Source organism: Myxocyprinus asiaticus, chromosome 15 (assembly GCF_019703515.2).
Source record: "Myxocyprinus asiaticus isolate MX2 ecotype Aquarium Trade chromosome 15, UBuf_Myxa_2, whole genome shotgun sequence".
Lineage (NCBI taxonomy): Eukaryota > Metazoa > Chordata > Actinopteri > Cypriniformes > Catostomidae > Myxocyprinus > Myxocyprinus asiaticus.
The window spans coordinates 18,938,384-19,082,562 of record NC_059358.1 but is presented as its reverse complement, the minus strand read 5'-3'; the positions used below and the strand labels follow the sequence as shown (position 1 = coordinate 19,082,562).

The window sequence follows — 144,179 nt, the reverse complement described above, 5'->3', positions numbered from 1 at the left end:
TTTTTTTTAATGCAAAAACGCATCCTACTACACAGTATGCAAAAAGCAGAATGTCAAATGAGTAGGATGTCTGAAAAAATCAGTTTTCATGATTTATTCATCAGATTTTAAAAGTTGAGAAAAAAAAAGAAATTGCAGAGAACTGTAAGCCTTGTGAGTTTTTAAGTATACCGCTGATGAGCCAAAACATTATGACCACCTGCGTAATATGCTGTTGGTCCTCTGCGTGCCGCCAAAACAGCGCCGACCCGACGAGGCATGGACTCTACAAGACCCCTGAAGGTCTCCTGTGGTATCTGGCACCAAGACATTAGCAGCAGATTCCTCAAGTCCAGTAAGTTGCGAGATGGAGCCACCATGGATCTGACTTGTTGGTCCAGCACATCCCACAGATGCTCAATCAGATTGAGATCTGGGGAATTTGGAGGCCAGGGCAACACCTTGAACTCTTTATCATGTTCCTCAAACCATTCCCGAACAATGTGTGCAGTGTGGCACTATGCATCATCCTGCTGATAGAGGCCACTCCCATCAGGGAATACCATTGCCATGAAGGGGTGTACCTGGTCTACAACGATGTTTAGGTAGGTGGCATGTGTCAAATTGACATTCACATGAATGGCCGGACTCCGGGTTTCCCAGCAGAACATTTCCAAGAGCATCACATTCCCTCCACAGGCTTGTCGTCTTCCCACAGTGCATCCTGGTGCTATCACTTCCCCAGGTAAACGGCGCACATGTGCACGTCCATCCACGTGATGTAATAGAAAACAGGACTCATCGGACCAGGTGAACGTCTTCCACTGCTCCAAGGTCCAGTTCCAACGCTCGCATGCCCACTGTAGACACTTTGGATGGTGGACAGGGGTCATCATGGGCACACATTTGATCCTAGTCCATTGTACTTGTATGTGTAGAGTGGCTGAGACATTTCATATTTTCAACCAAACATGGAAATTGCCCATATTTCTAATATACAGGCTTTTTTAGACTTTCACTAAAAGTGTATACTCCATTTTCAATGTGTCTGAAAGTCTTCAGAATTGAATAAAAGATATATAAAATATTTTAAATGTTACATTAATAATAACATTATAATTAGAGTTAATTTACTTAATTTACCTAGTTTTATAAAGAATAAGCATCTAGATTTCACCTGGGTCTTTTTTGACCCACAAACGTATGAATTAAAGAGGGGTGAAGTTATACATGCGCTCTAGTATTAAGTCATCTCTTGGAATATCTGAAAGCAAACAAAACCAACATTTTCTCCCTACAAGAGCATTATAATAACATATTATATACAGGTGAAAAACTAATAGCTTGACCCATAATTCAAAGATTCATTTTTAATTTTTATTTGTAAGAATAAACACAGGTTTTTGTGGACAGCAACTAGCTACATTTCCAGATGAAAACAATCCTGACTCTCTAACAACAGAAGGACAAAGGCCTGCAAAAGTCAATGAGATGTCACCATGCAGTTGCTGAAAGCCTCCTGTGTCATCTCAGCTTCTAAACAGGGTAACATTAACAGCACTGATTAACATAAGTGTCGGTAGGAATCTGCCAAAGAGCACCCTAATGATTTTTAAATTGATCTGTGGAGAAAGCAGTGGGTTTCAAGCAGTTCTGGTGATAAGGATAAACTGGAAGGAGCAAAGACTTTTACGTTGAAGATCTATTAACAAAATGGTGAGTAAATAAAAGACATTTGAACTTGAAGCCATGTCATGCAATCAAAATTCGAGTTTTATGGATTTTAGTTATTGTCTATTACCTTTAGAGCCATTAACATGCAGTTGTTGACTAAATTAACTTTTTTTTATATATTAACAATTTTTATTGATTCATTCAACAAATTAAATAAACATCGCAGAAAATGTGGAATCAAATTATGTACAATTAAACCCTTCCCCCCGAACACCCCCACCTGACACAAACACTCACCCCAGTGGTCATAAATATAAAAAAAAAAAAAAAAAAAAACACAAAACATGCACACACACACAAAATAAATTAATAAAAAGCATATTTTCAAAAAACAATGAAACTGCACACACATATTTAAAACTAGAGATCCCTCTCCACTACCCGTCCCCGAAAGCCTTCCAAAAAGGCCAAATATCAGCCCCATTTCCTATCAAATAACCCCAGATTTCCCAGCCTTCTATACATCCCTTCCTCAAAGGCCGCCACCCTCCCCATCTCCGAGCACCACTCATGAAATGAGGGACTAAATTAAATTTTAGCATAAATACGCTATATAAATTTTACTGGAAGTCTTTGGAAAATGGACCAAAAACACTGATGACTCATGGTGCACTACACAGATTTTTGTCCATTCAAAATATCACTAACACGTGCCTCTCCATGATACCTAGCATGTAGCAAACCATGGTTTATGTCTGTGACATTACTAAAGGGGGGTATATTGTATTTTTTTATTGTATTTTATGTTTACTGTAATTGTCATACTGCTATTTTGCTTGGAACTGCACCCAAGACTTTCACCCACTGCTGCACTTGAGTATATGGTTAAGTGGCAATAAAGGGATTTGATTTGATTTTGATTTGAAACTTCCTGTTTCAATAGGAAATTTTGCTGCCTTCAAATGCACCTGGAAAGCCTCTACATCCGAGATGGGCCTTCATTATTACATCACACATGCATTCAGGTCAGAAACAAAATAAAGAAGCCAAACTAAAATAAATACACAATAAACGACAATAAAAGTTTTTTTTCTTTCTGTTGAACAGGTGAATAAGCATATGCACATTAAACTGCATCATATTTACACAACCTAAATTATTTTAATTGCATGTTATCAAGCAAATTATTAAATCATTTGCATAAAACGTTCAGTGAAGGTTGAGTCATTAGCTTTACATTTGTTGAATACAGTATAAGATCTGTCATATATAACAAATTAATATTATTGAAATAAAGCACTGAAATTAAAATAATTTTGTATTAATCATTGCTTTCCACCATCTTTCGTGTCAACACGCTTCTTCCAACATCAACTCACAATCACCTCATTTTCAGTGATCTCTTTGAGCCATTTCAGTCTGGTTTTCGTAAATTTCATAGTACAGAAACGGCTCTAGTCAAGGTCACTAATGACTTGTTAATGGCTTCAGACTCAGGCTCTTTTTCTATTCTCATTCTTCTTGATCTCAGTGCTGCTTTCGACACTGTTGATCACACTGTTATACTCACCCGTCTTGAATCTGTCTTTGGTGTCTCCGGTACAGCATTCAACAGGTTCAGGTCCTATCTCTCTGATTGTAGGCAGTTTGTCTCTCTGGGTGGTTACAGGTCTGAGATTGGTTCAGTCCACTCTGGTGTCCCACAGGGTTCAATTTTGGGCCCTGAACCTTTTAGTATTTAAATTTTTCCTCTTGATCAGCTTTTAAGATCACTGAGTCTTAATTATCATTTCTATGCAGACGACACACAGATCTACATTCATTCTAAGCCTGGTGAAAATTTGGCAGATGCCTTTTTTTCAAACTTCAAAAAACTTGGATGACTAAAAATTTTCTTTGTCTTAACAGTAATAAGACTTATAAGACTTAGGCTTATTGGGTCTCCTCACCAGCTTCGTAAGGCTGGCTCCTTAACTCTATCCATTGAGGGCTCAGTTTTGGAGCTTCAAACAAAAGTGAAAAATCTTGGTGTTATATTTGATGTAAATTTGTCATTTGATCCACATGTTAAAAAAAAAAAACACTTTTAAAACATAATTTTTTCATCTCAGAAACATTGCAAGACTTGACTACCACCCCTGGAGTCACGAATTCGAATCCAGGGTGTGCTGAGTGACTCAAGCCAGGTCTCCTAAGCAACCAAATTGGCCCGGTTGCTAGGGAGGGTAGAGTCACATGGGGTAACCTCCTCATGGTTGTGATTAATGGTTTTCGCTCTCAATGGGGCACGTGGTAAGTTGTGCGTGGATTGTAGAAAGTAGCATGAGCCTTCACATGCAGAGTCTTCACGGTGTCATGCACAACGAGCCACGTGATAAGGTGGTCTCAGAAGAGGAGGCAACTGAGACTTGTCCTCCACCACCCGGATTGAGGTAACCGCGCCACCAAGAGGACCTACTAAGTAGTGGGAATTGGGCATTCCAAATTGGGAGAAAAGGGGATAAAACATTAAAATCAATAAATAAATAAATATTGCAAGACTGCGCCCTATGTTACCATTCTCTGTGGCTGAACAGCTGATCAATAAATTTGTCTTCTCTCGCACTGATTACTGCAATGCTCTCCTTGCTGAGGTCTCAAATCTACATTAAATAAATTGCAATATGTGCAAAACTCAGATACCAGAATCCTGACTAGGGCCAGGGCAAGCGATCACATCACTCCTATCTTGGAATCCTTGCACTGGCTCCCTGGCAGGTTTCGTGTTGATTTTAAAATTCTTATGCTTACATACAAGGCTTTGCATGGTTTGGTTCCCCAATATTTGTCTGAGCGTTTAACCCCACACACCCCAAAGCAAGATCTCCGCTCCTCTAAATCTGTTTTTTAACTGTCCCTCAGACTTGTTTACGCTCTATGGGTGACAGGGACTTCTCTTTTTATGCTCTGAAAGGAACTCTCTATCCTCAGAATTTAGAGAAGCTCAGTCTTTTAATGTATTTAAATCATATTTTAAAACGTATTTTTCAGTGAGGCTTTTATTTGATCCTATTGTTTTCAATTAATTTATCATTATCATTTTATTTTCTATATTTTATCATTAGCTTTTTCGAGATACATGTTTACTCTCTTTGTATTAAGCTCCGTATTTTTATTCCTTTCTATGTAATGCGCCTTGAGAGGCCTCTTTAAAGGAGCTATATAAAATAAAGTTTAGTATTATTTACTTGGTATCATCTAGAATTTCGAGTTTCCCACTTATTAATGTCTTTTCTTGGTCATTTATGTGCTCAGAACTCGTAATTCCAATATTTACTATGATATTTATGTTCATTGTGTTAATCTACATGGAGTTGTTTTAGTTGTTGTATACTTGTTTAAATTCTTTCCATAGCATAAAAATCGACTATGCAAGACAAACAAGTAAATTGCTGTAAGTAACCAAAAAAGTCATGGCTGACTCAAGTGTTGAGCCCCTGAGAAATCATGACAAGTTTTTAAGCGTTCAATATATCAAGATGAGGCTACAATAATAATAAGGACTTTGCGGAGTAAATAAGTGCTCTCACTCACTTTTTTTCACTTTCTCTTTGTGCTTTTTTATATTAAGACCTGAGAATGAAGGCTGCAAATGTTTTTGTAAACTCGCCTCAACTCTGTATGGGGACATTTTTACCTCAGTGGCTTCAATAAATCTGCAGGTCTCAAGAACAAACTGTTTATTTTGGTTCACGTAAATGGGTCTTGTTCTCTTTTTTTCTCGTTCTCTATTTGTTGCATGACATACATTTGACAGACAGACAGACATTTGACAGACAGACAGGCAAACAGACAGATAGATAACTCAAGTAAAGTCCATCTGCCTACAAGCCAGACTTTATTATATCATATCAAATCATATCATATATCATATCATATCCCACAGAGGACAAAACTAGAATCAGAGAATCAGAAGTCACCTTGCTGCCATTTGCATTGACTACAGGTGGCTTAATTTTAAGGCAGAAGCTAATTATCATGATTCCAGTCACACCGATGCATCAGAGGATATCCTAAAGAACAGGGTGGCTCTGCACATATTAATGCAATGTACATACGGCCTGAGCCACAGCAAGTGTGACGGGGTTGCAACTTGCAGATTTCACTTGATTATGCAAAGCTTAGTGAGGTGATACAGACTGAGACTAGATTATTTGAGCTTGGATATCCCATGGGGGCTGGAGGCAGGGGCATTTTAGTCAGCAAAGCTGAAAAGCAGATTTGATTGTGCATTTAATGGTAAGGCAGGGACGATACTGTTAATTGCACGGCTCTGAAAAAAAAAAATAGAAACAGGATATATTACCATCAACTTTTCATCTGAATACCTTTTTTCTGTTTTTGTTTTTTCTTTTCTTCTTAAATCCATAGCAGGACAGAAATCCACCTTTATATATCCTTGTGACCTTGAGCAAGAAGTAGGGAAAAGCCGGTTAGTATTTTATGCAGACAATATGTTTAAGTCTCTTCTTGGCTTGGCTTGGCTTGTCTCTTCACCTTTTTCTGTTTCTCAAAATAAAATATGATGAATCAAAAGTACAGTGTATGTGGTCTCCAAACATCAAAATAATATGTGACTGAATAAACAGTAATTTTCTATCTACTAATTTTATCAACAACATTACTTTTTTTTTTAGCAAACTTAACAGCAACAAGCAGCATACGACAGTAACCCAAACAAGTCTAAGCTGCGTCAACTGTTATGCCTATTTTTAGCAAAAGTAACAGCAACACATGGTGTGTGACAGGTTTTCATGCATCTAAAGTAATATCCTTCTCTTGCCTATGAGATTAAATTCTTGTATTTATATATTTTTTTAAATAATTAAAATAATAAATTAATTCTTCAGTGAACAACTCAAATTTAATGGTAGAGTACATTTTGTAGTGAATGTACTAAAAAGAGCCTATAGTGTATGTAATACAGTATATAATATTCCTGCACTGCACTGACATCAGACATGTTGCGCTTGCTGTCTGTTTGCTGTACAAAATCAGCTTCAAAGTCTGTGAAACACACAAAAGCCTCAACTTTCCCACAACAGCACAGTTAACTCCTCAAGATGCCATCAAATTTAGTTATCAGGCTAAAATATTCAAGGTAAGAGTCAATTATGGCATCCTGTTACATGGTAATGTGACTGTTGAGAGTTGAGAACAATATTATATTCAAAGTTAATGTGTTTTGACCCAGTTTACACCTCAAAATTTAATTGTCAGTTGCAAGCTCGCCGTCTTGCTAATGTTAGCCTATTTATTTTTTGTAAATCTTGTTTTAAATTATTTACTTTTATTTTGTAAACAAGTACACCTTTAGGTATGGAACATAACTTTTTTAATAAGATCTGCTTATCAATGCGGATGCATGAAGTATACTTTGGCCTTAAGAAGTACTAAGCTGATACTCTTTTTGAGCACATTTGATTTTTAGACTGGTGAGGAAAGTTATGTTATATAGCCCAGCTCTTAAAGATGCTGTAAGTAGCTGTGCAATGCCTTATGTTTAATGCAATAATGCCTTGGGTAATAAATTGTCCCAAGCACTATCTTTCGAATTCTAATATTTCTTGAGGACATCATATAAAAGCATAAATGAATTATAACCTATACAGCTATAATTAAAATGCTAATATTTAACGCATATAACAACCTTCTGACAAAGATCTCATGTGCCGGTTCTACCTAGAACCCATTTTAAGAAGGTTCTATAAGAATATAGCACATCTATCAAGCTGAATAATCTTTATGGGTGCTACTCAGAATCTTATTTTCTAAAGGTGTACTTGTTGTGATAGTGTTCACTGTGGCTTAGAGAAAAGGTGTTTTTATTAGACTATGAGTGATTTCTGAGTCTCTTGATGAGCACAAGAGGGTTATTTCCACAGTGTAGCCCATCTAGTTCTGGGTCACCATCTGGAGTGTACCTACATCCTCACAAGCAGTCAAGGAGATTGTTCTTTATCTGCCTGTCTTCTTTCTCCCCCATCGTCTCTCTTTCCAACCTCCATCCCTTTTTTCTGCCCGCCTTACGGTTGCTTGACAACCTGCCAGGATAAAGGAGATGTAAAATGGGGGAAGAAAAGAGAAAAAGATGAGAGTAGAGCTGAATCTCACCCACGTCTCCCCGGACCAACCCACTCCTCGTGGGGAGACCAATATCATCTTACCGTTTCAGTCGCGGGATTGATTGCAGGCATTGGTCAAAAGCCCAAAACATCCCAGGGGAGGGCATTTTCCTCTGATTTAATAAACAGGGATAGAATGCCAAAATCATAAGAAAATGGATTGCCTTCAACAGAACTCATCTAATCTTATCCGCTGGTAATCCATTCTCTCTCTCTCTCTCTCTCTCTCTCTCTCTCTCTCTCTCTCTCTAAAAGAGGTAATTTTAAACAGAGGCATCAAGCTAAACCATAAACCAGTGGGGGGGGGGGGGGTGCTAGGGATACATAAAAAAGGTGAGAAAAGAAAGAAAACAGAAAATGAAAGACAAACAAAAGAAATAAAAAAAAGAAAAGAAAAAAGAAAAGGCATGTCTATTATCAATTGCACTAATCATACCTTAAGGAACTGTGTGGAATCCTATGCAAGCTTTTCTATAGCTTTTTACAAACACAAGAAATTCCTTGGGGAGCTTTTATGGTAGACAAACACCTCTGTTTAGACAGAGCAGAGCAGGCTGCATGTGTTTGGGTGTGAGTGTTGAGGTTGTTGGTGTTAGAGAGGAGGGGAGATGTCTGCTGTCCTTGATACAGTCTACCTGCTGCTGGCTGGCTGATTTTTACCCTGCTTATCTCCATGGACCACAGGCATTAGGGAGCTTTCAAGGTATATACAAATTGGAAATGGCCTAATTTCCAAATTAAAGTTTATTCATTATGATTATTGGGGATGGAAAAATTCTAAAATTAACCAAGAATTTCAAAGAACAGATGATGTCACAAATGATTTTGCTCTGTACCCATTGTGTCTGCCCCACCCCCTCAAATATTATGCAGACAGGACTCATGAATATGCATGATTATTTTGGGATGAATAAATTCATAATATTTGAGTTTTCTCCCTACAAATAATTCAGCACTTGCAACTCTTTGAAATTCAAAGCATTCACAGCATGCACATGATTTAAAAAAAAAAAAAAAAAAAAAAAAAAATCTTTCAGGAAAACAAAATGTAGTGATAAAAAGAAATGATTCAAGAACCGGTGGGTTGTAAAAACGCTGTAAAATTCAGTAATTTTATATTTATGCTGAACCCTGAAGGAGGCGTGCTGACTTTGCCACTTTTCACAATAATAATCTTGTCCCTTATCTCTTCATTTAGTCTGTTTTCTGCCACCGCACCTCATTATTTCCCTCTCCCCTCTGCTTATAATTCCCTGAAAAGCTCCCAAATAACCCTGAAGTGCCTATTCACCATCTTAATGTTGTGCTACAGCAATGAAGGAGAGAGGAGCAATGGAAGGGCTGTCTAGACCATCACACAAAAACAGGCAATCTAAACACATCACTTCATTTCTAACGTGCCGTTACAGCCAATACAAACAAAAGCAAAACATTCGGTAGCTGTGGGTCGCCCTGGCTGAGCATCTGCATGTTAGAGGAAGTATTACAGTTTGCAGGCACTAACTTGGACAATAACGGAAATATTTTGGTGGAGGATCTCAATTTAATTTAGTCGCTATCAGTACTAAACAAACTGGCAGCACCAGAGGTCTGACATTGTCTGATAAGAGCTCTGCCACCAGCTGGGCCTGATTAGAGTGCATCCTAAAACACACACACAACCTCACCCAGACACTAGGTACCTATGAATGTTGAATGCATCCATCACTAGAAATGCAAAGCCATATATATACTGTGTGTGTACATATATATATATATATATATATATATATATATATATATATATATATATATATATATATATATATATATATATATATACATTTTTGTAATCACAGAATATCTTTTCACTGTATTTGTGGCCATCCAAAACAAGCTGACTTCACAGACAAAAGACAGAGTGAGAATTGTGTGTGCATAAGAACAAGGCAGCACATGCCAGGCAGCAAACGCAAGCAATCTTACAATGTAACTGAATAATAAAAAAGCATACAAACAAACAAAGGAGGAGTCTATTGTCCAGACAGGGGTCTTATCAGTCTACTCAATACTGAAGAATGCTGATGATAGAAGGGAGTGAGAAAGGAGAAGAATTCAGTGCTCATTACCGGAGGACTGTTTGTATGTGTGTGTGTGTGTGTGTGTGTGTGTGTGTGTGTGTGTGGCATAATGTATTCCTACAGCCATGCAGAGGGCTGGGCCACTTAGCATGCGCTACAGGTTTCCTTTGTCCCCTGAGACAGTGATGAACGAGTACTTCTCTCACATAAAGACCTGGGAGTTACACCACGCAAACGCTCTCACACACACTCCACAGGTGAAGTGACACACTCCAATGAGCTATAATTAAAATAGCCCTGAAATAAAAAAATATTCAACTGACAAACTGGTTAGAACTGTTCCTGTAGAGGCATGTAGGACCGTGCATGGAGACATCAGGTACATGGCACATGCCCTCTGCTTCATGTGGTTTCTCGCTGTGCGAGCCGTCATACATATGTATAAAGTCATGTTACACATGTGCTTGCTCCTACAAGGATAAGCTTCACCTGAATAATGTACAGTTGAACAGCACACAGAAGTAATTGTTTAATAATACAACATAAAAAATATGTAACAATAATGCAGTTACTGGGCGATTGAATAAATGAGGGGAATACACAGGGAATACTTTAACTGCGATATATTCATAGATAGGTCATTAATATTGTGGCATTCATAGATTTCTCCAATACCTCATTCCTACATTTTCAGAAAAATATAGGGTCTGAATATACAGTACAGTTCCATAGTGTATGTGATGAACTATAACAGTGGTTCCTCAATTAGATCACTTGTGTGAACCTGAGGGCAAATGACTTCATACATTCTCTAAAAATGATCTTAGGACCATTTGGTTTAAAGTAAGCAAAAATCTCTATAAAAAGTGAGAAAAGGTTAAACTGTAGCATTATTTGTTTGCAGATGCAAATATTTGTTATCTAATGCAATGAAATTCATAACTTTGTAAGTTTGGCTTAATTGTCCAAATACTATTTGGGGCCACTGTAAAATCTTTAGGCTTAGAGACAATAAATCGTAATCAGACAAGAAAGCAAGCAAAGGCAGCAAGTGTAAGACTTGGATTTCCAATCCAAATATCAGTGACAGTATAAATGCAGTATTTAAAGCCTTAATCAAACAAAACATTCTCAAGTTAGTTACTTTAACTTACAGTACTTCTCTCTGTCTTTCTCACTGTGTGGTGAGAAGTGTGGAAATGTGTGTTTTTATAATTAGTCTCTGTTGTGGACATTATTGCTGAGCTCTGGGACGTTTTAGTGCCTGAAATGCAGCATCACACACTTGTGTTAATATGCTGTCCACAAGCACAACATCTGGACTCGTTCTACTATTTTTAACTGTCTGTCTCTTTTCTTAACAGCTGAACTTTGAGGTTTCACTTTCTTGCCTGAAAGTAAAGCACATGATGTAGTTTACTCTAATAAAATCAGGTTGAGATGCAGATTGAGTTTTTATATATGCAGAAATATAACTCAGTAAAGTGTAACTTCATGCTTATTCTTCTGAATGGCTGCCATTGTAAAAATGAAAGACACTTGAGGCACCATTTGGGGTTCCTTAGATTGCCAAACTGGCATCATCCTTTAAAAAGTATTTAGGGCATCCTAAATACTCAGCAGGTCTTTGTGGAACTAACACAATGGAACCCAGAAGTTCTATCAAGAACTTAAAAAAAAAAACAAAAAAAAAAAACTGTCAATGGTTCCTCCAGTAACCCTATCATAAAGGAAAGATTTTGAGGCACTTGAAATATGCAGCATGATCTTTGAGGTACCTTCAAAAGGGTGCCTTGAGATTCTCTAAAGGGTTCTGCCATTGTGTCTAACATCCAGTATCTTTTCATATTTACAGTTTTATATCTTCTATTTTTTTATTTTGTTTATTTGATTTGATTTATTTGAAAATAAAACGTTAAATGTAACCCTCTAGTGAGGTATAATGGCGCTCAGTTAAACAGTACGTCCTGGAGTCCCAGCAGCTGATGGTGGGATGGCTGGATTTTCTCTGGTAAGTTATAATTTGTATGACGCGGTGCCTCCAATTAGTTTCATTTATTGTTCCTAATAAAATTAAGTTGTGCCAACATATGTTTCTGCACGTTTCTGTCCCTGTATTGCCAATGTATGTAAATAACAAATTGAGTATAATGAAAAAAAAACAAATACAGAATTATAAACAAAGAACAATTATTTATTTTAACTTAGTTAAATAAACCATTTTATTACCAAAATAATAAACTAATTAAAATAATAAGACTCCCTCCTATTATATCCCAGGAGAAAGATGAATAAATGATTCAATTCAAAAGAATCAAATGAGCAAAAGGACTCAGTTCAAAAGAATGAAATAAGCAAAATGACTCAGGTATTAAAACACAGCTAAACCCAAATTATTAAACTCAATAATCAACCGATTAAATGCATAATAAGTAAATGTTCACTCTCTGATTAATTACTCAGTGTCCATAAACCAAGCACTTGGGTTTGCGTTGGGTCCCATACTCACTGGTGCACATTAGAGTAATCAGATGCAATGAAATAGTAACAGTTTGCCACACAGTCAAGGGGTTACTCACAAACCAAACTCTGTTGCAGCAAATACCCTCCGCACACACAGAGGGTGGAATCCAGGAATGATCCTTGAGAAAACATGCTGAGGGAATCCAGTGAAGAGATGAGTCATGAGCAAGAAAATGGCGGATGATTTCCGGCCTGCACCCAGCTAGCAGAGATGATGGCGAATGAATTCAAGCCTGCACCCAGTGTCCAATGAACAAAAAACTCTCGAGGCCCCTCTCCGAGCTGTTGAACCATCCTTTTCTCCTCCAGCAGGAATGAAAAGCCACACAGTATCAAAATCAACACAATTCTCGGATCTTGAGCTGGAGAAAGTAAGTTTTGCGGAGAAATAACTAAGAGTTCACTCCGACCACAGCAAATGGCGTCCATCACGAGGCTCACAGTCAATTTTAACAGTTCAAGTCTAAAATTATGGAAACACTCACTTAAAGAAATAGGATGTACTGAGTATAGGCCTGGACATCAGTACAGTCATCAGATGTAATAAAATTCACAGATAACTCTGTTTTTGCCCTTTCTTTTCCAGCAGCTCATGGATACACGTCCGTTCTATTCTTAACCCTTCCGCGCTCTCCTCTTTTCTCCCCTCCCACTACTGGTTTTGTTTGGGGCCTCTAACACTCCTGATTGGCTGATTACAACATGTCAGTTAACCCAAAATGAACAGCCTATTGGTTAACATTTAATATACGTCAGAAACACATTAAATATGACATTCCAATTTTAATGTATACACATACAATATTGAAATACATGAACATTTTACAATGAAATAAACATATCAAAATATTAAGTGGGTTACATACTCTCCCCACCAAAACTCCAGCATGACCTCATGTCTGGACCTTAAGAAAACACACGTAAAGAGAAATAAATAAAAGTTGCTCAGATTCTTCACAATCTAGGAACTATGCAAGGAAAAATCTTGGTTGATCTCATGCACATACTACACAATTCTTGGGGATTGCACCACCAAACATGTGCATTTCTACCATGTTTGTGGAGACATGAGGACTCACATTCATCACCATAAACACTACAGTAGTTGGAAACAACCACCCGCTCCTTACTAGTCTCCCCAGCTCAGGGTAAGTAAACCGCTCAGGAGGTTTCCATGGTCTCTCAGACCTCATTATCTGAGAATCTCCAATCACATCAGATGGCTCTACAACCAAAGTCACTGGAATACAGGACTCAGGTAGTTTACCCGTCTGTTCAACACCTTGTTCACTTGTCACCTCATCAGCAACCACTTCACGTTCAACATTCTCTTCTTCCACAGTCCTAACTGGGTTGTCCAAACTTTGACCTTCCTCCTCCAGTCTGGTAAAGTCACAGTCATCAGGCTCAACAGACACCTCAACTGGCCCATCTCTGTCCTGATGCTCAACCTCCAGAGAAGTAGAATCAAAAAACATGAAAGGGCTGCACTCATATTCTGAGTCAGAAACAGAAGAAAAGATTTTTCTCTGCAAAGAGATAACAGGTTCTGGCATGGGTTTCCCATCCACACTTCGTCTCTTTCTGGGCTCACAGACTTTGGAAGGACTCGAACCTTCCCTTTCAGGACTCACTCTTACCTGTGGTTTAAATGGCAAGATGTGGTTCCAATGCAAAACATTCTTAGGCCAATTACCACTCTCAGGAACCAATTGATAAACAGGCAGATCAGACAGTTGAATCTCTACCACATATGGTGTCGAGATCCACCGGTCTGCGAGTTTGTGCTTACTTTTGAAACCAAAGTTCTGAATGAGGACCCCATCTCCAGGACTCAAGCTTTGAGGACGCACTTTCTTGTCATACTTCTTTATGTTGTCATCATTCATACGAGCAGATGCAGAATTTGCCAACTCATATGCAACCTTCAACTGCTGCCGTATTCTATCTACATACTTCCCATATGAACCTGGCAAAGTCTCACCTGATTGCACCCTAAAACAAACTCACCGGCAACTTTGGCTCCCTCCCAAACATGAGAAAGTAGGGTGTATAACTGGTTGTTTCGTTTTGGGTACAATTGTAAGAACCTTGACTTTTGTTGTGCACTCAAGGTGCCCAACATATCAAGTAAACCTTTCTTGTTGTGGATCCCCTTGCAGATGGTATGGAGAAGTTCGGGATTTCTTTACCCCCAACATGTTCAACTTCTCTTTAACCAACTGGCTCTCAAAATCCCGCCCTCGATCAGAATGGATTCTGTTCGGCAGGCCATAGTGAACAAAATACTTCTCCTACAAGGTCCTCACAACCGTCAAAGCTTTCTAGTCTCTGCAAGGAAAGGTTGAGCATACAGAGTAAAATGATCGGTAATGACCAACACGTTGCATATATTTTGGGTGTCTGGTTCAATTGACAAGAAATCAATACAAAATAGACCCAGAGGACCAGAACTGTGCATATGCGCCAAAGGCGCACTTCTTTGAGGCAAGGTCTTCCTGATTATGCAACGGTCACAACTTTTGCAGTAAGCTTCCACTTCAACTCCAACACAGATTTGCGAAACCCAATCAGAAGCAACAGTTGTTGTGTTTCTCTTATGTCCGATCTAGTGACGACTCAATAGAAAATACCTTACTTGACTGACAATTTCTCCCACTCTTTCATTAGGTGTTTCACATCCGGTAATCAGACTGAACACTGCTATCAGGATGCTTCTGCCTCACCACCGACCATAACTAACTAGGCAAGGATCCTTTTGCTGAGCGACACTCAGGTTACCAGGCCTTAAATCAGATAAGTACCCTGTTGCCAGGGACGTAGATTGGCAAAAAACCTTTTTCACATTAGGTATGTGAACACTCTGCTGTTCATCTACTACTAAAACTGAGGCATCTCTCAATTTGCCCTTCGCCTCTACAGATTTACAAAGAGCTCGAACCCCAGAAACTGGAATTTCCTGACAGTTCTCTTCAGCTCTAGAACTGGCATGAGGTCACCTCGACAAATAATCTGCATTAATGTTTTTCCTCCCTTGAAGGTACTTCAGACTGAACTGGTAAGTAGACAGAGCTGCCATCCATCTGTGACCAGTAGCATCTAACTTAGCTGAGGTTAGGAGGGAGGTCGGGATTGTTGTCCATTCTGACCTCAAAAGTCACTCCATAAAGATAACTGTGTAGCTTGTCGACTACGGCCCATTTTAACACAAAGAATTCCAGCTTGTGAGCTGGGTAATTCTTTTCAGAGGTGGAAAGACTTCTGCTATTGAATGCCAATGGGCACAATCCCTCAGGATGCTGTTGGTATAGCACACCACCCAGTCCATCCATACTGGCATCGACATGTAACACGTAAGGTAGTTGGGGGTCAGCAAAAGCTAACACTGGAGCTTGTGTCAAATGGAGTTTTAGCTCCTGAAAAGCCATCTCACAACTACCATCCCATCATGAACCAAATAGGTCTGAGGACTTGAAGTTCTCAGTTGAAGTTGGTGTTTTGATGTTCTCCTTACCCTGACGTTTGTGTGATGAGATAACCCTTGAGCAACTGGTTTAGGGGTCTGCACAAACAAGAGTATCCTTTCATGAACCACCAGTAGTAACTGCAAAAGCCTAAGAAGGATCTCAGCTGTGTGATGTCTGAGGTTGTGGCCACATAACAACTGCTTCCACTTTAGATGGATCAGTTGCAATGCCATCCTGTGACACTATGTGCCCAACATAGGTCACAGAAGTTCTACAAAACTGGCACTTGTCCAGTGACAACTTTAAACACTCCTCTTTAAGGCAGGTCAAGAACCTTGAGCAAGTGCTGGTTGTGCTCTTCCAGGGTTCGGCTGAAACAATCAAATCATCCAGATACACCAACACTTCCAGGAAGTTCATGTCACCAACTTCCTTCTCCATGACTCTCTAAAAGGTGGCAGGAGCTCCACTAATCCCCTGAGGCATGTGCTCAAACTGCTAAAACCCTAGTGGGCAAATAAACACAGTTTTTTCTTTATCAGCCTCACTCAAGGGGATCTGGTAATACCCACTCCTCAAATCCAGTACACTGAATAATTTGCTCCCCGACAGACTATGAAGTGCGTCTTCGATTTGAGGGACTGTGTATTGATCAGGTATAGTACATCTGTTCAATGTTCTATAGTCAACACACATCCGTACCTTGCCTGACTTCATTTTAATAATATTAACCTTCCCAATCATAGATACATTTATTGAAGCCCACCTGCCCACATCGCTCGAAAACCTTTTTATTAAGGGGTCAAAATTAACTCACTAAATCACACAAATTTTCTGGGAATAAAATGCCCAAATACTTAATGCCCTATTTGGGCCACTGGAAGGCACCTGGCTGAAAAGCCTTTACTGGACAGAATGCTGTCAGAGCCAAAGCTTTGGATTTAGACCAACTGACTCTGTATCCTGAGAACTTAGAAAAGGAATGAATAATTCTGTGGAGGCAAGGCACAGATCTAGTGGGGTCGGAGATGAATGTTAAAATATCATCTGCCTAAAGTTTATGCACCATACCTCCCACCACCACCCCTGGAAAATCACCTTCCTTTCTTATCGTGGCTGCTAATGGTTCCAGGGCAAGACAGAACAATAATGGGGAAAGAGGGCAACCCTGCCGGGTGCCCAGATCCAGAGTAAAATAATCTGAAATTAATCCACCGGGTGTCTATAAAATAATTTAATCCATCCAATAAAAGTATTTTCGAACCCATATATTTCCAAAATCTTAAAAAGATAATCCCATTCTACCATATCAAACGCCTTTTCGGCATCAAGTGAGATGGCAGCGACTGGCATCTGAACATTCATATTGATGAAACACCTAATGTTATTAGAAGAGCTGTGGCCCTGAATAAACCCCACCTGATCTGTATGTATAAGAGATGTCATAACTTTACTTAATCGGGTAGCCAACATTTTTGACAATATTTTTACGTCTAGCTGGATCAGGGAAACTGGACGGTAACTCTTAAACTTGCTTGGATCTTTGTCCTTTTTAAAAATCAGACTGATCCGGGCTTGTGTCATGTTTGGCGGAAGCTTTCCATTCTTTAATGATTCCGTATAAACTTCAAACAAAAGTGGAGCCAGTTCTGTAACATAAGATCTAAAAAATTCAGCGGTAAAGCCGTCACACCCCAGAGCCTTGCTTGTCTTGCCCTGAATAGCCAAAACTCCACCTTCTGCGACAAAATAGTATTATATCTGTATTTCAATCGGGTAAATTCTCTGAGGCCATCAGAAGACATTCGGCGCTTCAGCTCTGCCTCGGCACTTTTAATATTCCCTTCCAACTCCACGAGTTCTCGTGCTTTGGATTTTTTGGTGAATGAGGCATACTGTATGATCCAACCCCTAAGAACTGCCTTAAGTGCCTCCCAAGCCATGCCCACAGAGGATACTGAGGATACTGAGGACCAGTTTGTCTCCATATAAACACTGATAGTTGGAATTAAGGATTCTGCAAAAGGGATACATTAAAGCGCCAACTATATGATTTATTTTTCTCAATGTCAATGTTGCTCTAGGGGGCTTACACACTTTTGCTTCACTATGATCAAAGACTGAGTCCATCAATAGATTAAAGTCTCCACCCAATATTATATCATGAGGGGTGCCAGCAGCTTGGAACATCCATTCAAGATCTATAAAAAAGCCCTGATCATCAGCGTTAGGTGCGTAAATATTAGCCAAAATCTAACTTTGCCCCTGAATTTCTGCTAAAACAATAATGACTCTTCCTATTTTATCTTTAATCTGTTTGAGGCATTTGAATTGTAAATGTTTACTTATCAGTGTAATGACTCCCCTGCTCTTACTTGAGCCAGCACTAAAGGAAACATGTCCACCCCATATCTTCCCAAATTTTTCAGCTTCCTGAAAGGAAAGATCCATTTCTTGAAGAAACACTATATCATATTTCTTACATTTAAGAAGAGAAATAACCTTCCTTCTTTTTATGGTGTGCCCCAACCCATTCACATTCCACGTGGAGAGAGACAATACACTCATATTAACATTTGACATTTTGATATATTAGAAAAAATAGATTGTGGGTCAAAAATAAAATTATAAAGACCACATTCCAACATTAGTTCAACAATCAAAACCCGAACGTCCCCCCAAACAAACAGAAAAAAGAAAAACGTGCACATTAACCCCGTGCACAACAGCGCCAACTGGCATCCATCCCTCTAAACTCAACCAATCCATGTACGCCTACAAGAGCCTCCGCCACAAATTTGCTGTCGGATTACTCAAGTCCGGTGTTTCTGTGCAAATTTTGTGAGACAGAATTAAACAACAGAAGATAATCTATGAAACAAACTCCAGCCAATAGGTGGAATAAACACAAAGAACGTGTAGATTCATCCACATAACTGTCCCGAAGGTGTGTTCCTCCACAAAATAAACTCCAGCCGCTAGTGGAACCAGCACAAAAACAAAGGCTGTTCAGTTTCCTCGGACAGTCAAATTAATATTCAGTGAGCCGGCCCTTTTGACTGTTACATGAGTGCAACAAATAACCCAATCACTCCAATGTCCTGCAAGAAATACTCCACAAAACAAGCTCCAACCAATAGGAGGCATAAGCACGATGAACGTGCAGATTCATCCACAACACTGTCCCAAAGGAGTGCTACTACACAAAACAAACTCCAGTCACTAGGCGGAACCAGCACAAAAAGAAAGAAAAAGGTGCTCAGTTTCCTCGGAAGGTCAAGTGAATGTTCAGTGAGTCGGTCCACTTGGCTGCAACATGTGTACCACAAAATAACTTACTCAGTCCATTGACTTTATGAAGGACATCGCTTGCTGGGGACATGTAAATATTTTATGGCCATCCTTAGCATCTATTCTCAATTTTGCTGGGAACATCAGTGCAAAAGCGACCTTCCATTGATGTAAGAGTTTCTTTCAATCCTTGAATGGATCACGTTTCTCTCTTGTCAAATTCGCAAATTCTGGGAACAAGAAAATGCTGTGGTTCTTCCATGAAAGCCTTCCTTTACTCCTCGCCTCACGTAACAAGAGATTTTTAATGGATGATCTCAGAAATTTGGCTAGAATTGATCGGGCCTGTCTCCCTCAGTGGATCACTGAGCCGGAACCCTATGTGCTTGCTTGATTTCCAGCTTATGGCCTCTTATGTTCAGCAGACTCTGAAAGAGCCCGTCCAGGAATTTCACCATATCCCGACATTCTTCGTCCTCAGGAATTCCAACAATTCGGACATTATTCCGCCGGTTACGGTTCTCCAAGTCCTCCAACTTCTCCCAGATGCGCTCCAAATCCACCTTGGTCACTAACAGATTAGCAGCTAATTCTCTCTCCGATGACTCCAGATAATCAATCCATTTCTCGACATCCCCCACTCTTGTAACAACCTCAGTGAATTTCATCTCCATGGCAGTGATCGATCGATGTATTACAGCAAGATCATCCAAATCAGCAATAACCTTCATCAGCATTGTCGACATGTTCAACAATTCTCGCCGAACTTCCCTCTCTTCTCCGGCCAAATTGGCTCCTGGGCTTGCAGCCTGCTCGGGGGCGTCAGCTTGAGCACATAAGTGTCTTTTAATGTCTCCAGAGCCGAGGATTTTGAATTCTTTGACATACAGTTAAGGATCAGGGTGTATCGAATCTCACTGGTTTATGACCTAAAAAGTATTAAAACTATCAAAGTGCGCAGAGCTCGTCGTTCACACACCCAAACCTCGCATGGCATCACGTGACTCCCTTGCCTGACTTCTTACGCATTACCACAATAGGCGAGGCATAAGTGCTTCTGGATTCGGAAATGATACCACATTTCTGAAGTTCAATTAGATGGTCTCGCACATCCAACAAATCTGCAGGGGGGTAAACGACGTGATCATTCACGAAAAGGTGTTGGATCGGTAAGCCTTATTTCATGCCTAGTACTTTTTGAACACCCCACATCCCATTTGTGACAAGAGAATACGTCACATCTCTCCATCAATTTTTCACATAACTGCTGCTTGGCTTCTTCAGGCAAAGGTGAGTTCCCCAAGTCAAATGATGTAGGTGTTACTGCATTTGGCAGCTGATCTTCCACTGAAATGGTCTGAGGCACCATATCAACAAGGAAAATGTGAGCAATTAGTGTGCCATGTTTCAAATGCACGTCTTTGGTGGACATGTTCCTCACAGTAACTGCCATGATTTGATAGCACTGAGACAGGCTGCACTTCAGGTCTCACTAGTAAACCATCTGAAACACTTGTGAAATTCGGCTGGTCTATCAGCACATGCATATCTGTGGGACCCACAGAAAACATGGGTTTACCCTGAATCTGACGTGACTCCCCAGGCTTCAAAATTATTGGTTTATGCTGGGTGAACCACACAGTGCCATGCCTCTCAGAGTCATCAAACGAGCCATGTGACTGCTGAATATTCTTGTAGGCTTCACAAACAACTGAGTGTATGGACAATGTACGTAAGAAATTTTCACCCAACCTTTGTTTACAAACCTCAAACAAACATCTCACTGTATGGGTGTTAGTCCCCAGCAGGATAGCTATTTTTTTCTCTTGCTGAGGATCTGGACACACCAATGCAAGAGTGTCAACAGTTTGAGGTACTCCTACCAGGTTTTCAGGGAATTCAAGCTTAACGGGTAGATAACCATCGTATGGGTATTTGTGTGAACTCAAACCCCATATTTCAAAATTATCCACTGGCAGCAAAGGGAAGTGTCTCAAGTAAGTATCACAAAAGCTTCGATAGAGGATGGTGACTTGAGAGCCACTGTCCAGTAGAACTTTAGCATACACTCCTTCAATCTGAACAGGTACCTCAGAAGTTGAACCAATCAGAACAAAAGGAATTCCAAAAGAGTAATTTGTCTCTTCCGCATGATAAGATGTGGAACGTGATTCAAGTGGAGTCCGGTGCCGTTCCTTCACTTGACTTCCAAGAAGTTTCCCGACAACCTACTCTGAATAATCAAATTTTGATTCACTTTCCTCAGATCTTCACTTCCCCGACATTCTCACTTTGTGTGTCCATCCTCCCCACACTTGTAACAGAAAATTCCAGGCCGAGAAAGCTTGGATGTATTTTTCTTTTGGGGAGCTTCTGTAGCACTAGCATCGGCTACATGACACACAGCTCCTTGTCCCTTGGAAAAAGGTTCAGAGACAAGATTAGCTGCAACTACCCGCAACAGCTTGGTTACTTATGTTACAAGTTCACTCACCTTTTGCTTTAGACTGCTCAACTCGAACACAGAAGAAGCTTGGGGGACAGCGGTAGCAGCAACCACTACTTTTTATCATCCCAAGCCTTAATCTACTCCTCTTCCTCCCTTACTTCTCATAATAATTGCGAAAAGCTAGGAGGATCACGTAGAGTGTGGGTCATTCTCAGCCGTAGCGCTACTATATCAGTAGTACGGGCTCCCTTGACCACATGCTCCATATGCATATTATCCAAATCAGTGGCTACAACTCCTCCTTTGAAAAGCATGCGAAGAAGTTTGACTAGCCTTTAAAGAAAATCAGAAAGCTTTTCGCTTTCCCCTTGGTAAGTTCTCCTGAACTTCATAAGGAGATCAGAATTACTTTCAGTACTACCATAGGCAGTTTCCAGAGCAACCAAATAATCAGTAGCTGTAGAAGCTGGATCACCGACCTTCAGAAACCTGATTATGTCAGAGGCAGGTCCTCTCAAACTTTCCATAATATGCTACCGTTTTACAGAATCAGCCCACTGCCATTTACTGACCATTTGAATGGCCTGTTCTTTCCATGGGTCATATTCGTCTTCCCCAAGAGAAATGGATTTCACGTCTGAAAACATCTTGGTTACTGATGTAACCTCTGTTCCCTGTCTGTCACTCACTCGACGTTGTGTCGATGTAGTAACACTAGGGGTTCGCTCTTGGGAGCCTCAATCACCTTTGCTTTATTCAGAAAAGGCCAATGAAAACTGGCGAGTGGAATTTGCATGTCACTCTCCACCCCAGACATACGGTATAAAAGGAGATGGTGTGCACCATTCATTCATAGTTGAGCTGATGAGCCAAGAGAGAGTCCCGTCCATGTCAGCGGTCGGTTCAGCGCTGCGGCAGGAGGGACACAAAGTCTCGTTTCCTCCATCAGGGAACAGAGGTTACATCAGTAACCAAGACGTTCCCTGTCTGTCACTCACGTTGTGTCGATGTAGTGACACTAGGGGTTCCTATACGAAACACTGCAGGTGCTGAACTGTGTCACGAGGTATGGAGGAGCGGACACGAGCAGGCTGCTGCGTGCCTCACAGCGAGGGCTCGACCACGTCGTGACCTTCCAGCGAGTTAGGAAAGGCATCTCCCTGGTCCTAATAAGGGTGGGAGGAGTCACTTACCCGAGGAGGTTACAGGCGGTGGCCTTTCCTGAATTTTGTATTAAGCAATTTCCCACCGAGCACCTGCTAGAATAGTGCTGGGGAAGTGCTTTTCCCTCTCCAGGAGGGAGAGCACTACGGACACCACATCCTACCGGAGGGAGGTTAACATGTGGAGAATACCTCACATGGACTTACTGACAGGGAAGTTCACATATGGAATGATGCCACTGGGGAGGACCCTATCTACGGAGAGGGTACACAGCAACAGTGACAGAGGCAGAGCAAAGCTCTGACGAGGGGAAACACAGGGTTCACCTGAGGGGAAACCAAACAGTGGAAACGCATCATAGGGGATTTCCGAGGGGGGAATCACCAAGTATGGAGCACTGAGCCCAAGTACAAGGGCTCACCTGAAAAAAGGCATACCACGAGTACTGGGTCTGGCAGCATTACTCCTCCGCCGAGTTCGCCACCGAATAGTGCTTAAAGAATTAAAGAGGCATCCAGTTTTCACCAGTTGTGGGGAACTGTTGTGGACAAGATAGTGCACATTATCACCTTAAAAAAGGGGAAAGGTGCAATGCAAGCGATTCACCCGACCGGCTGCCCAGCCTACCTGTTGTCGCCCCATTACACTCGGGTCGAAACCGGTTGTAGAACCTTGCAAAAGTTATTGGGTGTAGCCCAAACTGCTGCTCTGCATATGTCTGCTAGAAAGGCACCCCTCGCTAGTGCCCATGAGGACGCAACAACGCTGGTGGAGTGCGCCCGGACTCCCAAAGGGCATGGCAGGTCTTGTGATTGGTAAGCCAGCGAAATGGCATCCACAATCCAATGGGACAACCTTTGTTTGGAGACAGCTTTCCCCTTCTGCTGCCCTCCAAAGCAGACAAAGAGCTGCTCTGAGTGTCTAAAGCTATGTGTGTGGTCCAGATAGGTGCACAGGGCATGAACTGGACACAGCAATGACAAGGCTGGGTCTTCCTCCTCTGAAGGGAGCACTTGCAGGTTCACCACCTGATCCCAGAAGGGAGCGGTGGGAACTTTGGGCACGTAACCGGGCCGGGGCCTCAGGGTCACATGAGAGTGTGCCGGCCCAAACTCCAGGCATTCGCTGGTGACAGAGAGCACCTGCAGGTCCCCAACCCTCTTGATAGAAGTAAGCGTCACCAGGAGGGCCATCTTCAGTGACAAAGTGCTGAGCTCAGCCTGCTCCAGGGGCTCAAAGGGGGCTCTCTGTAAGGCAGGTAGGACCACAGAGAGATCCCAAGAGGGAATCAGGCACGGTCTAGGAGGATTCAATCTCCTCGCACCTTTGAGGAACCTGGTGATCAGTTCGTGCTGCCGTGAGGGTCTCCCATCCAGTGTATCGTGATATGCTGCTATAGCAGCCACGTACACCTTCAGGGTAGAGGGAGACAGCCGTCTCTCCAGCCCCTCCTGAAGGACAACACAGACCCGACTGCACATTTCTGTGGATCTTCCCCGTGGGAAGAACACCTATTTGTGAAGAGACGCCACTTCAGAGCATACAGCTGCCTCATGGAGGGGGCTCTGGCCTGAATGATCATGTGTTCCACCACTGGCAGAAGGCCTGCTAGGTCCTCCGTGTCCCATCCAGGAGCCAGACGTGGAGATTCCAGAGGTCTGGCTGTGGGTGCCGGAGCATGGCCTGCCCATGAGTGAGAAGGTCCTGCCTCAGGGGAATGTGCCAGGGAGGGGCTACTGCCAGGAGCATCAGGTCTGAGAACCGTCTGGTTGGGCCAGTACGGCGCAACCATCAGGATTTGTTGCCCATCCTCCCTGACTTTGCACAGCGTCTGTGCAACGAGGCTCACTGGGGGAAACGCATAATTGCACCACCCCCGAGGCCAGCTGTGCGCCAAAGCATCCGTGCCGAGGGGAGCCTCGGACAGGGAGAACCAAAGGGGGCAGTGAGAGGACTCTCGGGAGGCGAACAGGTACACCTGCGCCTCTCCGAATCTCTCCCAAATTAGCTGGACTGTGCAGGGGTGGAGTCTCCATTCTCTGTGGAGCGTTACCTGCCATTAGAGTGCATCCGCTGCACAGTTGAGGACACCCGGGAGGTGAGTGGCTCGCAGCGACTTCAACATCTGCTGACTCCAAAGGAGGAGGCGGCAGGCGAGTTGCGACGTGACGTAAGCACCGTATGGACCAACACGTGCTTGCCCTGAATCAACAGCCGAAGCCTCCGCAGGGCCAGTGATACCACCAGCAACTCTAGGCAGTTGATGTGCCATTGCAGGTGGGGCCCTTTCCAGAGTCCCAATACTGCCTGCCCGTTGCACATGGTGCCCCAGCCTGAATTCGAGGCATCCGTCATGACCACGACACACCTCGAGACCTGCTCTAAGGGAACCCCTGCCCATAAAAATGCCAGATCTGACCAAGGGCTGAAAGTTTGGCGGCACCGTGGCGTGATAGTCACGCACTGGGTGCCGTGGTGCCATACCCACCTTGGGACTCGAGTCTGTAGCCAGTGCTGGAGCGGTCTCATATGCATCAACCCGAAGTGGAGTACAGCCGCCTAGGATGCCATATGCCCCAGGAGCCTCTGAAATTGTTTTACCAGGACAGCTACTTTCTGCTTGATGGTTCTCAGGCAGGCCAGTACGGTTAAGATTAAATGTGTAATAAGTAAATGTTCACTCTCTGATTAATATCTCAGTGTCCTTAAACTAAGTGCTTGGGTTTACGTTGGGGCCCGTACTCATTGGTCACATTAGAGTAATCAGATGCAATGAAATAGTAACAGTTTGCCACACACAGTCAAGGGGTTACTCACAAACCAAACTCCGTTGCAGTGAAAATCCTCCACACACAATCCAGGAATGATCCTTGAGAAAACACGCTGATGAAATCCAGCGAAGAGATGAGTTGCAAGCGAGAAAACTGCAAATGAATTCCAGCATGCACCCAGCGTCCGATGAACAAAAAACTCTCGAGGCCCCTCTCCGAGCTGTCGAACCTTCCTATTCTCCTCCAGCAGGAACGAAAAGCCACACAGTGTCAAAATCAACACAATTATCCGATCTTGATCTGGAGAAATTAAGTTTTGCAGAGAAATAACTAAGAGTTCACTCCGACCACAGCAAATGGCGTCCGTCACGAGGCTCACAATCAGTTTCAACAGTTCAAGCCTAAAATTATGGAAACACCCACTTAAAGAAACAGGATGTACTGAGTATAGGCCTGGACATCAGTACAGTCACCAGATATAATAAAATTCACAGATAACTCAGTTTTTGCCCTTTCTTTTCCAGCAGCTCGTGGATACACGTCCGTTCTATTCTTAACCCTTGCACACTCTGCTCTTTTCTCCCCTCCCACTACTGGTTTTGTTTGGGGCCTCTAACACTTCTGATTGGCTGATTACACGTCAGTTAACCCAAAATGAACAGCCTATTGGTTAACATTTGAAAAATGTCAGAAACACATTAATAATGTCATTCCAACTTTAACGTATGCACATACAATATTGAAATACATGAACATTTTACAATGAAATAAACATATCAAAATATTAAGTGCATTACATAAATGAATCACAACTCAAATTGTCAAGGATAACACAATAAAGTTAAAAACCTATTTCCATTGTGATATTACATAATATACATTCCTGGTGACAGGTACACTGGCAGTGATAGTACTACCTCACATACAATGTCCACACGTACAATACAATATCACAATTATACATATACTCATTATTTAAAAAAATAAAATTCATCAATAAGACAATTTATCTAAAAAAAAGTCTTTCAACTTTCAGACTAAAACCAACCATATTTGTTATTCACTTGATATGCATAGGTAACTTTTTCCACTCCTGTGCTCCTGAGTATTCAAAAGACCTCTGGCCATATGTGGTTTTAAAGCGACAAAGTAAGATCCATAGTACTCTGCCTGGTATTGTAACAATGTTTTTCTCTAATCCATGAAAAATAAGTACTTTAATAAACTGGAGCTCTTTTGTTGATTGATCTATGTACCATATTAAGTTTAAGGTGAACTGCTCTACATTCAATTGGCAACCAACCAAGACAACCCATGTCTAAAATGGGTTTCATCCACACGAGTAAAACGCTGAATCCCTAAAACTAATCTAATTTATTTATTTTGAGATGCTTGTAACCTTCCAATCCACATCCGAGACAAATCAGACATCCTCGAATTACAAGCATAGTCAAAATAACATTGCACTAAACATGATGCAAGTAATCTTAAGCATTCTCTATACAGAAATTCAATATGTCTGGCAAGAAATTTGGTCCTTGCATTAACCTTGCTTAGAACTTTCAAGGCCATACTTGCGCCACTTAGGCTATTGTTCCAGTCGCGGCCCATGCATTTTAAGTGTAAGCCTTCGTTGCAATTCATGCCATTAAGAAAACACAGTTTTACAATGAATAAGACACCGTATGCCTATCATACATTACATGGCAGTCAACTAATAATACCAATTGACATTTTAAAAACACATCCACGCACGAAAGCCAGAACCAAGGAGGTCTAATACCAAGAAAAAGCTCTCTAATAATATTTACAATTTAAATTTTTGCTTGCAATACCTTTTGTTTCATCAGGGTACACGGTTACTTTTCAAAACTTGATCTGACACTGAATGCTCAAGCAGCCTAATTTACACTTAGAAACCTCCTGATGTTGATATAACAATGCAAAAAGCACTGACCAATTAGCTTGAAGTGAAAATCAGCCCTCATTTCCTGTTTAATAAATCAACCGCACGATCATGCAGAACATCTCAGGTTTTTAAATACATAAGGATCTCTTTCACATTAGCGACAGTGGCAGTTATGACAGCCATCTCGTCAGCAAGATCTTGTGCTCTTCGCTTTCAAATTACGTACATCACTTAAAGCGTGATTGCGGCACTCAAGGCCAGCTAGAAGGCCTGGACTGGGGCATATCCTAAAGACCACACCCACCAACAACAAATCAATCAATCTGATTGGCTGATGAATCTTACAATCTGACTTTAGATGCCTATTCACTGTAGTGTTGAGGGATTCTGCAGAAATTCTGAAGGCCTGATGGGGTGGAGCTCTGACTCACACACTGCTTCAGCTAAGGAGCATGGCTTCGGGCATGCGATTTGTGAAACAGTCATCACGATTTGCTTGAAAGCATCGAGGAATAAATTCTGATTGGATAAACTTTTTTTTTTTTTTTTGCTATTCGTTTGTTGATGAGTTAGGTGTGGAAAGAGTTGAAAATACATAGGCAAAAAGGTCAATGAGAATGAAAGGATGAAAAAATATTTATTTATTAGGCATGTTACGCCAGCAGAGAAGACTTTGCTGGCCCTGAGAAATCACCACTGCTGAGTTCCTCACCTAATTTCTCCTGTATTTTACAAGCATCCTTACCTGAAACCAATAGTGCAGAATCATAAGCATATAAAAACAAGTTACAATCATAAGCAGCTTGCATATCATTTATATATAACAAAAACAAAAGAGGACCGACTACACTTCCCTGGGGAACTCCCTCATTATTTACAACTGTCGTCTCTGAAAGGATCCTTCCAACTTCTATCCTCTGAGCCCTCCCAGTAAGATAAGAAGTCAACCATGCAATCACTGTATTCGAAAAACCATCACACTTTTACACTTATATAAAAGTGAGTGATTTACTGTATCAAAGGCTTTTTGAAGGTCCAAAAGAAACATACCACACAATTTTCCATCATCAATCTGTTTCCTTATATAATCTGTTAAATATAGTGTGACGAGGAGGAGGGCGTGGCGGGCCGTGATGAAGTATGCCTGGCGCTGAGTTGTCTAATCAGCAGGAGAGAGATAAGGAGGGGCCGGGATGCCAGTTCAGGAGAGACAGAGAGATGCATGTGTTGTGTGTGTGCATCTTTGTTTTGTTTGCTACAAAGCACTTTTATGTTATGTTTGAGTTATGTTCTGTCATTAAAGTTTACGTCGCTATTCAGCCGGTTTCCACCTCCTCCTTGCCCATGATGTGAAACTCATTACATTGGGTGGGGTGTAAGGAGGAAGCGGGAGATGGCAAAATTAAATTAAAAATGTAATTTATTTTCACAATAATTAAAACAATTAGCTTTTCAGCGCAACTCAGTACACGCTCTTTCATTGTGTGTCTGTGGGTAGCTCTCTGTCCTCATAGGTGTCAGGCTCGCTTTTAAAGCCCATCTCCACTCTCACTGCAGTGACAAAGAGCTGTTAGAGACAATCATTGCCAGGTGATGATCTTTACCGTTCTCATCTCCTGATCTCGTTCTCCATTCACAAGCCGATTCTCAACCCCCCCCCCCCCCACCACCACATACCCCCATCGCCCGACTCAGGCCAGGGAGCCATCTGGCCTGCCCAGTACTCCCCCCCATTTCTGGAGAGAAAGTCCGCAACAGCCATTTGTGCCCCTGGTCTGTGGACCACCTCAAACTTAAAAGGCTGAAGAGCCAGACACCAAAGGGTGATCCATGCGTTGGTATCCTTCATGCAATGGAGCCACTGGAGCGGGCCATGGTCTGAACAGTGGGTGAAAGCCCGTCCCATAAAAGCCTGCTGGCACAGCTTCGACCACTGGACCGGGTCTGGGGCCCCCTTTTCAGTGAGATCGGTCAGCGGGCTGGTGATGTCCGATTAATTAGGCACAAACCTCATTTAATAGCCAGCCCCAGAAACTATGTCACCTCCTTTTTGGTCTTGGGTCTCGGGCAGGCTGCAACCGCTGTGGTTTTATCAATTTGGGGGTGCACCTGCCCGTGACCCAAGTGGAACCCAATATACCATATCTCCACCTGTCCAATTGCGCATTTCTTGGGGTTTGCCATGAGTCCCGCCCGTCGCAGCAACCTCAGAACCGCCCTCAGATGCTGCGTGCGGCGTACGCAGAGTGCGGTCTGAGGAATGTAGCCGGGGCCCCAAACAAACTGAACAGAAGGGTCACAAATTGGTGTAAGCCAAATGGTGTGGAGAAGGCCATTTTCTCACGGGACACTGATGTTAAGATGATCTGCCAATAACTCTTTGTTAAATCCAATGTCGAATAAAAGCAAGCTGCGACTAACCGATCGAGCAGTTCGTCAATAAGAGGCATTGGATAAGCGTCAAATTTAGACACCGCATTGACCTTTCTATAATCCACACAGAACCGGACCGAGCCGTCGCTCTTTGGACCAGCACCACAGGGCTGGCCCAATCACTGTAGGATTCTTCTATTACCCCCATATCGAGCATGGCCTTTAATTCTTCTCAAACCACTTTGTTTTGTGCTCGGGAAATCAGTAGGGACGACTGCATACCACTACCCCTGAGGTTGTTTCGATATGGTGTTTTATGAGGTTTGTATGACCAGGAAGGGGCGAGAACATGTCAGAGAATTCTCTTTGCAACTGGGCCACGTCCGTGAATTGTGATGGTGAGAGGTGGTCTCCGCAAATGACAGGGGTGCTGCGATTGGCTTTTAAGTTCACCTCCAGCCCGAGCTCCTCCCTCTCCAGTGCCACCATCGGCAAAGCCACGGAGACCACTCCCTCCACGGTTTGAAGAAGTTGAGGTGGTAAATTTGCCATGCTCCACCCCTATCCATTCGTTTAACCTCAAAATCGACTTCCCTGACTTGCCGTGTGACCTCAAAGGGCCCTTGCCACTTTGTGAGTAATTTAGAGCTTGATGTGGGTAGTAATACAAGGATTTTATCTCCCTGTGTAAATTCCCTGTAGCCGAGCTCCCCTGTTATACAGCCGGGACTGACATACTTGAGCCTGTAGCAAATTCTCCTTCGATAGTTGCCCCAATGTGTGGAGTTTTGCTCTCAGGTCAAGACTGTATTGAATTTCGTTTTTTGCTGTTTGAAGGTCCCATCTCCCAATTTTCCCTCACGACATCTAAGACACCGCAAGTCTTAAGCCCATACAATAATTCAAGTGGGGAGAACCCCATGGAGACTTGCGGGACCTCTCGAACTGTGAATAACAGGGATTCAAGCCACTTATCCCAACTCCAAGCATCTTCGTGCACGAACTTAAGAATCATGTTTTTCAGGGTTTTATTAAACTGTTCGACCAAGCCGTCCATTTGCGGGTGGTACACGCTTGTCCAAATCGATTTAATACCCAATAATTCATATAGCTTGCATAGTGTACATGACATAAAATTAGTGCCTTGATCAGTGAGGATTTCTTTTGGAATCCCCACTCGGGAGATAATTCTGAAGAGTGCCTCCACAACACTACATGCTGAAATGTTGTGCAAAGGCACTGCTTCCAGATATTGCATTGCATAGTCCACCAGAACCAACACAAAGCAATGCCCGCGTGCCGTCCACTCTAATGGCCCTACAAGGTCCATACCAATTCTTTTGAAAGGGACCTCGATCAAAGGAAACAGGCGCAACGGCACTCTTGGGGTGGCCGGCGGATTTACCAGCTGACATTCACGGTATGCCGAACACCACCTGCGAACATCCCTGCGAATGCCCGGCCAATAGAAACGGGCCATTAGACGGTTCAGTGTCTTTTGCTGCCCTAAGTGACCCGCCATCAAATTATAATGAGCTGCCTGGAATAACGTTTCCTGACGGTTCTTCAGTATCAATAACTGGGTTGCATCTTCCTTTGTCTTAGCATAGAAAAGAACTGATATGCAACTGCAACATCTGGCTGAAGACAGTGACCATCAATCACACTTACTTGGTCGAAGGCATGCCTAAGAGTCTCATCTCGCATCTGCTCCAGAGGGAAATCCCCAGCGGGGAATCCTCCTAGGGCTGGGGAAGCAGAGACTTCCCCATCCCTTACTTCATCCTGACATGGAGCTGACATAGATGACCCCGGCTCCGCCTCCCCAGCCAGCGCATCACAAATCCCAGACTGAGTCGCTCTGTTACAGGACCCATCCGCACAAATTTCCCTTAATAAAGTGGAAAACGCTGTCCAATTCATGATCAAGATTAGCAGATGGATGAGGCGGGAACTAACCACCGCCTCAACACAAGCTTTTGTCCCCGTAATTGAATTGTCTCAGTCACTACAGGATAATCGTGGATATCCCCATGCACACACCTTACCTTCACCTTGTGACTAGCACCCAAAGCCTCGTCTTGAACCAGGCATTGATGGATGGAGGTTTGGCTGCAACCCAAATCCATCAAGGCCTGGTATGTACCCCCCATAATACTCACGGGTATGTGGTACGTCCCAGCTCAATCGGGGTGGCCTGTGGCGCTCAACCATGCCCCCACCACCACACTGACTCAGGCCAGGGAGCCATCTGGCCTGCCCAGTACTCCCCCCCACCCCCCCATTTCTGGAGAGAAATTCCACAACAGCCATCTGCACCCTCGGTCTGTGGACCACCTTGAACTTAAAAGGCTGAAGAGCCACATACCAACGGCGATCTGCACATTGGTATCCTTCATGCGATGGAGCCACTGGAGCAGGGCGTGGTCTGAAAAGAGGGTGAAAGCCCATCCCAGGAGGTAATACTGAAGGATGAGGACACTCCTTCTCAACGGTGCTGTACCTCGCCTCTCACGCTGAAAGCTTCCAGCCGATGTACAGCACTGGGTTTTCCTCCCCCTCCACCACCTGGGACAACATGGCTCCCAACACCCTGTCTCTCCTCTCTCTCGTTCTGTCTCTCCCACTCGCTCTTTCTCTCTCTCCTCTTCTTCGTATCTCTCTTAGTTTCCCAGAAGGCGGGGAAGGCCCGCTGGAGGAAGGACGGCCAAAAGGGCAACACCTCCCCTCCAGGAAGGGGGGGAGGACGGGAGTAGGTCAGGCTGGAGGTTTCCCTGGCCTGAATCTGGAAGTGGAAGAGTGTGATGAGGAGGAGGGCGTGTCCGGGCCATGATGACGCACGTCTAGCACTGAGTTGTCTAATCAGCGGGAGAGAGATAAGGAGGGGCTGGGACGCCAGTTCGGGAGAGAGAGAGAGATGCACATGTTGTGTGTGTGCATCTTTGTTTTGTTTGCTGCAAAGCACTTTTATGTTATGTTTGATTTATGTTCTGTCATAAGTTTACCTCCTAAAACCTGATTGCAAATCATAAATCAATCTATTTTTATCTGTTTATGCACAACCTTATCTAAAAATTTTGAAGCCACACTAAGGATGGAGACCGTATGGTAATTCCCAGGATCATATCTATTCCCTTTCTTATATATTGGAATAATTTTTAATATCTTCATATCAGATGGTACTTTACCCTTTTCAAGCGATACATGTGATGAGGAGGAGGGCGCGGCCGGGCCATGATGGAGCACGGCTGGCGCTGAATCAACTGATCAGCGGAAGAGTGAGATAAGGGGCAGCCAGAGACACTGGTTTGAGAGAGAGAGAGAGAGAGAGAGAGAGAGAGAGAGAGAGAGACGCATGCAGCAACATTGTGTGTGTCTGTTTGTCTTATGTTTTATTTTGTTTTAAGTTGAGTTTTACGTTTACGGTTCAGCCAGTTCCCGCCTCCTCCTTGCCCATCCTTGAACTGTTACAGTGGTGCCAAAACTCAGGAGGGAGGAGGGATGTGCTGTCGCGGAGTCCTCACCACTGCAATCTGCCAGGGGAGCAGCCACGGCCATCTGCCTGGGGCCGGAGAACTCACTGCCGACCGCCAGGGGAGGAGTGAGCTGGCATCTGCCAGAGGGCGGAGGAGCAGTTGAGGACCAGGTGACAGCATGTCCAAGAGCCGGCGAGCAAGTCCTTCTCTTTCTCCTCTCTCTCTCTCTCTCTCTCTCTGTGTCTCCACTCACCCTTTCCCTCTCTCCACGCCTCCCCTTATCTCTCCCCCAGGTTCGCAGGAGACGGGGAGGACCACCGGCTGACAGAACGGCCGGAAGGGCAGCGTCTCCCCTCCAGAGATAGGTTGGAGTTAGTCAGACCGGTGGCACCCCAGCCTGAATTGGGTGGGGGGAGGAGTGTGATAAGGAGGAGGGTGTTGTCAGGTTGTGATGGAGCATGGCCGGTGCTGAATCAGCTGATCAGCGGGAGAGCGAGATAAGGGGCAGCTGGAGACGCCGGTTCGAGAGAGAGAGAGAGAGACGCACGCGGCCACGTTGTGTGTGTCTGATGTCTTATGTTTTATGTTGTTTTAAGTTAAGTTTTACATTAAAACTGACATTTACTGTTCAGCCAGTTCCCGCCTCCTCCTTGCCAATCCTTGAATTGTTAGAATACACTTAGGTTGAAGTCATTAAAATTCATTTTTTTACCCACTCCACAGACTTCACATTAACAAACTATAGCTTTGGCAAGTCGTTTCAGACATCAACTTTGTGCATGACACAAGTAATTTTTCCTACAATTGTATACAGACAGATTGTTTCACTTTTAATTGACTATATCACAATTCCGGTGGGTCAGAAGTTTACATACACTTAGTTAACTGTGCCTTTAAGCAGTTTGGAAAATTCCAGAAAATGATGTCAAGCCTTTAGGCAATTAACCAATTAGCTTCTGATAGGCTAATTGGAGTCAATTGGAGGTGTACCTTTGGATGTATTTTAAGGCCTACCTTCAAACTCAGTGCCTCTTTGCTTGACATAATAGGAAAATCAAAAGAAATCAGCCAAGAAATCAAAAATATTTATGGACCTCCACAAGTCTGGTTCATCCTTGGGAGCAATTTCCAAACACCTGAAGGTACCACGTTCATCTGTACAAACAATAGTACGCAAGTATAAACACCATGGGACCATGCTGCCATTATACCACTCAGGTAAGAGATGCATTCTGTCTCCTAGAGAGACAGAAAAGTGCAAATCAATCCTAGAACAACAGCAAAGGACCTTGTGAAGATGCTGGAGGAAACAGGTAGAGAAGTATCTATATCCACAGTAAAACGAGTCCTATATCAACATAACCTGAAAGGCTGCTCAGCAAGGAAGAAGCCACTGCTCCAAATTGCCATAAAAAAGCCAGAATACAGTTTGCAAGTGCACATGGGGACAATGATCTTACTTTTTGGGGAAATGTCCTCTGGTCTGATGAAACAAAAATTGAACTGTTTGGCCATAATGACCATTGTTATTTTTGGAGGAAAAAGGGTGAGGTTTGCAAGCTGAAGAACACCATCCCAACCAAGAAGCATGGGGGTGGCAGCATCATATTGTGGGGGTGCTTTGCTGCAGGAGGGACTGGTGCACATCACAAAAAACATGGCATCATAAGGAAGGAAAATTATGTGGATATATTGAAGCAACATCTCAAGACATCAGCCAGGAAGTTAAAGCTCGGTCGCAAATGGGTCTTCCAAATGGACAATGACCACAAGCATACCCCCAAAGTTGTGGCAAAATGGCTTAAGGACAACAAAGTCAGGGTATTGGAGAGGCCATCACAAAGCCCTGACCTCGATCCAATAGAAAATGTGTGGGCAGAACTGAAAAAGCATGTGCGAGCAAGGAGGCCTACAAACCTGACTTAGTTACACCAGTTCTGTCTGGAGGAATGGGCCAAAATTCCAGCAACTTATTTTGAGAAGCTTGTGGAAGGCACCCAAAATATTTGACCCAAGTTAAACAATTTAAAGGCAATGCTACCAAATAACAAAGTGTATGTAAACTTCTGACCCACTGGGAATGTGATGAAATAAATAAAAGCTGAAATAAATAATTCTCTCTACTACTCTCTGACATTTCACATTCTTAAAATAAAGTTGTGATCTTAACTGACCTAAGACAGGGAATGTTTTCTTCGACTAAATGTCAGAAATTGTGAAAAACTGTGTTTAAATGTATTTGGCTAAGGTGTATGTAAACGTCTGACTTCAACTGTATGTAATGGTGCAATGATATCTCTTGCATCTCTCAAAAACCTAGCTGGAATACTATCTAGACCAGCTGCTTTAAACACTTGTAATTCTATTAACATTATAGTAATCTCTTCTACTGTAAATTTGATGAAAGAGAAAGAATCTGGTAACACTCCTTGTCTTGAATAGAACCTCTTAACAAAATCAATCCCATAATTTCCTTTACTTTGAGGCAACATTTCTAATAAGCTATTAGCAACAGATGAGAAAAATAAGTTTCATTTGTTTGCAACTTTAATTTTATTAAATTCTATCTCTCCAACAAAATCTAAGCCCATTTTTGATGAACCAGGTTTCGATTTACCATCAAGTTTAAGCTTATTCAGCACTCTCCACAATGATTTTGGATCCTCCTTGTTTACTTTTAATTGTTCAGTGATAAAGATACTCTTTGCTTCCCTTATACTTTTCTGTACAAAATTTCTGAGTGCTTTAAATTTATCACAATCCACTAAATTATTAGTTCCCTATCTGTCACTCACTCGATGTTGTGTCGATGTAGTGACACTAGGGGTCACTCTTGAGAGCCCGAGACACCTCTGGTTTTTGATAAAAGGCCAATGAAAATTGGCAAGTGGTATTTGCATGCCACTCCCCCGGACATACGGGTATAAAAGGAGCTGGTATGCAACCACTCATTCAGATTTTCTCTTCGGAGCCGAACGGTCATGCTCACTGAGCTGAACTACTACTGTTCATTCACCTCTGCTGGATCTGATGGCGCATTTCAGCGGCTTCTCCCTCCTCTGGACTGGTGCACTGCAGAGAACGGCCCTGGGTGCTTTGGCAGAAAAAAGAGAGCATATTTTCTAAAAGAGTTTACTTCTCTAAAAGAGTATATTTCTCTAAAAGAGCACCACACACGGAACGTCTTTTTAAAGACACGTCTTTTTAAAGATGCCTTTCTGATTGTGTGTTATTCCTGGTTGCGGTCGTTATCTCTCAACATCGGATGGTCATGATCGCTGTCTTTCGTGTCTGGGCGTGACCCACATGGAGGCAGCCTTCGTGGATGGTTCATGTTCTTGCAGTGAGAACATGACCATGGCAACATTGCGGTCGCGGCTTGCTTTCATAAGATTCCAGATTTGATGCAGGAACTGCGCTCGGTGACCGACCTCGATCTCCGAGCGATGAAGGTCACGGCGCGGTCTCTCGGGCGGACGATGGCCACATTAGTGGTCCAAGAGCACCACCTTTGGCTCAACCTGGTCGAGATGGGTGAGGCCGACAAGACACGGTTCCTTGCTGCCCCCATTTCCCAGGCTGGCCTATTCGGTGACACCGTCGAGGACTTTGCCCAGCAGTTCTCAGCAGTGAAGCAGCAAACAGAGGCTATCCGGCATATCCTGCCCCGGCGCGGCTCAAAATTCCGCACCCCATCTGCTCGTCGCCAAGGGCATCCCCCTGCAGTGACTGCACCAGCTCCGCTACAGCCCGCCCCGGCGTGGAGCCCACCGCAGCAAGCAGACGCCACCCGTCTCACAGTTGGCCGCTAAGAACCCATGGAGGTCGTCAAAGCGCCCCTGAGACGGGCAACCCAGGGACGAAGAAACCCACTCATCTGGAGCTGGTAAAAAGACGGGCCGGGTGGAGAATATCTTGTTGCCTTTTTGTTTGATTTCGCCGCATTCCCAAGTGGCTGCGGTACCCAACAGTTCAGCAAAAGAGCGGTTTCCTTCTTCCCTGGGTCACATACCCAGTGTGCACGGTTGTCATCACGATTACCGTCCACGGGTTTTTCCTTGCAGGATTGGCGCTCCAGCGGTGGTCTTCCTGCCCCTGAGCGCCCAACTGTGGCACACAGCCGCCCCCAATGTGGCAGTCTCCACGGGTTACGAGGACAGGCCTCTTCCTCCCCCATCCCAGGCTGTTCCGGGGGTGGTCACAAGGAACCAGGTAAGTGCTTTGATGTTCCTAGACTCAGCATGGCCACAACGTGGTGTGGCACCTTGAGCTCCGCCCCGCCGCGAGGCCCCACCTGCCGGTACATCCGATGACGTTGTCCCCTTGGTCCCCCTTGCGTGGAACCTGGATGCGTGGCTTGCGCTTTCCAATCCGTCGCAATAGCTGATCCGGACCGTCTGACTCGGCTACGCAATACAGTTCGCCAGGCGCCCGCCCAGGTTCAGCGGTATCCACTTCACCTTGGTCAAGGACGAAAACGTTGCTACCTTGCGCGCGGAGATCGCTACCCTCCTACGGAAGGGCGCGATAGAACCTGTCCCTCCGGCCGAGATGAAGAAGGGGTTTTACAGCCCCTACTTCATCGTACCGAAAAAAGGCGGTGGGTTGCGACCAATCTTGGACCTGCGAGTACTGAACTGGGCCTTACACAGACTCCTGTTCAAGATGCTGATGCAAAAACACATTCTGGCGAGCGTCCGGCATCAAGATTGGTTCGTGGTGGTAGACCTGAAGGACACGTACTTCCACGTCTCGATCCTTCCTCGACACAGACCCTTCCTGCGGTTTGCATTCGAGGGTCAGGCGTATCAGTACAAGGTCCTCCCTTTCGGTCTGTCCCTGTCTCCTCGCATCTTCACGAAGGTCGCAGAGGCAGCCCTTTCCCTGTTAAGGGAGGTGGGCATTCGCATTCTCAACTATCTCGACGACTGGCTAATCCTAGCTCACTCTCGGGACATGTTGTGCGCACACAGGGACTTGGTGCTCTCACACCTCAGCCGACTAGGGCTTCGGGTCAACTGGGAAAAGAGCAAGCTCCTCCCTATTCAGAGCATCTGTTTCCTCGGTTTGGAGCTGGACTTGGTCTCTTTGACAGCGCGCCTCATGAATGAGCGCGCCCAGTCGGTGCTGGCCTGTTTGAAGGCATTCAAACAGAAAACAGCGGTTCCACTGAAACTTTTTCAGGGGCTCCTGGGGCATATGGCATCCTCAGCGGTGGCCACCCTACTCGGGTGGATGCATATGAGACCGCTTCAGCACTGGCTTCAGACTCGAGTCCCGAGATGGACATGGCGCCACGGGACACATCGCGTGGTCATCATGTCGATCTTTTCAGCCCTTGGACCAACCTCTCATTTCTACGGGCAGGTATTCCCCTAGAACTGGTCTTCAGGTGCGTCGTGGTCACGACGGACGCCTCCAAAACGGGCTGGGGTGCTGTTTGCAACGGGCCTGTGGACGGGCCCGCGACTGCATTGGCACATCAACTGTCTCGATTTGTTGGCAATTCTGCTTGCCCTGCGGAGGTTTCGGCCATTGATCCAGGGCAAGCACATGTTAGTTCGGACAGACAACATGGCAACGGTACCATATGTCAACCACCAAGGCAGTCTGCGCTCTTGTTGTATGTCACAACTCACCCGCCGTCTCCTCCGCTGGAGTCAGCAGCACTTCAAGTCACTGCGAGCCACTCATATCCCGGGCAACCTCAACACTACAGCGGACGCGCTGTCATGGCAGGTTACACTCAGGGGAGAGTGGAGACTCCACCCTCAGGTGGTCCAGCTGATTTGGAGTCGATTCGGACGGGCACAGGTGGACCTGTTCGCCTCCCAAGAATCCTCCCACTGCCCGCTCTGGTACACCCTGACCGAGGCCCCCGTCGGCATAGACGCGCTGGCACACAGCTGGCCCCCTAGCCTGCGCAAATATGCGTTTCCCCAAATGAGCCTCCTTGCACAGACCCTGTGCAAGATCAGGGAGGACGAGGAGCAGGTCGTCCAGGTAGCACCCTACTGGCCCACCCAGACGTGGTTCTCGGACCTCATGCTCCTTGCGACAGCCCCCCCCCCCCGGCGAATTCCCCTGAGGAAGGACCTTCTTTCTCAGGGATGGGGCACCATCTGGCACCCGCGACCAGACCTCTGGAATCTCCATGTCTGGCCCCTGGATGGGACACGGAAGACCTAAGCGGTCTACAACCCACGGAGGTAAACACGATCACTCAGGCTAGGGCCCCCTCTACGAGGCGCCTGTATGCCTTTAAGTGGCATCTGTTCGCTAAGTGGTGTTCTTCCCTGCGAGATGCGCAGTCGGATCAGTGCTTTCCTTCCTGCAGGAGAGGTTGGAAGGGCGGCTATCCCCTTCCACCTTGAAGGTGTACGTTGCCGCCATAGCAGCACACCACGATGCAGTCGACGGTAAGTCCTTAGGGAAGCACGACCTGATCATCAGGTTCCTGAGAGGCGCCAGGAGGCTAAATTCCTCCAGACCATGCCTCGTTCCCTCATGGGACCTCTCTGTAGTTCTTCAGGGTCTACAGAGAGCCCCCTTTGAGCCTTTGCAGTCAGCTGAGCTTAAGGCACTCTCCTTGAAAACTGCCCTTCTGACTGCACTCACTTCCATCAAGAGGGTAGGAGAACTGCAAGCATTCTCTGTCAGCGAAACGTGCCTGAAGTTCGGTCCGGGCTACTCTCACGTGATCCTGAGACCCCGACCAGGCTATGTGCCCAAGGTTCCCACGACCCCTTTTAGGGACCAGGTGGTGAATCTGCAAGTGCTGCCCCAGGAGGACACAGAGCTTTAGGATCTCTGAGCAGCTCTTTGTCTGCTTTGGTGCACAGTGGAAAGGAAGCGCTGTCTCCAAGTAGAGGATCGCCCACTGGCTCACTGACACCATAACTATGGCATATCACGCCCAGGACATGCTGCCCCCAGTAGGGCTATGAGCTCATTCTACCAGGGGTGTAGCAGCCTCCTGGGCCCTGGCCAGGGGTGCCTCACTAACAGACATTTGCAGAGCAGCAGGCTGGGCAACACCCAACACCTTTGCAAGGTTCTTCAACCTCCGGGTGGAACCGGTTTCGTCCCAGGTAGTGGCACGCAATACAAGCGGATAAGCCCGGGATAGCCGGCCGGGTGTATCGCTTGCACATAGCGCCTTCCACCTCTTTTGAGCTGAAGATGTGTGCCATTAATTCCCAGTAGTGTTCACCAACTATGTTCCCTTGTTGACTTCCTCCGAGCCCTGTGGCAGTTGAGTCTTCGGAGAGACTTGCTGCCGGCCCAGTACACGTGCTAACTAAGAGTCCTGTTCTGGGGTAGGTGCTCCGCTTGTGGCGGTTCCCTGTAAGGCAAACCCCATGCGATGTATATCTTCAGCTAATTCGTTTCCCTGTTAGCAAACTGCGTCTTCCTTGGGCAGAGCCCCTCTGCCCCAGTCTCCATGTTTGTAGTAACTCCTCCCCTGTTGGGTAGGATCTACCTTGAAGACTCTCCACATGGTTGGAAAGACCATGTGACATATTTTTCCACTTAAATATCCCCCCCTCTCTTTGGGCGAGGTGTGGTCTCCGCGGTGTCCTCCCCTTGGGAGGGACACCCCCCGACTAGACCTGGTGGCCCAGTTGGATAATCCCCCTTCTTTTTTAGGGAGTGGAAAAAAAGAAGGGGAAAAGAGGCCACGACTGGGTTAGCCTGTCTCTATCTTCTGGGTAGTCGACTTGTCCCCAAAGGGCCATTCAACACCCATAACTATGTTGGGGGAGGTTACGTGTCGACCTGGTGTGCTGGCTACGAGGCACACAGTGGTCTGCCCGTCACACACTGCCAGTTCACGCAACACAGTTCAGACAGTTGTGGTGTTTCGTATAGGGACCCCTATTGTCACTACATCAACACAACGCCAAGTGAGTGACAGATAGGGAACATCCTGGTTACTTGCATAACCTCCGTTCCCTGATGGAGGGAACGAGACATTGTGTCCCTTCTGCCACAACGCTGAACTACCCGCTGAAATGGCCGGACCTTGTCTCAGTTCCTCAGCATAAAACCTGAATGAGTGGTTGCATACCAGCTCCTTTTATACCCGTATGTCCGAGGGAGTGGCATGCAAATACCACTCGCCAATTTTCATTGGCAATTTATCAAAGACCAGAGGTGTCTCGGGCTCCCAAGAGTGACCCCTAGTGTCACTACATCGACACAAAGTCTCGTTCCCTCCATCAGGGAACGGAGGTTACGCAAGTAAACAGGACGTTCTCCTATAAATAAATAGGGCCTTATTTCTATTATTTCAATTATCTTCTGATTCATCCAAGGACTGGATCTTTGCCTAACTCTCACCTGTCTAAGTGGGGCAACTTTGTTTACTACATTAAGAAATAAATATTTAAAATTTACCCAAGCATCATCAACTGATGAGGTGTTTTGTATATATTCCCATTTAACTCTATTTAGGTGATCTTTGAATATTTCAAAACTATAATTTTTTAGTAGTCAAGTCCTTACTGTTTTATGACTACTAAATTTTTGTTTAAAAAATTTCCTTGTATAGAATATAATATAATGATCACTGACCATACTCCATCACTCCTTTCTGGGAAATATTATTTTCATCAGAAACCAAAATAAGGTCGATAATATTATTGCCACTGTCCCAAACCCTAGTGGGTTGTGTTTATGATCTGGGTTAAATGAAATTATTTACATAATGTCCATAGAGCATTTAATTCTCCTCTGTTTTTTTACTAACATCAGTATTAAAATCCCCCATAATAATACATTCCTTTGTTAAACCATCATTATAAATGTTCAAAGTATACTCAAGTCCCTCATAAAAACCATTTTGATTTGGTGGTCAATAACACACTCCAAACAGAATAGGCTTTGTTGCAGGAAGTGTTACATCCAGAAACAATAACTCATGCACAGCATTTATGTGTAGCATATCAAAATTAATATCAGATCTAATAAAAACAAAAATGTCTCCCCCCTTTCTATTGCGATCCTTTCTAATTATATTATAACTTTCAACACTAACTTCATCATCACTTATTGTTGAATCAAACCAGGTCTCTGTTAAACATAAATTTCCCACTTGGCAGTTATTAAAGAGGCCCTATTATGCTTTTTGGGATTTTACCTTTCCTTTAGTGTGTAATATAGCTGTTTGTGCATGTAAAAGGTCTGCAAAGTTACAAAGCACAAAGTCCACGCCAAAGGGAGTTACACTCTCCCGCAGAAAACACTGCTCCTGAACTGTCTGAAACGCCTGGTTTGCAGTCCAGCCATTACTTCCATGACATAGCTACGTCACTATGTAACATATTTGCATAATGCCAGCCTAATGACCAGGAGCAGAAACTCGGTTATGGTAAGGGGCGTTATATTTCCAATACACACTCTAAGCGGTTGACCAATCACAACAGAGTGGGCCAGCTGACTAATCAGAGCAAACTGGGCTTTTCGGAAAGGGGGGCTTTAAAGAGACAGGAGCCATAACAGAGTGTTTCAGAGAGAGGGTTAAAAGAGGTGCTGCATCAATGTACAGTATGAGAAAAAATAATGTGTTTTTTTGAAAATTAAAGCATGTAAACCCATTCTAGTAGACCCCCAAAATAAAAGTATGAACCTGTAAATGAGCATAATATGGGCTCTTTAAGCAACCACCTTAATTCATCTATCTTCGGTAATAAACTCCTTATATTTAAATGCACATAATGTAAACTTTTTTCTTTAAAACAGTCCTTAAATAAATCATCTGAAACACCCGAAAACTGAAAAGTCTCTCCGACAATAGGTTCACAGTTTCTTCTGGATCCGAGGCAAATCTCCCACACCGTTCCCTGGCAGACCATCACACCGATCACCACTCCTCAAACCGGACCTCGCGGTCTCCTCAGCCTCCATCTCAGCCACAACATCGGCAACCAGAATAAGGTAGGAAGTATTATTAGACATACTGTTAACATTTAATTCCATATTTCTACTCAGCGCTCATACCTGTTCAACAGCGATGTTTTGTTCAGCCAAACATAATCTGGAGTTCAAAACTTCACCATTTGGACCTGGACATGAGTGAATGTCTCCAGAAAGCAGCAGGCACAAAATTATAATACATTTTCCAGCATTATTATGGTGTTTTGAGATGGAAGGCTTGGTTGAGTGCAAACGGCAAATGGAAAGAATAACACTCTGACCATAGCCAAAATGCACAAAGTTAAAACATCCTCCAAATAAATAGTTAAAATCCCGATTATTGTCCAATTTACAATAAGATGCAAAAAGCGCTCCACTTGAAGGACACAATGCCGAATGCACCTGATGCATTCTTGTTCTAGATTGGTAAATTTTCAGCACTCCCTCTCATTATTAGACAGTCATAGTGTGAAGATGAGTATAGTGTGCATTTTGTCCCTCATGTGACATGTTTTCAAAGCAGTCATTATTTTGGTGAATAACTAAACCGATGGGGCCTTTGCAAGATTCTTCACAGTAACCAAGCGATAAAGCCCAGACACAGAGTCCTCAGAATTTGCTGTTTAAAAAGAGCACTGGCTAAGGTAGCGACCCCCTGCTGCATTGGGATGAAAGGGGGAGCTTACCTCTCTCTGTTGCATCAGTGGTTCATCATTGGTTCATCATTGATGACAGGTCACAGCCACAGACCACAGCAAGTATACTTGAACAATGGCTTGGTTATTAGTGTAAAGACACTCAGTGAGGGATGATCTGAAAAGTAAACCCTTATTAAACACTGCAAAATCAATAAAGAAGATACACGTCCAAATGACATTAACAAGTACAGTACCCGATCTAAGCACACAGTGAGAAGTGATGTATGAAGATACATAATCATTAGTTATACATCATTAACCAAAAGATAAAAATGTTGTATCATTGTTTATCTACTAACGGGTCACGACCCAACATTGGCTGCTGGTCTGTTCTGACAGGGACACAGAGAGCAAGAAAAAAAGCAAATAATAAAATTCAGCCAACCATATTATTGTGTATAATTAGTAGAGCAAAATAAAAAGGCTTATCAACTTTTAAAAGGGAGGAGAAAACACTTCCCGTATCTTTCGTTGCTGACATCAAAGGCTATGCATCCAAGCAATTTCTCCTACATTTTTGCAAATATCATCTGTCACTTGGTAGAAGTTAGCCAAATTAGGCAGATGCCACCATGGACAGGTTGTGTGCCCAGGGCCGCATTAACGCATGGGCTTACCTGGGCTGAATCCCCGGGGGCCATGGATGCAGGGGGGCCCATGGTCACAGAGCAATAAGCTCCCACTTGGGTCCAGTGTTAAATCTGCGTCCTGAAGGAAAACCAGTTGAGAACCACTGATCTATATGTTCTGAGCACAAGTAGACCGAAACAGGTGAAGTATTCGCACGTGCCGCAGTCTTTGCCTACTCCTTTCTCCTTAGGGCATGCCGCACTCATTTTCTCAAAGAGTGTTCTGAGCAATTATTCCGATCAACTACAGAGCGAAGTTATTAAGCATATGCACAGATCACTGAGGGAGAATTTCACCAGGTGTTTCTCTCTCTCTTTAGCTTCCTCTGGGCCTGATCCACCATTTAGTGGAGGAAAAGAGAAACAGAGTGTGGAATTTCTCCGTCCTGCTCGTGTCAGACTCTAATGTTCGTCTCTCAGGAACAGCAGATGCTCGCTCTGTAATTATTTTCAGTGTGGAATCTGGCGGCTGCCAGAGTAGATGTGCATCACTCTAAATTGGCTGGGAATGACCCCTGGCTATCCAGGAGCATGAAGGGCCAGTGGAGGTGCAGGGGAGGGGAGGCAAAGGTCCTGGCGTACTAACAAGCAGCCAACTCAGGACATGGAAGGCCGCAAGCATCAACCTGACCTGCACAAACATTATTCTTTCTCTGTCTGCCTTTCTTTTTATTAGTCTTGCTTTTCATACTCTCTCAATTGTTCTGTCTTCTCAGACTAACAAGCAGCCAAATGTTTATGTGGATCACTCGGCAGTCCCACCAACAACCTAACGAGGATGCATTAGACCATGCATCAGCCAAACTAGACTAATTTTCAATTAGTCGCACTGTCTCTCCCATCAGGAGAGTCCCTCTGGCTAAGTATGTAAAGCCTTAAAGGGATAATTAATCTATAAATTAAAATTATTTAATGATTTACTTACCCTCATGTTTTTCCAAAGCTGTATGACTTTCTTTCTTCCATAGACCACAAAATGAGATGCTGGGCAAGAATGAAATTGAATGGTGACCAGGGGCTTTAAAACTCCCAAAATGAAATAAAAAAGCACAATAGGAGTGCCATGACAGTAGTCTATACAAATAATTTGCAATATTCCAAGTCTTCTGAATCTTTACAACAGATTTGTGTTACAAACAGTTAAAAATTAAAATAATTTTTCATGGAAAATCTTCACTTTTGCCATTTCTCTTAAACCTCATTTGTATAATTTAAATATGCACATATTCAAATTTGGTGCATAGCAACCAGTTATAACACATACAAGAACCAATGCAATTTAGCATCACTGAAGACAAGCCTAGCATGAAACGACTTGATGTGCCACATCTGAATATATGTGAACATACACTACCGGTCAAAAGTATTGAAACACTTGACTGAAATGTTTCTCATGATCTTAAAAATCTTTTGATCTAAAGGCATATGCTTAAATGTTTGAAATTAGTTTTTTAGACAAAAATATAATTGTGCCACCATATTAATTTATTTCATTCTAAAACTAAAATGTAATAAAAAATTTAAAAACATAATATTTTTTTTTAATTGATGACTTGGACCAAATAATAAAGAAAAGCAGCCAATAAGTGCCCAACATAGATGAGAACTACTTCAGTACTGTTTGAAAAGCATCCCAGGGTGATACCTCAAGAAGTTGGTTGAGAAAATGTCAAGAGTACATGTCTGCAAATTCTAGGCGAAGGGTGACTACTATGCTAAATATAGATGCTAAAATATAACACAGTTTTGATTTATTTTGGATTTTGTTTAGTCACAACATAATTTCCATAGTTCCATTTATGTTATTCCATAGTTTTAATGACTTTACTATTATTCTAAAATGTGAAAGAAATTATAATAAAGAATGAGTGTTTCAAAACTTTTGACCGGTAGTTTAATTTAGATTAAAGAGCAGTAAATAATGACTTAAATTGTTCTTTACCTTTCACAAGGCTATTGTAAGGCTTGAGAAGACTTGAAATATAGTTCATAGTGCATATATACAAAATTCTATGGTGCTTGTTGTCATTTTGGAGTTTACAACCCCTAGTCACCATTTACTTTCATTATATGGAAAAGAGCAGTGTTAACATTTAGCTAACTTTCTCCTCTTGTGTTCCACAGAAGAAAGGCTTGGAATGACATGAGGGTAAGTAAATGATGAGATAATTTTCATTTTTGGCTGAATTTACACTCTAACCTCTTTCTCTGTCTCTCCAAATTACCTTTTGTTTGACTTGCCAACCCAAAGAGAGGCTAACTGCTCTTTGTGATCCTGGGTCAGTGTTAAAAGGAGTCAGACATGCTGACATAACAGCAGCATGCAATTATCACCTCTTCATCATAGAAGTCTCCAAACTGGCTGTCCTCTCCTCAGACACTCATTTCTAAATCATTATGAGTAATTTCAACATGTTTGAAGTTTGCCCTCAGAAGATCTGGACATCATTAGCATTAATATTAGACAACGTTGTGGAACTGTGATGAGTTTAACCATCTGAGAGTTGAATTCATTAATTGACAGTTATTAACACGCAAAGGTAGTTTGTCCTCTAACGAAACGACACTTTAAATGGATTCTGAGTGGCTAAACCAGACATTTAATTTGGAGAGGCAGAGTAATTCTCTGAATGTCCTCTTGACAAAATAATTCTCTGCTCTCCCTGAAGGACGTTTGTCCTCTTCAACCACTGAAAACAATTTAAGAGTCCTTCTGATAAAATGGATCAAATGGTTTTATTAAATTAGTTAAAGGAAGTGGATGACTTCTGGTTAATTAAGACTCTATTAATAGCAGTGATTCCTCATTTAAAAGTGAACATTATTAACCATATAATGCCCAGTACAGATCAATGAGATGTATTAAAATGCAACATCGCTAGATCAAGCCATTAAAATCCAGTCAAAAAAATTAAAGCACCAAATTTACTTTCTATGGGTTATGTCGCACATTCTAACAAAATTACAAAACATGTCAAGAAAATGTCCTGATCCTATTTTACTCCAAAATCAAGACACAATAGGAGATAAGATATTTGCATATAGAAAATGAAGCATATTTTAGCCATTAAGATTTTTTTACATTGTGACATTATTTTCATGACAGTTACACACATTTTACCTCATAGTTCTCATTAGCGCAAAGAGAAAAAAGATGGTCATCATACTCATTACCGCAATGTGAAACAATATATACAGTGCATTTAAATTGTGAAGTAATAAGACTTCATAGCAGTACTCCCTAGGTACTGACTTTAATTTTCGCTGATTTTAATTGTTAAAAAAATTATTGTTATAAGGATTATGGTTATGAGAATCATCATTGAAAGCAATGGGAATAAAATAAAATAAAAAGGAAAATGTCCAGGCGCGTTGAGGTAACAAGAACTTTTTACCCTGCTTTTTGGAAGTGTCCTGAAAATAATGTCACAGTGTAACAAATCTTATAGGACTCAAACGTTCACCCAAAAATGAAAATTCTCTCATCATTTACTCACCCTCATGCCTTCCTAGATGTGTATGACTTTATTTCATCTGCTGAACACAAACAAAGATTTTTAGAAGAATTTCTTAGCTCAGTAGTTCCTCACAATGCAAGTGAATGGGTGCCAAAATTTTGAAGCTCCAAAATCCATATAAGGGCAAAATAAAAGTAATCCAGATGACTCCAGTGGTTAAATCAATGTCTTATGAACCGATATGATAGGTGTGGGTGAGAAAAAGATCAATATTTAAGTCCTTTTTTCCCCTATAAATTCTCCTCCCTGCTCAGTCAATCTCCACTTCAGTTCACTTTCCCATTCTTCTAATTGTGTTTTGGTGATTCACAGTCTTAAAGCATATCGCCCCCTACTGGGTAGAGAGGAGAATTTATGATAAAAATGACTTAAATATTGATCTGTTTCTCACCCACACCTATCATATCATGTCTGAACACATGGAATTAACCACTGGAGTCATATGGATTACTTTTATGCTGCCTTTATGTGGAATTTGGAGCTTCAAAATTTTGGCACCCATGCACTTGCATTGTGAGGAACTACAGACCTGAAATATTCTTTTAAAAATCATAATTTGTGTTCTGCAGAAGAAAATCATACATATCTGTGATGCCATGAGTAAATCATGAGAGAATTTTCATTTTTGGGTGAACTATCCCTTTAATGGTCTTTTGTTTTCTTTATGCAAAAAATAATTAAATTTTATGTAAAATGTGGCCAAAATGTTTTCTAAACAGGTTTTGTGAGAATCACCCAAATATTAACAAATCACTTAAAATTTTCATCATCATCATCTTGGGAAGACAAATTTCCACACGAATGAACAATAAAGATTCTTCTTCTGATCATCATCATCTTATTATTATTGCTTTTTATTTTTACCCCATCAGGGCAAAATTCATATAACAGCTAATGCAAAAATGCATACAGAAAAAGTTTTAACATCCACAAAAGGCCACAATCTATTTCGCCCTGGTCTGGTCCACAATCAGCCACACTGAAATATAAAAACCCTCAGAACTCTGGAAGAATTTTCTACCATTGCACCACAGGGTATGAATTGATGGGCACTATCACATGTGAGCCAAGCAATCGAGTCTTAGATTAGATCCATATGTTCTCTGAGAGCCAGGTCAACTGCAGATACGCACTCTCTGTCTCATCCTCCTGTACTGACACGGGGGAATGAATGAGCGTAATTTTAGAGAGAGGGTTAGGAACAGAGAAAGCGAGAAGGATGGATAGAAAGTGTGAACTAAAGAGATAGAAACTTTCCCTTTGAAGTGTATGGCATCATGTGCAGAAATACAGAATAACAAATCTGAGTTCTGTAAAATAATACAGACAGACAACAACATGTGGAAAATGTTTATGAAAATAGAGTCATATGAAAATAAAGTCAGTAGTATAAATAAACAGCATATTCTCCTCCAGAGTTATCAGAAGATTACTATTTATAAAACCAGAATAAGACATTCAAGAGCTCTGATCCATATATAATTTATATTATAACAAATATTACACACATCCTGCTGTGTAAAGGTCAGTTCCGTAGGTAAACTGCAGGGATACAGTACAGCGTGTGCTGATTATTTCAGTTGAACATCAGAACTTAGTTGCTCTGGCAGATTTAAATGAAGCCTTGAGAAGTTTTCTGATGTTTCAGCTTGTTTTTAATGTAGAAGGCCCTGTCATAAAAATTGCTATCACGATGAAAGGAGCTGAATTAATATCAGGAGAGAACTATTCCCCACCTTACTCTTTTCAACCTGAATATTTGTCATTTTGACAGGGAAGTTTGAGGACACTTATGGGCCGTTCACACAAAACAAGGTCTCGCATTCCATCTGTCCTATTTTTACATTTTTGGTTTATACACATGCATCACGTCTTTGGCCATTGCATTGCGTCATTTTAGTTCAGTGTGTCGCACCTGAGTTCTGCGTTTGTTTTTTCAGTCCTATATGACTTTCTGTCTTCCGTGGAACATAAAAGGAGATGTTAGGCAGACACAGCCTCTGTCACCATTTCTTTCGTTGCATGGAAATCAGATGCAATGAAAGTGTATGGTGTCTGAGACTAATGTATCTCTTTGTGTGTTCCACTTAAGAAATAAAGTCATACAGGTTTGGTCTGGAACAACATGACAGTGAATGAATGATGAAAATGTTTGTTTGTTTTTTGTTTTGTTTTTTTGGTGAACTATCCCTTTTAAAGTAGTTTGATTAATTGCATCTTAGGACCATAATTTCTCTTGTGCTCTGTCTAGCTAGAACCCTTCTGAAGTTCAAACGTGTTAATATATCTGATCTGCTCCACCTCCGTAAGTCTCACACACACATACACACAAACCTTTGCCAATTTTGCATTTCCTGCCCATTTTAAATGAGTGCATTAAAGGGATGTGCACAATGAAACCATTATCAAACTGCAAACAAATGAAGCCTAATCTTGCAGCTATAGAAAGCAGAGGATGTGGAGAGTCAATAGACGTGAGCCGAAAGGCAAGATGAGCTTCATTAGGGAGAAGGACGGCCAGTGCATCCAACAGAGAAAATTACCCTCAGGTACACACCACGTGTCCACAGTCACAATCTCATGTAGTCCTACCGCTAATCTTTCAAACACCTTCATTTATAATTAAAAGGCCTTTCTATTTGCTTGCAAAGGTAATGTGATTTTGAAAATCAGAATCTAATCAAGGTAGCTTTGACCTTTTGGTCCAGTAGAATTATTGTTGGATGAGCAATCTCATTCACTTAGTCTGGTCATTTATATTGTTAGTCAGCTTTTAATGCCGTAAATGTCATGGGGCTTCTTTAAACATACATTGTTGCGCTCTCTTGTGGTTAAACCTGGAAGTGAAAGATGCACAGTAGGATGCTCGGAGACCTTCAAGTATTGTGACAGTATGGTACAGTGATGGTATCAAATGGTAATGCTCTCATACTTTGATACTTAAAATGGATGAACATTTACCATATTCATGTGATCTGCTATTCGCATGTACATTTACATCACAAGGCACTTCAAAGAATAGTATGGTATTACATTTATACATTTTGGCCCACTTTTATCCAAAGCAACGGTGCATTTACAGTGCATTCAAGATATACACACACAGTTTTGTGACCAGAAAAAAAGCACATTTTCCTTAAGGTGTGCCTTTAGCCCTTTAGCCCTTTTGCCTTTATTGTTCAAGAAGGGGTCCTTTACAAAGGGACCATCATGTTTTGAGGTCCTTAGCATCTAAAGTTTGAAAACCCCTTGTCTATATTTTGTACACTGTACAAAATACTGTATAAGTCACAGAACAGATCACAATGTCACAATGAGTGACAGTTCCTGTAAAAATGCATATTTTAATGGAGGTTTCTAGAAGTGTATATTTTACAATGTATAACAAAATAGATTACTTGCCAACTTCAGTTTTATGCCCTCTAAACCGTTTGAAGCTAACAAATGTTTATGTGAATAACCCAAACCATTGCTAACATACTACTTGACACACCCTTTAACTAATGGAAATAAGGCACGCTATACGTGTACCAAAACATAAAATATAAAGACCTTATCTTACCGTGCGTATTCAGTGTGACGGTTGAGCTTGTAAAGCATTGTGCAAATCCTTCTTTCAACACCACTCATAAGTAGTCGTAAATCATTCTAAACTGTGAAAAAAACATGTAGTAGTACATATTTTGAAATGTGGGCGAGTATGGAAAACGTCTCGGTTACGTACGTAGCCTCGGTTCGCTAAGACGAAGGGAACGAGACATTGCGTAGCAACGCATATGGGGAAATACCTTCTTATACGACCTAGTTGAAACCTCTCTGCAATAACGCCAATATTCTAAAATTGGCTATGGTGTTTGAGCCCCGCCTGTTTTGGTGTGAAACTGTCTGCTATAAAAACAGGTGCACAAACACAATTTCCTCAGAATCTTTGACTGAGAACAAGAGCGCATCACTCATGCCTCAAGAACTCTGAGTCTTGTAGTGTGGCTAGCGTTCGCAAAGTCTCGTTCCCTTCGTCTCAGGGAACCAAGGTTACATACTTTCCCTTACGACTCAGTACACTCGACATTGCATAGCAATGTTTATGGGGAACAGAATCCCTTCACGCCGCATTACACGATATAACTTCCCAGAGAGGAACATGATGCCGCAGTCTCGTGGGACGGCAACCGACATGAGTATACCGCAGTGAGTGATCCTCATGTTGGCCAGGAGGGGAGCACTCATAACAACCTATAGTCATAGTATGAATTAACTACTTATGAACCCAGTTGGGAAGGTAGTTTATTTATAATGAAAGTGCTTGTGACTTTATGGTAAATTATAACGGCCTTCATTCAGGCGGTTGTGTAAATGATGGGGAGCCCGTACTTAAAGGGAGGGGCATAAGTATATATATTTGGCCAATGAATAGCAAGTGCTCTAAATAGAGGGACTTGTGAAGAAAGAAACGTTATGTCTAGGTTGTAAAACCTTGCAATGTGTTTTGAGAGGACCATCCTGCTGCAAAACATGTTTTGTAAGGACACACCATTCGTTCATGCCCATGAGGAGGCCATGCCTCTAGTTGAGTGTGCTTTAACATCAATTGGGCAAGTCTTACCCTGCGACTCATAAGCCAGGGCAATTGCATCAACAATCCAGTGAGAGAGCCTTTGCTTGGAGATGGACATTCCTTTTGTGCATACTCCATAGGATATAAAGAGCTGATTAGACAGTCTGAACTGGCAAGTACCCTCAACGTATGCATGTAGTGCCCGTGCAGGGCATAACAAATGCAATGATTGTCCCTCATCTGAATTAAATGGAGTAGGGAAGAAGGCCTGAAGGGGAACCACCTGTGCTTTGAAGGGCGGGGTTAGGACCTTGGGTACATAACCTTTCCTGGGTTTGACAGTGGCTCTTGAATGACCGTGGCCAAACTTCAGACATGAATTGTCGACTGATAGTGTATGCAGGTCACCTACCCATTTTACTGAGGACAGAGCCAGCAGTAGTGCTGTCTTAATGGAGAGCATGTGCAAATCAACAGAGTCCAAATGCTCGAAGGGGGGTCCTGCGAGAGCTTTTAGGACTAAAGTTACGTCCCAAGTTGGGACTATTGCCAGCCGAGGTGGGTTCAATCATCTTGCTCCCTTAAGGAACTTTATGATTAAATCACGCTTGCCTATAGAGGCGCCTGCTTCATGTGCGTGATGTGCAGAAATAGTTGTCACATACACTTTGAGCTTTGACGGGGTGAGTCCTGCATTTAATCTTTCTTGAAGAAATATTAGAATTTCATATATGGGGCAGTTTACTGGGTCTTTCCCATGTAAGAGACACCAATCAGTGAACACCTTCCATTTTAGCACGTAGAGGCGTCTTGTGGCTGGTGCTCTGGCCTGTAAAATGGTGTTCATAACTGAACGTGTCAGTTCTGTGTGCCCCGTTCAGGGACCACACATGCAGGTTCCACAGCTGGGGCTGTGGATGCCAGATTGTGCCTTGTGCTTGAAAAAGGAGATCCCTCCTCAGCGGTATTTCCCAAGGCGAGCTGTACAGCATTTCCATCGTTTCTGGAAACCATGGTTGGTTGGGCCATTTCGGCACAACTAATAGAACAGTTTCCTTGTCCTCTTGGACTTTGCATATGACAGAGTGAATCAGGCATACCGGGGGAAATGCATATTTGCATTTCGCCGGCCATTTGTGTGCCACTGTGTCTGCTCCCAGCGGGGCTTGGGACTTTGTGTACCAGAGGGTACAGTGGGTATTCTCCACTGAGGCAAATAGATCGATTTCTGCTTTACAGAATATTTCCCAAATCCTCAATACAGTTTGAGTATGAAGTCTCCATTTGACCCGGTATCACCCCTTGGCATGACAGTAGGTCAGGCGGCCTGGGACATATGTCGCTGTCAGGAAGAGGAGATGATGCTCGCTCCATAGGAGGCAGCAACGCATCAGTCTCAACAGTGACAGTGAATGAATTCCACCTTGACGGTTTATATATGCCACAACTGTCATATTGTCTGAGCAAACCAGGACATGACAGCTCGCTATTTCTGACTGAAAAACCTTTAAGGCTAGAAATACAGCCGATAGCTCTAGGTGGTTGATGTGCCACGCTTTCTTCGCCCCTGTCCAGGTGCCGAAAGTCGGGCATCAATCACACACCGCCCCCCAACCTGTGTTGGAAGCATCCGTGGTCACCACTTTCCACCTGACATCTTGCCCCAGTGCAACACCTCGCTGGTAAAATGCCAAGAACTGTCCATGGTGCTAAAGCAGCTATACAGCAGCGGGATATAGAGATGTGCATGCACCCTTGGTGCCAAGCATGTTGTGGCACACAGCGCTTCAGCCAGCACTGCAGAGGTCTCATGTGTAAGAGACCTAATGGAATGACAGCAGATGCCTCCACCATAAATCCCAATGCTTTCCGAAACAGTTTCAGTGGAAGTGTTTTCCCTAGTTTGAACTGAGACAGATACTGTAGAATGGTCTGAACGCGCTCGCTCATGAGGTGCACACACCCACTCGTGGAGTCAAGGCGGACTCCCAAAAGGGAGATTTGTTGGCTGGGGGAGAGTGTGCTCTTCACCCAGTTCACATTGAGGCCCAAACTGTTTAGATGCTGAAGCAGTAAGTCTCTGTACTGGCATAACAGAGCCTCTGATTGTGCCAGTAACAGTCAAGGTAGTTCAAGATGCGTATGCCACTCAGTCTCAGAGGGGTGAGAACTGCATCGATGCACTTTGTGAATGTGCGAGGAGCCAGAGACTTTGAATTGATATGCTATTCCATCAAACGCGAATCTCAAAAATATCCTGTGATGTCGTAAAATTTGGATATGAAAGTATGCATCTTTCAGATCTATCGATGCAAACCAATCGTGTGGGCATACGTGCGATAAGATCGGTTTCTGAGTAATCATTTTGAATGGGTGCTTTAGGAATGCGTGATTTAAATGTCTCAGATCCAGGACTAGCTGAAGTCCGCCATCATTATTTGGAACAAGAAAATAATGGCTGTAAAACCCTTTTTTGCTTGACAATTTGGCACAATCTCTATTGCGTTTTTCACAATGAGATTGTGTATTTCGGCTCGTAACACTGGTACGTCTTCGGGTGAAACTGTGGAAGACAGAACGCCATTGAAACGGGGTGGCTGGCATGCAAATTGGGTCGTATAACCATGTTCGATCGTTTTTTGCACCCATTCTGAAATATCCGTTAGGGCTCGCCACGCGTCCCCTTAATGGGACAGATGGCAATTTGGTTTGCTCACTGTATGATATGATGCAACGCTCACTATAGGGAAGCAGTTGCGCATAATGTGTGTGCTTTGAAGAGGAAAATGGCTCTTTTTTGAGAATGTGTGAGCATCTTGCGCATTTGCAATGAGTGCTGTATTCTTTTTTGCACTTATTGCATTTTTTATTGTATTTATTTGAGTGCAAGACACAGAAACAACATTTTGAACAATATTGTGAACAACAATATTCCTTTCCCGACATCCAGTAGTGGGGAGATTTGGAACAGTGTTTTGTGTCTCCAATCGTGCCTTTTTTGGAGCAGACCCGGAGGGAACCATGGGCTCTGCTTTCCGCTTCAAAGGGTTGTGCCTGATACGCAGGTGCTGGTGAGGCAGCAGGTATGGGACTTTTAGTCGGGCGCTGGCTCGAAACAGAGCAAGAGCAAACTGACTGTGATATACTCCATTTGGGCATAAAGTGTCTCATAGCCTGTGACTGCTGCAGAGTTGTGACATAATGCTCAGCAAACTTATTTACAGAGCCACCAAAGAGGCCGGCTGGAGACACTGGAGCATCCAAAAGAGTGGCTTTTTCCGTATCACTCATTTCTGTGAGGATCAGCCATATATGTCAATCCAGAACTGCCAGGTTGCCCATGGACTTGCCGATGGCCTGCGCACTAAGTCTATATCGGTGCGGAGCTCTTTGAATGTTTCTGGATCGAAGCCGTGCTCGTCCATTTGCCTGAGGAGCTTGGCTTGAAACACCTGGAGCACCGCCATTGCATGGAGTGCTGATCCAGCTTGTCCTGCCTCTGAGTGAGCCTTTTCCGACAGTGTGGACGTTTGTTGACACGGTTTGGAAGGATCTATGGGGCGTGATTTCCACACCCTGTTACTCGCTGGGCAGAGGTGTGCTGCTACCGCCTCCTCCACAGTGGGTAATTGGGCATAACTTTTCTTCCCCATGAGCCATATTAAAGAAGATGGCGTCACGCCGAGAGTGCACCGAGAAGGGTGCCAGGACTGAGATAGCTTGTTATGAACTTCAGGGAAGAATGGGGCAGATTTGTGGGACAGTGCCATTTGACGTCGTCCGGACTGCAGGAAGCATTCATCGAGGCGAGAATGTTCAGGTTCCTCTGGGGGAGACCACTCAAGGTGAAGCTCTTCGACCACCCTTGTAAGGATGCAAAGCATCTCCCTGTCAGTGGTGCATGCACGTTCCTCTCCCTCGGTGGGTGGAGGGGCGGCAGCATCATCCAATGGTCACTAGCCTGATGCAGCGAGAGACATGATTTTGTCATTATCATTCCCAGTGTCAGAACCACTGCACAAGATGAGGCCGCCCGCTCTTTCAGAAGGTCGGAGCTTGTCACACACATAGCATATTGGAAAACATGCGCTTTTGAGAGATTTAGGGGCTCACGGGGTGTGTGCCGCCACGAGGTCCACCTCAGAGTCATCCTGCTCGAACTTGCATCCCCGCCATTCCTCCTCGTGTGAATCCTCGGGTATCGGGTGGATGATTCGCGAGCGAAGCATCTTGAGACTCATGCCCTCACAGTGAGGACAGTCTGTCTCCATGAGACTCCCAGACATTAAACGCAGCTCTCATGCTGATCTGATGTTGGGATGTGCCTCTCTCACAAGGAACACTTACGGAAAGACCTCTATAAAAAGACGCGAACACGTAAGTGACTCTTTTAGATATATAAATATATACACATATTTATATCACATAATATACAATACACAATATACAATTACTTTTTAAGGATACACAAACCCTGCCAAAGTGCTGCGGAGAATCAGGTTGCTGAGGCCCGTTCACCAGCGAAGCGTCAATCGACGAGGCGGTGTGATGTTCTCCGGAGCACTGTAGGGGAGCAGAAAGTCTTCCCGTGAAGATTCTGCCCACTGACTCATGTATATCTACGGCGAAGGTAGAGGGCCTCTAGGCAAGAGATGATCGCTGTCTTGAAGGAAGAAATTCTGAGGAAATGGTGTTTGTGCACCTGTTTTTATATTAGACAGATTTGTGCCAAAGCAGGAGGGGCTCAAACACCATAGCCAATATTAGAATATAGGCGTTATTGTAGAGAGGTTTCAACTAGGTCGAATAAGCAGGTATTCCCCATATGCGTTGCTACGCAATGTCGAGTGTACTGAGTCGTAAGGGAACGTTTTTTTCGCACTGTGGTTTTTGCTCATTGTTAGATGTTGGTTTATGAATCCAGACTCTTTGCGGAAGAAGTCAGCCGGCCTATATTTGAACGTCTTGTGTTTGGTTTGTCTTTGTTTCACACGTTTTAAACTTTAGCTTTATTTGCAAGCACCTCCGAACGTGTGGATGTGGTTCATTATTTCGTCATATTTCCTTCGTTCAATTTTGTGGCTCCAGCGTGTTTCGATCGTGAACGAATCTGTTTTTTAATGAATTTTTTGAATCAATTGATTCAGTGATTCACTCATAACACATGAAGACGCTCATTTGTCGCCACCTACCGGCATGAAAGATATACAGAAATGTTGACTAAACTAATCTTTTTGTGAACGGATTCAAAAGACACGATTCACTGGGATGAATCAAAATACCTAACCTCGCGCACCCCCTTGACAGGTGCTGGCGTCCCACAGGTTGAAAACCAGTGCTTTAGCCCATGTGAGGGTGCATCCATCACACAGCTGAAAACAGACAGACTTCATATTTTATATAATACATCGTAAATATGCAGTATCTAATCTCACTAAAAATCTAATTTCCATGACAAACAAACGTCAAACTGATAAATTCTTAGCATAAATCACAGTCTTCCCTTCACTTTCTGCCTATACACTCTGCATATTTTAAGTCACAAACTTCACATAAAATCTCCCAGCAGCATCTTTTCAGTGATTCCATTACCCTCAATGTCATTATGTAAAGAGGGTCAACTGAGATTGAAAATGACTCAAATCTCCATATACTCCCAGGGCTGTTATAGGTCTCAACAAGACACGCCGGGGACGAGAAGAGACAGCAGTGTTGATATGCATGGAAGGAGACCTGAGTGGCTGCTGGCTTGGATTGAATGGGTTGAGAACTATGGAACTTATTATGCAGTCCTGACATCTACAGCAGTACCGAGAGTAACACAAGACTAAAGGTGATCTCACAGTGTTCAGCTGTGTGAATAATTACAGTCAGGTGTGCTTGAATTGAATCTTATTGGAATGTTGCAATAGATGCTTAAAGATGATACTTTTAGCATTAATTGTCCAATTTTAATTACAGAACTAGCCTATGTAAAGTTCATAATTACTGATTCAATACAGCTGAAAGAAGTCATTTTCATACAAGTTATAGTCTTTCTAAAATATGCAGCAATAGGCCAGTTGTTCTGGTATGTCGCAAAACAAAAATGGGTTGCAGGTCTGTTTTGATAGGGTCAGGAACAGATGGGAAAATGCATTTTTAATAGCAACTTTGAGTATTAAAGTGCACTGACTGATTTCTTGTAAGCTCTGGAGAGGAAAGGGGAAGAAAACTTTAGAGCAATTTTTCCTGAAGAAAATATTACCAAAATAAAGCTCATTTCCTTAGCAAAAATTCTGCAAAAAGGATGTTGTAATCATCTTATTGTGGTCAGAAGTCCAGCAGGGTGTGAGATTGCACAGGAAGCACAAATGTATGATTTCTGTTATAATAACCCATGATGTAGTGCGTCTCAAGGCTGAATTTTGTTTTTGAGGCTTTTCTGTTGCACCCTTTCTAGTTAAATCAACAAAACAGTTTCAGTTGTCATGTATAATAACTTTAATGATTCAGACATACATATTCTTATCTACATCATCCAGAGATGAGCTCTATTACATGATACAAAACAGTTGTCTAAATTGAAAAAAAAAATACATATAAAACAAATTAACAAATTCATGGGAAGATGCAAACAACAGCACACCTGACAAGATGATTATCCTGCTGACCTGTGAAACTTCCAGTGACAAATTTTCTTGCTCAAACACAACCTTTCAGTCACTCTGACACTTAGTCAGGAATAAATTCCAATGTCATTTCAGCACAGGATTCCTGATCAAATAAAATAACTGTCTTTAATTGCTAATCTCTGGATAAAGTATTTAGATTAATGGTCTGTGTCCATAGCAAGTGCTTTAATTTGATTGACTTGTGCTATTTTCAACACCCAGAGCATTCAGGAGTTTTAATTTTTGTCTCTTTCAGTATATCTAGAGCTTTAGTGGTAATAAGTACACAATCTGAAACTGTTTGCACATAAGAGATCATCTACACACACTGAGACTATATAATTTATATAACTTGATATTTTTCATGACCTAAGATTGTATCCTACACTGACTGGAATAAAGCATGTGTGGTTCTTGTGAGGTTGAGAATCACAACAATGCACTTTACAGAGGGTTTGTTTCCTAATTTGTTTACGCCAAGTTCACTAAAATATTAATTAACTGAAAAAAAAAAGACATTATTAGGCCACTTACATTGTAAAACTGTACCAGACAATCCACTATAGCTACTGTAATGAATAATAATATGTGGTATCTTCATACAGGACATATCAGGTGTCCCATGTACCAAACTTCTTAGCATACCAAACTTCTCAAACATTTTGTCCAATTCATTAAGACAAATACTTTAAAAAACAAAAAACAAAAAACAAACTATCAATATTCTGAGAAGTTTAATACATTCAATCTTCATACGAAACTCTAAAACAGTGCACTTATCCTGAAATGCTTCGTACTTTACTAATTAATTTGCAAACAAACTGTAAATTACAAAACAGAACAAGACTGGTGATTCAGCTACACAGATGGATCACAAAAGGAGTATGAAATACATAATACATTTTTTAATATCAAATCTACAATGATTTGTCCAATACAAATCCATGTTTTGGCACTGTTTCTCTCCATTGTTTTACCTTGAACCAGAAGGAAGCACAGTTCTGTCACTGTAGTGAATGACATATAATCAGCAAAAAAAAAAAAAATAAAAAATGCTTATTTAAATGTCAATTTTGATTGTGGACAACAGGGATAAACTATTTCAGTCGCAGTTAGTGGCTCAGCAGCTTACACTAATGCACGGCCCTATTAGGGTAATTTATTGCTTAAAGTTTATGGTGGTCAGTGGGACTCAACCGTTTGCTTGATACACTTTGATAGAATTAAAAACGAAAGACTCAAAATCTACTCTAACTGAGCAGTATTATGTACTGTAATTTTATTACCAGGAAAACCTAGCAGTTTTTATTTTGCTATAAATATACTAATTTATCCTAAATACTTTAACGACTTTGTGTTGATATTCATTTAGCACACTTTAGGAATGGCCAAGCAAACTTGTGTATTTCTTTTGTAAGTCTAATGTTTAAAGGGTTGCCAGGTACCTACCGTACCTATACCATACATTACAAACCCATTGCTGGTGACAAGAACCACAGAAGGAATCACACACCACATATCTGACAGTACTTACAGTAAAAGTGCTGTAACATGACACATCATAACTGTTTAATTCTTCTATTTTCTTACAGAACTAGTGTACAGTCTTTGGTCTATAATAAAAACCTTTATAGGCCCATTAAAGAGCAACAATTCAAGGCTTTCTCCTTATTTAAAGCAACAAAACTAAAAGACTAGATTGATGGTTGTAGAGTGGAGATTACATCAGTGAAAATGACCCATGGCTTCAGCGGCTTTCACTCGCACAAGTGGATTTGGATCCTGTAGCAACATTACCAGACCTGAAGGAGAGTTGGAAAAGAGAGATCGAGACAAAGAGAGAAAGAAATATGAAGGAAACTAATCATTTTGCTGAACAAATAAAAAGGGGGATTTTGTGATAAAATAGAAAATAAAAGGACTACTTCATCGGCAGTGCATATTCCAATGTATTTTGCAATACAAAATCACCATTAAAATACACAAACAAAACAATAGAGTTTGAGAGTGCAATATTGTATTCTACAAAACAACAAATTTATCACAATAACAAGAATGTGCTGTCCTTCCTGAGATATCACACTAGAGATATTACTAAAGGACTGCAGAACCCACCCTTGGTCACTGACCCCATATTTATATGGGAGAAATGCTCATCAGGAAGGTTCCCAAGCAGAAACCCTACAAATACACATATACAAAAGGCATGTTAGGAGCATTGTGGCAATTTAATTTAATTCTAAAAAATGTGTTTGTGTTTCAAAAGAGTGTAAGCAAGAGTAACCATTCTATGGCACATTTAGGCTGCTTTTACAACAGGATTTGGTTGGTTGGTATGAAAGGGGTTTTCCCGTAAAACTGCGGAAGTGAACCGCTATTGATGACATACAATTAGCATCTTTGCATGCACCATACTTAATATGGTATAATGCATTTTTCATAGCTGCTTGTTTCCAAATAAATTGCCTTTGTACAGCAGCTCACATTCTTCACATCTCTTGCAATGCATCAACGGCAGAAAAACTAAAGTATGTGTGTAAGTTTTGGTGGTAAATCAAAAGGGACAAAAACATAATTAAATTGTGTTCTTCTTGGGTTAGTTACCTAGTTACAATGGTAAACAGCTGTTACTAATACTCGCAATGGAACTCATGTAAATGCACCATTGGATCCAAAAGAACAATGTGAATAGAGACCAGCTGGTGCAGGGAGAGGGGGGTTGAATCGAACTCAGGTTTGGACCAAGCAATAGAAGCCTGAAAACAATATGTTTTTCAAATAAGCATAAAATGCAATATTAAACTAAAAAAATGGTACCTATGAACATGGCAGCACCGGCTCTGATCTCAGCCCAGTTACTCTTGAAGAACTGAATGACTGTGATGTGGTAGAAGTTCAGCATGCCTGGGAAATCCTGGATCTTTGGGTAAAATACACATAACACTATTTTATTTCCTTTAACTAGAGATGCTTTCATTAACAAATGGGCCATGGCATTACAGTATTTTACTGTAAATTTTTGGAGTTTGCATAAGATTACAGTTTCATAAACTAGATAGGTAAAGTGTCTGTGTCAAGACAAACGTTGATGTTGGCTTGGCAAAGCCTTGTCTGAAAGCTCGATAGAATTTCCGACAGACTGTCACATAGATAAACCATCAGATGGATGGATGGATGGACAGAAGTAGACAACTTAAAGAAGATTAAGTTTGTTTGAATTTGAACGTTTTACAGTTGGTTTGAATTAACGAGCATTCCGTTGGCCCATTTGAACATTCCATCAATGTAAGTTTATGGGATTTGTACCATTTTTGATCCTTCACTGTGTGAAAACCACAAGTCTGATCAGTTAGAAAAGACAAAGCATACTATTCCAGAACAGTCTGTTTGGTGGATGTAGTTTGAAAGCTCTAGGAGGAGTTAGTGTTAGAAATCTTGGTCTCGGTTTAGGGATTTTGAAAAAACCCTAAACCAACTTTGTAGAATAACTTTGTCAAGCCAACTATAATTGCTAAAGATACTGATGAGTATACAACAGAAGAGAATTAACTATTCACATTTGGCTTAGCAGAGTTATTATTATAATAACCATTATAAAAGGGAATATATCAATTCATAAGCATGCTGAGTTGTATCAGATAAACAGAATGTCCTATGTAGTATTCAATCCATGTTCTTATAATAAAGTTTTGGATCTTGCCGTACTATGTATTTGGTGAGGTCATTAATGAACTCTCCATAATGCAGACCCTTCTCCTCATGAAGATGGTTCTGGAACATAGCAGAGATCTGTGCCGAACCTACAACTGGAGCACACACCCGCATGGCATACTTGCATGCCTAGGGGAACAAAGAGGCGCACACACACACACATGCAAGCATGCAAACAGAAACAGACAACTTGCTTTTGGAATTCAAAAGTAAATGTCTCATATTGCACTTAATTTGATAGGAACATGTAACACATGTAAAAAAAAAAAATTTTTTAATTGCAATACAATTCTGGTACACTATTTTTAATATTTACAGCCATTACAACAAAAGCAATCTGTGCAGGAGCGTGCACAGACTAAACACTGACCTTGACAACTTGAGGGTTGGGATCACTGAGGTGCAATAGCAAGCTGACCAAAACATTGTGGATCTGGTCCTTAAAGACGGGCTCACCTGAGCCAAACTTTGACAGGTGTCCCATGAGCATGATGGAAGCACATCGGATGTCATCATTCTCCTGATTGAATATGACAAATGATCTATGATCAAATGCTTAAAACAAAACCTCCACACCCAAACTAAGAGGCTTGTACTTTGTCAAATTTCACCAAAAATAATATACAAATGAACTGTGAATTGTGAGATCATTTTTAAGATGGTAGGAGTGTCTGGTAGGACCAAAATATAGTTTCATGGTATGGGTAATTTTACATCATAGTAATGGTATATATATCACAAAATAGTAAAAAAAAATATTTCCTCCCCTTTTCTCCCCAATTTGGAACACCCAATTCCCAATGCACTCTAGGTCCTTGTAGTGACTCGCCTCAATCTGGGTGGCGGAAGATGAATCTCAGTTGCCTCCGCTTCCGAGACCGTTGAGCGCTTTACCATGAAGACATAGCGTGTGTGGAGGCTTCACGCTATTCTCTGCGGCATCCACACACAACTCACCACGTGCCCCACCGAGAGCCAGAACCACATTATAGCGACCACGAGGAGGTTACCCCATGTGAGACTACCCTCCCTAGCAACCGGGCCAGCACACTCTGGATTCGAACTCGTGACTCCAGGGGTGGTAGTCAGCATCTTTACTCGCTGAGCTACCCAGGCTCCCACAAAATAGTTATTTTTACAGGAAATTCAACAAAAGATTAAAAATTTAAATATGGTTAATTGGATATAATGTATTAAATAAACATGTGGCAATGTCTATTTTTGGATAATCCAATGAATTAAATAATTTGCAATTAAAGGTGCTCTCAACTGATTATTTTTTCTTTTTATTTGGAACTTGATGGATGCAAACCAAAAGATATGATTACTTATAACAAATAGATTGTAAGTCTGACATAAGTGCAAGAAACAACTCTAAATTCTGATTGGCTAAGCCCATTAACAGCCACATAAATATAATCTACCACGGTTTAAACAGTATAAAAAATTCTCTACCGGTTGACACATTTCTACTGTTGCACTGTATATACACTCTCATGCTGCCCTGCCTTAGATTGTAGAATAAATACGACTATTGCCACATTATATGGGATATTAAAATGATGCACTTTCGCTCTACACACTCACATTCTCCAGAAAGGGTTTAATCTTCATGAAGATGTAAACCACAAGCAGGTGGACGTTCTTTTGGTCCAGATAAAGCAGTATCTTGGACATGCCTGACATGGCCTCCAATGTGATGTGTTTTCCCGGGTCATCCTTCTCCTCCATACCTGAACTCATGGCTGCTAAAAGCTCCTTTGCATACTTATTCACCTGATCAAGAACAAACAAAAGCAGGGAGATCACTGTATAACTGCATATTATAACATACTTAACAGACTTCTTATGTAGGTAACGACGTACGACTTCACTTGACTGTAGAGAGAAAACATAAAAATGCTAAGTATAATAATAGAACAGTGTAGAAGTGTAGAAAGTTCTCTCTCTTATAGGCAAACAACAGGGTAGATTTTTCAGGCAGCATTTGCTAGGTAACATCTCAATAATTGGTGAAAACTGTTTTTGCATCAGACAACTTCCATACCGATTGTCGCATAAACAAGTCTCACATCGTTGCCAAGAAACACTGCCCAAAAACAATTAGCTGGACTCTTTATCCAAGGTGTATTTGTTTATAGATGTAAAGCAGAGAGTCTGTACCTTCTCAGGTGAGCCCACAGCGATGTTCCCCAGGCCTCGGACCGCCAGCATGCGGACATTGCCGCAGGAGTCAGTTATTCTCTCCATCATGTTGTTCATTAACATGTCCAGAATCATCAGTTCAGTCACCACATGGTGGTTCAGCAGCTTAAAGCAATAAAGAAATCTTGACATTTATAACAGCTATTAGAAGACATTAAACTAGGAATAAAATTGTTCCCATTAAAAATAAAAATGAGCCTGTGGGTTCAACACGTTTGTGCCATGGTTTATCTCATGTCTAATGATACCTCAAAACATTTATTTATTAACGTAATTTATTAATTACATGTCTATGAATTGTAAGGTGTCCATTTTCAACAGTACCAATGATAATTCTCTGTATGCTAATTCGCAGTACAGAGAGAGAGAGGAAAATAAACTGCAAACAGAGGTAAAAATGAATAGAAATGAAAAGGCAAAGTAATTTCTTCTAAACACATATTTAAAAAAAAAAAAAAAACTTTACTACAGCAAAACCAGTGAATAATCTGTGGCTTTGCAAAAGCATAAGCTACCATTAGCTGTTTTAGAATGCTGAACTGACATACCCTCTTAAAGGGATAGTTCACCCAAAAATGAAAATTCTCTCATTATTTACTCACCCTCACGATATCCTAGGTGTGTATGACTTTCTGTCTTCACCAGAACACATTTGAAGAAAAACAAAGATATCTCAGCTCAGTAGGTCCTTAAAATTCAAGTGAATGGTGATTCGACTTTTGAAGCTCCAAAAAGAACAGACAGTCAGCTTAAACATCATTCATACGACTCGAGAAGTTAAATTAATGTCTTCAAAACAATACGATCGCTTTTGGTGTGGGAAAAAAAAAATCTATATTTAAGTACTTTTTAACTATAATCCAACGCTTCCGGTAAGCTTCAGGAGAGGGTGGAGATCATGTGGTCTCTTGTGTGACATAATCGCGTTGTCGTGTTAATCTCACATTCTCCTCTTGGTTGACACATCCAGGATAAGCACACATATGCACCATTGTGAGTAAAGAAACAGATAAATACAGATCTAAACCAATATCAACAAAGCTTCTGTACAGTGTTTCTCCTTCTCACTTGTAAACAGCGCTGCTCTTCCATGTATATCACAGGTGCATCAGTTCTCACATGTTTCAAATGCCAATGTGATCACGTCACGCGCATACCACTGCTGACCAGAAGGATGTTAATAAAAGCACTTAAATATTGATCTTTTTCTCACCAAAAGCGATCGTGCCGCTTTAGAAGACATTAGCTGGAGTCATATGTTTATGCTGACTGTCTATGATTTTTGGAGCTTCAAAAGTCAGATCACCATCCACTTGCATTTTAAGGACTTACTGAGCTAAGATATTTTTCTAATTTTCTTCAAATGTGTTCTGGTAAAGAAATAGTCATACACACCAGGTATATCATGAGGGTGAGTAAATGATGAGAGAATAAAAATCTTTGGGTGAACTATCGCTTTAATATTCACATTATTTCTATACTTCAAATCACATTTATTCTACAGCACAACTGACAGACCACTATGTGACTCATGTTTAATAGCCTGTTTTGAGTAGCAAGAAACTCTTCTCACCTCAGAGAAAAACGCTGTGACTGTGATCCTCTGGCACTCATAAATATTACTGAGAGAAGGGCAGAGACTCTCCACAATGGCAGGGAGTCTTGGACCAGCATGCTTGGCCATAGCTCTGATACAAAGAGAAGAAAAAGCACCTTCAAAACCTGCACTTTAGCCCCTCGATTATTCCAGCCCAAACTTCCTGTCTCAATAAAAAATAGATCAACAGAGGAAAAAAAAAAAAACAGTGCTTGTCAAGCAAATTCATGGGGTCTTTATCAAGTCGTTTTTTGGTTGAAGATAATTTTATTATCTTGCCCCATCATAAACATGAATACAACGTTAATGATAAAAGTTTGGTTTGCAAACAATGAACAGTCTGAGCAGATTTTTCATATGAGAGAGAGGAGACAACAGGTGTCTGTACCTGGAGAGCATAGAGACTCCTGTCGTGTGCTGCTGTGGGTCCTTCATCTTGTCCCAAGCTCCCTCCTGATCTAATGGTTTCACCACAGCGTCAAGCTGAGCTCGAGCCAGCAGGATCCGCAGGGCCTCCACGGCCACCCTGAACAACACAAAGAAGAGAAACACAGATGTCTCATTAGTGCTCTTCCAAAACTTGAGCTGCCTTGCTGTCTTCCGTCTGCATGTGCAGTAACCTTTGAATTCAGCATCCAAAAGTGATTGATTTGAAACACTGGCAGCAACTCTGTTAACACACAAATTTGTACCACACAAACAGTGCTCTTATTAGAACCACATGAGAGACTTGAATAACATCAGAGTTCATTACTACAGAGGTTGACATTAGCATGTTGCTAAGCTAAAGACTTAATACTAATAAGAATAAAAATACATAACACACAAATATTGGGTGAAAGTATATTTTAATTAGATGGAATTATTTTATATTGATTATGAGGTAAAACTTTACGATAAGGTTCCATTCGGTAACATTAGTTAATGCATTAGGTATCAAGAACAAACAATGAACAATATATTTGTTACATCATTTATTAATCTTTGTTAATGTGTTAATAAAAATACAATTGTTCATTATTAGTTCATGTTAGTTCATAGTGCATTAACTAATGTTAACAAATACAACCTAATTGTAAAGTGTTACTGATTATGCAGTACTGAATAAAATACAATGTTGACTTTGTAATCTACTTGTACCTTGATAATCACAGATTACTATGTACACAAATAAAATGCAATAATGATTGAATTGATGAATTGATACAACACCGATTTTGGCCTAAATGAGATATCTTCTAAGGCAGCATACAATTGCTGCCCACTGTCTGGAACAGCCTTTGCATTAGGAGTACCTATAATGTCTAAAAATGTTGTCAAGGAGGGCAACTTACTAGGCTTTGGAACTGAGCTAAAGTCTCTAACAACCAAAAAAACATGATATTTTTCAAAATGCTTCTATATAGTCGATCTTGATTTCTAAGGCTGGTTTCAGCTTCCACTGGTTTTGTCTTGATGCATAAATAATTTACACAAAATTAATCTTTTACAAAAGATAATGTTTAAAAATACAACACCACATTTTTGTCTAAACTTGGAATGAGCATGACAGCACATTCCATATTTATGGCACTTACCCACACACATCAAAGTTGGCCACAGAGTTTTTGTTGGTTGTTTTGCGGTCTGAAATGATGCTGTTGCTGTTGAGATCTTTTGGCAGCTGAACTCCCACACTGGAGCCCAAACGCACCAGCAGAGCACTGAAGAGCTTTGGAAACACAGCAGCCACGGCGTCAGCTGACTGACCGTTCAGCATCATCTCACGCAGGGCACATGTCATCTATAAACACATAAATGCACATATATTTAGAAAAGACATGATTATATTGGTAAAAGCTGATACATATGCAACAGTCACTGGGCTTTTTTTTTTGTTTGTTTTTTTTTGCATATAGCTATACTCTATATAGCTGAATTTTAACCTTGTGTAATGTAAACATCAATTACGTTGACAGCTATTCTAACACTCACAGCCAATGGGTGACTGGTGGCGACTTTGGTCAAACCAGGCCTCAGCATGGACTCCTTCTTATCCGCATAGGGAACCATAACATTGAGCTTCTCGATAATCAACTCCATGATTTGAAGGGCCAAAGTGCTGTCTGCTCCCAGAGCCATCCACATTTCACAGCTCCAGCTGGAGAAATCACACACACATGTATGGATATCATTGTAACAAACACTCAATCATGCCATTATTATGCTTGACCATCATGAAGCTCATGACAGATAATGAATGCCATGCACATTAACACACACACACACACACACACACACACACACACACACATACACATACACATACACATACACATACACAGAGTAATCACCTGTCGTAAGGCAGTGGGTAGGCGACAAGTGTGTTGATGACGGTCTGCAGATGCTGTGTGGCGAGGATGAGGATGGACTGACAGATGGCCATCTTCACCTGCTCTTCACCAATTACCTGTAGCCGACAGTGTAGCACCTCCAACATCTCTGGTACCTGATAAAGAACAACACAAAACACACACACACAGTTGAGATGAGAAGTAAAAAATGTCTTAATAGCACATAATTTGAATTGGGGAGAAAAAGGGGAGAAAAAAAATAAATAAAAAATAAGCAAGACAACAATGATACAATAAAAGGACAGTAAAACCAGTAAAACCTCACCTCCATTGTGGAGACAAGGATCCCCATGAGGTAAAAGGCTTAAGAAACAAACTAAATAATCTTAATTAAAGAAAGTCTTAATGATTATGTAAAAATGCAGAAAGGTTTGTGTGAGGGTTAAGTTTAGAAATAGAAATCTTTTTTGTGTGTGTGTGTGTGTGTGTAATGTACCAGATCCTGCAGGCCAGAACCTCTGTTCTTCAGCAGAGTGTTGAGGATCACACTGGAAGCTCTGGAGCAGTTGGACTGTGAGTCCACCAAACCATCAAACAACATAAACAACAGCGTGCTCAACTGCTGCTGGGGCAGACGCTTACTAATGACCTAAAACATGAGATGGGGGAAGAGAGGGAAAGAGAACGAGAGTGAGTCAGTTCAGTACAGCAATCTTGATAGGAAAAGAAGTGATCTTTTTAGGCTCCTCATAGCTTTAGAAGCATCGATTAGGAGAACAGTACATTAAGACAGTTTACCTTGGTCAGCTCAGAGCAGGTTTTGTACAAGACTGAATGGTCAGGATTGTTTAGTTTCTCACGAACATCTAAGAGATTCTCGACTGAATCGTCCTTATAGTCCAGCGAAAAGCCTGTTTTAAAAACAAACAAAAAAACAAACAAAAAAAACAAGAAAAAAGGGAACATAATACGGAATTTAGACAGTGAGGCATAGGCATAGAGATGGTATGAGAAGCAAAATGCATTTCTAAATATTTCAGGGGCGAAAACACTAATAGTTCACCCAAAAAATCACAGAATTAAATTTTTTAGAAGAATATCTCCGATCTGTTGGTCCATACAATGCAAGTGAATGGTGACCAGAACTTTGAATCTCCAAAAATCACAAAGTCCAGTGGTTAAATCCATTTATTCAGAAGTGATATGATAGGTGTAGGTGAGAAACAGATCAATATTTAAGTCCTTTTTCACTATAAATCTCCACCTTTGACCGGCCCCAACCAGTAGATAGCGATATACATGAAGAATGTGAATTACCAATAAAAACAACAACAAAAAAACTAAAGAAGAATGTGGAAGTGAAAGTGGAGATTTATAGTAAAAAGGACTTAAATATAGATCTGTTTCTAACCCACACCTATCATATCACTTCCGAAGACATAGATTTAACCACTGGAGTCTTTTAGAATACTTATGTTGCCTTTATGTGATTTTTGGAAATTCAGAGTTCTGGCCACCATTCACTTGCATTGTATGGACATACAGAGCTGAGATATTCTTCAAAGAAATCTTCTTTTGTGTTCTGCAGAAGAAAGTAACACATCTGGGATGGCATGAGGGTGAAAAAATTATGAGAGAATTTTCATTTTTGGGTGAACTATCCCTTTATCATTCTAAATTCTTCAAATGTCTGCAGTAAAGTCTCATTATACATTGCCAATTTCCAGATAAATGGGATTATGCACTGAACAGGTCAGTACCTTCATAGCGCAGCTGAATGTACATTAGGCTATAGATGCAGTCAATGGCTGCCCGGCGCACCTCAGGGTTCGGGTCTGAGCACCGTGGGGCCAGACGGCCCAAAAGAGCTCCCAGATTATGAAATGTCACCAAGTTCTAGATAGAGAGAGAAAGAATGAGGGGGACAGAGAGAGTCACAAAGCACTGAGACCTACTGTAAATTCTTTCACCAATGCACATATCAGTCAGTGCCAGGAGAAAACCAAAAATATTTTGAGGAAAAAAAGAAATAATGCACCCTTGTTAAAGTTTCAGCTTGGTCAGAATAAAACTAATAGGTGCTTAAAGTGAATGTTTTGTATCATTCCACAGTTATAAAATACCCAGAGGACATTAAAGGATGAGAAAGATTTGTCTACGCCACTATGTATTGCCAGCTCTTTTTAGGTTTTTACCAGATCTTTTTAGGTTAATACACTCATGGCTATAAGTACTTGGACACACCATTCTGATGAATGGGTTTGGCTGTTTCAATTTCACCCATTAAAAACAGGCACATAAAATCAAGCAGACAGCCATGCAATGGTCTTAGACAAAAACTTTTAATAGAAAATTTTTTGTCCCTGTGTACAAAAGTGAGGTCCATAAAGAAATGGTTTACTGATTCTAGTGTGGAAAAACTTGACTGGCCTGCACAAAGCCAAAAAACCTGAACCCAACTGAACACCTCTGGGATGAATTGGAACACTGAATGCAAGCCAAGCTCCATCAACCAAAATCAGTGCTAGACTTTAGAGATGCTCTTGTTTCTTAATGGGAGCAAATGCTGACAGCTATGTTCCAACATAGTGGAAAGCGTTCCTAAGAGTGAAAGCCATTATAGAAAAACATAGCAGCAAAGGAAGGCCCAACTCACTATCAATGCCTATGGTTTGGGTGTGGCTACATATGGGTGTTGTTTTAGTGTTCACATATATTTGGTCATGTTGTGTATATAAAAAAAATTATTTAAAAAAAATCTCAACTAAACATACAAAACACAAAATCAAAGCAAAACAACAAAAACAAAAACAAAATAAAAACTAAACAAATCTAAACAAACAAAAACGAAAATTAAAAATAAAACATAGCAAAGCAAAAATGAAACCATAAAAAAACAAAAAGCAAACCAAAACCAAACAAAAACCATAAAAACAAACAAATATAAAACAAAACAAACCAAACCAAACCAATAAACAAAGCAATGTATCTTCTCAAATCTATCTTAGTTCAAATTAAAACACTGCCCTTGACATTGAAGTTCCTTACCTTCACACTGAGATTGTCCAAATAAAACTGCAGTAACTCTGCCGTGGTCTTCACTGCTCTCTCCCGCTCATGCTCTTGCCCTGAGCTCAACCAGCTCTCTATATGCTGTGAAAATTCAAAGGACTAAATAAACGTGGTTCAGAAAAAGGGACTACGAAGTTGCAAGTAACATTTACAACTTATTTACCTTGAACACAGATTGAAGACCATCAGGACTCAAATCTCTGGCTAACACATTTCTCAGCAATTCATGAAGAGCGTTAAAGGTTTCAGAATATAAGGCCTGGGGGGGGGGGGGCATGGTGGTAAGAAGGAAAAAAAATAAAAAATAAAAAACAAAACAGTACCGGTACATAATGCATATTACTTGCACAATTTAATGCCTTTTCACTGAAGGATGTTTAAGATCCTAAACATGGATTTTCTCTCTATTCTCATCAAAAAATTATGTCAAATGTTATATAAAGCCTATTGTAATGAAGTTGAAAAATTTGCAGGGGGTGTGTATATTTTCTTCATACCTCTCTCTGCTGGGGATCCAGGGCTTCTTCATCTTTACCTTTGTCTGGTGTGTCTGCTGTTGGAAGCCCATAAACTCCATTCAAACATGTTTTTAATAAGTCAAAACTCTCGTTTTCTGTTAAAGGGGGATCTAAGTTTCTGTAGGCTTGAGTCAAGTTATTAAACTTTCGTTTTGTGAAATCTACGAATTTACCAGTTTAACCGATACGGTGTTATAATACAGTATATAAATGCAATTTATTCGGAAGGAAAAATGCTTAAAAGTGTGTTACAGTGAAATGCAGTCATAAGATGTGTAAAATTTTAAATAACATGACAGGATACATGAGGTTGGCACATGTGGTCAAAACAAGATAGCGAATAGGGGTCCGCATAACATCCGCTGGTTCAGCTTTAATGAAATCCTGCAGAAAAATAAAAAGACATGAATCCAACAGTCCTAATAGTACTTGTAAACTTGTTTTGGTGGTGATCAGTGCATACTTAAAAGCAGGGACTAAAAATGGTTCAAGGAACGAAAACGAAAATGAACAAAATCTTTAGCAGAATGTAACCAAAAACCGGAACAAAATGATTTTCAATTGTTCCAGAGTGAAAACTTTATATTTAAATGCTGGTAACTGGTTATAACAGGTTAATTTTATTCCGATCATTTGTCCATGAAACTAAAGGCCAAAGGGTTTATCACAGTAAATGTTTGGAACTACACAACTTCTTGTTGCCTAAAAAAATTAAACATGTGCTTTGAACCTGAAGGAAACTGCTGCATCACACATTTCTTTGCCTAATTCCCCTTTGTGGCTGTCACATTCTGTGAATGAAGACCTTTTTAACAACTACAGTTGCAATCGAAATTATTCAACCCCCCCAAGTCAGTAAGGATTTACAAAGGTAAGCTTTTCTGATGACCCAGAATTTTTAAAATTTACATCTATATCAGTTGAGTGACACATTCAAAGTCATAGTCATATAACTTAATATTTCTAAATAGAAGGATTTAAAAAAAATACAACCATGTCATAATTATTCAACCCCTATTGCATGTAGCTGTTTCTTAAATATGTAAGGCTACACAAGTAATTGTTTTAAAACAAAATTAAGTAATCAATCTGCAATGACACTTATTTAAGTTTTAAAATTTAAGTTTAGCGTTGTAAGCAAAAATGTATTTCTATGCAAAAAATTCAATTAAAAACAATCTGTATCAAAAGCTAATAGAGGAGATTATTTCATTATACAAGAAAGGTCATGGCTAAAAGTACATTTCCAAGGCACATCAATTTCCAATAGACAAAGTTGGCAGCACCATTCATACATATGTTAAATATAGTACAACAGCAACCTTCTTGGGGTGTGGAAGAAAGCAAAACTTCACCAAGGGAAATGTTGACTTGAATATTCAAGAAATAATTAGGAAAGACCTGTGGAGCCCTGGAAGAAGGTTTTATAGACGTATGACACTAAACTGAAAATGAGTTTTAGACCCATGGGTCAGCAGTACGTCTGGAATAAGATGACAAGGTGATGACAAGAATGACACCATCCCCACAGTCAAGCATGGAGGTGGGTCAGTCCTGTTATGGGGGTGTTTTGCGGCTGCAGGAAACGGCTATCCTGACTATGTGACCGACACCATGGATTCTTTCAGGTATCAGGCCATTTTGGCGTGAAAAATGTGATGCCTTCAGTGTGTAAATTGAAGCTTGGTGATCACTGGACTTTCCAGCAAGACAATAACACCAAGGATACATCCAAGTTGTCCAAAATCTGGTTCAGGGATAGGTCGTGGAATGTCCTTAAATGGCCCTTTCAGTCCATCATTAAAATCCCATTGCAAACCTTTGTTGGGATTTCAAGGAAGCAGTGGCAGCACAGAAACCAAAGAATGTCAATGAGCTGGAAGCTTTTGCTGATGAGAAATGGGTAAAAATTCTAATAGAGGTGTCTGAAGCCTGAGAACACTTACCTGAAACATTTATTTGCTGTTATTAAGGATAAAGGATGCTCCACAAATGATTGACTTTGGGGGTTGAATATTTTTGACATGACATTTGTGGAGAGAATTAGTTATTTTTTTTATTTTAAAATTTGGGTTAACTGAACACTTTGTTCTCAAAATCACTCAAATGTGTATTAAAAACGTACTCTGACTGTTTACTGAGGTTTTAGTTTATGTGTTTTAATTCACATCACCAGAATGTATTGCTGGTCAGGGGGGTTGAATAATTTTGATTGCAACTGTATGTATAATTACTACATATACATGCAAAGCTAATCCAGGTACAAGGAAAGCATTATTAGAGTAACAGTAAGAAGTACCAAGTCTTCACTGAATTATTAGATATGATGCATTAAAACAGATTTGATGCAGCCAGATTTTGACTGAGGAGCAGATCTGTAAATAAAATTGTACTTAACTGTTAATTAACTGCATGTTATGATTTCTATGCCGATAAATCCACCACACAGGGGGAAAAAATGGCTTATTTTAGTTTATTTTGGTGAGGCAAGTGGCTTATTTTGAGCTTGTTTTTCCAGACCATGTTGCTTGTATCTCTTGCGAGATCTGGCAACACTACAATTAGTATTTCACCGACCCCTTAGCGCAGAGCACTGTCATTTTAAAAAGAACATTATTAACAGTACTTTTATTTTGTTCTAACCGGTAACATTTTGGAAAGGAGACTGCGGAACAAAAAATACAGTATTTGCTCAGAACAATCCGAAATGAAAAACATTTAGTTTTCAGTCCCTGCTTAAAAGGCAGATATCAATGTTTTGTGACATACAGATTTGAACATTTAACTTATGAGCCAACAAAGTCTGCATTAGAAACTAAGATTGACTGAGATTTAAGCCAATGTAAATTGAACCGTAAACTTTTTTATATGTAGACTCTAAAGTTGTCAAAGCAAAGTAAAAGGCCTGGTAGAAAAATATAAAACTGAACAACCTTCAAAATCAAACGTCTTACCATCATAACACCCATAAGCTCTTGTTTGCGTGAGAACAAGAAGCCCTGTTTACAAACACAGGTGCTGATCGCCTTGGCAATGAGTCCAATGCTATGAATCAGACTGAGCTTCATTGTCAGGTCCTATGAAGTGTACATGCACAAAAACAAAGATAAAGAGAGACAAACACAAACTCAAACTGTGGTTTATAGAACACTGCAAATGTCAATCAAAAAGCACAAGCAAATCAAATCAAATACAGTACCCCTACACAAATCAGCCCAGCTTGGTCAGTATTCAGACACCACCAGGATTTTCTTTCCTGGTCACGGTGGCTACACAAAATGCTTATTATAAAGTAATTAATGTGTAACACATCTTAAAATCTACTCAGCACGTGATTCAGTAGAAGGAGGGTTGAAGAAACGTGTTTGTGTAAATCAGAATTGATGAATCAAGCCACCTAAAATATAGAAAAGCCAGAAAACCAAGTAAATAGAAAAACTGTGATGCTTTAGTAAGACAAAGGTTATCAGGTTAGTGAGCACCTTTTGACCTTCTCAAAAAACATTTAATGTTCACTTCATTTAAAAGTGTAGTTAAAAGTGAGCCTTAAATGTCATCTTAATCTTAAAATCTAATAGCCTGTAACAACAGAACAGACCTTTTCCAAAAAGATTGGACTCAATAGGAAGGGCTTTATAAAAAAAAATTCCTTATAAACTAATACCAGTCTCAGTGTCATAAAAAGACTTTTATATGCCTTTTTGAGAAGCTCGAAAGGCTATACTTTAAAAGTTTTCATTGCGGCATAAAGACTGAAGAGAGAGAAGTTCAAGTTTAAAGGTCAGAGGTGAGAGAAGGTCCTTATGGCGGCTTCCCTTCACGGTACCTTGGTCTCTACTTTAATTCCCAGAACCTGTATAACAATAAAAGTAATGTTCTAGTTTAATTCACAAAAATGAAACAACTGATTTTAACAATAATCATAATGTATAACTCTGTTATGACTGTACACAATGGACAATAAGAATGATGAATTATGTGACTATTTAGAGGTGTGAGATATAAACTAAAATGTCTTTGGTCTTTAAATCTGGTCTGTGATCATTATATTTAATTAATTTAAACTGGAGTGCAAAAAGTTAAAACAAAATTAGTTGCATGGTCCCCTAACAGTGAAATTATTTTTTTACAGCCAAATTACATTATGAATACTAATGGGATATGAATCAGCACTCAAAGAGAATTAATGATCCTTGGCACTAAAAAATAATTTGGATCAAACTCTAAAATAACTGCAGACTCTAAAGCAACCAAGGGAATCTTGTCAACAAATGTACTAGGACATTCAGAAGACTCGTTCAGCAACAAAACTCTCACAGAAGCAACACATTTTTCAGTTTTGGGTCTCACTGTGGTCACAAACAACAGGAAATGATTAATGTATTCATTCTGAGAATTTATTTTTTTTGCTTTTTGCTTTTTAAACAGAACTGAATTAGAATACTTCCAAAAAATACTTTAAACTTTAAAAGGAATCCCAACACAGCAAGACAATTATTTTAATCGGTTATTTTGTCTTGTTTTCCAGTGAAAATCTAAAAATCAGTAAAACAAGAATTGCATTAAGGACCCAAAACGCATAAGACTTGTTTTCAGGGATTAGATATATTGAATTAAGTGAACCTCACTAGTTTTTCCTTGATTTAATCATAAAATCCACTAAAATTGTTTGGTTTTTTAAAAAAAAAAAAAAAATTAAAAAAAAAAATATATATATATATATATATATATATATATATATATATATATATATATATATTTTTTTTTTTTTTTTTTTTTTTATTACATTCAAATAGTACTGCTGACATGCGATTAGCTTTTTCTTATCTTTTCTGATCAATGTCTAGATCCAGATTGTTGTGTGGGGTTACATTACTGAGTACAGCCCCTTGTGATTTACCTTGGTATTGAACTGCTTGGAGATGTTTTGCAGAATGACGCTATCAATGCGAGTGAGGAGCTGATCTTCTGGCGCATGCATCGCAACATATCCATAACACAAAATCAGAGTGCTTTTCATTTTCTCCACATCAACGTCATTTTTATCCTGGATAAGGAAAGTGACAAAAAGCACATCAGTGCAATGTAACAATACAAACAAGTTAAATCTGAAATACATTCAATCAACAATTTGCTAATTTTCAAAACTTTTCCATGACCTTCCCAATCATTGATGATTTTTAATTAATCATTCAGACCGATTTGTCAACCGATTCACTGAAAAGAATTGACACAAAACAACAATTCACTTACAAACCACAATAGCTTGCTAGCCAATTTTACTCTTCCTGAGAGCAATATAAAGCCAATGAAATATTTTAAAAGCAGAGCATAACTAAAGCAATGTATTTTCACAATAAATAATTCATTGACTCTTCTGTAACTTTTAAGATTTTCTTAACCTCCATGAATTTGCCAGGCTGGAAAACAAAATTTCAAAATTCCCTGATATTTCCATGGTTTTCATGACTGTGCAACCCTGGAAATATAGTTATTGAAGCTCTTTACAAAGCCTAATATAATTATCTTTCTACTATTTAAGCCTTTGCACTATAGGCCACAACGTACTGCTAAATTATTTTAAAAAATATAATATGGTGGAATATAAATGAATTCATAACATCTGATTTGGAAAACTAAAGCAGATCTTTGGAATCTGTAATACATGAGAAGAACAATAAAGCTTGACCTACTTTGAGTAGACCAAATATCCCTGAGGCTTTCCTGAAGGCATCAGATTTCCCAAACTCCTCCAGTTTTTCCAGAGTGCCATCAAGATGGCTGCTGGCACAAAGCCCGATTCCCATGGCAACACCCTACAAAACCAATTATTGCATGTTACTTCCATCACTCTCAATTAGCAGCTTTTAAATGACTGCTAAGCCTCAGATTTCCAAACAGTGGACCAGTATCATTCACATACCAGTCTACGATTTTCTGAGATCTGTGATAATTCACATTATAGCTCTGAGTAGAAGAATGCTTTAATGCATACTTGTCTTGTAATTTGAATTTCATTGACCAACTGTGTTCATAGTTCACACAAAAATGAATTACAGTCATAATGTGTTACAAACCTGTATACTGTTATTTTTTCATCTACATGCAGCACTTTTCCATTCATCGTCAGTTCATAGTGAAAAACACACCAAAAAAAAAAGCACCACTGAAACAGTCAGTACAATTTTTGCGCTACATTATAAGTAGGGCTGGGTGATATGGCAAAAAAATAAAATCTTGATTTTTATCAAACTTATAGATGATTCACAATTCGATTTTGTCAACTTAAATGTACTCCAACATGATTAAAATGGAATGTTCTTTATTAGAATGCAAGGCAACCTGTTTAGAGAAATCCAAGTTCTTTTCATTATAGGAAACAAAGGTGTGCAAGAAAAATGTACAAATGCACCACATGGGGAAATCAAACACACCCATATGTTCAGAAATAATAGAATAAAATAAGAAAACTGCAAAATCCTTCTTAGCCAGTGTAGGTATTCATTTGATCTAAACCAAGTCTATCTAGAAAGTTATCTAGAAATCAATATCTATAAATTATCATGTTTATCTAGAAAGTACTCATAGTATATCAAACAATTTGTGTATATTCATAAACCCAGGGCCGTAACAACAATATAATTTGAGTGGGACAAGTCCCCCCCAATAATCAGATATGGCCAGATTGTCCCCGTAATAATTGATATCTTTGTAGCTGTTCTGCTGCAGATGAAGGCAGGACTCAAGTGTAAGACGCTATGTAGGAACCTTGTGGATTATCCCACCGCCACGCATCAGCAAGCAGTTCAGGTTAAGAGTGTTTGTGTCATGTGAGATTTAAGTATCTAACTAAACATGCAATATTTGCCCAATACTCTATGACTGAAATGTTGTACAGACCAATAGTCATTTTCAAGGGTGTAAACTATTCACCAATTGGTGAACTTCACCATTTTGAATTCAAAATATGTCATGTACAGTACGTGATTTGTATGTCATTCATAACTGTGAATGTGAAAATTTTAACAGAGTACTTTTCAGCATATCAGGCTTAAGACAAAGAGCGAATGTGTGTATATTTTAAAGGAATTGAATGAATGTGGTAATCTGGCTGGCTTTTGAAGTAGCTTTTAAGAAATTATCAATAAAAAAAGAAAAACACAAAGTAGAGCATTATCACCAAGATCAGAACTAGAACATGGTGAGACCAGTGACTTGTGACTTCTATTGTGCTTTTAGGTTTTGGCAAGGACAGTGTCATATATTCTTAATGCAAATATTATTAGATCATTTAAAATCATTTTAAGATTTTCTAAATAATTTCTTTGTCTTTAATTTTGAATTTTGTACAGCATCTCCTAAGTGTCTTCTTTTTAAGAGACCCTTTTTATTTTGAGTATGTCTTGTCAGGTTTGTGCTCAAAAAAATAAGCCACCAGTTAAAGGAGTAGTTCACCTAAAAATGGAAATTGTATTTTTACTCACTTATTTACTCACCCTTATGTTGTTCAAAACCCATATGCTGGGTTTTTGCTTGGAACATAAAAATAGATATTTTAAGCAGCTCTATACCACAGAATAACAGTTTATAGTGAGCAGGAGCTGTCAAGCTTCAAAAAGGACAAATACTATAAAGCGCTATTAAAGGTTCAGTATAAAGACAGAATACTGTAGTCCATATGACTTGTGCACTATATTCCAAGCTTTCTGGGGCCATAAAATAGCTATGTGTTGTATGGACTACTTTTATGGTATTTTTATAATGATTTTATTTTCTCTTTGGACCTTGACAGCAGTGGTAAATATGAACTGTATGGAAAAGAGCAGCGTTAGGATTCTTGAATAAAATATTGTGTTGAGATTCTACTGGGAGGAAAAAAAACAATGGACAACTTGAGGGCAATAAATACAGTAATTTTGTGTATTTTCTTTTTGCTAATCAACTAACACAGTCATGCCATTTTACAGAAATGCTTTTTGAAATGAAATGCTTGCTTTTTGCAATGCTTTTGGGAAACACAGCCCAGATCGAGGACGGCATTAAAACAAGCACTGTGAATTATTCTCTTCCTTATATAACACTTGGTGGATTTACAATGTATCTTATTATAGTGTTTGCAAAGTTTTTATGCAAAATCTCGATTTCTCGATTTAACAAAAAATAAAAAATCGTGTCAAAACGCAAATTTGAATTAATCGAAAAAATCTGAAAAACCGCCCAGCCCTAATTCCAAGTATTCCAAGTCTTCAAGTCATACAATAGCTTTCTGTGAAAAACAGACTGGAACTGAAGTCAGCCACAGAGGGGATGATTTTCAGTGAATAACAACTTAAACTTTGGTCTGTTTCTCCCACAAAGCTATCATAAGACTTCAGAAGGCTTGACAGACTTTTGGAGCTTGACAGATGTGGTCTCTATGAACTGTAGTTGTATGAAAAAGAGCTGTATGAAGATTCTTAAAAAAAATTCTCCTTTTGTGCTCAACAGAAAAAAATAACAGCATAGAAGGGCATGAGGGGGAGCATCTAATGAGTAATAATGAAAAAAATAGTAGTGAGGGTGAGTTATAATTTGAGTGAACTAACCCTTTAAAAAGTACAAATGGGACTCTGTATTTTCAATTGGATGATAAAAGAGGAAACTGCATTAAAGCTCATGATAAACATGTGAGTAGAACAGGTCGTGACTGACATGAGCTATGATGTCAGCTTTGCTGCAGTCACTGCCTTACTGGTGGTAGATGTTAACTGGTAAGAGTTCAGTGTACCAATGTCAGCTGGCTGGGTATTTAGCAGACATTTTACTGTACCGTTCTTTCTATTGCATCATTGTGACGAGCGCTGATCAGGATCTCCTGCAGCTGTTTCCTGACCAGCTCTTTATTGTAGCACTGCTGGAGAATCACACCAACACATCTATACAAAAAACTCTGAAGAGAGACAAAGAGACAGAGGAGATTATCATCTGAAGATAAATACATGAGATTCCAGAGAACATACAAAAAAATGTATGTGTTATATGTTATGTTATGCTGTTATTTTACATGCTACATGTTATGTTACATGTTACTGTATGTTATGTTTATTTCCATAAAAGTAAACGTTGCATTATATCAAACTGTATTACATTAAAACATAAAAGTTGCCCTGGTTCCCCTCATTTATGGTTTCATAATATAAAAAAAACACTCAACAATCTTCTAAATTAATGCAATAAAAAGCTGCGTCAATGGCAAATCTATATTTATATCTATGGTGCCAGACGGGCTGGTTTGAGTATTTCTGTAACTGCTGATCTCCTGGGATTTTCACACACAACAGTCTCTAGAATTTACTCCCAATGGTGCCAGAAACCATCCAGTGAGGGGCAGTTCTGGGGACAGAGAATGGCCAGACCGGTTCGGTCTGAAAGTCTACAGTAACTCAGATAACTGCTCTGTACAATTGTGGTGAGAATTTTTATTGTGCCACGGATGGCTGCCTCGGTGTGGAGCTCCTCAGTTCTTTTGTTGTTTTTGTTTGTTTGTCCTGTGTTTAGTAATCTTTTTCCAGTCAGTTTTACACAGACGAACTGCTGAACATTCGACAGTATGAACCAGACAATCTTTTCCCGGTTTTTGAATATTAAGACATTTTGCTAGACATTTTAGTTGGAGGTGCAGCACTGCTGTTCAAGAGATGCAGGCGAGGGAGACGAGCCGGTGCGCTGGTCAAACTCTATCGGCACGGATTTCGAACAGCGTCGCTGAGAATTCACTTAGCAAATCTCCGCTCTCTTCCTAACAAAACGGACGAACTTCATCTCCTCACCCGCACAAACAAGGACTTTTCAACCTCTGCTGCCTTGTGCTTCACAGAAACCTGGCTAAGTGAAGCCATTCCGGACAGCGCGTTACATCTGCCGGGCTTTCAGCTGTTCAGAGCGGATTGCATCGCGGATTTAACGGGGAAAACAAGAGGCGGTGGAACATGCTTTTATATCAATGAAAGTTGGTGTACAGATGTAACAACGTTAAAGAGGATGTGCTGTCCTAATTTGGAAGTGCTCTTTATTAACTGTAAGCCTTTCTATTCACCACGGGAGTTTTCCTCGTTTATAGTGTGTATATTGCGCCAAACGCATGTGTGAACACAGCGCTGCAACAGCTGACTGATCAAATCACAGACACAGAACAACAATACCCGGACTCAGTTATTATTATTCTTGAGGATTTTAACAAAGCAAATCTCACACGTGAACTGCCCAAATACAAACAGCACATCACATACCCCAACAGAGACAGGAACATACTGGATCATTGTTACACAACAATAAAGGATGCATATCGCTCTGTCCCTAGAGCAGCTTTGGGACTCTCTGATCACTGTCTGGTTCATCATCTTCCAACCTACAGGCAGAAATTTAAATCAACCAAGCCAGTAGTAAGGACTGTAAAGAGATGGACCAATGAAGCAGAGCGGGAACTACAAGCCTGCTTCAATTGCACGGATTGGAGTGTTTTTGAGGCTGCAGCCACAGACCTGGACGAGCTCACAGATACTGTTACATCATATGTCAGTTTCTGTGAGGATCTATGCATTCCCACTAGGACTTATTTAAAGTTCAACAATGACAAACCGTGATTTACAGCAGAGCTCAGGCAGCTTCGTCAGGCCAAAGAGGATGCTTACAGGGGTGGGGATAAAGTCTTGTACAATCAGGCCAGGAACACACTGAACAGGGAATTCAGAGTGGCTAAAAGAAGATACTCTGAGAAGCTGAAAAACAAGTTTTCAGCTAACGACCCTGCATCAGTGTGGAGTGGCATGAAACAACTCACAAATTACAGGACTCCTACCCCCAACTCTGTGGTGGACCAACAACTGGCTGATGACCTGAATGTGTTCTACTGCAGATTTGAAAGGCCTAATCTCACACCCCACACCCACTCTGACCTTAACTTCACACAAACACCAACACCTCCTGCAACCCCCCTCCTCCCCCCTTCTGCTACTCAACCTGCACTTAAGATCTGTGAAGATGATGTAAGCCGCGTCTTTCAGAAACAAAAGACGAGGAAGGCTTCAGGACCAGATGGCGTCTCACCAGTGTGTCTTTGATCCTGTGCTAACCAGTTGGGCCCCATCTTCACACAGATCTTCAATAGATCACTGGAGCAGTGTGAAGTCACATGCTGCTTCAAACGCTCAATCATTATTCCTGTCCCAAAGAAACCAAAAATCACAGGACTTAATGAATACAGACCTGTCGCCCTGACGTCTGTGGTCATGAAATCATTTGAAAGACTGGTGTTGGCCCACCTGAAGAACATCACTGGACCCTTTCTAGATCCCCTTCAATTTGCTTATCGAGCAAACAGGTCTGTGGATGATGCAGTTAACATAGGATTGCATCATATCCTGCAACATCTGGACAGACCAGGGACATATGCAAGGATCCTTTTTGTGGACTTCAGTTCAGCTTTCAACACCATCATCCCAGCTATACTCCAGAATAAATTACACCAACTCTCTGTTCCCATTTCTATCTGTCAGTGGATTACAAGCTTTCTGACAGACAGGCAGTAGCTTGTGAGACAGGGGTAACTCACTTCTAGCACCTGTACAATCAGCACTGGTGCCCCCCAGGGATGTGTGCTCTCCCCACTACTCTTCTCCCTGTATACCAATGACTGCACCGCCAAGGACCCCTCTGTCAAGCTCCTGAAGTTTGCAGACGACAGCACTGTCATCGGCCTCATCTGAGAGTCTGCATACAGAAGGGAGGTTGAACAGCTGGCTGTCTGGTGCAGTCAAAACAACCTTGAGCTGAACACGCTCAAAACGGTGGAGATCATTGTGGACTTCAGAGAAACACCCCAACACTGACCCCCCTCACCATTCTAAACAGCACTGTGGCAGCAGTGGAGTCATTCAGGTTCCTGGGCAATACCATCTCACAGGACCTGAAGTGGGAGACCCACATTGACTCCATTGCGAAAAAGGCCCAGCAGAGGTTGTACTTCCTTAGCCAGCTGAGGAAGTTCAACCTGCCACAGGCGCTGCTGATACAGTTTTACTCAGCAGTCACTGAGTCTGTCCTCTGCACTACAATAACTGTCTGGTCTGGTTCAGCTACGAAATCAGACATCAGAAGACTACACAGGACAGTTCGGACTGCTGAGAGGATTATTGGTTTCCCCAATTCTGAGAATTCTGAGAAGAATAGCATCTCAGAATATTATTTGCTGCTGATTTGGTGGCACAAGGGGGACCTACACAATATTAGGCAGGTAATTTTAATGTTGTGGCTACTTGGTGTATACACTACCCGTCAAAAGTTTTGGAACACTCATTTTTTATTATAATTTTTTTTTCTTCACATTTTAGAATAATAGTAAAGTCATCAAAACTATGGAATAACATAAATGGAACTATGGGAATTATGTTGTGACTAAACAAAATCCAAAATAAATCAAAACTGTGTATATTTTAGCATCTTCAAGTAGTCACCCTTTGCCTAGATTTTGCAGAAATGTACTCTTGACATTTTCTCAACTAACTTCTTGAGGTATCACCCTGGGATGCTTTTTAAACAGTATTGAAGGAGTTCCCATCTATGTTGGGCACTTAATGACTGCTTTTCTTTATTATTTGGTCCAAGTCATCAATTTCAAAAACGTTTTTTTTTTTTTTTAAATAAAATTTTAGTTTTATAATGAAATAAATTAATATGGTGGCACAATTATATTTTTGTCTACAAAACTAATTTCAAACATTTAAGCATACGCCTTCAGATCAAAATATTTTTAAGATCATGAGAAACATTTCAGTCAAGTGTTTCAAAACTTTTGACTGGTAGTGTATGTCTGGACATTTAATATAATAATATTATCTAATATCATGACTGTTCCTTTTCTGAAGTAAAAAAGCTATATATATATATATATATTATATACTGTACTGTGAAGAGGCTCAGATTGATTTTCCAAACTGACCTTCTCATCCAGAGAGTTGTTGTAGGTAGGAAGATATCGTGTGGCCTCTACGGCGAGCTGACCCGTCCACTGGCTGTCATCAATGGCTGCCAGAGTTTTAGACAGGAGCTTCATCACAATCAGAAAGCAATGTTTGGTTAATCACCATCAACAACTTTGACAAGAAAGCTTAAAAATATCCTAACAGCATGGGTGGCCTAGGTAGCTCAGAGAGTATTTTTTTTAATTATTATTTATTTATTTTTTTCCCCTTTTCTCCCAATTTGGAACACCCAATTCCTACTACTTAGTAGGTCCTCGTGGTGGCACAGTAACTCACCTCAATCCGGGTGGCGGAGGACAAGTCTCAGTGCCTCCACTTCTGTGACCATCAATCCGTGCATCTTATCACATGGCTCGCTGTGCATGACACTGCTGAGAATCACAGCACGTGGAGGCTCATGCTACTCTCCGTGATCCATGCACAACTTACCACGCGCCCCATTGAGAGCGAGAACCCCTAATCGTGACCACGAGGACGTTACCCCATGTGACTCTACCCTCCCTAGCAACCGGGCCAATTTGGTTGCTTAGGAGACCTGGCTGGAGTCACTCAGCATGCCCTGGACTCAAACTCGTGACTCCAGGGGTGGTAGTCAGCGTAAATACTCACTGAGCTACCCAGGCCCGCTCAGCGAGTATTGACTCTCGCTCTGTTGGGGCATGTGGTGAGTTGTGCATGGATGCTGCGGAGAATAGCGTGGGCATCCACACGCACTCAACAAGCCACGTGATAAAACGCGTGGATTGACGGTCTCAGTCGCGGAGGCAACTGAGATTCGTCCTCTGCCACCCGGATTGAGGCAAGTCATTCCAAATTGGGGAGAAAATTAAAAAAAATATATATATACTAACAGCCAATCATCAAAATTCCTTGATCAAATTTGGGGAAAAAATGGTGAGCCGTTCCTTTCAATAGCCATTTAAGGATGCCTACAGATTACTACAGACCTGAAGTAAACTCTCTTCCCATTTCTTTTTGTCCAGAGACTCTTCTGTTGATTCTGGTAAGAGGACAGAGGAAAAGAGAATGTAGTGAGAGATGCAGTCAAACCGAACACTCTGGAAAACTGTAAGCAAGCAAATATAATGGGATATGCAATATAACAATTTAAAGATACACCATGTAACTATCTTGGAAGAGTTTAGGAATGTGAAATATGATTTAGCTGCATATTGGACACATCTGGTTGTCTTGTGAGATCTCGAAGGACAGGTGGTTGTGGTTTTAGAGGACACTTGAGAAATTCTTCAGAAACCTCATCTTACCAGATGATTCAAGAAGCTATCAACTCAACACTGACCGACTGAGTCTGAGAAAACCTGCAAAGCAGCGGAGCACAGCTGGTTTTGCTTCAGGATCCACATTTTCACAGTGGACATGAAGTGGCGACCCAACAGAGTACCAAAATAGTTTATCGTCCAAAAGTAACAAACATGTACACTTTAAAATTTAAATAAAATCATATCAAACTTTTAAAATGGGTTAATAATACCATGAATTTGGTTTTGATGATTTGTTGCGTTCAGATCCCATTGATTTCTTAAAAAAAACTCAAAAGACAAGCATTTCTAGTTTGAGTATTTGGTTTGTCTCTTGATATTTGTTGATATTACACTCTCGGCAGCCAATAATTACCTGCACAAAACACATTTTGGTTGACACAAACCAGATTTAACAGTGTTGCAAGAGAACCCCAATTCAATTTAGTCTGGGTTGTGTTTTCTTTTATCTTGTCATTCAAATTGGTAAGTTTACTCACACCAAAAGAATGCCTAATATTGTTTATTATAATAGTTATCAATTTAGATCAACTTCAGATGAAAGGAATACCTTTGTCAGGTGCTATATTTATAAATAAATGAGTTAATGAATGAATAAACTTATGAAATGATTAAAGCAGTCATCTTTTCACAAAAGTCTAACTATAATGCTATTGGGTACATTGACCATATTTACATGTACACCAGAAAGCTATTTACTGTGATCGGTGTATGCGTTTACATGAGCGGTGTTAGCGGCCTTCTCTGTACTCCCATATACATGTGACTCATTCAGTAAGCAGCGTTCTCCACAGCAACGTACTTTCCCTGCGACGCTTGTGTAAATAACAAACATGGCATCCAATGAAGACTTTGCTATTTTATTCTCTGTTGCTTTGCTTTATTTCCAGATATTCCAGAGTTGTTAATGTGTTTGTTTCTATCACGACCTGCAGCAGAATTGCGCTGCAATAGTGGGGATTCCCTCTTGCGTAACACTCTGGGATTGCACCAGTGTATGAGCACATCTGCGCAAACATGAGGGACAGTCGATATTTTGGACATTGGTGTGCATAAATGGGTATAGTTAATAGTTTTTGTGATTTTTCCACTGTACTCCCAGAAATGTTAAATTCGTTCCACTGTGTTGACTTGTTGGGCTCCATCCTATGCCGTTTGTTATCCGGTCTGTTCACTCACATGCGCACTCCTTATTTTATTTAATTTAACAATGCCGTTTATGTGTTTACATGACCCTAATAAGCTGTGTTCTCCAGGAGAAACCTGGTTGTATTAAACTGCTTTTTCTTAATCCCTTACACGGCGTAAGGAAATCTGTGTTCTTGTTTACATGATGTTTCAGAACCCTGCTTTCTGCAAAAACCCTGGAATAAACTGTTTTCTTAAGTGCATGTAAACGTGGTCATTGTCACAAACCTTCAAGATAATTAAGCAGCTTTGGAATCTCTTTGTCCCACAGCAGTTCGGCTTTAGGATGAATGTTAGGGCTGATGGCGTTGAGCAGACTCAAGGACGGAGCACCGTGCCCCCGACAATGAAAAGGGAACGAGGCATTCACCTGAAATTTCAAATATACATTTTAGATGTTTAAAGCCTACCCAAAACTACAGCTGAACAATATTTCCATTCAAAAGACCGCACAAGGGGGGACAATCAAAAATATCTGACTTTCTTAAGAGAAATTCGAAATCAAGATGGAAAAAAAAATGGCCATGGGGAATCAATTTTGTTTAAGCATATCATGAACGAATAAAAAAAATTAACTGTTTATCTTACACACAGACAGTTCAGCTGAAACTATAAAGATTCAATTGAAAATTATTAAAAATTAGATACTTACAAGGAGCCTTATCATCAGTATATACTGGGTAGGAAGACTGGAGCCTGAGGAACGAAGAGAGAGAGAGAGAGAGAGAGAGGAAGGGCAGACAAGGGTTAACCCATTAGCGCAGCACATGATCCAAAAGCATTACAATTAAGGAATAAATAATCACTGAGCCTGGGACTTATTTGTCCTACTAGAGTTCAATTTAATCATTGTCAGTGCAAGAAACAATTACCCTCTGCTCCACGAACTTTATTCACTTGATAAATACCACTTTTCATTTGACTAATTAGAACCAGATACAACAGGCTAAGCAAACGACTTGCAAAGAAAACAAAATGTCTGCAAGTAAAATGTACTTTAAGGCCAACAGCGGAAAAAAAGTTTAACGACAGCTGCTGGCTTTGCTGAGGAGACAGAGATTGTGATTCCAGAGTGTCTTTCTGAAGCAAGGTATCATGGCAGAGACAGTGGAAAAGCTCCTCTCCACTAATGGAGCTCTCGGGCTAAGACCATGTGTTCACACCTTGTGCACTGAAGTCGATGGTGAAGTTGGGTTCGTGTGCTGCTCGTTTCTTATTGGCCAGCAGAATTAAACTCTTGCACAGGGGGGTGGTGGCATTGGCGTACTGGTTTGGGGTCAGATAGCAAAGCAGCATCGGCCACAGAACCTACACACAACACAACATACACTCATTTCAGATCTCCAGAAAGTCATGCAGCAATTCAAAGAGATACTAAGAGATCAGAAAGCATCAGAAAATCTAGGACAGTACATTAGGACTTCATTACACTTTCACATGAGAAAACACACTTGAATAATAGATACTGAAATTTTTTAAAAGCTTATTACTGCAAGTTGTCATAAATGTGCTTACATTTTATATTTCCTAAAAGAAACATTTGAAATCTGCAGCCAAAACAAAAAATGGACCCATCCACTTTTGTTGTATTGTCATATTCAAACATTCAATCCAATCTAATTATAGGCTAAACCAATTTAATTAGCATGAAAAATCTATAACATGATTTAAAAAAAAAAACAAAACAAAACTCAAGATTATGCGACATAAATCAGTGTCCACCCAGCTAAACCAATAAAAATTTTAACTAAATGTCTTAACTCAGGGGGTTCCCTAAGAAGGTATTCACTAACAAAGTTTATTTTCATGCGCTGTTGTTTTAGCACCCGATTCACTAAAGGAATTATGCAAATAATGTACCGGCTCAAACAAGGCAACAAAGTTAGTGTCAAACATAATTTGCATGCCGTAATTACCAATCTTGCAGGTTGGTTTTAAAGCGTTATAATGCTTTTCTCCATCATTTGATCATTAGTTCACAAATGAACTGAACTAATCTATTGCCTTTTCGAGCAGTCAAAATGAGCCCACTTTGCAAGTCCATTGCAACAAATCCATTCCTTCCCACTAATGTCAAACAATTTGTTGCAGTGTTACAGGGGTTTAGGAAGGTGCCGTAATAGATATTTCTGCCATCTAATGTTTTAAGAGACAATTATATTCAATAGGTCTTTTACTGTTGGGGGTCTTTAGCCCCATTGTACTCTGTTACATAAAATCATGTTAGTAAACTTATTTACTTACGTATTGCCTGTTCAAGCCTGTAAAATAAGTACTCTGTGCGTGTACGCGTGTGCGTGCGTGTGCGCACAAACTCCATTTGAGAGGAAAGTATGCAATTTTTGGGAAAGATGCAGTACTCGGTGGAGCAAGTGGAGAAGCTACAAAACAGTATGGGGCTAGGGGCTAAATTTGAGAAAATGTAAAATATATTTAGGGCAAATTTGATTGACGATTTAAAGCTGTATAACATCCAGAAACTGGTTCTCCCCATATGGGTCAAAATTGACAACAAAAATACAACATTGCACACCACTGTTATGCTGATGACACTCAGCTTTATCTCACTTTGAAGCCATGTGATAATTCTACTTTAAATTCTCTGAATTGACAAGCAAATTAATTTGGTGGTAAAAGGTGGCTTTTTCCAACTTAGGGCCATCACTAAAATAAAATATATTCTGTCATTCAAAGATCTGGAGACTGTTATTCATGCTTTTATTTCATCCAGACTGGATTATTGTAATTAATTGTATCTGGGGCTTTCAAACACTTCATTATCATGTTTACAGTTAGTGCAAAATGCAGCAGCTAAGCTCCTGACTGGCACCAGGAAGCACACTAGTATTTCTCCTGTGATGGCCTCTCTACACTGGCTTCCAGTTAAATATAGAGTTCAATGTAAGGTACTTTTACCTGTTTTCAAGGGTCTGCATGTGCTTGCACTGGATTACATTTCGGATCTTTTACATCAATATCAAACCGCTGGACCATTAAGGTCTTCACAGAGCCTACTTCTGAGTGTCCCCAAGTCCCATTTGAAATCTAAAGGGGATCGTGCCTTCTCTGTTGCGGTCCCTCGCCTTTGGAATAGTTTGCCTCTCCACATTAGATCCTGTGGTACAAGACTCATCTTTTCTCTATTTCATCTCTCTTGTGTCTAGATGTACTGTAATTACTCTTTGGTTTATGTTTCATATTGTATATGTGTTTTAAATGTGAGTGTATTTAAAAACAAATTGTAGTATAAAGCACTTTGGTAAACGTGTTGTTTTTATATGTGCTATAAAAATAAATGTGACTGAAATGTGATTGATTTCTTTTAAACAATTATATACAAAAACAAATGTTCTTTTTCTATTTTATTTGTTTTGATGGTCTTGACAAAGTCACAATGTTTGGTTCCAGTACCAAAAACGATGCAGTATTTATAACATAAACATAAAGCTTGAATTGGTCCGATGGTAAAAAAACAAATCCTTATTAACCCTTTCATACGTACCATCACAATAACTGGGCCCAGCAGAGTAGCGTCACACAAATGTGTTTCTGCAACAACCAGTTATGTTAAAACCTGCTATATTCAAATCGGCTTTCGCACCGACACAGTCAACACTGCTAGTGCCTGTCATTTATATTCGCTCAGTTACTCATACAGTCTTTTAAACCACAAAATAAGTTAATTTTATATACATACACTACCGGTCAAAAGTTTTGAAACACTTGACTGAAATGTTTCTCATGATCTTAAAAATCTTTTGATCTGAAGGCGTATGCTTAAAAGTTTGTAGACAAAAATATAATTGTGCGACCATATTAATTTATTTCATTATAAAACTAAAATTTATTTTAGAAAAAAAAGTTTTTGAAATTGATGACTTGGACCAAATAAGAAAGAAAAGCACCAATAAGTGCCCAACATAGATGGGAACTCCTTCAATACTGTTTAAAAAGCATCCCAGGGTGATACCTCAAGAAGTTGGTTGAGAAAATGTCAAGTTTACATGTCTGCAAATTCTAGGCAAAGGGTGACTACTTTGAAGATGCTAAAATATAACACAGTTGTGATTTATTTTTGATTTTGTTTAGTCACAACATAATTTCCATAGTTCCATTTATGTTATTCCATAGTTTTGATGACTTTACTATTATTCTAAAATGTGAAGAAAAATGAAAGAATGAGTGTTTCAAAACTTTTGACCAGTAGTGTACATCTGACTCGTCACCAAAGTACCACGTTAAAACGTTTACAGCTCTTATACGCACAGTCAATACATCAAACGCGATCTTCCTCTGACGTGTGCTGAAATGTTTGTTTACATTAGTAGCGGTTGTCATTCGACAAACAAACAGCTACTCAAAGAGTCTTTTCAAGCACATAATATGTTTATTTTATGTAACAAACAGCCAAATTGTCACCAAAGTACCACAATAACAGTTCACAGCTTGTATATATACAGCCATCATATAAAATCGATACTCCCATTCATGCAGCCACATCTGCTTAGGTGCAGATGCGGTTTTCATCCACACAAACAGCAACTCAAACAGTTCTTTCAGGCATATAATGCATTTGTTTTCTGAAAGAGAGAGTCAAAATATCACAAAAGCACCACGATAACAGTTCACAGCTTGTATATGCACAGCCATCATATCTAAACGCGATCTTCCCATGCATGCAGCCACATCTGCTTAGCTGCAGATGCGATTTTCATTCACACAAACAGCAACTCAAACAGTCTTTTTAGGCATATAATATGTTTGTTTACTAGAACAGACAGCCAAAATATCACAAAAGCACCACGATAACAGTTTAAAACTTGTATACTCACAGTGAACACATGCTGAGCCTGATTATCGGATGTACGCAATCATGTCTGTTTACATTAGCGCTTGTCACACACAAACACACAAATATATATACACACACACACACACACACACACAAAGTCTGAGATGTCAAACAGTGTTAGGCAAACCAGACTGCTGATATTACTTGTTCATTTGTTTTTTATAGCTATATATATATATATATATATATATATATATATATATATATATATATATAAACTAAAATCAAACACAGTACAGCAGACATAACCCATTTGTGCACGTTTACTATATTATATACAGTATTTTTATTTTTTAAAGACAAGAAATCAAAAATTTAATTAAAATAGAAAAATACTCATCTACACTCTGCCCCCCTCTACCAGCTGTGCAGAGTCACATGCAAAAATATCTCACTCCATATATATATATATATATGACAATGACATGCGGCAATGTTATTTCAGCACATTCAGAGAATAAGATGCAGGTTTTTGTGCTGAAGTACAAGACGCAAAAGTGGTGCAACTGTTTAGTAAATTCAGCCCTCAGTGCTCTAAACCAACATTAAGAGGTAAGACACAACAAAGGTCTAAAAATAGTCTTCAAGATGTAACAGTCTCCTGACAATTTCCTGGTTATCATTCGAATGTGTTTTGGAGAAGAGAATGGAGACAGACTCATCGGCACATAAACAGTCTTTCTCTCAGAGGAGAGATTCCTGTCATCAGCCTGCTGTTGATGTTGGGAAGCCCATAGGAAAAAAAGATCTAATGTCTCTCTAGACACTCTCTCTTACAAGCTGCAGTGCAGGGCTGGGGCTGCTGACTATGGCTGTGAAGATGATGTATTGTGCTGCATGACTGCATAGCCCATATCTCATAGCATAACAGAGTTTTTCAATGAGTTATCTCTAGGAAAGGACACATTACAGAATGGCATGTGTCTGACTGTAGTGGCAGCTCTCCTTATTGCATTAAAAGTGACAGCTGAGATATTATATGACAGCTGAACATTTATCAAGTTCACATTTAAGGACACAAAGTGGCAATATTCAATATTAATTGTCATATAAAAAACTGAAGTCTTGACATATAGAATGATAAAGACTATCAAATGAATTAAAATACAGAGATTCACCTAAAAATGAAAATCCTGACATAATTTGCTCACCCTCATGTTGTTTTAAACCCATATGACTTTCTTTGTTCCATGAAACACAAAAGGAGCTTTAAGGCAGAATCATGGAAAAAAAATGCAATGAAAGTAAATGGCGACTGAGGCTGTCAATCCCTAAAATTCTGTCTTACATCTCCATTTGTGTTTCATGAAAAAAATAAAATCATACAGGTTTGAAACAACATGAGGGTAAGCAAACATTGACAGAATTTTACATTTCGGGTGAACTATCTCTTTAAAAGGCCATATTCTAGATATTCCACATACAATATCAGTCAAACTAAATTAATGATAAAGACTATGAATGAACTGAATTAAAATGAACCTTAAAAAGGCCATATTCTACAATACGTATTTTTACATACAAATCCAGTTAATCATATCATTGCTTTAACACTGACATAAGAATTCCATTGCAAAACACTCAAATAACAAACAAAAAAAATCAGAACTGAGGTGAGCATTGCGAAATCTGAAAGAACTATAAGAACCATGAATCTTCAAACGTCAAGGAAACACCTTGTTTGAGGAAGGTGTATGCTTGTGTGTACTTGTCAATGTACTCACGTCTGTCAGGCGACCCACTGTGGTAGTGAATAGGTGAAGTGTGTTGTCACACATGCTCCGCAGAGCCTCATTGGTCACTTCCTCTGGGTCTGGGGGTCGCTGACCTCGCTGTACAAACATCAAAACAATTTATCACCAACTGTATCACAAAAGTATTCAGTACAACTAGGGCTGGGCCAAAACCAACATCAGATCAACCATGCAGGGAATGAACCTACAGGGCCATATTCAACACTTTTTTTGTCTACTGATATTGGAAGTTAAATTTTCCACAGTTTCTATGACTTAACCTTTTGAAATTAAAACAGGCTGTTTTGCAACTGCACTTTTAAGACATTAACAGTATATGTAAAACTAAAGGGAAGTTCAGTTGCAGCTACACAGTCGGGTGACATTTCTAACTACAGGTTTGCAGTCAGATAATGACGTGTTCTTCAGTAAATATTGTTCGTACATTGTAAGTGTCTGGCAGAGCACAGTGTTGGATGATGAAACGGACAAGCAGGTCTCCTCCATCCATCTCCAGGTATCCATGATGAGCCATCGCACTGATCACCTGCACCACGCTCTTCTTCACCTGGACAAGTAAACACTATTATGAAGATCTTTTTCTACAAATGTATCCCCCACCAAATGAGCTTTACTTCACATTGATTTAAATGCATAATATATGCTAAATAGCCATAAGTGTGGATACCCATATACAAGCACACATGGTTGTGGTGTTCAGGTGTCCAGTCCACATACTTTTGGCCATGTAGTGCATGTTTTCACTTGTCACACTGAGAGGATATCAATGTACCTTATTGCTGTGGTCAGCCAAAGGTTGTCTGATGCTGGCTAGAATTAGAAGTTTCTTGGTTTCCATAGTGGAGGCTTGAACAGACATAGCACAGCCATTAAACTTCAGGTCTGAACATGACAAATTAGCAACATTCTGATCCTTGCATAACTAAGCATGAGAGTCTGGATAAAAGTGCCTTGCTCAGTAAGGAATCAGTGCAGTATATGATTACACATGTAACACTCACTGGATGAGTTGATGAGGTGTCTGAGCACGGCCAGAGAGCCCATTCTGTTCCTTTCATTACTGTTCTCCAACCTCTGCAGGACAAACACCATCAGACGGTCTGGGAATGTGTTAGCTTTGGGCAAAAAGCAGCCAAACACAAAAGTGAAAATTCATGCAATTCATCACGTTCACCCTCAGTTACCGTCATAGACTTTAACAGTGTTCTATGCCAGTAAACGAACCAACAAAACCCATGTATAAAAGTTAAGCAATGGTGTCTGGTTTTAATATCTTGTATCCAGTACATAAATAGTCCATATCAAATCTGTATTGGCATATGCACAGTTACATCCACTAAATCTGTATTTCTCAGCTGGTTTTTCTTCAGGACCCAGATTTTACATTGGGCATCGAGTGGTGACCCAACTAGTACCAATTTTTTGGTATAAAAGTAAACAAAATATCCTTGTATGAAACAAGATATTTATTAATATTACCATGATCTGCATATGCCCAACAATATGCTAAACTATTAACATGACATAGGCAGAATAAAAAAAAGAAAAAAAAGAAGTTAATTCATAAACAACAGCAGAAGTGTGGTTTACCATCCTAACACACTGAAACAAACACTGGGAAAATACTGTATCAGTATTAAGCGAAAGAATACTGTAGCGTTTGTTTGGACACAGTCTTTTAATGTCTACAACAAAAGATATGGGATGGCCTTTTTCCTCCCTTTTAAATCAAAAACTACAAGTTGAAAAGTCTATTTTGAAACATTCAAATGAGAGAAGAGACATCCAGCTGGTCTGTGTCACCTCAAATAAGCGCCAAACACAAAACTCTCCGATATCATTTCACTGAATGGAGGAGCCTGCTGGTCTGACAGTTTAACTTAATCTTAGCTCAGACTCCATCAGCACATGATCAGGATATAACTGCCACAGTCAGCTGACTGAGACTACAACCTTCAGCCGAGTTTATGTCCAAGGCAAAGTTGCAGCACTCAGTTGTCCAATAATGATGAGCTTTTATGTCGACATGGCTAGTAAACAAATGTTGCTCATGGGTTGCATGAATCCACTATAATAACTATAATTTCTGTGAGCTGTTTACACTCAAATGCAGCCTGAATAAAACAAAGTACAGTTTAAACAAGAACTCACCAAGGATACTGAAGCATCGCAGCACTTCGTTGTGATTTTTCACAGTTGGAGGATTGCTAAAGTCCACAGGAGAACATATCTGAAGAAAAATTACAAGTAAATTAATGAGTTATAAACAAAGAGATGAATGTGAATCTATTGACAGACACCGAGTGGCCCGGAGGCAAAATTCTGTCCTCTCAATATAAATAAAGTGTATTTAGTTTTAAATGTGCTATATTTGTTTAAGTAATTGGTGGCTGTCCAAAAAAACATCTGAAGAGCAAAAAGAATAACAAATGAGTATTTGATATATGGGTTAAACATGGCCTTTTCAAAACAAAAACAAGCTAAATTTGAATGCAATTGATTCATTTGAAAATGAACAAATTGAAATAAAACCGGTATTTTTAGATTTAAAATATCGACTGAATAAAAATCAAAACAAATTCCAAAGCAGCAGGGCAAACTTCTGTGAACAGTGACATTTCCCATTATGACTGGCCTTGCTCTATGTGAAAGGTTTTGATTATGCAACGTAAATCCTGTTGCACCAGGATGAAAACACAATTAAAAGAAGTTGTGAAAGAGAGGTTGAAGACACCCTTAAAAACACTGTAATGACATGACATACATACAGGAAAGGCAGAACACATAAATAGAGAGAAAGAGGGGGGGGGGGGGTGTCTCTGACCTGCTGGTGCAGAGCGAGTAAGAGGCCGTCAATCTGTGTCTCCAATACTCTGCTCCCCATATTCACGGAGGCCTCTAAAACCTGACACAGGCTCTGAACAAACACAAACCACATTAGACTACATCAGACAATATAGATGTCATCTTTTTCTAATGCAATCAGAAGATTATTAGCTTTTATTCCAGACAGACTAATAAAAACCTACGCACCCAGCTAACCAGAATTGAACTGCCGATTTTGGCCTGCTCCTGTCATTTTTTGTTGCAATATGCATCAGACATGCTGTGAAGGGTCTGTGGACAACCCATGTGTATTTCAGACCACTGTCTGAGGCTTTGACTGAGCGTTTCTAAATGTTCCCTCTAACTTCTGTATTAACATCTCTTTGAAACTCTCTTAACTGTTTGGCAACAGCAACTAAAGTATGTATAATTTTTTTTAATAAAATAACATCTTGATATCAATAACAGATTTTGATATGATGTCAGTTTTATTAATATGTTATTAATACTCGTGTTGTTACGATAAATAATGGTGCTGCAAGACCCTCATAATTTTCTTGATAATTTACCCCAAATATTCCAATGCTCTCAAGTTTGCCCGTTGGCAATATCCAAGCAGGCATCGAGCTCATTGATGACTTTTGATGTCATACATGTCTTTTGTTGCAATGCTCCTAATAAGCAACATTCACAGATTTTTCAAGAGCCAGATATGAAACTTATCACACGTGTATAAGTGGGTTAAAACTTATCTTTGCATGTTATGATTTTTAACAGCAAATGCAAGCAAAACTGTCGCACTGTACGGCCCTGCTCTGAGATGTCAGATGAAGCAGTGAGGAGGGCTCTACCTTGCTGATGATGTAATGTTCTGTATTCTTCTTGTAAAGGCCCAGTATAGTGGGAAGTAGTTTGGGAAGCTGCTCTTCCAGTTTATCATGTGCCATCAGGTGACTCATGGACCCGAAAGCCTCTGCAACCGTCAGACGCAGCTGTAGAGTAAAACACACATGAGAACAATCACAACACATACTGTACATTCATGCATACACGACTGCTCGTACACACACTCACCAATTCACAACAGAGCAATCTCTAGTTCAAAAGTTTAAGTCCACTTGAAAATGCTTTTTTTTTTCTTATATAATTCAATTATTTATTTAATTTTGTGGTACATTAAAAATGCTATTATCAGCATAGGAATTCCAGTAAAAAGTTGGACTGAAAAAAATAGCATAATTTTTTTTTTTTTAAACCAAGTTTGTAAAAAACCTGATGCTCCATGTTATCCCAGCATGATTTAAGAATGTTCCAAAGAGCATCTTGTGTGCTTCAATGGAAGCAAGGAAATTTGAGCTACTGTAAAAAGGAGTACACATGGTCAATGTCACAAATTTGCTTATTGCCTAGAAATAGTGAAAAATCTTACATATTTCATATTCATTTTATGGCATAACTAATGTTTAAAAATGTTCAAAACAAACATTTTTTCTAGGTTTACATTAGATTTTGAATCCCAGATTTCTGCAAATGATTGGTGATGATCCTATAATCAGTTTAACTCTAGCTGTGGTAAAAACAATATATAATATATTTATAATAATAATACAAATTTATACAAATACAAAGGCAAAATATCTACACCCAACAAGATCTTCTGCATTTAAAAAAATAATAATTATCCTCTCTGAAAAAAAAAGAAAAAAGAAAACAGATCAAGTTCACAAGCTTATCTTTAGCAGTGACACGTTTTCCCTGTTTCTGTTCCAAAAATAACTAAAATTGAAATGAAGCCAGCTGGATTCAAATGAATTAATCTAATCTATTCAAATAACAGATTCCCTCTTTAGTCTCAAAGCAAGTTCGGCATGATTGGATGTGTGCTCGGTCTCATTTAGTGTACCTTGGGCTCCCTGCTCTGGACCCAGCTGCTGAACAGGATGTCATAGGCCGAGTAAATCTCGCTGGAGAAGGTGTCCTTACGAACAGTGGGGTCTGGAGCCTTGTCTAGGTTGGCCAGATACTCTAGAATGCTCTCGCTAAAGCGACAGAGAGCTGAGTGGAAACAGAAAGGTAGGGGGACCACATAACAACACATATTAAACAGTTGTCAATGCATTTCATAAAAGCAAGTGACAATATATTAATGTATATTTATAAATGTTGAAATAAAACTCATTAAAACAAAAACCACTAATAATAGCACTACTGACAAAAGAAAACCAATAAACTTTTTAATCCCTTATGGACTACTTTGCTCAAATCATGTGATTAATTTTATAATGTTGACCTCAACATCCAGTGATTGAGCTCACCAGAGGAGAAGACCCATTTCATGTTGTCCTGTTTCGCCATACCCAGCATGGGCAACATGGTTCCCATTATAGCATTGAGAAAAGGCACCATCCCATACACTGTGGACAGAGACAAGCTGTCAGATACTAAAGATAATGTTATTTTATTTTATTGGCATTTTTCTTTATTTCCTTTAAGCTTACACATATACACTACAAAAAAATAATAATTATAATAAAAAATGTAATTAAAGATTTAAATAATCATGTGAGCCTATAAATGACAAACAAGGTTTGAGGAACTGAAACAATAATGATCAACTACAAACACACAAAGCATGACCCTACATAATTTCAGGACTTCCTTAAACAGACTGAAGGTCAACGTAAAAATTATATTTATTTTTAGTAGTCGAAAATTGTAGAAAAGCCAAGGTAACAGAAATCAAACATCCATCTCCACTGAAAGTATTTCAGTTTGTGAAATTCTTTGTCCAGTTTTATAGGTATAGAACACAAAGATATGACTTGAGAAAACAAATTTGAACTGTTTTGACTGCAAGGTACATGCCCAATGTTTTAAACAAGATAATTTAAGATGCGCACCATTTGAGTCTGAGAGATTGGCTAGTGTTTGGACCACGAAGAAGTGAGGTAAAACTCCCGGCTGAAACTTGCCGAGTATCTCCTCCATGATGTCATTGATATATTTGTTGCCCACAGCTACCAGAATATTACTGGCTGCTTGCTGCCATTCTGGGACAACATCCTATGAAGAATAAGATACATTTTTATACGCATAAATGTAAAGTCATTTTATAATGTCTGTTAGCCTGCAGCCTATATTAGATCAATGTTAACTAGATAGGTAATAGCTGTAAAGATAAACTTTGATGTTGGCTTGACAAAAGATTAATGCTTATACAGATATTATAGTAAGACAAACTGGCAGCTAGCTAGCTAGCTAGCTAGATAAACAGAATGAACGTCAAGTAGATTGTCAAATAAATATTAAGATAGATAAAGAGAGAAAAAGAGAGAGAGAGCAACTTGAAGCAGATCAAAGGCCTTTTGTGGTTTTGTTTACATTAAAAAATTTTGACAGTTGGAGTTTGAATTAACGAGCATTCCGTTGGCCTGCTTGAACATTCCATCAATGTAAGTTTATCCACCTTTTTCTTGAACGCGGAAGTGTTCCACGATTCACCTGTTTTCAATTTCCAGTCTCCTGTGTTTTCACCTGCATTTCATCTTACCGCGGAGACACAGCGCATGTAGAGGCTTCACGGTATTCTCCGCGGCATCCACGCACAACTCACCACGCGCCCCACCGAGAGCGAGAACCACACATTATAGCGACCACAAGGAGGTTACCCCATGTGACTCTACCCTCCCTAGCAACCGGGCCAATATGGTTGCTTAGGAGACCTGGCTGGAGTCACTCAGCGCACCCTGGATTCAAACTTGCGACTCCAGGGGTGGTAGTTAGCGTCAATACTCGCTGAGCTACCCAGGCCCCCCGAGAACCACTGTTTTAATGTATTTGGGAATCCGAGCAGATTCAAGACTAAATTGATTATCATATCATCACAACAGCAGTTCCAGCAGAGATATAATGATGAGTAAACACCAGAAAACAAGACATGAGGAAACTTGACATGTTCAGAGTGGAGCACTGCTTATTGTTTTTCATGCTTTAATCAAATCAAACATTTCTAAGAGGATGCATTTCTCACTAAGTTCGGTTTGGCGAAGCTTTTAGTAAACAGGGTTTCTGGTAAAGTTGCTGTGAAATGTTAAATTTGAGCTATTTTATGTGTACAGTCATTTCATTAACCATCAATCATATTAAAAGGTATAAATAAAAATGTTTTAAGATACCAATCGAATGATAAAAAAATATTAACGTGACAAATATAAACTTCTGCCCTGGGGTGGCCTGGCGCTGCTAAGAAACTACTTTATGGCTCAACAGCTTGCAGCCGCAGGGCTCTTCATTGGGTTTATATTTCTGTCAGTTGGAGAGCAATAAAAAAAAAAAATGTTTTGTTTTTTTTTGCCATTGTTTGAAGTGAAAAAACTACACAACAGCTTTTCATCATGTTTTCATTGTTAAAATAGCCAAATCTATTGGATATTTCTCCCCGTTTTCCTCATAGGAATGTATGAGTAACCATGGTAACAGCGCTTTGCTTTCCCCCACGATTGGGCGGGGCCTCCTTGCCAACTGTATCTATGGAATTTTTCCGATATATGATAATCCGATGTGCCAAAACCATAAGACTGATCAGTTAGAAAAGATAGCACAATATTCCAGAACAATCTAAAGGTCTGTGTCAAGTTTGGTGGATGTAGCGTGAAAGCTTTGGAGGAGTTGTGTTCGAAATTTTGGCCTGTAGACATTTGGTTTGTAAAATAACAGCTTCGTCAAGTCAACATAATAACAAATACTAAAAACTAAAACACTGAAATACTAAAAACTTTGCCAGGTTTAGGAGTAATGGTCACATTACTATTTTCCTAAATACGACAGAGAGATTTCAATGGATTCATAACAAGGTACTCTCCATTTTAAAGTCATAGGTCTTCATTCTCAGAGAACAAAGCCTCACCTTTGATTTGGTCATCTCATCTGATGCCAGCTGTATGACATTCTTGATCTTAGGGTAACTGATATCATCAATCCTGCTCTTTACCACCAACTCGATGGTTTGCAAGACCACCACTCTGTGCCCAACCACCAGCTACAGAGGACAGACACAAAGACGACACAAGTCAGGTCAGGCACATAAAAAAAATATACTTTGAAAGATCTAATGTGTTGCAACCTCAAGAATTCCAACAGGCACAGTATTTCAGCATTTCCAGTACTAACTAAATCATACCCAGTATCTTCATACAGCTTATACAGCTATAAAAAAAGACCTGGGACAAATCAGACATGAAGCCAAAAAAAAAGGCTTGTTTCTGCCATATGTGGGTTTAATCATGTCAGACACAAATCACATAACCCCCAATTTTATGTTGAAGCAACGAAAGCAAGCAAAGGTGAGAAATACATCCAAAAAAACAACAACACTCAAGACAGTATACACTGGGTTCATCGAGCAACACTATTATGGCAGTACATATCACCAAAAAGAAGAGATCTGATTGCAGGTAAGTTATTAATTACAGCTTAGGATTGTGTGTGTTTTCCTTTAAAGAAACAGACTTCATTCTTAATCTTTTCCTGGTTCTTATTTTGACTCTTTTTGTGTGAAACTTTTCTAAAGCAGGTCTTGACCTCAAAGAACAAAATCACATGTTTCCATATAATGAAAACAGGGCATGAGACTGCTTAATATGACACTGAGTTACAATGCAAACATCTGTCACATCAAAGACATTATGTGCTTAAGGACATTAGCATGAAATGATGACACATGCTCCTATAGAGACTCTCTGCTCCCAGGCCAACCAAACAACATAATGTTAAATGGATGATTCATCCAAAAATAAAAATTTGGGCATCATTAACTCATGATCATGATGTTCCACATTCTAATGACTTTTCTTTCGTGACCACAAAAGGTGATGTTAGGAAGAATGTTAGCCTTAACATTCACAGCATCTTTTTTTTTTACATACAGTGAAAGTGAATGGTGACTGAGGCTTTCATTCTGCCTAACATTTTTGGGTGAACTATCCCAGTAAATTGACATTGGTCATTTCAAACACAAAAAATCTAAATACAGCTGAAGTCAGAAGTTTACATACACTTAGGTTGAAGTCATTAAAACTCATTTTTTAACCACTCCACAGATTTTATATTAGCGAACTATAGTTTTAGGACATCTACTTTGTGCATGACATGAGTAATTTATCCAACAATTCTTTAGACAGACAGATTGTTTTACTTTTAATTGACTATATCACAATTCCAATGGGTCAGAAGTTTACATGCACTAAGTTAACTGTGCCTTCAGCAGCTTGGAAAATTCCAGAATATGATGTCAAGCCTGTAGACAATTAGCTTCTGATAGGAGGTGTACTGAACTGGAGGTGTACCTGTGGATGTATTTTAAAGCCTACCTTCAAACTCAGTGCCTCTTTGCTTGACATCATGGGAAAATCAAAAGAAATCAGCCAAGACCACAGAAAAAAAATTGTGGACTTCCACAAGTCTGGTTTATCCTTGGGAGCAATTTCCAAACGCCTGAAGGTACCACGTTCATTTTTACAAACAATAGTACGCAAGTATGAACACCATGGGACCACGTAGCCATCATACCATTCAGGAAGGAGACGCATTCTGTCTCCTAGAGATGAACGTAGTTTGGTGCGAAAACTGCAAATCAATCCCAGAACAACAGCAAAGGACCTTGTGAAGATGCTGGAGGAAACAGGCAGACAAGTATCTACATCTACAGTAAAAACGAGTCCTATATCGACATAACCTGAAAGGCTGCCCAGACAACAGTTTGCAAGTGCACATGGAGACGAAGATCTTACTTTTTGGAGAAATGTCCTCTGGTCTAATGAAACAAAAATTTTGTCGAAGTCGAAGAACACCATCCCAACCGTGAAACATGGGGATGGCAGCATCATGTTGTGGGGGTGCTTTGCTGAAGGAGGTACTGGTGCACAAAATAGATGGCATCAGGAGGAAGGAAAATTATGTGGATATATTGAAGCAACATCTCAAGACATCAGCCAGGAATTTAAAGCTCGGTCGCAAATGGGTCTTCCAAATGGACAATGACCCCAAGCATACCTCCAAAGTTGTGGCAAAATGGCTAAAGGACAACAAAGTCAAGGTATTGGAGTGGCCATCACAAATCCCTGACCTCAATCCGACAGAAAATTTGTGGGCAGAACTGAAAAAGCGTGTGCGAGCAAGGAGGCCTACAAACCTGACTCAGTTAAACCAGTTCTGTCTGGAGGAATGGGCCAAAATTCCAGCAACTTATTGTGAGAAGCTTGTGGAAGGCTACCCAAAACATTTGACCCAAGTTAAACAATTTAAAGGAAATGCTACCAAATATTAACAAAGTGTATGTAAACTTCTGACCCACTGGGAATGTGATGAAAGAAATAAAAGCTGAAAGAAATCATTCTCTCTACTATTTTTCTGACATTTCACATTCTTAAAATAAAGTAGTGATCCTAACTGACCTAAGACAGGACATTTTTTCTACGATTAAATACCATGAATTGTGAAAAACTGAGTTTAATTGTATTTGGCTAAGGTGTAAACTTCTGATTTCAACAGTAGGTCTTTGTAACTTTGTATTTAAAAAACACTAGGCTAATGTTATTCTATTGACCATTTTGACAGTAAAATGTGCAGTTTGAAGTTATCTACAGTACATTCTTTCCTTGAATTGAGAGGAAAAATGCAGATGCAATAGTCTGCTTTATTTTAAAGTTAACTTATTTGATTAATGCCGTGAGGAACAGCACGGATGGATAATAACAATTATCTATGGTGGCTATATGATATAGTGGCTAAAGTTCATGGCTATTAAACAAAAGGTTGCTGTTTTGAGCCCCTTAAAGAGTGATCCATTAGGCATCAACATTGAGCTCTTAAAGGGATAGTTCACCCAAAAATGAAAATTCTCTCATGATTTACTCACCCTCGTGGCATCCCAGAGGTGTATGACTTGCTTTCTTCTGCAGAACAGAAATTAAGGTTTTTAGAAGAATACCTCAGCTCTGTTGATCCACACAAATCAAGTGAATGGGTGCCAAAATTGTGAAGCTCCAAAATCCACATAAAGACAGCATAAAAGTAATCCAAAGACTCCAGTGGTTAAATCCATATCTTCAGATATGATATGATAGGTGTGGGTATGAAACAGATACATTTTTAAGTCATTTTTTATCATAAATTCTCCTTCCTGCCCAGTAGGATTCACAAACAACATGAATCACCAAAAACAGAAGGAGAAGAATGTGAAAGAGAAAGTGAAGTGGAGATTGACTGAGCAGGAAGGAGAATTCATAGCAAAAAAGAACTTAAATAATGATCTTTTTCTCACCCACACCTATCATATTGCTTCAAAAGATGGAGTCGTCTGGAGTACGTTTATGTTGCCCTTAGGAGCTTCAAAATTTTGGACCTACAGAGCTGAGACATTCTTCTAAAAATCTTTGTTTGTGTTCAGCAGACGAAAGAAAGTAATACACATCTTGAGTGGAATGAGGGTGAGTAAATGATGAGAGCATTGTAATTTTTGGGTGAACTAACCCTTTAACCCCAGGTTACTCCAAGGATACTGTCCTTGTAATTAGTGTACTTTGAAGTCACTTTGGATAAAAGCATTTGCTGATAACTTATTATACTAGCAGTATCAATATTCAGATACATTGCTCATCGGCCATATACTGTAGTGTAAAACCCATTACATTAAACTTGGCATCAAGCATTACTGTGTATAGTCCATGACAATCAGACTATATTCACATAGGACAGGACAAACAAATACAGAAGACATACATATACTGTATGCAAACTTGATGCAAGACAAGTAACATGGATTTAGCAGAGACCTGAACTCGAGATTCTCTGCTGTAAATCCATATTTATTGCAGACTAAACTTAATTCTCTGGAATACTTTTTCAGAACTGATTCAGGCATTATACGGGGACTCTCTGGCTGACCTTAGGGTGTTTGAGCAGGTAGTCTTGGCACATGGACAGGACCTTGTCAGGCTGCTGTTTTCCCAGAGTCAAGATGGACTTCCTGACCTGCTCCTGCACCACAGGGTCCCTGTCATTGGCAGCATCCAGTAGGGCCAGGGTCACCTCTGATTAGATAAAAACATTTCACATAAATGTACACACATAATTTGATGAACAATACACAAATACACACACACATATATATATATATATATATATACACACACAGGTGCATCTCAATAAATTAGAATGTTGTGGAAAAGTTCATTTATTTCAGTAATTCAACTCAAATTGTGAAACTCGTGTATTAAATAAATTCAGTGCACACAGACTGAAGTAGTTTAAGTCTTTGGTTCTTTTAATTGTGATGATTTTGGCTCACATTTAACAAAAACCCACCAATTCACTATCTCAAAAAATTAGAATATTTTGACATGCCAATCAGCTAATCAACTCAAAACACCTGCAAAGGTTTCATGAGCCTTCAAAATGGTCTCTCAGTTTGGTTCACTAGGTTACACAATCATGGGGAAGACTGCTGGTCTGACAGTTGTCCAGAAGACAATCATTGACACCCTTCACAAGGAGGGTAAGCCACAAACATTCATTGCCAAAGAAGCTGGCTGTTCACAGAGTGCTGTATCCAAGCATGTTAACAGAAAGTTGAGTGGAAGGAAAAAGTGTTGAAGAAAAAGATGCACAACCAACCGAGAGAACCGCAGCCTTATGATTGTCCAGCAAAATCGATTCAAGAATTTGGGTGAACTTCACAAGGAATGGACTGAGGCTGGGGTCAAGGCATCAAGAGCCACCACACACAGACGTGTCAAGGAATTTGCCTACAGTTGTCGTATTCCTCTTGTTAAGCCACTCCTGAACCACAGACAACGTCAGAGGCGTCTTACCTGGGCTAAGGAGAAGAAGAACTGGACTGTTGCCCAGTGGTCCAAAGTCCTCTTTTCAGATGAGAGCAAGTTTTGAATTTCATTTGGAAACCAAGGTCCTAGAGTCTGGAGGAAGGGTGGAGAAGCTCATAGCCCAAGTTGCTTGAAGTCCAGTGTTAAGTTTCCACAGTCTGTGATGATTTGGTGTGCAATGTCATCTGCTGGTTTTGGTCCATTGTGTTTTTTGAAAAGCAAAGTCACTGCACCCATTTACCAAAAAATTTTGGAGCACTTCATGCTTCCTTCTGCTGACCAGCTTTTTAAAGATGCTGATTTCATTTTCCAGCAGGATTTGGCACCTGCCCACACTGCCAAAAGCACCAAAAGTTGGTTAAATGACCATGGTGTTGGTGTGCTTGACTGGCCAGCAAACTCACCAGACCTGAACCCCATAGAGAATCTATGGGGTATTGTCAAGAGGAAAATGAGAAACAAGAGACCAAAAAATGCAGATGAGCTGAAGGCCACTGTCAAAGAAACCTGGGCTTCCATACCACCTCAGCAGTGCCACAAACTGATCACCTCCATGCCACGCCGAATTGAGGCAGTAATTAAAGCAAAAGGAGCCCCTACCAAGTATTGAGTACATATACAGTAAATGAACATACGTTCCAGAAGGCCAACAATTCACTAAAAATGTTTTTTTTATTGGTCTTATGATGTATTCTAATTTTTTGAGATAGTGAATTGGTGGGTTTTTGTTAAATGTGAGCCAAAATCATCACAATTAAAAGAACCAAAGACTTAAACTACTTCAGTCTGTGTGCACTGAATTTATTTAATACACAAGTTTCACAATTTGAGTTGAATTACTGAAATAAATGAACTTTTCCACGACATTCTAATTTATTGAGATGCACCTGTATATATATATATATATATATATATATATATATATATACATACACACACACACACACACACACACACACACACACACACTACCGTTCAAAAGTTTGGGGTCACTTGCCTGAAATGTTTCTCATGATCTTAAAAACCTTTTGATCTGAAGGCGTATGCTTAAATGTTTGAAATTAGTTTTGTAGACAAAAATATAATTGTGCCAACATATTAATTTATTTAATTACAAAACAAAAATTGTATTTAAAAAAAAAAAAAAAAAAGTTTTTTTGAAATGGATGACTTGGACCGAATAATTCAGAAAAGCAGCCACTAAGTGCCCAGCGCTTCGGAGCAGACTCCTTCAATACTGTTTAAAAAGCATCCCAGGTACCTCAATAAGTTGGTTGAGAAAATGTCGAGTACATTTCTGCAAAATCTAGGCAAAGTGTGGCCACTTTGAAGATGCTAAAATATAACATAGTTTTGATTTATTTTGGATTTTTTTAGTCACAACATAATTCCCATATTTCCATTTATATTATTCCATAGTTGTGATGACTTTACTATTATGCTAAAATGTGAAGAAAAAAAAAAGAAAAGAAAAAAGAATGTGTGTGTGTGTGTGTGTGTGTGTGTGTGTGTGTGTGTGTGTGTATATATATATATATATATATATATATATATTTATAGATTTATATATATATACACATACACACACACACACACACACACACACACACAGTATAATAACATACAATTATTCATATCTATATATGTCTTAATGGGCAAACTGAGCTTAAAATCCACATGAAACCCTGCATGTATTTTAGGCCTACTTCTTTAATATGATGCATTTCAGAGTGAAACAGGATTTTCAATGAGAAAAATGTAGGGCAGGGCTTCATTTTATCCATTGGGAATTGATTAGATAAAAAGTGGGAATTTCATATCATAATGGAGTCAGATCTGCATTTTGTTTTTGCCAAAACAATGCCCAAGTAAATTTTTGGCTATTGGTTAACATAATCCAATAGCCTGCACAGCCTAAGTGACATCAGCGCAATTAATTTTATGAATATTAGTAGATAAAAAGTAATATTAGGAATATTATGAAAGATATTATTCTTATGCAGATTTTCACAATTTCATCATTCACAATAAGACCAGGAACATGCATTATGAAAGTAAATAGCATCAATTATGATGTCATGTTGACTTAAAAAAAATAAAATTTCCCCTAGTATTTCAGACTATGTGGGGAATCCAGATATGACACTCCAAGCAAATGCATTCTTTCAACACTACAAATTACTCTCAAACACAACACTTGAAGGGCTGTGAGCTTAAAGGAATAGTTCACCCAAAATTTTAAATTTTCTAATCATTAACTCACCCATATGCCATCCCAGATGTGTATGACTTTCTTTCATCTGCTGAACTCAAATAAAGATTTTTAGAAGAATTTCTCTGCTCTTTTGGTCCATACAATGCAAGTGAAAGGGTGCCAAAATTTTGAAGCTCCAAAGTGCACACAAGTCAGCATAAAGGTAATCCATAAGACTCCAGTGGTTAAATCTACATCTTCAGAAGTGATACGATAGGTGTGGGTGAGAAATAGATACATTTTAAATTCTTCTTGTGTTTTTGGTGATTTGCATTATTCATGCATGTCACCCCCTACAGGGCAGGGAGAAGAATTTCACACAAAAAAAATATTTAAATATTGATCTGTTTCTCACCCACACCTATCATATAACTTCTAAAAATATGAATTAAAACACTGGAGTCATATGGATTACTTTTATGATGCCTTTATGTGCTTTTAGGAACCGTCAACATTTTGGCACCCATTCACTTGCATTGTATGGACCTACAGAGCTGAGATACAGTTGAAGTCAGAAGTTTACATACACCTTGGTCAAATACATTTAAACTCAGTTTTCACAATTCCTGACATTTAATCGTAGAAAACATTTCCTGTCTTAGGTCAGTTAGGATCACTACTTTATTTTAAGAATGTGAAATGTCAGAATAATAGTAGAGAGAATGATTTATTTAAGCTTTTATTTCTTCCATCACATTCCCAGTGGATCAGAAGTTTACATACACTTTGTTAGTATTTGGTAACATTGCCTTTAAATTGTTTAACTTGGGTCAAACGGTTTGGGTAGCCTTCCACAAGCTTCTCACAGTAAGTTGCTGGAATTTTGGCCCATTCCTCCAGATAGAACTGGTGTAAATGAGTCAGATTTGTAGGCCTCCTTGCTCGCATATGCTTTTTCAGTTCTTCCCACATATTTTCTATCAGATTGAGGTCAGGGCTTTGTGATGGCCACTCCAATACCTTGACTTTGTTGTCCTTAAGCCATTTGCGACCGAGCTTTAACTTCCTGGCTGATGTCTTGAGATGTTGCTTCAATAAATCCACATAATTTTCCTTCCTCATGATGCCATCCATTTTGTGAAGTGCACCAGTCCCTCTTGCAGCAAAGCATCCCCACAACATGATGCTGCCACCCCCATGCTTCACGGTTGGGATGGTGTTCTTCGGCTTGCAAACCTCACCCTTTATCCTCCAAACATAACGATGGTCATTATGGGCAAACAGTTCAATTTTAGTTTCATTAAACCAGAGGACATTTCTCCAAAAAATAAGATCTTTGTCCCCGTGTGCACATGCAAACTGTAGTCTGTCTTTTTTATGGTGATTTTGGCTTCTTCCTTGCTGAGCAGCCTTTCAGGTTATGTCTATATAGGACTCTTTTACTGTGGATATAGATACTTCTCTGCCTGTTTCCTACAGCATCTTCACAAGGTCCTCTGCTGTTGTTCTGGGATTGAATAGCTAGTTGGCTAATTGCCTAAAGGCTTGACATCATTTTCTGGAATTTTCCAAGCCGCTTAAAGGTACAGTTAACTTAGTGTATGTAAACTTCTGACCCACTGGAATTGTGATATAGTCAATTAAAAGTGAAACAATCTGTCTGTAAACAATTGTTGGAAATATTACTCGTGTCATGCGCAAAGATGTCTTAAACAACTTGTCAAAACTATAGCTAATATGAAATCTGTGGAGTAGTTAAAAATTTAGTTTTAATGACTTCAACCTAAGTGTATGTAAACTTCTGACTTCAACTGTATTCTTCTAAAAATCATAATTTGTGTTCTGCAGAAGAAAGAAAGTCGTACACATCTGGAATGGCATAATGGGAGGTAAATGATGAGAGAATTTTAATTTTTGGGTGAACTATTCCTTTAAATGAGTGGGTGATCAATTAATCATTGGGATTACAATAATTAACTCAGTCTGAGACGAGCACTGCACTGAGAACATGATGGATGGATATGACTCACTCCTGGTTATACAGAGAGAGCACCCAACTGTGGAAGATCTGCAATGTAGAATATCTTAAAACAGACCTCTCAACCTCTGGCCATTTGTACCCCGATCGGTATTTGGATCTTCATATACAATCTCATCTAATTAGATTATTCTAATCTACCTACAGCACACACAGTATCCACAGAGTACCAAATTGCATAAACATAATTAGAAGCAAGTCAGTAAAGGATTCAGTGTTGAAAGACACTAATGGGATAAGAGAAGTCTGTGTGTTCATGTGTGAGGTCATTCAAATACATTTAAACTATTTCTAATCAGCTGCTACTTTGGACTTACATTTATCATTTAAGATCAACAAGCTAGATCAAAAAAGGCACATGGATATTCTATCAATTTACCTATTAATATTGCATGCCTGTTAAGGTCAGCTGCCAAAAGCACAACACTTACCCAGAAAGAGTGTTGCTTTATTACATTGAAACAGCTGAGAACAAAATGTAAAGTAAATGTTTAACATGAAATCCTTTCAGCATATCATAAACTCTTGGCTTCCATATTCAATGTCATTAGATTATGCTCAGAGGTGTTTGTGTGTAGGTGTCTGTTTGTTGAACAAACATTAAATCACTGTACACCCTATTAGACACTTTGGTCCCTGCTGAAATAAGAAAGAGAGAGAGAAATAAAACAGCTAAAACCAGTGGGTTAAGCTGGTTGCCCATTCTGGTCCAGGTGGCTTTAGCGGGCTGTCAGGCTAGTGAGGCTGAGAGACCAGCTAAACCAACTGAGCACTGGCTTAGCCTTTCTGGGTGACCATCTTAAACCAGCCAACCAGCTTAGGCTTGTTTTAGCAGTTTGTCAGCAGGGATAGAGGGCAAGAGTGAATTATAATGTTACTCACGCTCTACATCAGTCTCCTCTATTACGCCCATGACGAGGCAAGCAGCAGATTTAGGAATGCATCTGTGGTCCAGTATAGTCCCTCAAAAAAGCGCCCACTCTGCAGATACAACCCAAAAACATAGGATGCGTCTCAAAAACAAACATTTTAGGGCGTCATATGTTCATGCAGCATTTTTGGGGATCATATAGGCGCCCCATATGAAGCCTTAAAAGCTAAGTAGACAGCTCACTATGTTTTGAGACGCAGAGGCAACGTTGCAAGGTGGCACAGAAAAAAAAAAAAAGCTATGGAAAACGGGATGTTTCCGGACCGTATAAATATATTTGTACACAATATGGTGTTTAAAGGTTTGGTCACGTCGTATCATACAAATAACATTGTAGGTCACTTGCACAGTCGTTGGTATTTTACGGTCGAAGTCAACTTCCTTAAATCCACAACAGTCTATTGAACAACTAAGGCATCTTTTGCATTGCGAAACGCAAATGCAACAAGAAAACTACCATTTAGCATGTCTTTACGGCAACGTAAATATTATATAGAGAGGTGCAATACGTCAATCTCGTGTTACCTTTCCCCACTACGTCCGCTTGGCTCGCTCGCCCGCAGGCTACACACTCAGATCCCCTTTTCTCAGATGCACAGAGCACTTGTTAGTTCACGAAGATCCTGGTGGAAATCCAATAAGTGATTCTGATCATGAACGTGACAGTGTTATTGATTATTCGGCTTAAGTTGATAAACACAGGATTGATGGTCTCACTTGCGCTACATTGTTTCGTACGTAGGTAAACACGCCTAATCATGTGCTTCTGCTCAGGATGAATGCATCAGAGTGGGCGTGTTCTTTCGCGCAGTCCTCCAAACACCAGCGAAGAAGACACAAATGCGTCCGAATCTTTTTTTATGTTTTTATTTTAAATGCGTGCGAATCGAAGGTCTTTCTCACAGTCCGCGTGTCGTCACATCCGGCTCCAAATAGTAGCGTAACCAAACATCCGCCCATCGAACTGTCTATGGAAGATCGTAGTTTTTCTAAATAAATGTAGCCAACTTGGATGCACTTGGCGGTAAACATCAGACGTTTAATTGTTTCTTTGGATTAACACAGCACTTCACTGTGTGTTATCTAGCACTTTAAAGTGTAATAGTATCTGAGCGAGGCGATTATCAGCGCAAAGTTTTCCCAGTTCATGAGCTGCGCGAGTGCCAGAAAGTTGGCTTGACGTTGGATACGCTATTCAGAAATAGTAGCAAATTTAGGGACCGTCTCTAAAGTTACATAAGACATTGTTGTACAAATTCTAACTTCAAGCATTTGAAGCATGTCACCTACAGTCTCAAAACCAACTCCAAAGTAGTTCATATAGGTGTCAGCAATAATGCACACCTTTTAGCTGTGTCTCGCTCAGATAACACTGTAAATATCAATAGCAAAGGATGTTATTCGATAAATGTAATTGTTTTAAACATCAAAAGTGAAAAACGCAAAACAGTGATCCCAACAAGGGCAATCCAAGTATAGATTGGGAGTGTCTCAAAAGTGCAAAACGCACAAATATCAGTTAAGAGATACATTATTCCATGACTACATTACAAAGTGGTTCTTTTTACATGTGTAATGTTTATGTTGGTAAACAAATTAAATTACATTTAGATTTTTAATTTTCTTATGATTTCTTATGAAATAAATCCATTTAAATTCCTGGTCATGTGACTTGATGTCACACCAGCTGTTATATATTTACAAACATCTATAATACATCTTACATAACTTGGATTTTGGAAATATAATTTTGTGTATTTGTTATGACTTTGTGAAATTTTCAAATCTATGTAACTTCCTGGTCATGTGACCTATTGATGTTTGACCACATGTAATGCATTCACACACACCTGACACGACTTGGATTTTGGAAATATGATTTTGTATATTTTTTATGAATTTATTTAATTTTCTAATCTATATAACTTCTTGGTCTTGTGTCCTGATGATGTCACACCACCTGTAATATATTCACAAACACTGTACTCATAAACACCTATATCACATCTTACACAACTTGGATTGTGGTTTAAAATGTGTATTTTTTATTCATTTTAATGAAATATTTATTATTAAAAAGACAATCAACCTCCTTTGACACAAGCCAAACTTCAACTTATGTTACCAGCAGGCCTACCTTAATGAATCACGGCAAAGAACTTGCACTACCCACTAGGCCACATCTTAATATGCAGCAATTAACAATTTTAATAAGTGACCATAACTTAAACTATGGATGATGTCCGACTTTGGATTTGAATCCATATGCTCTTGATGTTGCCAAGACTCTGCTCTATCCGTTGAGCTACAGGATTTACTCCAAAATACCTGGAAGGCTTACAACACATCTGGATTACTAACTCAAAGGACGTGTCTGTCTCCAAACAAAGACTCTCTCATTGGATCGTCGATGCGATCGCCCTCGCCTATGAGTCACAGGGTGTGTGATGCCCCATCGGTGTGAAAGTGCATTCAACCAGAGGCATTGCCCCTTCATGGGCATGGGTAAAGGGTGTGTCCTTGCAGGACATATGTTTAGCAGCAGGTTGTTCTTCGCAAAGCTCATTTGCCAGGTTTTATAACCTAGATGTGGCCTCTCTCTCTTCACAGGTCCACACTGTCTAAGAGAGCTAATTGTACCAACACTCAGCAGATGAGCCCAGGCTTATTTATACGAGTGGGCTATCTGCTATAATATTAATACAGCAGCCGATATGTTGGCCGCTGTCAAAATTGAGAGCATTTCTTATTAGTCTCTTCCTTCCCAACCCTGGTTATGAAGTACTTATACTGTGTGTATTTATAGGATTCATATAAATTCCCAGTCTAGATTAATTTTCCCTCCCTGAGTTTTCACTATGTAGGGATCATTACTATATACACTTTGAGGCATGTTTTCACCATCCGTTGTGGCCTGTGACATCCTATACATATCCTTCCTCAAGTGTCTATGCCTTGGGTGAGGCCCCTCTGTGGGGTGTGACATCTTGTCAGTAGTGCGGCGTGATTGGATGCTGTTCTCAAACTGTCAGCGACACAATAAAAATTATTATTTTATTTTTTTTAACCATATATTTCTACTTAACTTGTTTGGCAATATTAAGTTACATCTGGATAAAGCTACACATGTTTTTATTGCCACAGAGTAATCTGTTTTTCACCAGCCTTTGTCCATTTCACACTTTTAGAGACACTCCCTAACTTTGCCTGCCGAATGTCTAACTAATGTCCAATATAAAAACGACTTTACCGCAGTCTTTCTGCTCTGGTGAGCTGAGGGGCCACCGTGCCTTGTTAAAACTGTGCATGTTTACTTTTACAATACTGTTACGAACGTTGCTTATGATGCTTGCGTAAAATACTGTCTATTTGCAACAATACTTGCTTGGAGAAAGAATTATAAAGAGGGTTTGGGCATAAAATCTGATGGTACCGTTTGGGTCAGGTAGGATCGGTTCGGGTCACACAGTCTCTGGTACGGATTCAGGTTTGTCAAAGAATAGCTACTGAATAATGAATACTTTAATATCTCCAGTAAGCCCACAGGTAAAGGCTCAAACAGGTTCACAGGCATTATCCTCAGATCATGTACTGTAAAACGCACTAGAGGGAGCTGGTGAGCTCTGTGCGTCTCTGTGAAACGTCTCTTTAATGGTGTATCAACAAGAACTGTTCAGGTCTAAAACATTTTCCAAATGGGCCTTAAATATGCATGCTAACTAAACACTCAACTCATTGCTCATATTGAAGAGTTTGCAGTTGCTGGCTTTAGCAACTACAAACTGCATCACTGCATCACTTTTCCAGAATGGAGTATTTGTATCTTTCATCTGCTAAAACAGGTGTGTGGATAGATAGATATATATATATATATATATATATATATATATATATATATATATATATATATATATATACACACACACACACACACACATATATACAACCTCACATTTATATTATGTTCGTAAGAAGATCTCTCAAACAAAATACACATTGTTTTAATGCTGCGTTCCATTCAACTCGGAAAGTCAGATTTCCCAACTTCCTACAAGGAAAAGTGCAATGAAATGCCACTTGAAGTTGGAATTCCAACTGTGAAACTCATATGGAAATTTTCAACTCTGATTTCGCCAAGATGCAGGTGCATGACATCACACAAACATGCAGGCACTAAGGGAGATATGCAAAGTGATAAACATTCACTTTTATTAAAGGTGCATTATGTAAGATTCAGAAACCCTTGTTATTAATGACACCAGTGGCCGTTAAGTGAACTGCAGCCAGCTACCTGTTGCTCGTGCTCGCGTTCGCGCACACACTTCATAGGGACGCGAGCGAGCATCGGCCAAAACAATGACGTAACGTACAAAGAGACTGAACGTGATCCACCAGCATCATGCTGACAGATGAGGTAGCATAATTACAATTACACAGTTATGATTGTTTTACTACAAACATTGAGACTAAATTAAAACTACTTCTCAGCTAATATAGCATACTGATACACACGTACAGCTACATACTACTGAACTATACCAGACAGTTTACTGTTGCACTGCACTGGTATTGCACTATTGTATGTTTTGTAAGTCATATGTTGTACTACGATCAAGAAACCAGCATATTTGTTTAAAATTATCCTGTATACCTGACTTTTAGTATAAAGAGAAGATTGTTGAAATTATTTGAAAGTTACGAAGCAAGGTAGCTTGCAATTCGTCAGCGTTAGCAGGCAAGATCAAGTTAGCTAAAATTACACAGATCAATCCTTATGGCACTATATTTCACATGCTTTGCAGTTATGTAAGCTTACCTGTCCAATAAGAAGAACGCCAATTCAGGGTCAGTTTTGATCCCCAAAACCGAATGAAGGTCCCTCCAGGAATCAAATGCCCTGCCGATGTTCACTCTAGTTTTCACTCGACCACGATCACGTTCCCGCTTAGCCAGACAGGATTCAGTAGATAAATGTTTTTTTTTTTTTTTTTTTTTGGCTTACTCAGAGTTTGTGTAGGAGTCGGTGTTGTGCTGGGAGCCGGACATTTGCTGGATTCCATCTCTAAGATAACGTTACCTAGTGTTGCGGACTGTCTGTTGACGCTGTTGAATAGCAGAAGAGAAGCACTGAGGCAAGGCTCTCGGGAGAGCGCATAAACGTCACAACCTTTGGATTTTCCCAGCAAAACCGACCCGCTCCCTTCGCATGAAAATCAGTGTACTGGCTTTAATAGCTAACTTAGGAAGTCCGGGAAGGGCTAATTTTTTAAGTTGCGTTACAAGCCGTTCACACATTGGCAAAAAAAAGGTGAATATTACATGAAAATTGTTACATATTGCACCTTTAAGTATATCAACAAATGAGTTAAAAGTTCCTACATTGTATGATATCATAGCTTGTTTAACAAAGCCTGCAGAAACAGGTGTGTAAAACATGGTATATTATACACTCTTTTCATAATTGTACACCTGTAGCACAAATGCTAGTGTTGCAGCATTGTTTATCAATTGCGTTGCTAGGAGTCGTCTCTGGTCAAACACCTGCTACGCTAACGGGAGCGTTGCAGCTTTGTTTCCTTACATGTCATATTCTGAGCATCTGGCAATGGAATGCCTTTAGTCTGAGATATCAAGTAGGAATATCCCACGTCCGAGTTGAGTGGAACGCAGCATTAGCCATTCACATATTGCAGAGGACACTGCTAAATTTTACATCAGTTGAACCTAGATATACTGGATTATATGGGATAGTAGCTAAAAACAGTATTTGGTTTTTAAAAAGGACACTGAGCTACAAAGACACTACAACAGGGATCATTTAGGTATAGTGTAGTAAACTTGTAGTAAAGTTGTTAGTTAATTTGTAAATAACCAAACCCTAATGTCTTTTGTATCTGTCATTAGGCCAACAAAAAAATTAGTTATCATTATTCTTGCACACTTTGTATTAAGTTATTAACACCTAATACGTATGAGTATTGAGGGTGAGAATACATCAATCAAGTATATATGGCCTTAAAGGGATCGCTCACCCAAAAATGAAAATTCTCTCATCATTTACTTAGCCACATGCCATTCCAGATGTGTACAATTTGTAGAAGAATATCTCAGCTCTGTAGGTCCATACAAAGCAAGTGAGTTGTGGCCAGAATTTGAATTTCCAAAAATCACATTATGTAATCCATATGACTCCAGTTGTTAAATCCATATCTTCAGACGTGATATGATGAGTGTGGGTGATAAACAGATAAGTCCTTTTTTACTATAAATCTCCACTTTCACTTCCACATTCTTCTTCTTTTGTTTTTTGGCAATTCGCATTCTTGGTGCATATCGCCACCTACTGTCCGGGGGTGATCAAAGGTGGATATTAATAGCATAATGTTATAAATTATTTATACATTTATAAAGTTATTGTGCAAATATGCAAATACAATTTCAACAGTGTTTTGACTGAAAATGTTCTGCAATGTTGTATTATTATTTAAGTTGATTTGTGTGGCCTGCTGTTCAGGCAGTGCTGTAATTACACAGCTTTTATTTGCACAGCACGTACTATATTTTTTGCTTTTTATTTTCTTGGCCTTGTCACAGAGTTTAATGAAAGCTTTACTGCAACTGACGAGACACAACTGGGATTTCCAGTCTTATTAAACATTAAATAAAATATAAAGTCCACAAGACTGTGTGGCCCTTTTATAAATTTAATTAGGAATGCAAAACTACTTGGACATTTTCTCCTCTGCTAATTCATGGAGAGGACTGGCAGCCATTAAAGCCAATCTGTTTCACCCCAGTTGGGACTCCAGGTCTGACAGAGAATTACCAAGTCAGTCTAATAAACAGAGTTTGGAATGGATCACTCATGAAAACCTGCTGCTTTTACTGAGAGGACCTAATGTGTGACAGACACGTGTGCACCATGCAGCCAAATAAGCAAATGAAATATTTTCACCCATTAAAAATGTGACGTTTTAGAATGATTTTGAATACGTTTTGTAATATATGCTGGCTTAAAGAGCCAGTTAGAAATTCAAAGGATTCTTTTTTCGGTTTTCATGTGGAAATGAAAGACTTCGTTGCTATCCAAATATGCAAAACCACCTTGGTTTCTCTAATATAGATCAATAATTCATATAACATTTACACACTTGATAAATCTAACAGTTAGATTAATATACGGGTCTGACTTTATATCAGTACAGATTGAAATGTACATAAATAACTGTAGGTACAAAAGTCCCTCACACTGCATAAAGGAGTGTCTGTAATGCACTCATTCCCTTTAATGGCATGACAAATTTCAGAGCCCCTGCGGCTCTGTCATTACCCCTAGAATTAATATTTTCATATTCAGTGAAACGAGAGGTGAATCACAGTAATAGAAAGGTTAGGCACATGCCAATGCTCTAAATCTACCATTTACATTCAGCTTTAAGGCAGAAAAATCAGGACCACATGTGGAGGGAAAAAATTCCAAACGGCAGCACAAATTCAGGGTGAGTTTTGCTGTTAGCACAGGGTGGTATGGATCAGTGCAGACAGGGTTGTAACCTGATCTGAGACCAGATCTCTGACGTGGTGTTTGAAACCAGTTACAGGATGTAAAATATACACTTTCCCATATATATTAATATAATGTTTTACCTAAAATCTTGATGCTGAAGAAGAAAAAAAAAGAAAGAAAGAAAATCAAAGGACACATTGTGTCAATAAGGCATGTTGATTCAGGGTCAGCTGTCAGTATATTTAATTTTGATAAATGTGAATTCTGTGTTTAAAAATATGTTACAGAAGGTAAAAATACATACAGCAGGACTTGGTTTCAAGTCATTTCAGCTGATGAATTTGTTGACAGTAGCTTTAAAAACAGCCTTTTAATGTTTTTTTTTTATATATTTATATACTAGACAGCTTTGACACAATTATTGCTGTTATGAAGAAAATGTAAGCCCAGAGGTCTGAAATCTAGAGTTCCATTTTACTGTTTTTAAGTCAAATTTCTCCAGCTGGAGATTACCTGTGTGATGATGTCATATGGCTGTTATCACACTCACTGATGGTTGGTTGGATGTGGAGGAAATGATCTTATTAATGATAGACACAGGATTATATCTGTCTGCAAGGTTTGGAGCCAGGGTTCTCATTGGTCCTCTTTTGATGGTGAACAGATTGTGTTATTTGCTGAATGTGTGTGGCATGAATCCAGTGCTGTTGACTGTTAAAGTGATCCGTGTGATGAGGGCATTGTGGCTGAAGTCGATGTGAAAACTGATACGGCATCTACTTGTCAAGAGTCTGGCAACAAATGAGTCTTGGATCAAAAAAGACATCATGCAATTCAGCCAAAAACATGAGGTGTAATACAATTTTCACAGAGTATATGCATGTGTTTGTCTGCTGGGCATTTGAATGGTTTCAACCAACCTCTTAATATTTTCTTGGGGTTTATGCTTTTGCATTGCTGTCCAATGGTGTCTCAACTTTTAAAATTTGGCTCTCATGTTCTTGACATTAATACAGTCCACAAACACCGGAGATAGATCTGAAAGATTCTGGCTGGCTCAAACATTCTGTTCCACAGCCCAGATTTATCACATTGAACCTGCCCCAAACAACACGTTCTCCAAGATCCAATTGTGTTGTCACTGTCATTTATTTAAAATATGTGAATAAAAGTGGATGTAAAATATCCCAATGTGGAATTTTCATGTGGAATTCGGCTCCTGAGGAAACAATGAAGTAACTATAATGAGGTCATATAAGTGACCTGTGGGATGAGTGTCTGAATTCTTTATTTCCCCGTTGAGTCTCTTTCTCTCTTCCTATATCTCACTGTAATAGATAGATCTTTCTATCTAAAAAAAAAAGTATCTGGTATAGTGACTGGTTACATCAAGTCTCGCTTAGCCGGTCTGGCTAAGTGAGACTTGATGTAACCAGTCACTATACAAGATACTTTTTTTTTTTTTTTTTAGATAGAAAGATCTATCTATTACAGTGAGATATAGGAAGAGAGAAAGAGACTCTTTGACTGCGGTAAAAGGTCTAAGGCTTTTGCAGCTTTAACTGACCAAGGAACGGCAACTTCCTGACTGACATGTGAAGCGATCAATCACAGTTCATATTGTTCCAGTATGCTGTTAAGGGCCGGTTTATCTGAGATATATTTTCCAGCATGGAAAAAACGTGTTAAAATAATGGCGGCAGTCTCTGCGATAGCTGAAAATATGTAAAGAGTCTATGTACAGTACAGAAAATAAGCACAGACTATTTCACAGACATTACTAAATAAACAAAGAAGAATGTAAAATTCTGCTCATGGATATCTACATTACTTGCTTCTCCGAGCCTTAAACGAAACTCTGTATATCTTTAACCTCGTGCCACCTCGCGTCCACATGTATGGACGTTGTATTTTGGCTTCACTATATGCAACGCATAATTTAAATGTATTAAAACTGACTGAATACTGTTCGCAAGATTCTCTACACCAGGGGTGTCAAACTAATTTTGGGTTGCGGGCCTGATTGGACCAAGCGACATTGCTTGGGGGCTGAAGTTTATATTTATAAATTATATATACTGTATGTATATATATATATATATATATATATATATATATATATATATATATATATATATATATATATATATATTATATTCTTTAACTTTGTTTAAATAACTTTTAAAATTATGTATTAAAATTATTAATTATCTTTAACAAAATTTTATCATATATTATCACATTTTATCAACTTTGTACACAAAACATTTCGACATGATTGAGAGGAACTTGCAGAAAGTTACATATTCATTCAGCCCTTCCGAGTAATTCAGTAAGTTCATGCACTGAAGGATTCGTCAAACTGATTCAAAACGAGAACTTGTGAGCTAGTGAATCACTGTTTTAAACGTACCGGCTCATAAGAGTAATTTAGTAATGAATCGGACTAAACCAGTCACCACGTTTGTTGTTGAGTACAGCCAGCAAACACAATGCAATAGAAAGGTGCACTGTTTTGGTGTTATTTCATGGTGCAAGCTTTTTTTGTCACCACATTCAGTTCAGACTGCAGTATCATAACCTCATAATGTTTTAGTGACGCTGGTAGTTCAGCGGTGGAGCAAAGGAAAATTGAAGCAGAAAAATAGAAAGATTCTGTTTTCACTGCGGGGTAAAAATATACAAAAAATTTTGCCCACCAGCCGCAGCGCTGCGAATGCCCAATTTCATCAGCCACTTTGATTTTTCTACTAGTTCCTTTGGTTATTCATAAATGTATATAAAACTCCACTTCTGAAGCTGTAGTGAATTATGATGACACACATGACAATTCATTAATGTCGCTGCATGTCATTTGCTTTGTATGGTTATGTTTTCAGCCACAAATGTTTGGAATTAAGCAATGTTGCAGTCACAATGCATGTAAATGCGAACTGCTCTGTGGAAATCAAGCAAACTAAACTTAGAGCACCTCCTGAGATGGTGTGAAATCATTTGCAGCATTCTCATGGACGACACTGTTCTTGCAATTGCAAACTATTTTCAGATGACTGAAACAGTGAGCACTCTGCATACCACGAGAAGCGCTGTGCTGTGGGGTGGCAGAGCGCCTCTGAATGCACAACAAATCAACGGCGTTTCTTTCGTCTGTTCTTCAAAATATAATCAAGTGCGTTTTTTTGTGTCTGACAGCATTTCTTGTCACATGTCACTCCAAGATTTTTATAAGTCGCCCGCCACAGAAATAACCCACCACTGCGCATAAAATATCCACATTTGGCAGGTTGGTGGGTGCTAATTTTACTTTGAAAAAAAGGAAAAACAAGGAATTTACAAATTTCATTTGCCAGAGTTTACATCACAAATACACACACAATTAGTTGAAAGGAATCGAGCAATAATATTTACAAGAAAAAGAGAGAACCGCTCACTCTTTTGCTGGAGCTTTACCCTCAATAAACCATCTGAAACCAACATTAACGGCAAGAAACTGAAACCTGCTTAAAATTAATAATAGTCCAATGGGACGGAAATAATGCAACAGTAATTACATCTAATATTTATCTTTGGACTTGTCCATGTTATCATTATTTCTGTGAGAGAAACTTCACTGTGGGAATGTGTCACCCTCAGACGTGTGGCGTTCGCTGATATGCGCTGACTCTTCGAGCGCTGAATGTCCCGCATAATTAAAAGAAATTCCACTGATCATGCAAGCTATAACATGCAACACCACAAATTTAAATGTTTATCTGTTCTGCTGTTGCTAATAAAATAATTGTAACGATGCTGGCTGCTGGCAATGATGATGACGTGAAGATAAAGAACCCAAGTGCAGTTTATTTACAAACGTGATAACCAATAACCCTAACTACAAATGTGAACCATAAAACATAAACATGACTATGGCTTGACATAAACGTGGCTTGACTTAAAACATCTACAATCACATTCATTACTTGACAAAAGACAATGGTGAACATGATTAAAATACATGGACATGGGGGAACATAAACCAATGAACAAACAGAACTGATAACAAGCTAATTAAACAATAAACCAATGAAAAGACAAGACAGATGAACATGGAGGGAAAACATGAAATCACATGACAAGGGAAACAGGAACTAAACTTTTCAAAATAAAAGACATGAATCAACAAAATACACATGACAATAATAGTATGAATACATCTTACCCAAGTTACAGGATAAATCAACGTAAATGTTTTTCCCGCAAAAATGTTTTTTTTTAATTTTTTTTTTATTTATTTTTTTTTTTTTTTATTGAAACCTATTTGGTTGTAAAGAGTAGCATCTCAAGTTTCGTTTGATATGCTGCTTTAAAAAATCCATTCATTTTCCATGCGTCAGCGCACTGATAAACATGAAGTCCACATATGTGGAAAATGGGACCATTTTCCCTCAAACGTTGATAAAAACATGTTAATTATTTTGAAATATATGTAAAATTATAATGATTAACAAATGTAACACATCTCTGGGTCAGTTCGCTTCATTTTAATATACATTTTGTTATATTTTATTTTGTTATCACTGTACAATATGGTTCTATTCATTAACATTAGTAAATCCATTCCTATAGATTTACTAGGCAATTTCACATTCACGCTGAAAAATGTTGCTTTCAGAGGCTTTATATGGAGTGTATTTCGAACTGTTCTGAGACCAGTGCAGACAGACCACACACTGGAGGTTCAGTCATTCACTAAATAGGGAGCAAGTGTGCATCCTATAGCTTCCTATGGAGTTAAGTGCATTCACTCCAAAAATCCGACCAAAAGCTCAGTTTAAGGCTGCAGATGATTTTTGAACCGCTCAACATGTTTGGCAGACATGGGACAATGATAATCAGTACATAAATTCAGAACTTTATAATGCAAAATGTTATTTTAACATGGTTTGCAGTGATTTGATTATGCTGGCCATTGCTTTTAATCAGAATTATTTATTCAGCTTTATAGAAATCAGCTGTAATGTCTATAATGTCTCAAAAACATGAATAATCAGCACTGCTGCACATAATAAACAATTTGATGAAAAAAATCTGACTTTCTATAGCTTGGTATTACTTAAAATTTCACAACTTAGTCCCGCTGTCCACATATGCGGACATCAGTTTTTAGGAAAACTATTTGCTCTAGAATATATTTGCTTGTTTATTAGGTGCAAATGAAAAAGGGAAATGAAAAATGCACACAGTAGTCATGTGGGGGTCTCAGGAGGTTAAAAGATTTGATGTCACTTATCTGGTCAACTTTGGCAAATCCTGTGATTATTTCATCTTCAAAAGCACTCTTTGTATTATCTGATACTTTATTAACACGACTTTGTTGAGTAATTGAATACTGAATAAAACCTTATTAGTAGCAAAACTTACATTGCAATTTTTGTCAAAGCATGTGTTTGTAGCCTTAGGTATAACCACTCTGTCTTGGTCCCCCTTCTGTCAGACCAGTGAGTTGCACCCCTGACATTCAGGAACATAATTTATGTACAAATCAACCAATTAAAGGGTAGTTCAGACAAAAATGAAATTCTGTCACTATTTATTTACCCTCAAGTTTCAAACCTGTATGACTTTCTTTAAGAATGTTGATGCCGCTCTTTTTTTCCATACAATGAAAGTGAATGTTGACTGAGGCATTATGCAGGCATTGACTAACATTCTACCTAACATCTCCTTTTGAATTTCTCGGATGAAAGAAAGTCATACAGATTTTATACAACATGAGGGTGAGAAAATAATGACAGAATATTTATTTTTCCTATCCTTTACCATTTCCATCAGTGATGATAATAACAAAATAGCAAACATATTAAATGATTAAGAAAAAGGGTAATATATATATATATATATATATATATATATATATATATATATATATATATATATATATATATATATATTTTAAATATGAACATATTTAAAAAATAAAAAATATATAAAAAAATCATGTTAATTTGTGTCAGTTGCTGACTTCGGAAGGTCTTATAGCTTATCAGAATTAATGTATAAAGTGTAGTATTAGGATCTTTGCCACATACACAGCTTTTTATTACATGATATTTTACAGCCCTTGTGGCTTTTTCTAATTAAGCACGCTGAAATAGCTTTGTGTTTGAACAGCTGTGAACTACAATTTTACTTCTCCTGAGGATATTCAACACTTGCAAAAATATGAGTTCACCCCTCTCCTGTCTTTCGTCATGGACACTGACGCCAGCTTGTAAATCAGTAAATCTCTGTGAATAAAGTTTTATTGTGGTTCTTCGAGTGATTGGCCACTTCAGGTTGGTCTTTGCATACAACTGCCGAGCTCATATGTGTTTGTGTGCTTGAGCCATTCTCAGCACTGAGTCAGATGATACGTGATAATGTTTGAATAGCAAATCCTTTAATTGCTGGTTGAGTCTCCAAGAAAGTCTAAGAGCAACTCGTACCTGCTGACCCATGACAAATAACAACTTCTCAATGACTGAAACCATCATAATTATGGCAGTTTATTTAAAATACAATTTTGAGGGGTGCCTTGTAGTACTGCGGCACTCTCAGAAATCTTTAAACATTGTAATCTTATCTGTTGTGGAACTTGCAGTGAGTGAATTATGAATTTGAATGTTATTTTTCTCTGCTGTTTTTACCCTATAAAACCCTGGGGTTTTGTTTTGAAAGAAACATCTTTTTGCATTATTCTCTTATGTTAGACGACATCATCGGTATCTTATTTGCCATATCACCCTGCATCTCTCACCTGGTTAGCCACTGAAGTTAAGCAGGGTTGAGCCTGGTCAGTACCTGGATGGGAGACCATCTGGGGGAAACTCAGATTGCTGCTGGAAGAGTTGTTAGTGAGGCCAGCAGTGGGTGTTCACCCTGTGGTCTGTGTGGGTCCTAATGTCCCAGTACAGTGACGGGGACACTGTACTGTAAAAAAAAAAAAAAAGGCACTGTCTTTCGGAAGACATGTCAAACCAAGGTCCTGGCAGTGGTCATTAAATATCCCAGGGTCTTTCTCATAAAGTGTAGGAGTGTAACCTGGTGTCCTGGCAAAATTACCCCCATTGGCCCTTCTCAGTCATGGCCTCCTAATAATCCCCTTTCATGAATTGGCTCTATCACTCCACTCTCTCCCTCCACCAATAGCTGGTGAGGGTACTGGCACACTATGGCTGCTGTTGCATCATCCAGATGGATGCTGCACACTGGTGGTGGTTGAGGAGAGTCCCCTGTTCACTATGTAAAATGCTTTGAGTGCAGTATCAGAAAAGTGCTATATAAATGGAACATTCATTCATCACTTAAAACATGGCTCAAAAAATAGTCTTTTCCAGCATCTTTAGAACCTATATGCATTCTATCTCATTTGAAATAAGAAAAGCACTATTAAAGGTTCAGTAAAAAGACATCATAACAGTAGTCCATATGACAAGCGCATTATATTCCAAGCTTTCTGGGGCCATACAGCGGCTATGTGTTGTATGGACTACTTTTATGGTATTTTTATATTAAATAATTTTTTTCTCTTTGGACCTTGACAGCAGTGGTCAATATGTTTTTGTATGGAAAAGAGCAGCGTTAGGATTCTTGAAGAAAATATTGTGTTAAGATTCTACTGGGAGGAAAAAACAATGAGGGACAACTTGAGGGCAGGAAATAATTTTGTGTATTTATTTTTGCTAGCCAGCTGACACAGTAATGTCATTTTCAAATTATATTTGTCTTTTCTTTGAGACAGCATAAAAAAGAAAGAAAGAAAAGATGACTGAAACAGGCAAATTGCTAGTAATGCTGACACAGTGTTTGTCTTGTACTGTGTGAACTTTAAAAATACATGTAACTTTTAAAACCAAAAATTATACACTTTTGGGCCTTTATCACACTTCAAGCCTTTATTCAGAAAATTACTGCATTTACTATATTAAAGGACCAAAGAGGGCCATTATATTTGTGACCTCAACACCCATGACACCCCCACCAAAATGGTTTGGTGCCCCCACAAATCAGTATTTTTCTTTAACACCATGCACAGTTTATTCTTAGTTTTTAATGAATTAAATCAACTGTGGCTAAGACTGAAGAGAAATTGAGAAAGAGAGAAACAGTCTGATCTGATACTTTATTACAAAACGGAAGTATGAATTTATGCTTCATGTGTGCTTGGCAAGCATTTAGGACAGAAATCCTGAACAGTTAAAGATCCACATAGGACATGTTCAGACTGCATATAAGACCCGGGAGAAACACCCAGGTCCTAAATCTTTCAACCCTACGAGGTTCATGTCAAACTGTTCAGATATCCTTGATTTCTGTAAGGACATTTCCTCAATTATTGCTTTAGATTGTCATGTCTTTATCAGCTTATAAGGACTTAACCTTATCAGGTGAAGCATGAATTTTTTGGATGATAAAATACTTTTCCCTATCTCAGCTTAATATGCAGAGACAACAATTAATCCATTAGTAGGTTTATTTGCCTAAAAAATGTATTGTGGCAGAGGGGGAATGTCCTGGAAACCTGTCTATATTAAGTTGGCTTGACAAAGATTTTTATTTTTTTTTTATCCTACAGACTTTGTTCAGGGTTTTTCCAAAATCCCTGGAATCCTTGATCCCAGGTAGAGCTGTAGTTCCAACCACACAACTTTGCAATGCTGTTTGTGAATGTTTGTTAGAACTACGGTTTCGGGAAACACCAAATCATTGAACTGTGTTGGTAATGATGGAACATGCGACCACAGTTGGCTAATGATACTTTTGGGAAACGCACCCCAGAACATTCTGGCAACGCCAAACAACCAGCCAGATCACCCTAGTAACCACTTAATAATTCACTGTCTGTCTGTCTGACTGACTTTCTGTTTGTCTATGTGTCTGACTGTAAGGCCTATACAACCTTTGAACTTGAAAAGTTTTTAAAACAATTTAAAGGGATAGTTCACCTAAAAATGAAAATTCTCTCATAATTTACTCACCCTTATGCCATCCCAGATGTGTATGACTTTATTTCATCTGCCGAACTCAAATGAAGATTTTTAGAAGAATTTCTCAGCTCTGTAGGTCCATACAATGTAAGTGAATGGGTGCAAATATTTTGAAGCTCTAAAAATCAGGGGATTGCATGAGGGTGAGTAAATGATGAAAGAATTTTCATTTTTGGGTGAACTAACCCTTTAAACAAGACTTTGTCAAGCCAACATCAAAGTTTGTCATGGCAAACTTAACATATCTAGTTCCATTTGGAATACACACTTTACCTTAACAATCACATATTTTATGTTAGTTCTTCTAGATTGTAGTAGTATGTCAAACATCATGTGATTATTATTCTGGTAACACTTTACAATAATGTTGTATTCATTAACATTAGTTAACTAAATTAGTTAACATGAACTTACAATGAACAATACTTTTTCAGCACTTATTAATCTTGGTTAATGTTAATTTCAACATATACTCATATATTCTTTAAATTAAAAGTTGTATATGTTAACATTAGCTCATGCATCAGATATCATGAACTATTGTATCTTTCTAAATGAACATTAACCAAAATTAATCAATGCTGTAAAAAATGTATTGCTCATTGTTAGTTCATGATACGTAATGCATTAACTTATGTTAACAAAAGCAACCTTTTTGTGAAGTGTTACTGTTATTCCTTTTAATTCTGTTCCAATCAGAGAATGTTTTGCCTCCAAGTATCCTTGCTGAATTCTTGATGTCTGGGACCAAGAGTACCCTAATGCCATCTGTTGGTAGTAATCCACTTTTCAAGCATGTGTTTCAAACTAAGACAACCAGGGATTCATTTCATGGTGATTCTACATTACCCAAAAGAGCCTAAAATGAGATTTATTATGGTGCAGGCCATCAGCCCATTGTCCATACTGCAATAACAAACATCATGTGTACACTGCATACTTACCTACCTTAAAGAGCAAAACAAGGGGACATCACGATGGATTGCTAGAGATCACGTAATTCTAAACCATCTCTGAGAAAGAGAGACTGGCAGACAGATAGAGAGACAAATAAACAAAGAGAGAGTGCCAGACAAACTGAGAAGCAGAGATAAACAGAGAGAAAGACATCAGGGCACAGAAAAGAGGGAGAGACACAGAAGTGCTTCTAAGTGTTTTCCAGTGGAGGACTCAGGATTTCTGGTTTATGGAGCTCTGGGGGTTTCCCGTTGTGTTGAAGGTCAATACACAGCTGACGCTTGAGAATGGAGGAGGGATAAATCAAAGTACGCCTATGAAGGAAGTGAAGAGAGATAGAGAAAAGGGGCAAAAAGGGTAATCAAGGAAGGGAAGCAGTAAGAGGTTTTGTACTATGGGTGCCATGATCAGTATTTGACAGCTAAAGTGGCTTGGGTGGATATCCTCATAAGAAAATGAATTACACAGGAAACTAAGGCTGAAACGATTAGTCGACGTTATCGACAACATTGACAGTAAAAGATCGTCGTAAAAAATTTCCGTTGTCGAATAGTCGTTTGATCTCATTTAACGTAATGAGATCACATTAAACTCTAAGTATGATGTGCGAGAGCAGCACTGCAGTTCGCGCCTGAATGAGGAGAGGAAGAAAACAGTTCACAGTTCAGATGCACTCTAAACTTTCCAAATAGCTTCAGGTGATGTAGATCGCAAAGTATGAGGAAATGATAATGCAAAAATACAAAATAAGTAAATACAGAAGCACTCTCGTTGTGGAATAAGTGGAGCTGGAACCCTTTAAAGGAAACACCCCGGCGTTACATCTTAAATGCAGTTTTATTTAATGCGTTATAGCTTTATTAAAGTTCAAATAATACTGAAGCAGATAATGTAAATAACTACAAACTCCAAAACGGTAATTTCTCTGTGTGGTCAGCGCCTCTTCTATGATTTGCGCGAATGTCCCAATCTAAGGGGGAGAGATTGAACCTGCACCCGGCTGAGGCACACTCTGGCACAGGGATGCTCGCCCCTCAGGCGTGCACGCTTAATGCAGCTAGATTATAACGTGATGGCTCGTGACTTATTGAATCATAATATACGTGTCACTGTGTGTTTCTTATTGTGAAGAAAATTGGCAATACACAGCTTTATTAATACGAGAGAGGTTTTTTTTTTGTGGGTTAAATATGGATTGAAGTGAACAGAAAGGTGAGAGAGGTAGTCTTCGCCCCATTATACATTGCAACAAAATAAATTTTTTGATTTGTTTTTGTTTTGGCTTGTTTCCCAATATAAATATCTAAATCTCCTTTAAAACAACGTACATTTTCTTTAGCAGCTATACTGCAGAAGAAAAAATTGTTATCTGAGAATGATGAATATAATATTACAAATACAAATATTTTAAAATATCTAAAAATCCTTTAAAAAATAAAAAGATGCATTCACCTGAGAAGCAGCATAAAAGATATTTAGACTTGCTTTTAGAGAATAATCTTGAATATAAGTATATTTTGTCTTTACTGCACTTGCAGAAGTATAACCAAGTAAAAAAAAAAATACACTTATATACAAAATACGCTTATATTTAAGATACATGCTCTTAAAGCAAGTCTAAATATCTTAGATGTTGCTTCTCAAGTAAATGTATCTCTTTTTAAGGATTTTCACATTCTGACACCCTGTCTACACTGGACATGAGCGGCACGTCGAATCAAAAGCAATAGAACCCTTTATAATCAATGATGCTGTCTACACTGGAAGCATCCATTGCAGCGCATTGTGCCAACATTAAACGGGTGTCCCGTTCCATTTTTGCACTGCATGCGCTGACGCTACTACTGCCAGCAACACAAATAAATGGTTTAGAACATTTGTGTCGACTGGTCCAGTGTAGACAGCCTCAAGTCGTTGTAACGGACGCACCCGGTGAAGACGGTGTTCTCATCAGCCTCTCTTCACAACACAAGAATTTTAAATAATTTTATATATATATATATATATATATATATATATATATATATATATATATATATATATATATATATATATATATATATTTTTTTTTTTTTTTTAGAAAATGTTTTATGTTTTTAAGAATATGTGAAATCATTTTAAAGAAAGCATATCAAATGAACTTTTAAGAAACATCAGCATTTTTTATGATAGAACTTTAATAATTAGAACTAAAATGTAGAAACTATGCATGAATGAAAATTTTCATATTAAACAAAATAATTATCATATAATTTATTGACTTCTGTCAGGCATTTCAAACATTGGTCCAGTCAGCCAGATCCAAGGAATCAAAGCACTCACACCAAAAATAATCCTTAATGTCTGTGTCAAATAGGATCTTACCTGAACAATTTCAGAAGCTTGTATCACCTCTCTGTCTACACTGTAGGTGACTTGGTCTCTTTTTAAATAAATAAGCCACAAACATCAACACTACCATTAATTTAAATTCAATATAATAGCCAAACAAAAAACATGAAAAAGGCAAAGAACAATATATTGTTAAGAACTACACTATGACATGAGTTTATTGTTGTCATACATATGACTCTATGAAAGTATTTCCCAAATATTTGTAACCTTCAGTTTTTTGGCTGGTGGTTATAAGATATTATTGTTTATTTAGTGTTTCAGTGAAAAAGACTAACAATAAAGAGGTCAAAGATTTAAAACTGGCTGAAAGTTGCCAAAATGTAAAATGTTTTCATCTGTTTAACAACATTAACTTACAATAGTCAAAGATGACTTCTCTGTTTGCTCACGTCTTATCTCATGTAGATTGCAGCTTAGTGTCTGTCGCTGCTGGCATGCTGTTGGGCTCATTAATATTTATCACATTGTCTGCGTTCACTGATTTGCTGAATCAAAACATGGACTGTGAGCGCTAGCCAATGAGTCTGCCGCTTTTGAGTTAGTTCCACCCACTGCCGAAGCAACCAGATGGCAGAGGCTTCTGCTGTGTCTTAACCCTTTCATACATACCGTCACACATAACTGGGCCCCGCAGAATAGCGTCATACATATGTGTTTCTGCAACAGCCAGTTACGTTACAAGCTGCCAGATTCAAATCGGCTTTCGTGCCGACACACTGCGCTGGTCAAGCATCTGTAATTTATATTCGCTCAAACAGTTACTCATATAGTCTTTTAAACCACATAATAAGTTTAGTTTATATACATACATCCAACTTGTCACCAAAGTACCACGCTAAAAAATTTACAGCTCTCATCAAACGCGATCTTCCTCCAATGCGTGCTGCCATCTGTTTACATTACTAGCGATTGTCATTCATCAAACAAACAGCTATTCAGTGTCTTTTCAAGCACATAATATGTTTATTTTATGTAACAAACAGCCTAATTGTCACCAAAGTACCACGATAACAGTTCACAGCTTGTATATGCACAGCCATCATATCTAAACGCAAACTTCCCATGCACGCAGCCACGTCTACTTATTAGGTGCAGATGCAGTTTTCATTCACACAAACAGCAACTCAAGCAGACTTTTCAGACATATAATACGTTTGTTTTCTGAAACAGACAGCCAAACTATCACAAAAGCACCACGATAACAGTTTAAAACTCATATACTCACAGTGAAAATATGCTGATCGAGCGTGATTATCCGATGCAAGTCTGTTTACATTAGCGCTCGTCACACACACACACACACACACACACACACACACACACACACACACACACACACAATGTCTGAGAAGTCAAACTGGACTGCTGATATTATTTGTTCATTTGTTTTTTACATCTATAAAAATTTAATAAATAAAACAAATATAGTACATCAGACATAACCCATTTGTTCATATGTTTACTATATTATATACAGTATTTTATTTAAAGTTTTATGACAAAAATTAAAATAAAATAAATTATATATATAATAACATAAATTAATAGAAATACTCCTCTACACACCCACACCTGTGCAGTGTCATGTGTAAAAATAACTCACTCCAGGTGGCACTGCAGGGGAATTTAGACCCTACTCATAAAAGGTTAAAGGCTTCGGTTTAGGCGAATGGCTGCACTTTTTTCTCTTACACTACAACTAAGCAAAAAATAAATAAAAATAAAAATAAAAAAAACATATTCAAATGTAACTATAATTATCAAAAAGTGGTTTCGTTATTTCTAAAAGTGAAGGAGACATACTGTATCTCCCTCAGTTATTATGGTTCCTACACCCCTGCATACATGTCAAACAAATCTGGGTCTTGAAACAAACCATGAGAAACACTAATTTAGAGAGGTTTCAATAATAAAAACAACCTAATAATAACTGTCTCATGTTTTGTTTTGGTTTTTTGTTTTTCAGTCATAGAAATTGAAAATTTCTTTACGAGTAAAATGCATCCTGTCACTGTTAAATCTCATTTCTGAATTGTAACACTGATGAAACATGGGCTTCTCTGATGTAGAGGGTGTTAAATCAGGCTTTTCCATTGTCTGAAGCCAAGTCAGATGTTACTATCTACACCATACTAGAGGGGAAAATGAGCTGGAAATGCAAACTCTGAGCCAGGACAGTTTTCCATGCATCAAAATTATTCAGCATAATACATATTGAGTGATATTAACCTTGCTGACATGAAAACCACACATATACATATGTGGGCTTGTACAGTACATTCTGTATCTTTAAAGAGCACCTATTATGGTTTTTAAACGTGCCTAATTTTGTTTTAAAGGTCTCGTACAATAGATTTACATGCATCCAAGGTCAAAAAACACTTTAATTTGCTCATAATTTAAATTGCAGTATTAACTTTTTTTTTTCCAGTGTCAAAAACGACTCGTTCAATGATCCGTTCTAAAGGATTCATTCAAAACCCCTCCTTTCAGAGAGGCTACTCTGCTCTGAGTGGTCAGATGTCCCAGCCTGTTGTGATTGGTCTACCGCTTAGTGTAGTGTTTAGGGCGGTCAAAGCTGTTCGCGAGCAGCCAATGAAGACCAGAGGCAGGTTTTTTGTTACCAAATTACGTAGGTTAGTACAGGAAGTAAGTCTGGAATTACTAAAGACTCGTTTCAGGTGTTCAGAATCGGTTCTTTCTTTTGGGAGTCAATAACTAATATATAACACACTACATGAAAGGTAATATTTGAAAAACCATAATAGGTGCTCTTTAAGTTCTCTGCCCATATGTCAACACAAAAAAGGCACAATTAATCAAATGTCTCACTTTAATAAATAATGATACCCTGTTGTAAATGGAGCATTCTGAATAGGACACTTTAACCGACAGTTAACATTATATTTTCAATGCAAAGTTATTGCAAAAGTATCCAAAGCCAGAGGTATCTCTTAATCATGTATCATGTGTGGCATTGGCATTTCATTGATGGCATTACACCACCAACTCACACATTAGGAAAAAGATAATATCAGACAAGTCAATCAGCAATACAGGACCATATCAGATTCAGAGAGGGGGAAAAGAGGTTAAACAAACTCCACAAACCCAACACATTATTATACACCGCATAATGTTTCAGACACAAGCCATGTGGAACTCAAAAATTATGGATCTGCCATGAAGAGAAGAATGTTTCTCGGGCTTGCGCACGCTTTTCTGTCTACTTATGTTTCTCTTGGCTAATCTCTGTATGGCCATCTTGTTTTTCACAAGGAGCCTCTGTCCACGCATATGTGGTTGAACTTTATGAGCACACAAGACAAAAGTGGCAGAAGCACATTTTACGGCTGGAAGACCCTCCATCCTCTGTCAGCTCGAGCTTTGGCATGGTGAATGAAACTAAACATGTCCGCAGTCATAGAACGGGACCCTCAGATGCTCTGAGGCCACTTAGCTCATGACTTCTGACTGAACCTGATGGTGGGAAATATTGTCCAATCCTCCCATCTCTCTGCTTACCTAGATAAAGAGTGAATTTCATCTTCTTCTGTGGTACAATGGCTCTAGTCAAGCATGCAGTGGAAGGGGTCCTGCAGGGTCAAACCAGCCAGACCAAATGAAGCACCTCTTACAAAGTGGAAGACCTGTCCTTCCCTTTATTCCAAAAGTGATACATCAGTATAGCTGCTATTCTAGGAGAATGAAGAAAAAAAAATACTTTCATACTTTCATAATGGTGCCTGGCAGTCTAATAAACCTGCAGTGTTGCTGTAAGTAAAACATTTTACCCTATGAAGCATAAACTAAGCACAGAAATCACTCCTAAGGGTAGCACTGAGAGGTTTGGATCTGCAGTCATATTAAACTCAGTAAAAAAGTTTTGCCCCTAAATAAACGAACAGTACTTTTGAATAAAACTGTTTTCTATAAAAGCTGATTTATTCTACATGGGCTGCCATGTTGACATCACTTGACTTGCAAAATACTAATCATTATATCTCAGAAACCCTCCTATTATCCACACAATGCAAGTCAATGGGGTCCAAAACTTTCAAGCTCCAAAAAGGACATAAAAGGGACCATAAAGGTAATCCATAGAACTCAAGTGGTTTAATCCATCTTTTCTGAAACAATACGATCGGCCAGAAACTGACCAAAATGTAACTTCTTTTTCACTATAAATCTTGACATCTGAAGTATCCTTGGAGCAATCATGAGAGAAGCTTGATTATACTTCCTCACACTTGACACATGCACAGAGTGCTGTACAGACTTTGGAAGACATCAATTAAACCACTTGAGTTTTAATGGACTACCTTTATGCTGCCTTTAAGTCCTTTTTAGAGCTTGAAAGTGTTGTATGGATATAAAAACATCATGTGTATTTCAGAATATCTTTCTTTGTGTTCTGCTGAAGAAAGAAAGTCATACCAGTTCAAAATGGCATAAGGGTGAGTAAATAATGAAAGAATTATCATTTTTGGGCAAACTGTTCCTTTAAGTGTCCATCTAGTTGCTATGAAGCACTCTCAGTTGAACTAGTGAACCAATAGGGAAGCAAAACGCCCCCTTATTATTTTGATTCACACGTATTATTTTTGGACCATGACTGCAATACTTTTGACAGGATTTTGATCCCATACATTACAAACACATTTGTTATCTCTGCATGCTGCCGTGTGGACATTTCAGCTCAACTTAATCATGATACTCTTGGAAGACAGTCTTTGGGCAAAGGTTAAATCAACAAGGCACCGTTTCATCTCATTTTGAGGGAAAAAACTACAGATCAGATTTAGTTATATCCCCGTAAAGGAAGCAGTGAAATGAAAACTTTCAAAATAATCAAAGATAATCTAAATAATCTTGGACTTTTAGTCTGTGATCTGTGTTCCACATATGTGTCGCCACATGAAGTTCTGGAAAAAATAAAACTTTAGTTATGCTAGATAAACGTATGATTGGTAGTCTCCACTGATGTAATAGTTATTATTAGATGCAGGGGCGCTGTAAGGATTTTTGTGCCCCTTGACACTTTGCACACTTGGCCCCTTATCACAATTTTTTTTTTTTTTTTAATAAAAGTTATAATTATTAATAAATGTGAATAAAATCATGATTGCACATTCAATTAGAGACACTAAAAAACAAATGGGAGTTTGAAAAGTGGATTAAAATAATAATGCATTTAATAGAAATAATGGTAACACTTTACAATAAGGTTCCATCTGTTAACATTAGTTAATGCATTAGGTATCATGAACTAACAATGAAGATACATTTTACAGTATTTATTAATCTTTGTTAATGTTAGTTAATAAAAATACAATTGTTCATTCTTTTGATTTAAAGAGGTCCAGGCGTTAAAACCCTTGATTTAACTTTTTTATTTGTAAGAATTACCACAGGTTTGACCATGGATGGCTCATCATTATTGAATAGGTCAATGTAACTATGGTTTCTATAAAACAAACTATAACATTTTGTTTTGGACAGAAAACAGTAGCCTAAACATTTAAAATCTTAATTAAAACCTGCTTTGTTATAATAAAACTAAGTAAACTTCTTCTCCTTTTATAGTTTTAATATGAATCTGTAACATTTCTGTCTAATCATACCTGCAGTTGGTGATGCTACAATTATGGCACACACTATGTTTTCTCGTCTTTTCCTCGTCAGTGCTGTTCAGAATGTCGGGTCTGTCTGGACTTATGAGATGTTTGTCATTCTTCAAAGTGCTTCAAAGTAGAAAATTGTCGGTTTTGTGGTGTGTACTGCGCTGTTTAGTGCTCCGTATGATCCAGTCAAGCCTGGATGATGACTCGTTGAGCACAAGGATGCACGTGAGTGTACAGTTGTACAGCTGTACAGATGGGAAGCGCATTTAGCGGTTAAAAAGCTGTTTTGGGATAAAACACTGAACGTCTTAAGGGGGATTCCACACACTAGATCATCTTTTATTATCAAGTAAGACTAAGAGCAGTCTTCATTTTAGCTAACCAGTGTGAAGTGGCTATTTATAACAAAATCATGCAGGAAAAGTCTTGGAGGTTCTACTAGCCCCCATGTCTGTCCAGGGCCCTTAGAATTGTTCTAATCTTCCCCCCATTATGGCGCCCCTGATTAGATGCACAAGTTATGACATATATTTTTTTTATCTCAAGTAGGGATGCATCGTTACAAAATCTGTGTGCTGATACCGATATCCGATTCTTTCGAACAACATATGCTGATACCGATAGTTTGGTGGTTCTGCTTTTATTTGCTGCATTGTTTCAAATCACTGATAATTAATCACACAACATTTTTCCACCCCAATGGACTGATAGCAAAGATCATTGCTTTTATCTGCCGATACATCTGTGCATTGCTAATCTAGTCTTTGTTTTGAATTGCTCACATTACTTGCATTCGCAAGGGTCAGACTCATTCAGACGATTCTTACAATTATATTTAAACAATGCAGTTCCTATGAAAGTTACCAGCCAACTGGTGAGTAACTCAGTCTCTGTAGAAACAGCTCTGAAACCCACACTGTCCAAATGTTAAAACAAAACACCTGTACATTTCTTCGCCTTTGACATTGAAACTGTCAGCATCATTCCACTGTCATGTTTATTCTGTTGGTTCATGTTTTTCATGTCTTTTATTTTGAAAATCTAGTTCCTGTTTCATGTCATGTGGTCCCCTGGTCATGTGATTTCATGTTTTCCTCCTTGTTCATGTGTCTTGTTTTCATTGTTTTTTTGTCTTGTTATCTTGTTTAGAGTTCTTAGTGTTCATTGGTTATCTTTGTCATGTGTTCTCCCATGTCCTAGTATTTAACCCTCATTTTTGCCATTGTCCATGGTCAGGTATTGTGTTTATGTAATGTTGAAGGCCATGGCCATGTCCATGTCCATGTCCATGTCCATGTTTTATTCACGTTTGTAGTTAGGATTTATTGGATCTCACTTTTGTTAAATAAATTGCACTTGGGTTCTTCACTCCATCGTCATCGTCTTTGTCATTGCCAGCACCAGCCAGCGTTACATCCATACTGTATCATTATAAATTACAAGTGAAAAATCCATATTTTTGGTCAATCCATTAATATCCCGTGATGACGTATCCAACACTGATGAAATTCTTTTTTTAAGAATGTTTTGCTGTTGCTCTGATGAAGTGTTGATATCCCCTCTCTTTGTCTCAGGCCAGTTTCAGGCATAACTCAGCAACACAAATTCATCTGAAATGAGGCAGCAATCAGAGGGCAATTCGACAATTCATTTCAGATAGCGGTATGACCACAGTTACTTGTTAGTTTGGATCCTATCTGGGACATAAGTTTGAAAAAGGATGTGTGAGGGCAAATGTTCTGCTAGTCTATGACTGATATACGCCTTGTGGATTTCCCTAACACTCACTCTGAGCTTTTCCTTTATGGATAATGACAAGCATATGTCCTAACAATACTTCAGACTCCATCACAGACACACACACACACGTTTATTTATTTATCTAAATGAGGACATACCATACTTTTATTGTTTTATACAGTATAAAGCTCTATATAAAGCTATATATATATATATATAGCTTTATATAGAGCTTTATACTGTATAAAACAATAAAAGTTAAATAAATAAAATACCCTTTATACATACATATATATATATATATATATATATATATATATATATATATATATATATATATATATATATATATATATATATATATATATATATATGTATGTATAAAGGGTATTTTATTTATTTAACAAATGATTTTCCAATCGAGGGCATCCCCGAATGTCACCAAAAGGGGTTTTTGTCAGATTTAGCAAATTTTTGTGAGAATTTGGCCCCAAAACTATAGCTAAGTATGCGCTCTGTCACATACACACACTTAGTAATAATTTAAATTTATGACTGGACCACTTGATCAGAAGTACTAAAGCACAATCGTAAATGAACAGTAAAAACATCCTGTTAGGCTTCATACATGCATCTTTTCCATTTGCATTACATCAACACATTTGAAAGTCAGTTGACTGTAAGCTCCAACGCCAAATTTACTGAGGCTGTATTGTAAACAATTTGAACTTTTTATGGCCTGCATTGGGGTTTTTATATTATTTCAGATCTGGCAACCACAGGTGAACTGTTTTGCCAAACACTATAAAGAAAAGAAATAACAGAGCCAACGCTTCAGGACAAAGCAGACCCAAATCTACATTACACTCAATGTTGGTTTTTACTCCATACATCATGAAAGGGGCCAGCAAATATTAGTTCTAAAAATCCATCTGCATGTACTCACCCACACTCAAAATGGATGACTGGTTTTTGGGACCATTCTACATGAACAGGACAATACAGCCAAAAATATGAGCTTGTTGGTCTCAAAGATTATATAAGCAGCCAGTTAGCTACTGCTTACATTACAAATGACCACAAGCAGCAGAATGGGGCGTGCAAGGCTGATGGAGATGAAACGGAATTGGAGTCAGTCCATGATGGAGTGAACCTCCAGTTTCCATTTAAGGTCCATTTCCGTTCAGATATGTGTGGGATGTCTGTGTGTGTGTTACTGCTGCTACTGAGTTGAGCAACTGTGAAGTTTAAGCTATAAAAATAATATATTCTGATTGGTCAATTGCAGCATTGCTTGGTCAAATGTTTTGGTATAATAATGGCCACAAAACGTTATATTTGACCATTGGCACTGGCAACAAACCTCCAGTGTGCTAGTTTTATGTCTCTTGTATCACTCTGCAGTCTCTGTTTTTTCATACACAATAACTCAAATCAATATTTCAATGTCGATTTATTTACTTATTTGGTAAAAATTTGGTAAAGTAGCCATGTAAAAAGAGAGATAATGTACAGTCAGCTAGTCATTATCTCAAAATAACCCCTTCAGGATGACACAAGACCCTCCGCTTCAATGTGTGGTCTTGATCACCCCGTTAAGGTTGATTTTGTAAAAATAACTGGCTGACTGTATGTTATGCCTTACATATAGTAAGTATGTATCCCTTACATATTTAAATACATATGTATTTACTTCAAGCATGAACTTAACACGATGCACATGCATTGAAGGTTCTACATGTTAACTTACTGTTCCTCATGTGTTTCTGAGAGTTTTATACTGTAAATACTGTATACTGCGCTAAAGTCACCATCAGGAGGCTTCACAAGATGCAGTTCAGTGTAATGAACATATTTCAAAGCATGAGCTATGCTGCTGAATGTTGTAATGAAAACATATGTGACCTTCTGCCCTCTGACATATTCTGCCTTGGTCAAACAGGAATTGGCAGTGTCACTGTGAAATCACATTAATAAAAAATAATAGCTGCAAATTGCAAATTTCCTGTCAAGTTAGCCGCCCACTTGGGAAGCACTTGTCCCTCTAAATGTATAATTGTTCTTCCCTGAAGTCTGTGCAATCTGACATTTTAATTCATTTTCAGAGCGAGTATCAAGAAAAGTTCTAAACCACTTAAAATCACACTTTTTCTAGAAATTGGTTTAGGAGCTGTTGATTACAAACTCAGTACAGTAGTAATAAAAACCTAGTTCTCTTTAATTTAGAAATAAAAATTAAAACATATGTCTGTTATGAATTGTGAAATATATTTTCTGTTGATATTTTGTACAGATTGGTTAGGTGAGAGTTTGCCTAAACCTGTTGTTTTTACTTGATGTATCCATCAAGTACACAACTGGACATGAAAATATAATTTACTTAATAAATTAGCTCCATATATAGTTCATTAAGAATTGATAAATTATTTAAAGTGTAAGTTCAAACAAATATGAAACTTTTGTTGTCATTTACTGTATTCACACTCGTGTCATTCCAAACCTGTATGAATTTCTTTCATCTGTGGAACACAAAAGGCAGCATGTTCGCCTCAGTTACCATTCACTTTCATTGTATACAAAAAAGATGCAATGAAAGTGAATGGTGACTGAGACTAACATTCTGCCTAATCTCCTATTGTGTTCCACTAAATAAAGTAAGTCACATGGGCTTGGAACAACACTCTTGTTATTCCAACCCATTGACAGAATTTTCATTAGTTAAAATTTTTAACTATCCCTTTAATCTTGAGTCATTGTTTTCTATTAATAGAGTTTAATACTTAAGAAAACAGGATTTATTCAAATATGAAAGTGTGCAGCTGCACATCAGTGAGGTGATTACATCCTAGTTTGATGAGCAGATGTTTTAAGATTTGTTCTGGTGCTGTCACGTGAGGAAGAAATATGAAGTGTTCCCACAATGAAGAGCGAACAAAGCGGAGAATGCTTTGATTTTAAAGAGTCGCTAAATTAGCACTGAGCCATTGTTAGTAGGGCCACAGGTTAGTCCCAGGGTTCCAGTTAGGAGGGGCGGAGGTGAATTTTACAAGCCCAGGCCGAAGAGCCGCATTGGGATTGCCCTCACCAGCTGCATGCTTTACAAGGCAAACTTCAAAGATAAGGCCTTGACTTACCCCCCTCCTGCCACACCACACACTACATGCCTTACTTTGGATACTCAGTGTGAGTAAAGCAACATGTATCAGTTCAATTGTAATGACTTATTCTGAGTGACACACTCCAGTGTGTGAGAAAATGCCCCTTGACTAATGGTGTTTTAGGGAAACCTGTCAAACATGTGATGATGGCAAGGTTCCATAGGCCCACTCAGAAAGACCCAAAAATACAACTTTCTACTAAAGTTTAGTCTATCTGTCTGTCTGTCTTAAATTTAAGGCACAAAGTACACATAATAAAACTATAAATTAATCACGTCTGTTCAATGCAATCTGGGTTATAAAAGCTGATATCTGTCAGAGAGGCTCTAAAGGGCACAGAATTCCAGAAGTTTCTTAGCGGTTCACTTTTTCCATCTCTCAACCCCACTGACCTGCTTGCCGTCTGAATTCTTTGGCTTCCAAGGAACGGGATGATTACAGCATGGAATTTCAGTGAAGACTGACTTCATTTCTGCTCCCGAAATAGAGGGGTTGGAAGTCAGAGACATAGGCCACTGAAAGTCAATTACCAGTCGGCAGTGGAGAGATGACTTAGATGCCAAATTTTTCTACCCCTTTCTACTTAGTGCTGAGCTTATGTGACCTATTTGAAGCAGCATTTCCCATTTAGGAAATTGTAAAAAAATGCCCCGCTTCATACATGTAACTGATGAGGTCAAAATTCATTACTAATTAGACCTCTTGTGTGACAAGTAAATTAATTTGCACATAAAATGAGACAGCTGATAGTCTCCCTTTCACTCTCCCACTCTCTCTATCTCCACCCCCAAATCCTTTACTTCTTACACTAAATTATCCAGCTGTGGAGGCCCTGGTCTGTCAGGCATGGTTGTTGACAGCTGGCCTGTCCCCAACTGTGGCTAGACAGCGAAGTCCCCTGATATTTGACTGGACATCCATAAGAACTGTCTGCAGTCCTGAGCAAAGGATTTGTGGTGAATTATGACAGTCTCCTGACCCATGCCAGAAGAGTTCAACTACACAGGGCACAAGGAGAAGGGCACATAGATGGGATGATGTTTCACCACAGATGTTCCAGAGAAGGTAATGATAATCAGATGTAAGGAAGAACTACTGATCTGCTCTGATTTATAGACATCTAG

General features: G+C 39.5%; 1 protein-coding gene and 1 long non-coding RNA gene across 5 annotated transcripts; both read right to left on the bottom strand.

Moving 5' to 3' along the window:
* Positions 1 to 1,336: 1,336 nt before the first annotated feature.
* Positions 1,337 to 9,292, bottom strand: LOC127452846 (uncharacterized). Of its 2 annotated transcripts, none has more exons than XR_007899318.1 (3): positions 8,254 to 9,292; positions 7,621 to 7,736; positions 1,337 to 6,098 (listed from the first exon to the last, which is right to left on the bottom strand). It is a non-coding gene; the product is annotated as an uncharacterized LOC127452846 (long non-coding RNA). The 2 variants fall into 2 exon arrangements; XR_007899317.1 differs by lacking the exon at positions 8,254 to 9,292 and adding an exon at positions 7,860 to 8,014.
* Positions 9,293 to 59,077: 49,785 nt separating this feature from the next.
* LOC127452815 (maestro heat-like repeat-containing protein family member 1) lies at positions 59,078 to 113,581 on the bottom strand. Of its 3 annotated transcripts, XM_051718562.1 has the most exons (43): positions 113,196 to 113,580; positions 112,622 to 112,720; positions 106,570 to 106,715; positions 102,533 to 102,664; positions 100,527 to 100,689; positions 99,942 to 100,040; positions 99,530 to 99,681; positions 98,478 to 98,618; positions 97,625 to 97,717; positions 96,952 to 97,030; positions 95,802 to 95,915; positions 95,573 to 95,646; positions 95,225 to 95,347; positions 94,771 to 94,878; positions 89,358 to 89,502; positions 88,847 to 88,890; positions 88,423 to 88,564; positions 86,674 to 86,726; positions 85,684 to 85,791; positions 81,517 to 81,636; positions 78,401 to 78,523; positions 77,608 to 77,754; positions 76,534 to 76,560; positions 75,662 to 75,784; positions 73,012 to 73,091; positions 72,687 to 72,825; positions 72,353 to 72,448; positions 72,166 to 72,270; positions 70,878 to 71,013; positions 69,916 to 70,028; positions 69,614 to 69,766; positions 69,118 to 69,272; positions 68,759 to 68,924; positions 68,362 to 68,567; positions 67,173 to 67,310; positions 66,761 to 66,875; positions 65,146 to 65,292; positions 64,570 to 64,758; positions 63,353 to 63,502; positions 62,977 to 63,111; positions 62,089 to 62,191; positions 61,387 to 61,452; positions 59,078 to 61,073 (listed from the first exon to the last, which is right to left on the bottom strand). In XM_051718562.1, the coding sequence occupies exons 2-43, from the start codon at positions 112,650 to 112,652 to the stop codon at positions 60,997 to 60,999; spliced, it is 4,956 nt and encodes a 1,651-aa protein (XP_051574522.1). In that variant the 5' UTR covers positions 112,653 to 112,720; positions 113,196 to 113,580; the 3' UTR covers positions 59,078 to 60,996. The 3 variants fall into 3 exon arrangements, with proteins under 3 accessions (XP_051574522.1, XP_051574524.1, XP_051574523.1); XM_051718564.1 differs by lacking the exon at positions 72,353 to 72,448 and having other exon boundaries at positions 113,196 to 113,581; XM_051718563.1 differs by lacking the exon at positions 76,534 to 76,560.
* Between the last annotated feature and the right edge of the window lie 30,598 nt (positions 113,582 to 144,179).

Coding starts and splice junctions, on each gene's coding strand:
- LOC127452815 (XM_051718562.1), bottom strand. CDS start 112,652: ATGGGCGTAATAGAGGAGACTGATGTAGAGC. Junction 89,503..94,770: donor CAGTGGGTCGCCTGACAGAC/GTGAGTACATTG, acceptor TGTTGTGTGTAG/GTTCTGTGGCCGATGCTGCT. Junction 71,014..72,165: donor TGGACAATCTCAGTGTGAAG/GTAAGGAACTTC, acceptor CTCTCTATCTAG/AACTTGGTGACATTTCATAA.